Source organism: Nelumbo nucifera, chromosome 1, assembly GCF_055504915.1.
Source record: "Nelumbo nucifera cultivar China Antique chromosome 1, China Antique-T2T, whole genome shotgun sequence".
Taxonomy (NCBI): domain Eukaryota; kingdom Viridiplantae; phylum Streptophyta; class Magnoliopsida; order Proteales; family Nelumbonaceae; genus Nelumbo; species Nelumbo nucifera.
In genome coordinates, this window is record NC_142649.1 from 145,927,153 (window position 1) to 146,064,034 (window position 136,882).

Below are 136,882 nucleotides of genomic sequence, written 5' to 3' on the forward strand. Positions count from 1 at the left end.
TTAGTGGGAATTAATACCTTAAATATAAGGCATAATCAGAAAAATTGAATGAGGAGAAAAGTGATTGTTCAAATTGCACTTATGTCCTTATAATTAGAGAAGAGGCAAAGGGAAATTTCCGAATTAATACTTGTACTTTGGGTCTAGTGCCATGTTGGTTGCCAAACTTTAAAATGCGACAATTTAGTATCCAAATTTTTCAAAACGTGCCAATCTAGTACCTACCATTAACTAGTCGTTAATCAACCATTAAGTGGCATTTGAAAAAACACAAATGCCCTTCAAGTATCACCTAATTTTCTTTATCAATCATCTAAATGTTGACAAAAAATAAACGATATGACTCCAACTTTCCTGAATAAAAGAGAAAATGATTTGGGACACTTCATTTTTTGTCAACATTTGAATGATTAATAAAGAAAATTAGATGATACTCAAAAGTTATTTGTGTCTTTTCAAGTGCCAGCTGATTAACGGATAATTAAGTATTGGATTGACACACTTTAAAAGTTTGAATACTAAATTATTGCATTTTAAAGTTCAAGGACCAATATTAATTGAGAATTTTTCCAACAAAATGGGGTATTTTAATTAGATAGAAGTTGCACACTTTTATTATTAGTATGGCTTCGCTAGTGCCGCCACTTAGGCCTGGTCAATGCAAGGCCCAACTGACACAACTGAAGTATAATTGGGTAGGGTGTCTTGGACCTAAAGCTTAGTCACAAGTTGACTTTGGTATGATTCTAGCTCAGCTAGATGACCCTGGCCTGATCTGACGTCTTAAGAAATTTTACAAAAGATCTTTAGGGTGTTTGATTGCAATGCAAATTTATTTGCACTGATGCAAAACCATAGAAGTGCAAATGACTTTAATGTAAATTATGATTTATTTTATTTAAAATTACCTTATTTTGTTTTAATTGCAGTATAAATGAAATAAACTTAAACTTGAAGAAGAATAAAATAAAACTCAAAACAAAATTAAATCAGAATTTGCATTATTTTCATTTGTACTCCCAAGCATTTGTGCTGGTGTAAATAAAATTGCACTGTAACCAAACACGGCCTTAAGCTCAGTTTGGAAAGAGTACAGATACAAATATGTAGAGTGCAAAACCTTGTATATTGTATTATTTTGTATGTATTTGCATTTTACATATTTGTATTTGTACTCCTTAGAAACTAAATCTAAGGAATGTGATGTCATGTGTGGCTTGAAAAAATATTTTAAAATATTAAATGTTACTAAGGGTGTCAATGGACCGGTTTTGGATTGGACCCCATTCAGTCCAAAATCAATTTGGACGGATTGGATGAACCAACAAGACATTGGATTGGACCAATCCGGTCCAAAATATTTATTAGATTGGATTGGACTTGGCCCATCCGTAACAAATTTATATTGGATTGAGTTGGATTAAGCCAATATCTAGTCCATTGATATAAGATAAGAATATATGTGTCAATGGACCGAATTTGGGTTGAAACCAATCTAAATCAAAATGAATTTGAACAGATTGAACAGTCCAAACATTGAATTGAACCGATCCAAAATGGTCCAAAACACTCATTGGATTGGATTGGACCTGATCCATTTATAATGGACTCACATTGGACTGGATCAGATTGAATCAAATCCAGTCCAATTGACACCCCTAAATGTGACAGCCAAGTACTTTGAAGTTCTAAAAATCAACACTCAAATCCAGTAGTCAGCATTCCATCACCAATATGCAGTATGTGATGTCATGTGTAAGTTGAAAATGTTTTAAAAAATCAAAACTACCTTTGACATATTTTATAAGGCCATTTCACAAGGAGCTGTTTCTAGTTCTACCAAACTGGCCTTGCATCAGAATCCAACCATTCTCACGTCAGTTAGTAGTGTTAATCATAAAGTGTTGATTTTGAAAAGGTTAGGGTAATTGGTTGTCACACTTGAAAATTAAAGCCCTTAACTATCACTATCCCCAAAGTATAATACCTATTTGTAATCTCCCTTAAAAATTTTAATAGTAGTGTTGGGTTGCCATTGATTTTTTGGTTGATCAATAGAAATTTGTGAGAAATGAAATTGGATTGGCTGAACTAGTGGCCGTTCAACAGGCTATGGAACCAATAATTACACCCCATGCCAATGATAAAACACATAGGGCCCACAATGAGAAGTTAAATGGTTATGGGTCTCATGTATGATGTCATTTCAACTAAAAGAATGTATGTGTGTGACAAACATCAAATTTGATGTTTTAAGTAGAAATATCAATTTGTATTGATCAATTAAAAATGTTTTCAAAACATTTCAAGTAAGAAAAATCTCACAAATTTATATTGATCAACCCAAAATGCAACCACAACACATTGCCATTGTACTAAATACCTCCTAAGGGGGTGTTAGACAACATGGTTGGTTTTGTTTTTGAAAACAAAAACTACCACAGTACCACATCAGCCAAAACAAATCAGCCATGTTTCCAAACACTCCTTAAGGCTATTTTTGGTTTAAATGAAAAGGTAGGAAAACCTATACAAAGTTTATAAAGATCCTACCTTTCCTTTTCTTTTCCCTATTTTTTCCTTCAAACCAAACACAACTACGTCTAAATCTTATTATCTAATAAATTTTGAGTAACGCAACTTGGTTATAATAAGTATTGTCTGATTTATACTATCTAATATTTTTTTAACAGGACTTTTTGTATATTATTAGAATTAGAATGTGTTTGCTTAAAAACCATATGAGAACGTATTTCTGTTAACCTGGTTCTAGGATAAATCATGATCAGGTGGCACATCTGTTTGGCAAATCATGCAGTGGGTAGTTATATTGAACCTACCAACACAAGTTTGTAAACCAGGTTAAATCACTATTCCTTCTTTTTGGAGGACAATGTAACCCTTCAGGCATGTAGTTCTTATTTTTCTAAATGAAATTGCGAAATGGATTATTTTGTCATTTCCTTTTTTGGGATATTTTTCTAAATGAATTTGCAAAATGGGCCATTTTGTCATTTCCTTTTTTTTTTGGGGGGGGGGATTGAGATTCTGGATTAACTGTATCATCAATTAATGCAAGTGGTGTTTGGCATGTCTTTTCAAAATGCCAAATGATAATAGCATTTGTAACTATTTTTAACAGCCTAGTAGACCGCAATACTTACCAAAACAGTCTTGATCTTTAAAGACAAGCCCCCAAAAGTTCAATGTATCTTCTCCTCTACTAGGTTTTTGAAATATTTACCTAGAGAGACCTGGCTAGTGGATTGGATTGGTTTTGACATGAATGATTAAAGTTGCAAATGGATTGGATTAAGTTTGGATGGGATGATACTCAGGCATGGATTCAGATTCGATATATGATTCGATTTGACGTCTAATGAATTTGTTCATCTATAAGTACATCAATGCATACATTTATATATATATATATATATATATATATATGCTACTATTAAAATCATGAATGAGGGTGTGCAACTTTTCTTCTTGACTAAAGTACTTTGTTATTGAATTTAATCCCTCTCTAATCATGAGTGCTGATAACGTATTTTGAACTACTATTTTCACCTCATTTAATTCTTTCTCATTAAGCATTATATTTGAGATATTAATTCTTACTATATCTTATAAATCATATATTTAAGATATTTTTTCACTAATAAATTCTACTAATTGGATATATATCCAATACTTTTTAATGATATAAAACTTATATATATATATATATATATATATATATATATATATATATATATATATATATATATTCAATTTGGCTCAATGCGAATGGTCCAAGTGGTGGGTAAGCAATTCAATTGTCTAGGTAAAATGGGTCAACTAATGATGTCATAGTTAAATAATGAAGCTTTTAAAATAGAAATAATTACATAAATAAAAAATGTATACATCTCTATTTTATATTAATCATATTAAAGAAAAAATTTGTTTGATAAAAATTAAAATTTTGGGTCAAATGCATCAACCTTTGATGTCATAATTAAAGAATAAAAGTAAAAAAAACATAAAACACAAAAGAATGAAAAGATACATAAGTTAAAAAAATTGGGCACATTTCTAATATTATATAATCATCGTATTAAACAAAAAATAAGTGTGATAAATAAGAATTATTTTATATGCATAGAAATATAAAAAATTATAAAAAAATTGAATGCATCTACATCTATACAACTATTAAAAGTACAAATGAGCATGTAGAACTTTTTTTTAACTAAAATACCCATATTTTTTAACTTATCTCTCTCTCTCTCATTGTGAGGGGAAAATGTAAATTAAACTTCTACTTTCTCATTCAATTTTCTTTCATTAAGTCTTATATTTGATGTATTAACTCTATTTCTCTTTCATTAAATCCTATATTTAAGGTATTTTTTCTCACCAATAAATTCTATTGACTAGATCTATATCCAATACTTTTAACAATAAAAAATCTATGCTTTCTAAAATTGACCCAAAATTGAGATTGTTCTCATATCCATGTGGTAAATAAGCACATTCAACCATCTATGTCAAATGGGTCAACCTATGATGTCATAAATAAATAAATAAATAATAACAATTAAAAAAGATAAAAATGCAAAAATTATGAAAAATACATAATTCTTGTAGAAAACATTTATGCATGTCTCTAATATTATATATTATATATTCATCATATTATATAAAATAAATATAATAAATTAGAATTACTCTAATGTACATAGAAATATAAAAAAGTGTAGAAAATTTTGGACACATTATTACTATCATCACCATCATTTAAAATTGTCACGTGCAAAGTACATCACATTTGCTAGTATGTAGAAACATGGAATAAGTACAAAATAAAATTTCAAAAGTGTAAGGGCTATAATAAAATGAATATATAATAAGAAAGTAAAATATATATATATATATATAAATTGACTAATGAAAGAAATAAGTTGGATCTCAAAATGTATGAAGAAATTGTAAAACTTTTGTTTGATATGTATGTATGCATGAACAAACTATAATATATGTAAAAGGTATATATATCATGTCTCTTCTTCCTTTAGCATGAACAAATTAACTATAATGTATGTAAAAACTTGGATTCATGCATAAATTGCTTTGTGAATTCAGATATTGCAACCCTAGAAGGCTAAAACACAAAGATTAATTGAATATACAACGCACTTAACAACAACAATCAAGATTCAAGAAAGAAAGTTTTCTCCTTTTCAAAGTCTCACTTTTCATGTTCTCGTTCAAATAAGGGACTAAAGGCAGCTTTTGTTTTCAAAGACAAAACCATACACATTGCGGAGCACTCCCTTAGGGGCTTTTGCTCTCACGGTTGCTTTTTGTTTTGAAAAACAGAACCACATAAATTGGCAAACATCCCTTTTGTTGATTTGTCCATAATAAGAGCTGGCATCACATAATCATGGAATCTGACTCAAAAACGACAATCCCTTTCAGAGGTGTCTTGAATTTAGGGCACACATGCCACATTCCAATCATCCTAAACAGTTCACAACTGACTTCGCTTTTGGCCATGCCCATGTTGGGCCATGGCATTGTGCCTACCAGACGTCCAATCTTAGAGCCTTTGGTTTTAGAACCAATTTAAGTAATTCACAGGAAGGAAAAGTTAGGGCCTTTGGTTTTAGAACCAATTTAAGTAATTCACAGGAAGGAAAAGTTAGTCAATGATAAAGTTGATCAATTTTCTCATTGTACCTATCGAATTTATCTTTGGAAAGTGCATTTTGTATTGGATAAATTTTTTAACCACTTCCTTAGGCAAGTATTACCCTTCTCATAAGTGGATAGATCACTTTCCCATAGAAGGAGAAAATTGGTTAAATTGTTGTAGGGTTAAAATGCCCCTGCCAACCAACTAAAGTAAGGACTCTTTTGATAAATTGTCTCACTTACCCGGTTAGCATTTTCTGACAAAAAACATGGACAAATGTATTTACTTGGAAAAGTGTTACTCTTAGTATGATGCAACTTAGGTACCCAAATAGAAGAGTTTGTCAAAAGCTTAACCAAACCTGCTTAAATTGCATCAAATTTAATAAATTTAAATAACATTGAACTTGATACATCTAAAATTTAGAAAATACTCAACCCAAGCTAGCCCACTCAAGTTGCACACCTCTATTAATTAAGAGCACAAGGTGGATTCCAATTTCAATAATCTATATAACATTGAGTTGAGACATACCTAAATTTCAAATAAAAAAGGGTAAAAGACTTAGATACCCCGAGTTTCTCAAAAAGAGTTAAAGATACCTTGTGATTCTTATATGGGTTCTGCAGACTGCAGGACGGACATTTTATTTTCACTTCTCAAGAATCAGTTGAGGAGGTTTTGGGTTGGACCCTGTCCAAATCAAAATTAATTTGGATGGACTAATAAAACATATTGAATTAGATCAGTCCAGATTTAATGGTCCAAAGTATTTATTGGATTTGATTGGACCTGATTCATCTGTAATAGATTTATATTGGATTGGATTGAATCAATATCCATCTATTGATAGAAGATAAGAATATAGGTGTCAATAAACCAAGTTTAGTTTGAAATCAATCTAAATTAAAACCAATTTGAAAAGATTGGATGGTCCAAACATTGAACTGGACCAGTCCAAATTGATTCAAAATATTCATCGAATTGAATTGAACCTGGTCCATGTGTAATGAACTCATATTAAACTGGATCCAGTGGGACCGGAGACCAATTGAACTTGGTCCATCTGTAATGGACTCGCATTGACACCCCTAGTTAGAGGCAATAATTTACGAAGGACGTAATGACGTATGAAGGTTAAGAATGAGGGATTACAAAAAAAAAAAAAAAAAAAATGACAATATTTTTGAGATCAAGACTCTATTGGCTCAACTGGGCTCATAGAAAATACAATGTTATTGCTCATAGGCTGGCACAGTATGCCAATTTTATAGAATCTTCCAATGTATGGTTTGATCACATGCCTCCATGGCTCCCTCTCTAAATAGCTTTTTCTCTCATAACCTTTAACGATCAACACAACCCATTAATTGATGATCCAAGATCTATTGGGCCTAATGGAGATTTGGAGTGATCAATTCTTAGAAATCGAATAGTTAAGAAGATATGATATCGGAAAAACATCTGACCAATCAACTAGAATCATAAACTTGGTAGAGTGAATTTTGATTGATCAAAACTCTTTCTAGACCATATCTTTTTGATATCATAGATTTTCCCAAAATATATATAGTTCTAGAGAGAGAGAGAGGGAGGGAGGGAAACACATGGTCCCGTTTGGCCCTCTTAACAATATTGGCACGTGAAAGATTCTTAGTATGTATCTGCAGCAGACCCGTCACCAGCTAAATAATGCAACACTAATTCATCAATAATGCACAGATAAACTCATAAACATGAACTGTCATCATATGGTCATCCCAAAACTTGTTAGCGGCTTAACGTCATTGCCTCCTCATAACATGTGATTATAAATTTGGGGGATTAAAATTAAACTCATGTTCTGTGTTTTTTTTTTATAGAAAATGTAAAACTGAGTTTTATATATTTCAAAAGGGCAATATGTTTTTGATTATAGATTGATGTGTTAGAATTAAGCATGTTAGGACTTAGGAGGGGTTATGTTGTTTAAACATAAAGTGTGTTCGAATTATAGATTGATGCGCTTTTGTGGTCCCATTTCTTATATATGGAAGAAAACAACTACTATTGATCTCCTTTTCTTTTGTCTTGGATTATCTATTTGCTTTAATAATTTAAGATTTGTGGTTGTTTTTTCCAACCTGTGGACATGTGATTAGTAGGGGCATCCTACACAATTAAGTGAAATTTTTGTTTTTGTCTTATATTTTTGTGCTAGAAAAAAATCATGATTGCATGCATTTTTTATTTGGGTAAAATTTTATCAATTTTAATTTCCTTATTTCATGAAAGCTGCACGCATTCACTACATTGACTTCCAAATATTGATTGCATGTTAAATTTAAATCTCAACCAATAGAGTTTACTTTTTTATTGGCTCACGTCCTTCCATGTTAATTTAATATAAGGTAACACGGGACAAAAACTTCCCCTTAATTAACACTCCATCTCATTCCATTTTCACATCGCATCATTTAAGGGTCAATTTTTTAAAACCCAATCTTACCCTTTCCATTTACAACTTAGAACTAATATATGCCTAACATTACTTTCTTAGATGCCCATAAGTTCCATAACATCCATTTTGTGAGATTCTACTGAGCCACTTCTGAGACAAGCTTCATTTCATCCTGAAGAGACATGGGCCCTTAGTTCGGTGGAGCCTATGAATTCTTTTAACTGAGAACGTGGCCCTTGTCTCTTTACAAATGTCTTTAATTTACATCTGATCCCCATAAGGCCATAACCAGCAATCAATTCCTATGGCATTGCCTTCCACTATATTTGCCCTTTGATATCATCTCTAACATATGCACCGCTTTGCCGGTCCCTCACATTGATATGATCTAAGCTAGCTTTGAAGATCACGTGAATGCTTGCTTTATCTCTATCTTTGTTGCACTCAAACCATATTTCCTCCCAATAGCGTTTGTTTCTCAACGGGCTTTACCAACTAGAGAAGAGTACCCTACATCTAATAACCATAAGCCCTCCTATTTGGTCCTCTATTTGTATGAATCTTTATGGAAGAGCATACTACTGATTTTGATAGTTTAACATTTTTTACGACTGTGTTTTGGTTTGAAGGAAAAAGTAGACTTTGTATGGATTTTCATACCTTTTTCTTCCTTTTTCTACCTTTTCCTTCAAACCAAACATAGGGAAAGAAAAGGAAAGAAAAAGGAAAAGGTAGGGAAAGGAAAGGAAAAGTAAGAAAATCTTTGTGAATCTTGTATAGGTTTTTTTGCCTTTCCCTTCCTTTCTCTACTTTTTCCTTCAAACCAAACACAGCTTAAAGGTTTATTCCTCGCAGCAGTATTTTTGCAGAGCATTTCGTCTAATAAGTTTACATATCTTTTATTTGGGAAAGAAAGCAGTGATTAGTGCTAAAACCTCAACATTGACCAAGATTTTAAGTCAGAAAATTTAAAACCGAAGATAGAAGACAGAGTTTTGAAGCTCGGATTATTTCACTTATTTGAACTTCAAATATAGAGATTTGATGAAAAAAGGAGGTGAATTATTTGTTTGTGGTTATAAGTACCTCATTCATAATTGATAGAATCATCAGCCATCCCGTTAGTTTCCTGGAGAAGCTAGAGGGGTATATATATAGTATTTATCTTGAAACTTAGGGGAGGTTTTAAGTCTTTTACCCTATATTACTTCACATCACAATCTCACACCTTTTACAAATATTTTAAAAACTGACCCGGAACTGGAATCGTTCTAGCCACCAGTTTCTAGGTTGATGGTTCGATCATTCAATTCGAACAAATGGCCAGTTCTAATGAAAATTAAAAATAATAATAATTAAAACAAAAAATGGCCAAAAACCACTGAATGGATTGATGGCTTGACCCCCGGGTCAATGGGTCATTGACCAATTCAACGGTTTTGGGCCAGAGACTGGGTTTGGGGTAAAATGGAACCGGTTGCTTGAGCGATTCCTGGGCTGAACAGTCTAATGGTCCGGGTCAAGGCGATTCGAAAACATTGCCTTTTACTGCACAATACAATAAATACACCATAGATTTTGCCAAAATTTAAACATCAAGTTTGAAAAAAAAAATCAAGCCTTAAAATGGTTACTTGCAAATTGAGATTTGCTCCTCACAGAGCAGACTCACATTAACATCACAACCACATCTCACCTGCATTGAAAATGAGTCCGAAATTCCAAACCTGTTGAACATGCTTGTATGACCACATAGCTGACCACTGCATGAGAAGATAGCACCTGTCCATACACACACAAAACACTTTGGAATGTGTGGGTAACTAATGGAGGGGTGTTAAGCCCCATCATTACCTCCCAAAAGAATTCCAAACTCAATTTCAGAAAAAGTTTTCTCTCTTCTTCGTCCCCGAACCCCGTCTTTGTCTCCAAATATTGTTCATCTCTGAAACCTTAATCACCATCTCCTCATTTCTCTCTCATTCTCTCTCTGCATCTCTGAACTTCTCTCTCTTTATCTCTAAACATTATTCACCGTTTAAAAATTTAAAACCCTAATCACTTCTCTGAACCTTATCTTCCCAACTTGTAATCCAATCATTCCCAGCATTCACAACTACCATCGCATTGCTCCATTAAAGCTACTACAGGTGAGTCTTTTAATGAAAAAGATTTTTTGCTCTCTAAAAAAATGTTTTGTTTCCAAAGTTTGAACGAGAGCCCAGACTTTTCAAGCTTTTTTTATCACTCTTTAGTCACGACTTAAATAAATGGGACACAAACTATATAACCATATTGCCATACCAACAGATACCCATGTGCCACTACAGTTTAGAAGAACAAGATAAAAAATGAGTGACAAATTTACAGGGGTATATTTTCAATTATGTCAATATCCTTGTTTGATATATTTTATTTATGTCTTCTTCATAGTTTTTATTGGCTTCTTCTCACATTTCTTTCTTATTTTTTTCAGGCAAACTTGGACTATGGGGGTTTTTGTTCTCAAACAAAGCCATAGTAATTGAATCACTTTAAGCATCCGATGCATTTTGGCTTATAAACTCAAGAGATGGCAATATTTTGACTAAAGTGAATGATTAAAGAGAAAATGTTAGTTTTTACAATTTAACTGCCATTTTAACATCTGGGGCTTCTTGAAAGATGAAACATCAAGTCTATTTTCTCCCTTACACTTATTAAAATCGCTATTGAGTATCATTTTGCTTATAATGATTTGATATTAAAGATGCCAAGATTGTATTGGAACCTTCTACCATATTATTTTGTACCTTGAATCCCAAAATATAATCCTTTAATTTTTATTATCAAAACAAAAGGTTATTTCTCAAATTAGTTGATCCACTTTTGTATTTAAATTGTGGGAATGTAGTAATTCTAATTTATGAAATAATGCTAAAGGGTGTTCTAACTCCTACTTTGATTTATTATTTTTATTAGTATTATAGTCATTTATTTGGAATTTTGAACAAGTAGGAACTTGATTAATTCTATGAGAAATTATATAATTTTGGAAGGAACGGTATAGTATGTTACTTTGCACAATTAGGCACATAGTGGGTTAACCTAGGGCAATGAATGAATCAACTTTCTAGGTGCTCTTACAATGGTTAATTTAAAATTTTGAAACCATTATTGTATCTAAGGAATGAGGACCGCAATTTAGATCTGGAAATTGGAATAAAATTTATTCTCGTTGAGAATATATATTAGGATGAATTTGGAGTGGTGGCTTGGTAAAAGTGTTAGTGTTGAAAAAGAACAACCACTCAAAGCATTCATTCCATTGGAGCAATAAAACCATGCCAGTAGTTTGTTTTTTAGCACAACTTTGGAGTTTTTTTCATAATTAAAGCAACTTGTAATAAGTGAGTATACTATTTCAATAAAAACTAATATCCATCAAAGCTCACAAAATGGATAGTCAATATGATTTAATTCCAACTTAGTGATCTAAAGTCACCTTAACTACATTGGTAACATAAATTAATTGTCGTACTTTATGAGCATACATTTGAAAATCTACTACTTTAAAACCACTACTAATAAAATGACAAAAACTATATGCTTCCCAAACCGCTTTTATAAAGTTGTCCTCTAATACTGATATTTCCTTCTCAAATTGTTCTAGAACCTCTTTCTCTTCAATCCACTTCTTCTATTAGTTCATTTATCCATTTATTTGATGCATGTGCCAATTCAAACAGCTCATCAAAATTATAAGAGATACCCCATCCAAAATAGTTACATTTTCTGCTTGCATAGATGAAGTACATCTTGTCTTTTATTATCTTGGCTAGGTATCTTTGGTGTAGTGTTTGGCTTGTATGGACATTTGCAGTGATGGTTCACATATTTCAGCACAAATGCTCCAGAACTTGAAGGAATCTGACTTGTAGGCACTACTTAGCAAATATTCTTACCTGTTATGCAAAAAATAAATAAATAATGTTTCTCAAAGCACTATGATTAAAAGTCCCTACCTCCTATTCTAGAACAATGTTTCTCAGAGCACTTGTGTAAATAAAGTCATTATACGACAACTCTCAATCGTTTGGAATTATACACCTAACTAGTGGATCTGTTGTTCTCAGGGTTGAGATTATTGTAAATAATCTTGGACACATATGTTTCAACGCAGATTTTGGCATTGGTAGGTTTGTTAGCCATCCAATTAACCAATCTAGCATTTAAATTAAAAAAGAATAAATAAACAAAATGGACGTTATCCATTAAAGAAATGACAACAAGAGATGCCTAAAATTCAATAAAAGAAATTTAGGGAAGTTGGATTACTAGTACATATTCCTTCAACCAAAAGCAAAGAGGGGAAATAAGGTAAAAGTATAAATTAAACAAGGAACTTAGAAAAGTTTTGAAAGACTCGCCTGTAGTAGCACCAATGAGAGTAGAATGACGGTAGTTGCAAACGCTAGGGATAATCAAATTCCAATAAGTTGAGATAATTGGATTACAAGTTGGGAAGATAAGGTTCAAAGAAGTGATTAGGGTTTCAAATTTTTAAATGGTGAATAGTGTTCAGAGATAAAGAGAGAGAAATTCAAAGATGCAAAGAAAGAATGAGGGAGAAATGAGGAGATGGTGATTAAGATTTTAGAGATGAACAGTATTTGGAGACAAAGACGGGGTTCAGGGACGAAGAAGAGAGAAAACTTTTTTGGAAATTGAGTTTGAAATTTTTTTGGGAGCTAACACCGCTCCATTAGTTCCCCACACATGTCAAAGTGTTTTGCGTGTGTATGGACAGGTGTTATCTTCTCATGCGATGGTCAGCTATATGGCCATACAAGCGTGATTAGCAGATCCCGATGTGTGATCAAGACAAAAGGTCAGTGTGAGTAGGGGTGTTCACGGTTCAGTTGGCATTTTTCAGAACCAAACTAGTACTATCGGTTTTTGGAAAACCGGTAACCGAAACCAGTCGATTCAGTTTGTCGATTTTTTAGTTTTTTAATTTTTCCAATATATTATAAAAAATATATAATAAAAAATTATGAATATATATTATAATTATAAATATAAATAAATAATATATATTATAAATATATATTTATATATAATGCATATTTGTTAATTTATAATATATAATATACATAAATATATATATATATACATATAATATAGAAATATATGTATACTGGTCGGTTTAGTTAACTGATTTTTTAGTTTGATTTCCATCAATTTTTTCGATCAGTTGAATTTTTCAGTTTTTTTTGCTCACCCTTAACTGTGAGGCATGCTGTATTATATATATATATATATATATATATATATATATATATATATATATATATATATATATATATATTGATAAAAAATTGTATTCCATGACACAGGCCAACAGGAAACAACAAGAAAACAGCAAAAACAAAGAAAGAGAAAAAAACAACCAACCAACTATGCTTTAAATTAGAGAAGTAAGGTCGGTGTGAGACGCGCTGTTTGTGGAGAAGATCCGGACTCATTGCTTGCACATCTATAGCATCAATGGCGTAATGGGTAAGGTGGTTGTGTGATTGCGTCCGAAGTTCTTGAAATAGAACATTGACTACACACACTCCATAACTTTCGGAAACAGACAGCTTTATACTTTCTTATATAATCATATCTGGTTTAACTGAATTTTTTAAAAAGAAAATATCTACATTAAACATATGGCATCATGGCAAAAGGTTTGAATTTTGAACTATAGCAGGTAAAACTCTAAGTCTACGACATAATTCCACGTGGCAAGAGGTTTTGAAATGAAGCACGTGAAGCCCTACTAACTGGCCCCAACTTATCCTATACAATCAGATTATGGCATCATGGGATGGAAGGATAAAATGGCCTGTTTACAAAAGTAAGGAGTAAGGAGACCATGTTTTGTATTTTATCTGTTTTAAAAGTCAAAACATTTATTTTAAGACCAGTACCCTCAACCCTGTACTTAAAAGGTCGTGATACTTAGCCCGCTAACACCCTGAACATAGTTGTTTTGCGGTGAAGACCCCTCAACTTTTGGATTTCAGAATAACTTTGTCCCTTATTCTATTATCAGGATTGACGGTGAAGTTAAAATTAATTAAGGGTCCGTTTGCTTTGTAGTTAGAATTAGAATTGGAATCGGAATTGAAATGATCTATTTTGATAATATGTTTGATTCAGACAGGAAATAAAATCAGTTAGAATGGAATTTCATTCGAAATAAAAAAATTGGCCATTTCATTAAAAAAGGGAATGAGATTCTGATTCCACCTAACCAATAATTGGATTTCAAAATCAAACCCTTATTCCCACAAACCAAATGGGATTCCAAAAAAATAAGCATGCAAAAACACAATCTCTTTTGAATTCAATTACTGTACTTCCAAAACCTTGCCCAAAAAGAAAGAAAGTTCATCGTCAGAGGGTTTGAAAGCACAATAACCCAGCCCATAAAAGATACTGTGTTTTAAGATGCTCAATCGCTTTGATAGCTTTTTTTGGTCCATCAAATATTCAATTTTTGTAATTCTACCTTCATTCTTAGCCTATTATTATCGTTGTTGGTGGTGCTTAGTAATAGACTACACGACACGGTATTTCTCCCCCCAAACGGCTAAACCTTCCATCCCAGGTGAATGTAGGACTCAATCCCAAGTCTATACTACAATTAGTTAGAGACTTTACCAGCAGGCGAGTTAACTCCTTTCCATCAACTCCACTAATGGGATAGGGAAAATGTTGAAATCCAAAAAATTCAAGGAATTTTTATTTTAAACAAAGTTCAGGGGTTAAGTATCACCACCCCTTAAATACAAGATGGCAATTTGCAATTTACCCTAATTTTTAATATATTCATGACCTTAATTATTGATCAAAGGTGAATGACGTCGCAACATCTTCACCTCATCACAATTCTCACCTAAATAAAACACATAATGCAGAAATAATGAAATAATGCTCATAGCCTTGGTCAGGTGATTTGAAATAATGAAAACCATGGTAATGGTTGGTTATATGCACTCTCTTCTCTAGGGGTGTTCACGGGTCGGGTTGGGTTGGTTTATTGGGGTTTTCTCAACCGATCCGACTTGGTCGGGTTACTTGAGGTGGAAACCGAAACCGACTTGGTCGGTTTGAGTCGGGTTGGGTTAGTTTCGGTTTTGCTCCTGTACAAAAGGACACTTAATTGAATTCTAATTGTAATTGCCTAATGGGTTGCCTATTTGGTGTAAAAGATTATAGAAAGTTAGAAACTATGATAGATTGCCTATTCTAATTGTGATTGCCTAATGGGCCTTCTAGTTCTAGTAGAAGACTAATTATAGTTAAGTAGGAAACTACTCAAACTAGGAACTACCGAACTAGTAAAAGTACTAGTTCGGTTCAGATCGGGTTGGTTTTGGTTTTCACACAAGAAAATCGAAACCGACCCGATATATCGGTTTATATGTTTTCCCAACCCGAAACTGACTGGTACTGATGAAAACCCGACCGACTCGGGTTGGCTCGGTCCGGGTTGGTCGGTTTGATCGGGTTGGGCATTCTTATGAACAGCCCTACTAGTAGAAGACTAGTTCGGTTCGGGTCGGGTTGGCTTCGATTTTCACACAAAAAAATCAAAACCGACCCGATATATCGATTTATATATTTTTCCAACCCGAAACCGATCAATACTGATGAAAACCCGGCTGACTCAAGTTGGGTCGGTCCAAGTTGGTCGGTTTGGTCGGGTTGGGCATTCTCTCTATAACTCATTAAGTTAGCTTTTAGGTGAGAACATTTAAATCGCTTTTCTAGTTAAAAGGAAAAATCTTCGTTTTCTTTTAATTTTTTAAATCACCGTTATTTAAACAAATGCATCATGCATGTACTTGCCACTTGAAATTTCAAACCGATACAAGTCTCCAACTACCACATTTGTTTGGTCAATTCACATTATATATCAATCTATCCTTCATTGACCTGAACTAGTGAACCTGACCGATAGGATCAGTGGCCTCTCGTGACCCGATCACAATTCTCATTTGCATCTCAACCTTTAACCCATTATGTTATAAAAAAAAAAAAACCCATTGACCCGGTTGAGACTTGGTCTAACATGCACAGCTGAACTGTTAACCCGTCTGATCTGTTCGACGAGTTTATCGGGTTTTGCGTTATTTTATTTATTTTAAACATTTTTATATTGATGATGACATAACATGATAACAGGTTGATCCCTTAATCCAAAGGAAAAAACAGTTCATCCTCAAGTTGGGTTTCAAAGCACTAATATAATGACCATACTCAACTTCAATATGATCCCTTGGAAGAAACGCCAAGATCTAAGGCAGGGAAAATTTGGCTGTCCAGGCAAATGACAGCCCAGGTTGTCAGATGTGGAGCCAAAGTTTTTCTCGATGTAAGCTGCTTAGAGTTTTCCTTGATTTCTTGATTGAATGTGCATTTGGGATGGATTGGGCGTGTGTTTTGTGATGAGGGGTGATTTGGGATGATCTAATAAGTGAAGGATACTTGGATGTGGCCTATTAGTGGGATGAAAACTCAGCACGAAGTGCCATGTCGCGAACTCCGAATTACCCGGGATCATGCCGCATAATCGTAGGCCTTATCTTCTTCCTGTCCGAATCGGAGGGAAATGATAAACATCATCAATTGATGCGTTATTCTCCTACCAAAGCGGAACAGATCCATATGTCACGGGCCGAGAATTCCAAGAGCGTTTTGTGAAACCTACGGCAACCCAAGTATATAAGGGCATCAACCCCCAAGACTCAGGTACACACGATTATTTGCTCACTAGCTTACTAGCATACAAATTTCTAGTTCGCACAACCCAGTATTGACTTAAGCATCGGAGCGACCTCATCAGGTTAATCACCCGGGGTTCTCTAATCCTCTATCTTGCAGCCTACTCCTGCTTGCTACACGACTAAGGTTCAGGTCATATTCCATCTAGGAGCTTATAGATTGTGCACAATCATTTCGTTCCGTAGATGTTTCATGATAAGCATTTATCAAAACGTTGTTATGTCATCGCCAAATTAACATTTTTCTCATCATGTTCATCCGTACACATTGATATTCACAAAAGTAGGTTTTGATTTATGTGTGCACCAACTATTGGGGGAAGTTTCATTTTAATGCTTCTCCCAACAGTTGAAAGTTTATTCATTGTTCTACTGATCTGGCGCCTAATGGCATCTAATTGTCAATAAACAATTTATCAAGTACTTTTCTTGATTTTGAATACATATCAAGTACAAACATTTATTTAATAAACAAAAGCTATACCAAACACATACTGAATCAAACATTTGGCTAAGTTGGTTAAGCCGCTTTGAGGCACTTCACATAAAGCTATATAAAGATGCTCAAAGAAGGCTAACTGATAGTAAGGATCTATTTGATTCACCGTCCAAATTGGAATTGGAATTGGATTGAATTGAAATGGTTTATTTCCATAGTTTATTTGGTTTAAACAAGAATAAGAATGAAAATTAGAATAAGTTGAAATGGGATTTCATTCCGAAGGGAGGGGGAGGGAATGACTATTCCCTTAAATGGGGGAATACCATTCCATCAGGAATGAGAATGAGATTCCAATTCCGCCCAACCAAGTTGGAATGGGAATAGAATTTGGATTAGCTAAAAACTTTAGCTGTATAGCAGGTTGTGGGACCAATAATAATGCTCCACACCAATGATAAAATACATAGGATCCATACTAAGAGGTTGAATGGTTATGGGCCCATGTGTTTTATGACTGGTGTGGAGTGTTATTATTAGTTCTACAGTCTACTGAACAGCTAAAGCGTTTAACTAATCCTATCTCATCAAAAAGACTTCTTTTGATTCGAGTTCCAAACCTCTATTTCCATGAACAAAACGGGCCCTAAATTTGGACTCCTAGGATTTTTCACAAATATATCTTAAGGCTATCCATACAAGGCGTACCTCAGAAAACTAGAAGTTGTTGTACTTCAGGCCTTCCAAAAGGGCACTGATATTGCTAGTGGTTGGGATATTCATCATTCACAAATACTAAAAAAAAAACATCATTCATGGTTAAAAGTGAATGTACATACAATTATGGGTGGATTCAAACTGAGTTGGGCCTAATATCTAGCTATTCGAGCTCAAGCTTGATCTTGATTCGAACTAGAGACTTGAGCTTGAGTTCGGCTCAAATCAAAATCTCGTAAGCTCGAGCTCAATTGTAAGCCCAATGTTTTATAAAAATAAAAATTATACATATAAAAATCATTTTTTATTTGACATATAAAAATTAAGAATTATAAAATATAATTATTATTATTATATAAAAAATAAAAATATTATATAAATAACATTTTTATTTATATATATATATATATATACTTGTAAAAGCTTAATTAGATCCACGAGCCTTAAAAACCAAGCTTACCGAACTAAATTGAATTTTTCACAAACCGAGTTCGAACAACTCATAAAAAACTCAAATCGTAATTTAGGGAGACTATCTTCTAAAAACAAAATCGTATATACACCCATGAAAAGTGAAAACACGCATCCAGCTGCGTAAAAGAGAATCGGGGCTCCTCTTTTATGGTAGGCGAGGCATAGAATTGTGATTGGATTGGATTCCCGTCCTCATGTTCACATGGCCATATGTTGATGTTCTACCACTGCTCAGCACAAAGTTTTTCTGTGTGTCGAACACGCCATCCTCCCCTCTTTCTTTTGAAACTGACGGAGTCCTGGCGCTTGGCAGCTAACGGCAGTCTGGACTCAAAAAAAATTTAAAATTTGTAAACCCGCCTAACCAACCCTCTTGTCTACCTCTTTCGTTCTCCCTCTTCCATCCGCTCTAGTTCTGTTTCTTCTTCCCTCTCTCCTTGTCTTCAACTCGCGGCCCCTCCATTTCTTCCCTCTCATTGGCAAAGGACATATTTTCCAGCAACCCACCGTTGGATTAGAAGCCCAGTACTCATGCAATGTACAACTGTACAAGGTGGGGTACTCTATTAATTCTGAAAGGTGACAGTTCCCACTAACAAATGTGAACACCAGACAAAGGACTTGCAATTAGATTTTGATTGCTTGATGAGTGAATGTATAAGAAGGTAGATTTGGATCCTGCATTTTGTTATCTCAATGGTGGTTTCTCAGTCATAGAGAGAGGTCATACATAGAAACACAGAATTGCCGTTTTTACTTCTATTATACCAAAGTTGCAAACCCTGTATATATAAATGAAAAACCTAGGTTTCTCTGATAAGTGAAAGCTAACTACATGTAAATATGGAGGAAAGAAAAAGAATGCTGAAAGTGAAAACCCAAAAGAAAACTTTTTAAGATATTTTAAGCTTTTGTTGTTTAAAGCAAAACCATCGCAAACAAACTCCCCAACACGGCAAAACCACCGACAACTGCCACCGCTGGATCCTCAACTGCCACCGGGGTCGAATCCGGAGAAGACACAATAGCCCCATTTCTTGGTAACAACACCATTACGATTGGGGAGAACAACCGGAGACTTAATTGTAGTTATTCCATTCAACAACTTTCGTTGATGTATGCCTGTATTCGACTTCCGTCTTGCTTGCTCACCCCCTATTCTCTTTTTTCTTTATTCACCACATCCGACTTCGCAAAGTCCAGCACAAGCGGCGGTTCCAGAACTTGTGAAAGACGCAATTCCAACTACAATCTGTGTTTTGACACCATTCTAGTCGGTGCCATTCCACTGAACTTCTTAAGATTCATTCTTTCATCAAACCCTCCCGAGAGTTGCCAGTAAATACAGACTGTAATTGGCTTTCTTCCTCCTAAAAACAGTATACAAGGGCTCGCCATTTTTCATCCTCGAGTACTGCTCCCTACTCGAATGTCATAATATGAATGGATCTCCATGCAGAGAATAACCCTGTGTAAAAGAGCTAATGAACAACCCTCTTGGTGACAATGTCCTCATACTACAAAGTGAAATCGACCTTCTCCTAGGCATTGTAGAGGAACCCATCGACGTATTGGTAGCCGATGTAGTTTGCAACGTCTAGCCATTTGGGTATAGAGATCCCCACCTCGAAGTGCTGAGTCCTACACACCTTGGAAGAGTCCAAGGTGTAGTAGAAGGAAGTGCCGTTGTTCCATTCAAGGTGGTAAACAAGTCGATCCAGCCGGTCCCGGATTATGTTGTAGTTGCGGCCAGTGGGACAGTCGTACTAGAGATCGATAATCTGCAGGGACCGTTGTAGTTGACGAAGAAGATGAATAAAATTGGGGAGGCCATAGGGTTGGTGTTGAAACTGCGTCTTTTGAATTTGAGCTTGAGGATACGAGAGAGAAAAGCAAAGAGAGCAGATGAAGAATAATATTAGGTTTGTTAAGATAATGGGTTCAACTGCCAATAACGTTATGTGAGGAAAATATCAGAGAGAGAGAGAGAATCGGTGATGGTCAATGGTCTCTCTGACTCTCAGCTTAGGGGCGGTGGGGAGGGATAAGAAAAGAGAGAGGGAACAAACAAGAAAGGAAAAGGATTAATTGAATTTCATGGTTTTTTGGAGTCCAGACTGCCGTCAGGTCTGGAATCAGTTTGATACGTAAAAGGAGGAGAGCAACGTGTTCGATTCTCTTTGGTTGGAATAGAAAATTTTCTGTCCCCAGGGGACAGACGTTGCGAGATCACATACATTGCACGCTAAATAGTAAAAGGGTCTCCAATCAATAATGGCAATGGGCCCCTCACGCGAGGGACTGAAAACCAGCCCATTAGCGTAATAGCGTCAGTGGGGCTGAGCGTAATGCTAATGCAACGGTGTTACGTGTATCCGAACATGGCGTCGGAAAATTGACTCCGTGTGGTGGGCCTTCAATCTGCGACTCGATCCACAAGCCACCTCCCATACCAAACCAGTAGTTATTAACTTGTTATTATTAAACACTCTTCTTTACTTTCATTTAAAATTCCAAGGACATTCTCATTTCTATATTTTATATATTTTTTCCATTTGAATCCGACTATATAATATATGATATCGGAAGATGATATGGAAAAAAATTGTAACAAATTAACTGGTAATAAAAGTAATAACCAATCAACTATTAAAATGGCATCACATTAGCATCACATTTGAAATCTGTTTTTCAAAAAAACCTGATATTTGGTTAACTGTTTTTTCAAAACACATTCTCATACCACACTTTGGAAATTTGGAGATATGTGGTATGAGAAAACACCTTTTTTTACCATTTTTAGTTTTTTCTACTGTTTCTAACAACAGTATATTGCCTACATTAAGAAAACACTTATGTGACAACAATAACAATAATTACAAATAAAAAAATCTGAAAAAATGTTTGAGAAAATAATGTGCAGCACCATTTTATGAAAAAGCGTCTCTAGAAAAACAGAATTGGTTCTAAACACGGCCTAGATTCGCGGAGTTAACATCAAACCTTTTCCTATTTTGACTTGCTGAGACGTTCCTAATTGTAGGAAAAAAATGAAGCTCAGACAAGCATCGGCAAGATAACGGAAAAAGATGTCCGCAATTTGGTGGGGAAAGACGCCTTGGATCGAGTGTCGGCAAGCAAAATTCCCTTGAACTTTTTGAACATTTTGATGTAAATGGACGATCGCAGTCCGATGTCCGGAGTTCAGAGTTCCACACTAATGGAGAACTGCAGTTTATTACATAGTGTACCAAACCTATAATCATGATACAGGGAACTGCAGTTTATTAACAATAGAGTGCAAAAGGGTATAAATGAAAGGGAAATGTCAGCTAAAGGATTAAATATAATTTCTGGTTTACTAGCTTTATATTTGACTTTTTAAAATGGTAAGTAAAATAAACTAACCTCCGCTTCAAATGAAAGAAAATAGAGATATATAGTAGAGGATATTATTAGGGATAGCAACAGGGAGAGATCGGGGAGGGTTTTGTAAATTCTAGATCTTATTTACCCCTAAATTTCTCAATCAGTACCCACCCCAAAACCCGTAGTAGGATGGATTTTAAGAATCCAAATCTATTCTCCCCACACATGAAAGTGCAAAACCCTCTCCGACTTTACCTAGGGGTGAACAAAAAAAATAAAAAAACTGAACCGACTAAAAAAATCGATCGAAACCAAACCGAAAACTCGGTTAATCAAACCGGTCGATTCGGTTCCGATTAACCTTTAAAAAAAACGGTGATTAACCGAACCGACCGAAATATGTATACTAATAGTCTAATATATAATATATTATATTTTATTTTTTATATATTTTTTTTAAATCGAATAGGCTTCTCACTTTCTCTTTATTTTTTTTCTCTTTTAAATATGGTTCGTCAGTCCTTTTTGTCATTTTTGGTGACTCAGCTTTTCAATTTTCATGTTTTCTTGTTGTAGACTTGCATATCTAAAGCGACACGCATCCCTGTGCAATCCGACAGTTCGACAGCTTTTCATGATTTCCTCTCTTCGAATCAAATTAACCTAATGCATTTCCCTTTCTCTCTCACTCTTAGTTCTCAGTCTATCATCTCTCTAGTCTTCTTCTTCCCCAAACCGACAGATAGCCTCTGAGTCTCTGACCGACGACCTTCAAGTTCTCAATCTCTCATCTCTCTAGTCTTCTTCTTCTCTAGACCAATCGATAGCCTCTCAGTCTCCGACCGACGACCTCTAGGCTCCAACCGACGGCCTCCGAGTTCTCAATTTCTCATCTCTCTTCTTTTTCCCCAATGGGAAAAAATCCCAGACCGATCGACAACCTTTCTCTCTCTCTCTTTTTTATTTTGAGTGCATAAGTAATCGAAAAACCAAACCGCAGTTGACCAATCGACCGATTAACTAGTTGCATTGGTTTGGTTTCGGTTTAAATACTTAAAAAACTAATTAGGTCAATTCGGTTCAAAGAATAACCAATCGAACTGTGGGCACCCCTAACCCTACCCTCCCCACATTCAAGGGTAGGAACAGGTTAGGTTTAAAACCTTCATCTAATTTCCTGTTATTTCTCATCATATATAAGCAATGAATAAGTAAACAACACAAATAAACATCAAGATTTATAATTATTTGATTAAGACATGTAAAAAACACATACACTATCAATTGTCATTCACATAAAATTCAAAATATTATTAAATTCAATACTTAGTACATAAAATTTATATGATTTTCAACAATATGCGGGTTGGGGAGGATCGGGTTTAGCCTAATACTATACCCTACCTATACCATGTGGGTTATAGAATCACAAAACTCATAACTGCCCCAAAACCCATCATTTAAGCAAAAAAAACCTGCCCTGTTGGAGAGAGTAGGGGTGATACTCATCAGGTATGGTAGAAATTGCCATCCCTAAGATATTTGTCTAGGAATGAGGTAGGATGTAATCTGATGCGATCCCCACTTACGTGAGAAAGAATTTATGTAAAATAATTGAGGCAGGAATAAAATGGAGGAAATGTCAAAAACCACTGTTGATGCGCTTGAAGGTTCAAATAATATTCGAGGAATGCGACAGAAGATTTAGGAATTGCAACCTTTCTATTTCATATCAGCATATTCACAACGAAGAGAATCATGCAACAGATTGGATTGCGAATGGGCACATTACAAATATATCGCCTGTGGATTCACTTTTGTTGGGATCTTGATTATAATGTTTTGTCTGATGCAGTTGGTAGTGCTTTTGTTTGGTTTTGTTAATTTTTTTTATTGTATTAAAAAAGGTGGAAATTTTGTATCAGCTTTGTAGGATATGAAATTTGCACCGATAGTGAATACAAAAAAGATGAAAAAGTACAATTTTTTGTATATGAGAAGGACCGGGGCTGTGTTTGGTTGCAGTGCAGTGCAATTTTATTTGTACTGGTATAAATGTATGGGAGTGCAAATAAAAAATATAAATTCTTGTTTAATTTTGTTTTGGAGTTTACTTTATTTTGTTTTGTTTGGTTTATGGTTGAGCTGGTCAAGGATGCCACATGGCGGCCCCGCGGCCATCTCTTTCTAGCCACGTTTGCACCACACAAGATAGATAAACACAACCAAGAAGGAGTGCCCTGCACGAACGAGGAAGTTAACTCCACTGGAGAAGAGGAGACATCCCGAAAACCTTGGCGAACAACCTCATCTTGACAACCCTGGAAGCCTCATTCGTTTAGAACATGGACGTTCAACTATAAATAGGTAATCTCCGCCCAAGGTAATACCTCTACACCATCTTTTCTGCTTGGACCAGCATCGTTCTCACTTGCTCGGCCCAACCACTTACCTTTATTTGACTGACTTGAGCACCGGAGTACCTATCCGGGGAATAATTCCTCGGGCCTCTTTCCCTCTTGGTTGCAGATTCCAAAGTACGACTTCGTCCTTCCACCTCAGCTTCGTCCAATTGACAAGACTATCTCACTGCGTCCTCGGATCGGACAACATCATGTTTCATGTCTTAATATACTTTATTTGTAATACAATTAATCAAAATAAGCTAAAATTTAAAATAACAATAAGTCAGAATTTACATTAATGACCCCACATTTTTGCATCAGAACAAATTTATTTGCATTGTAACCAAACACAGCCTAAGCCTAAGGAATAATGTCAACTTCTTTCACCACTTTTCGAAAATTCAAATGAATTGGTAGATGAATCACCGCATGAAAATAATGAAGATGAAGTTAAAGAGTTTGTGATGGTTAAAAATTGTATTCTCCTTTATTCTATTGGATATTTGGATGCTACAATCAACATGACAATTGAACCTCACCTGACCAATTGTTAATGCATTTGAATTTTAATGGAAGATCAACGGGAATTCAACCATGGTTAAACCGAACAATTGAACTTGATCTTGGTTGAAACCAGTATGAACCGGATTGAACCACCAAGCTATCTGAATGGGTTTGCGCTAATTGGGCTCGATGTGGTTGAAATGCATTGGTCTGAATTGGATCAGAACATCCGACCATCTAACTAACTTTGGGTTAATTCAAGCTGAGTATGGCTGAACCATGCTAATTTGAAGGGTTGCCCCAAACTTGATCAGAACATCTAACCATGCATCTGGATAGGGTCGGGGCCATATGAACTGTACTAGCCCTAATTAGATCGGATTATTGAATCATTCAATTTTTTAAAAAAACCAATGTGGAGGCGGAATTGTTAATGCCTGAACACCGAGGAGCACTTTCAGCGTTAAATCGTTAATGCCTGAACACCGGGGAGCACTTATTTCAGCCTTAAATTGTCACAAAAGGGACAAAAAGGATGCCTGCGAACACAAATAGATTGTTATCAGTCAACAGTACAAATAGAGATCGTTGATAGTAAGTTTAACAAGGGGTTCATTTGGTTAACAGAGATCATTTATGTTGAGAAACGGTGGATCTGTGAGAGAGGAGTCAGAGATCCCGGTGTGGCTTACCCGGCAAGGACACTCCGATGACTAAGTTAGCACTCAGTAGTAGTAGTAGAAAGCTTGAAGATGATATCAGTGAGTTAGAGAGCAAAGATTACACATACACACATACCTTCACCCCTGGGGGGGTGAAGTCTTTATATACTAGAGTCATCGTGGGTTGGTGGAGCGATTCCTGGATCCTCGCTGTCATGGGATCCGTTTGCGTGTTAGGTGGGTAAAATGCCACCAACCGGTAAGATTGCCTGCTCCCATCTGAACTGAGGAGTGGGTGAGTTAATATAGCCATTACGATTCATAATCGCATAAAATGCGGAATACAGTGGTGAGCTCCTCGGGGTTGTAACGTGAAAGTCGGCCTGACCAGGTAGCAAGCTACTTGTAAGGTTCCGGATTGCCTGGTGACGAGCCGACTAGTGGTGAGCTTCCTAAGCTCATGCTCTTTAGATCCGACCTGATATGAATGCCGAAGTGCCTTGGGACCGAGGTGGTCCTAGTGTGACCTTGCGCCGAGGTATACTCGTCCCGAGGTAGTCTTGACCAAGGTGATCTGTCTTTTCGGGTTCGATCTGTAGTGAACTTGGTACCGTTATCCTGGTCGCGATCTGGTACTGAGACGATCTTAGTTCGGGATATCCTTAGTTCGGGGTATCAGGGTACCCAAGGACGCTTTGTAGCGAACTGATCATGTTGAGCTGTCACTTGTGTCAAGTCACATCCACGTGCCGACATGATCATGTTGAGTTGTCACTTATGTTGAGTCTCGTTCACGTGTCTCCCTGTTACGAGGTCAGGCCAAATTTCCCTTCATCAATTGCCCCCCAATCCTCGAGCTAGGGGTCTTGACCTGTTTCGGGGAGTTCACGATGTGACAAGTGGATTTGGCTCAAAGTCCAAGCCGCTCTATCAGATAGGTCGCGTGCGGTTTATGCACGGACATCATGCGATCTATAAATTTTGAGGACGCCAAAAAATGCGCTAAACTATTTTCGACCTCGAGGGTCGTGCAGCCGGTTTTCTTAGGAGCCATTAGATTGCTTCGATCTCGACCGTTGCTTCTCTGGTATAGTGGCTATAAATAGGGGGTTCACGACTCATTTTTCTCGCCATACCTTCTCAAGCTTGCTTTGAGGTCGTGTCGGAACCCCTCAGCTCGCCACCCCTTCTTAGCTTTCTGAGGTCTCTTCCTTCTTTTCAATGAGTCCGCAATTTTCTTAAGTTTGTATTTTCTTGGTTTAAGCATGTCTAATTCTAGTTTAGACAGCCTTTTAGGTAGTGAGGTTGAGGGTGCCACCGTGCAGACCGCAGCCCCTACGGGGGAGGCTAGCTCGTCACTGGGTGACTCCCCTCTTCGATATCTGGAGGGGGTTTTGGTGCTCGTGGATGAGCCATCTCGGCTCGGGGAGACCGGGGTCCAGGAAGAGGGACCGTCCTCTAGAACAGAGGCCCCATCTTCTTCCCAAGGTCGAGACCCAGATGACTTCGGTCCCTCAACTATGACTTCAGACAGATTGATGTCCTTGGCAGCTCGCTATCGCCCCCGATAGCTTAGTTTTTAGCCTTCCTTTAGGTCAATTCCCTTGGGTTCATGATCATCATGAGCTCAATGTTTTTGAGGAGCAGCTCGCTACTGGGCTGCGCTTTCCTCTCCACCCCTTCATCGTAGAAGCAATTAAGTTTTTCAATATCACTATCGACCAACTTCATCCGAACTCAATTTAGAATATAGTTGATACGATCTCCCTTTTTCACTAGACATTTTTAGCTCGATCTGTGCCATTAAGAGGAACTCGGCTTGTTTGCGCGGGGGCGCCAGACAAAGCTACTACATCTCACCTCAGACCGGTTTCAAAATCCTGTTCGGCTGTCCGAACAAGGTTCCCTCCTGGAAAAGGAGGTATTTCCTCGTTCGAAATCCTGAGGAATGGCCTTTTCCAACTCATTGGAGGGTGGCAATCAAGGATCCCAGAGTGAGAATGGATGCAACAACTAGGGCAGTCAGCAACTCGTGGAGGGACCTCGACCTCGAGATGAAGGATTTCTTGGCCGAGGAGAAGCTTGTGCGAGCTGGTCTGAGCCCTCCTAGTAGGTTTTCACCTTGGTTCTTTTATTTTAGAGTTCTTTTTAATTCGTGGCTAACCTTTTGTTCTTGCAGTTGCCATGCCGAAGGTCGATGCCAAGAATCTTTTCAATAGTATGCAGAAGGCGAAGAAGAGGAGGGCGAAGAAGCCTCATCGGGAGGCCAGCCCTTCAACCCCTGCCCCGCTCGAGGTCCACACCGCGGAGCCGATCTCCGCCGAGCTCCCCCAGGAGGAGGTCCGCCCTCACCCTCCCGTGGTGGATCTGGATGAAGAAGAGGGAAGTGCTCGGCAGCAGGAACTAGAGAGCACCCCAGCGCCTGATCTGGCAAGCACTTCCAGACCCCGACACGAGCCTTCGGAAAGGAGTATCATGACTCACTAGTTCGGGATTCGCAAGAGCGAGGAGGCCATCTTCTCCGAGGAGGTCGCAGATTGAGCCAAGATGCCTACGGCTCGGCTTGGGGGTCGAGTTGCCAACCTCTGCATGGTGGTAGGTGCTTTTACCTTAGACTTTTGTTTCTTTGTGAACTTTTCAGAATGTTCTTACCTCGGTTTTTCCTTGTCAAGTGAATTCCTCCATTCACACGCTGGTGTGTCAGTCGCAAATTTGTTTGAGGCTGTTTCAGGGAGCCAAGGAGGAGGCACAGAAACTGCATCGCGAACTTGATAAAGCTCGGGGCGAGGTGCTTCGGGCCAATAAGGTAGCTCAAAGTCAGAAGGAGCTAATTCTGCCTCTAATTGAGGAAAAGGAGTGACAGTAGGAGCATATCTCTATGTTGACCGACGAGAAGGGGAAACAACAGGAGCTGATCTCCGCGTTGACCGAGGAGAACTCGATGCTGATCGAGGAGAGAACGAGGCTTCGACGAGAAGTTAAAGATCTCAAAGCGATGGTTCAAGAGCGAATTCGGATCTTCGAGACCGCTGTTGAAGAGGCACGAAGCCAGGCTGTTGAACACTTCAAGCAATCTTCGGAGTTCCACGATCTCCAAGTTGAGTATGGTTCGAGCTCCTACCGCTCCGGCTTCAAATTATGCAAGTACGTGATGAGAAAGAACTTCCCCGACCTCGATCTCAAAGCCATCTCCGCATCTAAACTTACTCCCAAGGATGTCGAGGCAGCAAATGTAGAGCCCAGCTCATCAGACGAAGGGAGTGACAACGAGGTCCAAGAGGAGTGCCCCTCGAGCCAGGAGAACGTAGAAGATCATATGGACACCGACCCAGCTGATGAATCTTAACCATAATCTTTGAGCTTTCTTCTCTTTTCTTGTATTGAATGTACACCCCGAAGCCGCCGAGCTCGGGTTAGAACAAAATCTATGTACCTGCATCTTTTTGTAAATGAAATACCAATCTTTTGAGAAATCCTTCGTGCAAAAGATATTCTAAGTATAGATAACTTCCGATCTAGGTAACAAATGTGTAGATTACCCGAATTGTCAAGCTACCGAGTTGGGCAATAAGTAAGGATAATCTTAATAGAAAATTTTCTAAGTGTTTGTTACCCCGAACTGTTTGCGAAGGCTTAGTAGGGGTAACTCCACGTAACGTACGCCGAGGTGAGCGACATCGCGGGACATATACCCGTCCTGTCCGCGCATAGGCTACTTATTTGGATGCCAGTTGTCCCTTATGGGTCCAACCTGCTCTTATGTGCCGTGGTGGGCTAGACATCGTAGGGCTTATGCCCGAGCTGTCTATGTCTCAAGTATTTGAAGCAACTTGCCTATGTTAGCGAGGCCACCAGGTCTCATGTGGTGCCGAGGTCCTTGCTAGTTCGGTACTTTAGCCCTTAGGCTCTGGGAGCAACTTGTAGTCCACACTCCTTGACTTTGCCCATACCGAAGGGACGACTGGGTCTTATACAGTATTGTGGCCCTTAGGCTTTGGGAGCGACTCGTAGTCCACTCCAGGATTTTGCCCATTTCGAAGAGGCAACTGGGTCTTATTCAGTATTGTGGCCCTTAGGCTTTGGGAGCGACTTGCTGTCCACTCCTGGACTTCTGGGAGTGACTCTCAGTTCGCTCCCCTAGTTCGACGATCACATGTAGTATCACCTTAAATTGCTAATGTTTCAGGCTCGAGGTACCTGTTTTCCTTCTAACGTTTCGAGCTCGTACGTACCTTCCCCAAGTACCCACTTTACTCGATAGGGACCTTCCCAGTTCGGTCTGAGTTTACCTACACCGGGCTCAGGTACCATAACTTTTTGAAGGACCAAGTCCTTGACACGGAAGTGCCGCTTCCTGACCCGGGCATTATAATACCGAGCTACTCTTTGCTGGTAGGCTGCGGTCCGGATATAAGTGAGGTTTCGTACTTCTTCCACCAGGTCAAGGTTGGTGTGGAGCTCATCACCATTTTCTTCTTCGTCGTATGCTTCCAGGCGTAATGTAGGTACCTCGATCTCGGCTGGGATTACTGCTTCCGTGCCATAGGTGAGGTTGAAGGGGGTTTCAACTGTGGCGGTCTTGACGGTGGTTCAGTAAGCCCATAGTGCACTGGATAGCTCGTCTACCCATAGCCCCTTAGCTCGGGCTAAGCGAGCCTTCAGTCCGCGGAGTATGGCTCTGTTCGTGACTTCCGTCTGCCCGTTCGCCAGAGGGTGTGCTACCGAAGTGAAGTTTTGATGTATCCCCATCTCGGCACACCAGTTATGGAACTTAATATCTTTGAACTGCTTACCGTTGTCAGAGATGAACACTCGAGGCAGTCCGAAGCGGCATACTATGCTCTTCCAAAAGAAGTTCTATACAGTTCGAGCTGTGATTATTGCTAGGGGTTCCGCCTCTACCCACTTTGTAAAGTAATCCACTGCTACCGCCAGGAATTTCCTCTGTCCTGTCGCTAGCGGGAATGGTCCAAGAATGTCAATTCCCCACTATGCGAAGGGCCATGGGCTGGTGAGGTACTTTAGGTCGACAGCAGGTTGGTGGTGGATGTTGTCGTGCCTTTGGCATTTATTGCATTTTTTGACAAGCTCAAATGTGTTTGCCTTAATTGTGGGCTGGTAATATCCTTGTCATAGCACTTTTTGGACGAGAGCCCTGCCCCCCAAGTGTCCACCACACAGGCCTTCATGAGTGTTGTGGAGAACGAGTTCAGCCTCTAAAGGTCGCAAGCAGCACAAGTAGGGGAGCGTGTAGGATTTTCGGTACAGCCGTCTGTCTATCATGACGTACTTGGCTGCCTGTCGCTCTACCCTTCTGGTCACGTTGTGATCTGCAGGTCGGGTTTCGTGAAGCAGGTAGCTCGCGAGTGGGTCAATCTAGCTCGGCTCTGCTTGTGCAATAGGAGCAACCTCTTCTGCCCCCTCGAGAATGCTGGGCCGAGGTAGGTTCTCTATGTACATGGTCCGCATGGTGTTGTTGCTCATGCTGGCTAACCGGGACAGGGCATCAGCCTCAGCGTTCTCGGACATTGGAATCTGCCTGATGAAGTATGATTGGAAGCTGCGTAGAACTTCCCTGACCTTGGCTAAATAAGCAGCCATGGTGGGGTCGCGAGCTTTGTAATCGTCGGTGACCTGGTTGACAACGAGCTTGGAATCGCTACAGATGATGATGTGTTTCGCTTGTACCTCGTTCGCTAGTGTGAGCCCGACTAGTAGTGCTTCATACTCCGCTTCGTTATTAGATGTCCCAAACTCGAACCAAAGTGCGTACTCCAGTTTCACCCCGCTTGGCCCGTGTAGAATAGCGCTGGCTCCGCTTCCTTGTTGATTGGATGATCCGTCTACATGGAGGATCCAGGGCTCCTTGTCCCAAGTTGGTCTTGCTCTAACCGCGGCTGATGCCGCACTGATCGAAACCTCCTCTTTGTGGTCGAGCTCAATCAGTTCGGGGCTACTGTGTTGAAGGTGCATTCTGCCACGAAGTCAGCCAAGGCTTGGGCCTTAATCGCCGTCTGAAGCTCGTACCGGAGGTTGTACTCACGGAGTTCAATGGCCCACTTCGTCAGTCTGCCAGATACCTCAGGCTTGAGTAAGACTTACCTCAGAGGTTTGTTTGTGAGGACTACAATAGTGTGAGCTGGGAAATACGGGCGGAGCTTCCGAGCTACTGTGACTAGTGCGTACGCCAACTTCTCGATCTCTGGGTACCTGGTTTTGGCGTCCTACAAAACTTTACTCACATAGTAGATAGGTCGTTGAACCCGATCTACTTCCTTTATTAGTACCGAGCTGACTACCCCATCGCTCGCGGAGAGGTGCAGCTTTAAAACATCGCCCTCCTTGGGTTGGGTCAGAACCGGGATATTGACTAGGTATTTCTTCAGCTCGTCGAAGGCGAGCTGGCATTCTTCAGTCCATTCAAAGTCTTTACTTTTCTTAATTGCCTTGAAAAAAGGCAGGCAGCGATCTGCTGACTTGGACATGAAGCGGCTTAGAGCAGCCATACAGCCATTCAGCCTTTATCTTCTCAGGGTTTGCTTCGATATCACGTCGGTTAACTATGTAACCCAGGAATTTACCCGAGGTGACACCAAAGACACACTTGTTAGGGTTCAATTTCATACTATACTTGCGCAGAATTTCAAAAACACATTGCAAGTCACTTATTAAACAGTTCAAAAATTGGGTTTTGACGACCATGTCGTCTACATAGCATTCAACCTTATTATCGATCAACGACTCAAATAGTTTGTGATGCTAGGCCAGGTGCTGATCTCCACAGGTACTGAGATTCACCCTAGGGGCCTGACTTCTTCTCCGCTAAAGCCTACTAGAGGAGTGCTTGTTGGCTTGAGGTCGCCTTCCTGGAGCTGGAGCTTGTCGAACGTGTCTTTGCACATGATGTCTGCTGAATTACCGGAGTCGACCAGGATACGCTTCATCTCGAAGTCGTTGACCCTCATCTTTATAACCAGTGCATCATCATGGGGGTACTGGACCCCGCGTGCATCGTCTTCTCTGAAGAATATCGGATCTTCGGGCCTAGGTCACTTCGGCGGATTCTGCTCTTCGTGTTCCAATTCGCGAACTAAGGACTTCCTTGTGGCCGAGGTGCAGCCCGCGACTATGGATCCGTTGGTGATCGTGTTGATCATCCCGCGGATTGGTCTCTCTTCGGGCAACGGTTTTTGCGGTTGCTCATTGCGTTGACTACTGGTTTCGGGAGCATCTCTCCTTTGCTCCCCCTGCCGATCTACTTGTTTTTTATTACTTTTTTGTACAAAATTTTTTAGGTACTTGCAACGGATGAGCTCTTCAATCTCGTCGCGGAGGTTTTTACAATCTTTGGTACTATGACCATGATCTCTATGAAAATGATAAAATGCATTTTTATTTCTAGTGGCGGGATCTCCCCTCAACCGGGGCGGCCACTTTACGAAAGAGGCATCCTTGATCGCCATGAGGATTTCCCCTTGCTTCGCATTGAGGGGTGTGAAGTTCGTTCTTTCAACCGGGGGAGCTCGGGGATGAAAATCCAACCTGTTCCCTCCCCTGGTTGGGGACTTTCTTTTCTTCCTTTTGCCGCCATCGTTATTCGAGTTGTGGTCTTCTCTCTTTCTTTTCTCTATCGGGGCTTCAATCCTTTGGTTCATCTCTTCTTCAATCCCGATGAACTGATCAGCGAGCTTAAGGAATTCAGTGATGTCTTTGGGTTTGTTTGCCACCACATGCCACTTGAATTCCCTGTGGGTGATTCCCTTTTTTGCTGCCATGAGTCTTACAGCGGGGTCCAAGTCCGGGATCAACAAGCAAGCATCGTTGAAGCGTTTGATGTAGCTTCGAATCGACTCTCCTTCCCTCTGGACTATACTGAGGAGGCTTTCTTGTGACCTCAGACACTTCTTGCTGGTGATGAAGTGCGAGGTGAACAATTGTACGAGTTGCGCCCAACTTTTAATTGTCCTAGGCGCAAGGTTTCTGTACCATGTGCGAGCTACCCCTTTGAAGGTTGTGGAGAAGGCAATGCACATGTAGGTTTCGTCAGCCCTAGCAAGGTGCATCTGGGACTGGAAAGAGTCTACATGGTCATTGGGGTCGAAAGACCCATCATACTTATCCAAGGGGGGACCCTAAAGTTCATCGGCATCGGGGAGGCTAGGAGCTCGGAGGACAGTGTAGAGGGTACAGAGAGAGGGGAGCGGTTTTTGTGATTCCCGATCTTACCTCCACCCTACCTTTAGGCTGCTCAGGTCGGCTAGGTCCCGCGAGCTAGCTTGGGTCTACTGCTCGAGGTGCCTTAGCACGTCTCCTTCGCTGCTGCTTGACTGGCTCTGCAGCAGTGCTGCTGACCTATGCGCTGTAAGACGGTGTCTTGGCCGGGAGTGATTCGGACTGTCAGCTACTGCGGATAGAAAGGCCTTGCCTGGAGTCCGCGGCTAGGACCTCGAACCGGTTTCCTTTAAGAGTGCCTTCAGGTTGCGAGGATCGGGGTGGACTGGTTTTGGTGGGTCGAGTATCTCTCGACCTGCTTACTTGCTAGGAGACGGGAGGAACAACTTGTCTTTCCCTCCTGCCGCAAGACGAGACCTGGGAGGTCTCTCCCCGGCAAGGATGGCTGTTCTGGCGATGAGGCTTGCTTGGTGTGATCGGGCATTGAGGCGAGGTCGGCTGTTGGTTCTGCTATAGCGGTGGGAACTGCTGCTGATACATGTGGTGCATAACCTGCTGTTGGTAATGCTGGAACTGCTGGACTTGCTGCATTTGGGCTTGAATAGCCCGCACACAGTGTACTAGGTCACTTAGTTGGTTCGGTCCGGCTCCAGGGGGAACCACAGAGGGTTCAATGGAAGTCGCACCCACTACAGGGGGAAGTGGGGCGTTCACAGGCACAGTTGGTTGAGGCACAGTCAGTGCTGGAATCCGACCCGCGGGGAGCGGTATGGTGAACTAACCTATGCAAACGGACGGGAACTGAGGTTGCCCCCCGGAGACGTTTGCTTCATTGTGTTGTCCGGCGTTGCTGGAGGAAGCCATGGGTTTGATCTTGAGCTTGAGGTTTTTGAAATGGAGATAAAAGGCTTTTAGTAACGAGTTCCCACAAACGACGCCAAATGATGTGGCGTAATCCGGCTGCTCCCTGCTGGAGACGATCTGGCTGGCAGTAACAGCGGGGACTGGTAACCTGCGAGAGAGGAGTCAGAGATCCTGAGGTGGCTTACTCGGCGGGGACACTCCGATGACTAAGTTAGCACTCAGTAGTAGTAGTAGAGAGCTTGAGATGATATCTGTGAGTTAGAGAGCAAAGATTACGCATACACACATACCTTCGCCCCCAGGGGTGAAGTCTTTATATACTGGAGTCCTCGTGGGTTGGTGGAACAGTTCCTGGATCCTCGCTGTGATGGGATCCGTTTGCGTGTTAGGTGGGTAAAATGCCACCAATCGGTAAGATTGCCTGGTCCCATCTGAACCGGGGAGTGGGTGAGCTAATATAGCCGTTACGAGTCATAATCCCGTAAAATGCGGAATACAGTGGTGAACTCCTCGGGGTGGTAACACGGAAGTCGGCTTGACCAGGTAGCGAGCTACCTGTAAGGTTTCGGATTGCCTAGTGACGAGCTTCATGAGCTTGTGCTCTTTAGATCCGACCTGATATGAATGCTGAAGTGCCTTGGGACCGAGGTGGTCCTAGTGTGACCTTGCACCGAGGTATACTCGTCCCGAGGTAGTCTTGACCGAGGTGGTCTATCTGTCCGGGTTCGATCTGTAGTGAACTTGGTACCATTATCTTGGTCGCGATCTGGTACTGAGACGATCTTAGTTCGGGGTATTAGGGTACCCGAGGTCGCTTTGTAGCGAACTGATCATGCTGAGCTGTCACTTGTGTCAAGTCACATCTACGTGCCGATCTAATCATGTTGAGTTATCACTTATGCTGAATCTCGTCCACGTGTCTCCCGAGGTCGGGCCAAATTTCCCTTCATCAATAAAGTTAATACAAAGCTAGAAAACAGTTTAACAGGTAGTTCATAAGTTAACAGAGATCGTTTATGGTTGAGAAAGGAGTAGCGTTTTTTACATTGGCAAGAACTTTGCTCGATGAAGGCAAGAGCAAGAAGAAATCCCTCAATGGTGTTCGAAGAGTTGATTCACCAGAACCAATGTCGATGAATATGAGCCCTCAACGGCCGCAAGAGATGTGGAAGAGGAAGCTGTGTCTTTCATTATCATAGACGTCCGAAGCACCAGATCAAATTTTACCCGAAGTGTGAACTTGCCAAGTCGGGTAGCTGGAGCCACATTGGATTACCTTTCTCAAAAGGTGTTTCAGCTAAAAGGTGAAATTGAGAATTTTGAAAGCAAAACCGATTTATGACTGTTTCTAATCCAAGCACTCTTTTTGTATCGATTCATTTATTTGCTGATGTATCTTATCATTCATGTCATATCAGCAAAAACGAATCGATTGTGAAATGCACCAGCGCCAAACACTTTATAAGTGATTCAATCCATTTCCAACCTTAAGTAAATGGGCAGGTTGGGTGGGTTCAATTACTCGGGTATATGCAATTGCCACCCCTACCTAAGAGTTAAATTGTAGTAGCACTAGGGGGTATTCGGTGATTGGTACAGTGGTATTGTGTTGCCACTTGCCACTAGAGATTCGATTCGATGTATATTATGTTTATATATATATATATGTATTTATTTATTTATAAATATTTTTATAAATTTGTTATACTATTTATTTTTTTATAAAAAACATGTATATATATGACAAAAATAATTAAAAAGTATTTATACTTTTTGTTTTTACTTTATTTAAATTAATATATTTTAATTTTTTTAATAATTCATTAATTTTTAAAGATAATAGGTTGGATCGGATCAGACCTGAAGATTTGACTTACCAATAAGATTCGAATTCAAATAGAATCATATCAGATTCAATTGGATCTTTGAATCGGATCAGATCCGACATGAAATAGTGTCAGATCGAATTTAAATATACCTTGTTTCGAATCCAATCCAATCCATTTGCATCCGTACAAATATATCTCTTTGTTTTATCACAAAAGTCATTTTTTACAAGATTGATTAATTTGGGATGCAAGTTAAACAGAATATATCCTGCTTTGAATCCGATCCAATCCATTTGCATCTATACATATATATCTCTTTATTTTATCACAAGTCATTAATTTTTTGCAAGATTGGTTAATTTGGGATGAAAGTGGAGCCAAGTTAGGCTGGGTTAAGGTCAATTCCGATTCATTACGAACTATTGAATTCCCAATAAGGGTGTCAATGGATCGGTTTTGGATTGAATCCATTGTAGTCCAAAATTAATTTGGGCGAATTGGATGGACCAACAGGACATATTGGATTGGACCAATCCGGTCCAAAATATTTATTAGATTGGATTGGACCTGATTCATCTGTAATAAATTTATATTGGATTGGATTGGATTAAGCCAATATCTGATCCATTGATATAAGATAAAAATATGTGTGTCAATGGACCGAGTTTAGGTTGAAACCAATCTAAATCAAAATGAACTTGAACAGATTGAATGGCCCAAACATTGAATTGGACCAATCAAAATTGGTCCAAAACATTCATTGGATTGGATTGGACCTGATCCATGGACTCACATTGGACTGGATCGGATTGGACCAAATCCAGTTCAATTGACACCCCTTATTTCCCAACCATAATCCTAATCCTTTGCTTAAAACCTAATTTTGTATGTAAATTTAAAATTGTTGAAGCACGTAAGATGTATATACGGCATTATCTTTGATGGTGAAATATAACAGCTACAGAGAGTTGATTGCGGGAGTACGTAGCTACAATGTCTATTATTAAGAGATAGGATTTCCCAGAAGCAAAAATCGTATACACACACCTGAGAGCTCATGGCATCATCAATCCTTTTCTTTTGGCTGTCATCATCAACCCTGGTGCTATGCCTATATATTTCACGCACACACGCCTGGTTCGAATACGTGACGCGGTGATTCCGATGATTACGCAGACGGCGCAATAGGTTTCCATAAACAATGGTTCATGCTGTGTTAATATCAGAAAACAAAACAAAAAATCTGTTAACCGCGTCGGTGCTATATTTTATTGTAAAAAAGCTATAGATAAACCCGCCCCAATACCATCGTCTAGAGAAAGATAATAGCATTTATTTGGGAAGGAAATAAAGAAAAGATAGATGGAGTAGTACTTGTTGTTAAGAGCTAGCAAGGGACCAGGTCAGGTCAGGCCAGGCGGCCCAGTCCCAGTCCCACAGGACGAGCAGCTTCTTAGCGGCCAGTGACGTTTAATTGTTATATTCCACCACGCACATGGTCTGTTGCATTACTTGTTTCGAAAGTTTGTTTGTTACTCGCTATTAAAGCGAGTATGCTTCTTCTCTCTTTCTTACTTTGTTTTTATATTATTTGGTATCAAGATTCATTCAGCAACAATGATTATGATCAACTTATATAGGGAAACTATTGTTGAAACAAGCAAACAAATAGATGAAGGAAGAAAGTATAATGATAAATGTATTTTTATTCTGCATTGATCATTGCCTTCTCTAATACGAGACGCATCGTACTACTGATCTCTGTTTTTGGCATGAGTGACCAACCCACTCTTTACAGAACAGTCGGAACTAATTACTTGTACAAGCTTCTTAGACCCGAAATTTCTAATAATTATTGGACGTATCGCATGTACAATGCATCAAGACACCACCTCGTGAGACTGATACTCTCTTTTAATTTGGGCCACCTGGTTTCATACTACCAAAAATTTAGGGGTGCTGGCACATATTTTTAACCGAACCGGAACCGGTCCCTTGGTTTTTTGAAAAGTGCCAAACTGAATTAGACGGTTAATCGGTCAACTGGTTAATTAATTGATCGATTCATTTAGCTGTCGACTTTACTTCTAGGTTAATCGAAATTGAACCAAAATTTTGGAAAATAAAATAAAAATCAAATCTATCGGTTTGTTATCCACAACTTTTGGTTCAATTTCTCGATTCGGGTCGATTTCTCAGTTTTTTGGTTTTCCATGAACGCCTAGAGAAAATTGCCATATTGTCTGTAGTGCGGAGCAGTGCGAGAGTTGCAAAATTCCTTGGTCTGTTAACAAGTAAGAAAGAGAGGGATAACTTGGTAAATATAAGATTACTTGTGTAGTAATTGGTAAAACTGCTAGTAAGTACACCAGACACTTAAGGGGGACTGCCGGATTGGCTTCAGCCTTCCGCTTGACTTGAGTTCCCTCCTTTTAGATCACTGACAGCTCATAGCCCAGCCCCACTTCTCCCGCGTACAAAAGCCACTACTGATGAAGAGATTGATTATTTGAGGCTTCTCACTCGCCTCTCAGTCCATGCATATTTCTCGGTCTCGGTCTCGGTCTCGGTCTCAGCAATCAGAGAGACACTGAGAGAGCATTTCGATATTTATTTCGTCTTTCTTTCTGCTGCATTGTTTTCCCCTCTCCCGCCTTTCTCTTCAATTCCTCTGAGCGCTGTAGGGGCTTTCTGCTTCATAGATCTATCTCTCCATATATTTGAACCCCCATTTTACCATCTTTTCCAGAATCAAAGGTCGAAAGCCCGTTTCCCTGAAATCTGATAGAGACAACTGGAGGACGTAAATGGGAGACAACAGGGTTCTCTGTTCTCTCCTGTTCTTCTTCTTCTTCTTCCTCGTTTCTTGCATTAATGCCGAAGACCCTTACAGATTCTTTACATGGAATGTCACCTATGGCGACATTTATCCTCTTGGAGTAAAACAACAGGTGCATCCTTCGTTTTCTTTAATTTTCTCTTGTTATTCTATTGACTATAGATTTGAATCTCTTCTTCTTCTTTATTTTTTTCAAGAATATCCTGGCTAATGTGGGTTAACGTTGCAGGGGATTTTGATCAACGGCCAGTTCCCAGGTCCTCTGATCGATAGCGTTTCGAATGATAACTTGATAATCAGTGTCTACAACAGCTTGGACGAGCCATTCCTCATCTCATGGTAACTAAACCGAATCTTTTTCTTGTTTTCCTCTTTCTTTCGTCTTCCTGTTTTGTAAATCTTTGCTTTCTTCTTCTTTTCTTGCTTGAGAGTTTCAATTTGCCATTGGAGAACAGTTTTCTAAAGATTCCATTTTGAATGGTCGAATTTCTAACGCGGGTTTTCTTTCGGGAAAAAAAAAATTGACAACGTGTATGACACCGGAAGAGAAGAAGAGGTGAAAGAATTTCTTGTGCAGTAGGGTTGTTTCGGTAATTGACACTCTGCACTGGGGATATTATTACAATTTGACGAAAAGGGAGGGATATGAGAGGATTACGATATTTTCTATTTATAAGGGTGGTACTATTTAGAGTTGGGTTGTTAAGCGAAAAGCAGCCAAACCCAAAACACGTTTTCGCTTTCTTTCACTGAGGATTTGGTATCTCGCGGTTTACTGTTTTAAAATGTTTAGTTTTCTCGCGGCATAACTTACGGCAATGTTAGGCTGCCAATTGCCCAATTCATCGTTTGTGGATCTGGGATCTGGAACCAGCTGGACTAATTTACTTTGTTAGCTAGATGGGCCCACCATCTTCTTAATGGAGATGGACGGGTCAACGCGTCTCGTTACCGATCATGTCATGTGCGAGTATAGATGAAAGACAGATGCATTTAAAATTATTGAAGTAGTAAAAGGAAAAGGATTCAGGTTTAATACAAGGCCACTGGGTTGAATCATTCAGCAGCTCTTGAATCTTGTTCAGAACCCACAATTAATTGCTGAAGTTGGCTGGTTAAACCTGTCACCCACCTTTAATGGTTGAATCATAAAAGCCTCTGCATTTGTTTGGCCTCACCATATGTATACAGCATGTGCAACTCCACCCACTTGCTAAACTGCTACGTCTTACAACGAGTTTATGCAGCTTTAGGTACTTCGCCCTACCGACATAATGTGATCGATGAAAAGACGCATGCCAGACAGAGCTGAAGTCTCTGAGCTGGAGATCTCTTCGTGCGTCACACTTGGGATTGGTCTGTAGGGGGGAGCAATCCAAGAGTTGCACAAACTCTGCTGTTTTTTCTTGATGAAGTTACCCATTGTTTTACTTTTCCTTTTGCGTGAACGGAATTCAAGAGTTATACTCTGATTGGATTGAACAGGAATGGCGTTCAGCAGAGGAGGAACTCGTGGCAGGATGGTGTGTATGGCACCAACTGTCCTATTCCCCCTGGCCAAAACTTCACTTATGTGCTTCAAGTCAAGGATCAAATCGGCAGCTTCTTCTACTTCCCGTCGCTTGCATTCCACAAGGCTGCGGGAGGATTTGGTGGCATCCGGATCAACAGCCGCCCGATGATACCCGTCCCTTTCCCTCCTCCTGCTGGGGACTACACGATACTGGCTGGCGATTGGTTCAAGCAAAATCATACAGTGAGTATAGATTGGGTGGTTGAATATAATATGCTGAGGTTGCCATTCATACTGTAGATGATCTCTGAATTCCAATATTAATCCGATGCTATTAGGAAGCTATTCTTTGTTTTGATAAAATTTTGAATTTGGGATAAGTATATCATCAAATAGCTTAGGGCCATCTATGAATGAACCAAGAGTAGTACGTGACTTCCACTGGCAGATGAATGAAAAAAAATGGTTAAGTAAATAGTAAATACATGTCAGGTTAGATTAAGTGCTGATACCCAGCACTTGAAATCCTAGACACTTCGGGTGTGCATTCACCCAGTGAGAACCAGATATAGAATTGCTTGGTTCTGTGTACGGCAGACCTGAATTCATTCATTCTCATGGCACAACCAAAAGAGGATGAGAACAAGGTATTGAATTAAAGTTGAAATTTTCATCTCGTTGGAGACTGAAGATTTAGCCATTCGGATATAATTGGGACTATCTGCTTATAGTGTTAATTTGTGAATGCTGAAACAAAGTAATGGCAAATAGTTCAAAAACAGGTCTGAAAATTATATGACTTTGATATGCCACCTTTTGATTCACAGGATTTGAAAGCAATCTTAGACAGTGGTCATGACCTTCCATTCCCTGATGGTCTTCTCATCAATGGCCGTGGTTTGAATGGTTACACGTTCACAGTTGATCAAGGTAAAAATACGCTGCTTCCTTTCCAAATCACACTTCTCAGTTTACAGGTTTGTGTGTTCATCTAATTATACCATTCACATAATCTTACTGTCTGTAAAACTTGTTGGGCAGGTAAAACCTACAGGTTCCGGATATCAAATGTGGGGCTCACAACATCCATCAATTTCAGAATTGCAGGACACAAGATGACTTTGGTAGAGGTTGAAGGGTCACACACACTGCAGAACACATATTCTTCTCTTGATATCCATCTTGGACAGTCCTACTCTGTCTTGGTTACTGCCGATCAGCCTCCACAAGATTACTACATTGTTGTTTCCACACGCTTCACAAGCCCTGTGCTCACAACCACAGCCATTCTCCATTACAGCAACTCCGCTGGACAAGTTTCAGGTCCTCCCCCTGGTGGTCCAACCATTGAGATTGACTGGTCTCTCAACCAGGCTAGATCTATACGGTATTTCCCTAATTTCACTAACAAATGAGATCTACCCTTATATTTATGTATTATCGCACTGGCAATTGTCTGTATTGTTTGAATGTTTTCATAACTTATTTTTCGGTGGAATGTCTTGTCACTTTTTAACTACTCCCCATTGTATATGTGGGAGATGTGGTCATGCAAATCAAAAACACAATGCGTGAGCCATTGAAAGACAAAGAGGACAACTGACTTGGTCTTATTTGCCTGGATTTGTTGTTATGATGAACTGTTTGGTTGAACTTTCCTATAATACCATAAGTTCTTATTTAGGGTTTTGTGCTTTCCCGAACCAGATGGAATCTGACAGCAAGTGGTCCAAGACCCAATCCTCAAGGCTCTTACCACTATGGGTTGATCAACACTACCCGTACAATCAGGCTTGCTAACAATGCTCCTGTCATCAATGGTAAGCAGAGATATGCTGTCAACAGTGTGTCCTTTATTCCTGCAGACACACCGTTGAAAATTGCTGATTATTACAAGATCCCTGGTGTCTTCACCCTTGGGAGCATTCCGGACAATCCAACTGGCGGTGGTGGTTACCTCCAGACCTCTGTCATGGCTGCTGATTTCCGGACTTTTGTTGAGATTGTGTTTGAGAATTGGGAAGACACTATACAATCATGGCACATTGATGGTTATTCCTTCTTTGTTGTGGGGTAAGACTGTCTACTGAAATCATTTCCAGTGTCAAGCTCCCTATTCTGCTTCTTCTTGATTTCTGACACAAGAATTTGTCGCATGAGCAGGATGGATGGAGGGCAATGGTCACCTGCAAGCAGAGACACTTACAACTTGAGAGATACAGTTGCTCGTTGCACTACACAGGTAGGAAACGGATATCTGGACTCCTTTGATGCATAGGAATGTGCATACATAAATACCTGCCTCTGTAACCACTCAGCATTGATTTTCTGCTAGTTCATCAAACATGCCATTCGTTAGAGTGTGTATATGGTAGAGTTAACAAATACTGGCAATTTGTAAATGCCAGATTTCTTTGGCAAAACATGGTACTCCACTGCTCATTCTATTGGTGATGGGATAGCCTAAACTGGATCACCTGGATGCATCTAACTGGCAGATGATTGAGCCAATTCGGGACTTATGTGCCATTTAGGAGGTGAACCTAGGAGATAGAATAGTATATGGGGAGCATCTGTCTCTCGGTCTAGTGAAATACCAAAAGCTTTGCAGCTTTCTTGGAGATCCTACACTAAGAGTGGCTAGAAAATATCTTACGATGTTAAATTTGATGGAGTGCAGGTCTATCCCAAGTCATGGACTGCAATTTACGTGGCATTGGACAATGTGGGGATGTGGAACATCAGATCTGAGAACTGGGCCAGACAGTACTTGGGTCAGCAGTTCTATCTTCGTGTTTACTCCCCTGCAAATTCATGGAGAGATGAATACCCTATTCCAAAGAACGCTCTTCTATGTGGTCGGGCATCTGGACGCAGGACTCGGCCTCTCTGATTCAGCCGATCCCAAAAACCTGTCACGAGAGGGTGACATGTTCTTGTATGTGCATTATTAGGAAATGAGTTCTATACAGGAAAATATTGACAGATCTCAGCTTGAGCATGAATATTTTATTTTATTTTATTTTCTTTCTTTTCGTTCATTATTCTTCTGGTATTTCTGGTTTTCGGTGTCTAGATAGTAAACATTAATATTTTAATGGTGTGATAAATGCAATGCAATTCAAGAAAGAATTTCAAGTTTCCGCTGCCTCAAGCAATATGGACTGTTTTTTGCCAGTGGTGGTTTCTTCGAGGTATATTCCTCGAGACAACATGAAAATAGTGAAAACTGTTCTTTGTTGTCTGTTTTCATTTTTCAGAAGCAGGTTCCACACGTAATATATCAACGATTGGCTATGGCCAATTCTAATGGAAAGTTTTAGTTAATTCAAAACAAAAAAAGCAAACTAGTAAAAAACATCCCCCAACCCAATGTGATAAACATCAACTAAGTCTGTGTTTGGTATGCTTATTGAATAAACGTTTGTATTTTATTTGCTGGTAAAACCGAGAAATGCAATAATTACAAGTGTTTATGACAATTAACTGCCATTAGGCGCCACCCGTAACAATGAAAAAACGCCTGACCGTTTGTGAAAGTTTTAAAAAATAATTTCCACAAATGGCTGGCATGCACATAAACTAAAGTTGACCTTTTCATTAAAAACGCCTGGCCGTTTATGAAAGTTTTAAAAAATAACTTCCACAAATGACTGGCATGCACGTAAACTAAAGTTGACCTTTTTATTTTCAATGCATGCAAAAGAGCAAGAGAGAAAGTGTTGAAGTGGTGCCTATTTGGCACCCTCAATAAACTAGTTATAGACAATGATTAATACCAAAAAATAAATAAATAAACTAGTTATTGCTTATTCTAGATTTTGGAAACATATTCTGAAATCAGTCTATTATCAGCAAAGCAAATAAAAAAAATTCTAAACTTGGAATAAAAGATGAATCAAGATCCCAACTAGTCACATTAAAGATGTATCTTACAAAGTGTGCTTACCAGTTAAGATGTATATCTTACAAAGTGTGCTTACCATCAAGACCTTAACAACAATGCTAAAGATGTCAAATGTGATGTGCCTTTTTATGACTGGTGGACATTTTTTTGCTTCATGGTGCGGCTCATGCGCTATAAATTTTGCAATGATATAATGACTATAAATGATTAATGGTTTTCTGCACCTTTGGTGGAAATTCAATGTGGACAACAAACCTCAGACAAAACAATTACAGTCACAAAGGAAAACATATTGCTCATTTCAGTCTGCTCTTTCTATTGTTATCGCATGAATGATGAAGATACAGACTTACTGGATTGGATTTGCATGTGGTAATTATTAATTATATCAGAAATTCAATCCTAAACTCAATAGTGATACTCATCTCAAAACTTTGACAATAAATCAATCAACCCTTCTGGAAACACAGCTTTAATTCTCTCAGCAGGGATCAACAGTAAATCACACGGCCTCTAATTAGGTGGAAGTCTGATAATGTCCCAATTATTTAATGATGTTCTGTTTGAAAAATTGAAGCTTTTCTTTTAGAGCAATGGAGACTGATTTCCTTCCTCCTCCCTGAAATACTTTTTTCTTAGGCCCCAAACTTATTCCACTCTCAACTGCTACTTGTTCTGATATTAATAATTTCTTAATGCAGACAGCGGTAGCAGCAAAGTGGAACAATATGATCCATGGCAGCCCAATCTCAAATTGTTTCTTATGTTGCCCTCAAGGCTATCCCCGACATGATGGTGCTTAGGGGTGTCAATAGACTGGTTTTGGGTTAGACCCGTCCAAATAATAATCAATTTAGACGGATTGGACAGACTAAAGTAGATTTATTTCCTCTTCATTTATAGGCAGTTACAGAAATGTGCCCCATAAAACCCACCTCCCCAAATAGATTTGTTTATATAGCTTCATTGCAAAGATGAGCAACATTCTACTTTTTTTTTTTCTTTCTTTTGGTTACTTAACATTCTACCATACCTTGTAGTCGTAGAAAATTTTCTACCAGTTAATTAGAATGTACAAAGAATCCGCATTGTGACATGAGGAAAATCCAGAATAGAGGAATGAGGAATCTACTACTGGTAGGTGGAATTAATCGTTATCATTAGCAAAGACTAGGTGCAATTTAAGTTTGGAACCATCAATTATGGAGGTGTTTCCTATCTACCATGTGAGTTGGACCTACTTTTCCAAATACACTATTCTCAATCAACATCTAACTGTTACCATTCTTCCCACTTCACAGGCTGGAAGAAGATCGACCTAAAACTTCACATGGAGAAAGAGAAGTTGATATTGCATTTGGCAAAGCTAGCTCGATCCAGCCTAAGGCCTACCCCACTTAGGCTGCATTTTGCCATTCCTTGTTTTAAGAATTTATCTCCCTTTTGCAGATAAGAACTCTGAATTCATATGAGTATTTTAGCAGTAAAAAGGAGATAGTCCTTAAAATAAGGAATGCCAAATGCAGCCTTAATCAAGCCCCAAGAACCAGCTCATTGTAGAGAGGATTAGGACTTGGGAGTGGGCAAAATGTAAATCCGACATTGAAATTGGCCCAGCCCAAGATGTCCACGACTGTGATACCAGAAAAACTTGGAACCAATCAACGTTTAATTGGTCCAACCCCTTTTCATATCATGTCTGTCCGACAGCATAGATTCTTCCTATAAAAAATTATGAATACAAACATAAATTATAGGGTAAAATACAAAAACCTCCCCTGAAGTGGTTGATAATCATAAAGATCTCCCTTATAGTTTCACTTTAGCAAAAACCTCTCCTCTATTTTTGAAAATTTCAGCAAATACCTCCCTTCTATCAATGATCAAGATGCACATTAATTGTGGAGTGCACTGCCCTTCCGCTGCTCTGCGTCGTGAGGAAGAAGATGAACATTGTTTGAGCGGATTATGAAGTTGCTGAGATAGGGCTATTTTAGTAAAAACAAATGCACATTAATTCGTAAAAGGGTAAAATAGGTATTTTGAAAAAATAATCATCTCTTTAATGTTTTTCCATCTTGGTCATTGACAGAAAGGAGGTATTTGTTGAATTTTTTAAAAATAGAGGGGAGGTTTTTGCTAAAGTGAAATTATAGGGGAGGTTTTTTATGATCATTAGAAACTTCAGGGAGGTTTTTATATTTTACCCTAAATTATAATACACATTATTTTTATACATAATTCACCTCATCTCTTGTGTTTTTTTTTTTTTTTTTTTTTGTGTTGTATTTGCATCTCTCGCGTGATTTAGTTTTCAACAAGACTACAAAAGAGTTTGAGAGGAAAAAAAGGTCCAAATTTTGACCCAAATTAGCGTTGTGAATAACACATAGAACCAATGTTTTTGAACCGTCGTTGATCCAGACAGTTGGACCATTCAGTCCGGGAATTGTCTAGATAACTGGTTTTGTTTTACTCTCAAGGCCCCAAAACCTCTCCCTAGCCAAAAAAAGTTGAATTGGTCAATAACTCATTGATTTGAATGATCGAACCATTGACCCATTTGACCCATTCAACAGTTTTAGCCATTTTTTTATTTTAAATATTTTTTATTTTTTTTCAGAACAGATCCTCCATTCAAACCGGATGATTGAACCATCAACCCAGAAACTGATGCCGAAAACGATTCCGGTTCTGAGTCTGTTTTTAAAACACTGCATATTTTGCATAGAACTCTCTGCATTCACACTTGCCATTTTGTGGTTCGGAGTTCGAAACAATCTACCAAGGGAACGACACAAACATCCATTTATCCAAAATCCAATCAATCGAATAAAGGGTCATCCGAATTTGATCCATTATAACATAAAAGTGGTGAAACCCTATCCAATCCGATTTATATTTAAATATATTTGCTTTTATTTATATAAAAATTATACTACTATTATTTTTGGTAATAAAAGAAAAATGCAGAAGGCATTTTCAGTTATTTTTAATTTATTTTTTGATAGTAGATAATGTTTTGATCTTTTTAACTTTGTTATTTAATATCCGATATCTATCCATATTCAATTCGATTTTTTTTTGAAACAAATTCAATTCGATTTAGATCCGATCGATGAGTTAACAATTTTATTTATACTTAGATATATCCGATTCGGTCCGATCCATTTGGAGCCCTGCCCAACCCCCTAGATTCGGGGTCTGGTGCATGGTTTCCGGCGGAAATAGACCGGCCGGTGGGTGGCGATAATACCGGGAAGTCCATTGAACAAATTAGATTTTTGTCATTTTGTGGGCATCACGCTAAAAATCGTCGATGAAAAGTTGAAAACCATAACATATTAACATCAGTTCCGGTTAGACAAAATATTTCTTAATTTAATAAGAAATTAAAAACTCCGGATCTCTCTCTCTCTCTCTTCCTGCGTCCTTCCTATGTACCGCGCCTCATTTTCGTCGCTCATTTAGGTTCTCTCAATCTCAATCTCATTCCACGCAGCCACAGGCTACTGCTTATTTACCAAATGGAGTCATCCTCCTCCTCCCTCGTCTCCAAAGCTAAAACGGCCTTCCATTCTGCGGCAGCAAAAGCGGAGAAAGTACTGACTGACATCAAAGCGGATATAAAGAACGATCGAGGTTTATCTCTCTTACTTTCTCCATTATTTACGGTTGAAATCTCTGTTTCTATGCGATCTATTCAATTATTTATTTTTTTCTTCTATTTACTATTCTATACAACTAATTCGGTCGAAGAAGAAGCCGAAGGACAATTCCAGAAGACTTCAAAGAAACTCCCTGAACACAACCCAGTATCTGGAAAAAGCGAAGGAGAGGTAAGATTGAATCCTTTTCCTTTATTTCTTTTAAATTGCATTTAACGTCGTGTTAATTTCGTTTTTGAGTTCGATTTTACTGCCATTCATTTTCTTTTGTTCTTCTCTAATGGAAATGTAGGTCCAAGTTTTTTTATTCTAATCAATTTTTGAAGATACTTATTTTTCCGTGAATTTGGATGTGTATCATGTAAACCTTTTGTTTAGGAAATGTTAATAACAGTTGGGAATATGATTCACATTACTTATTCGCTCACGAAATGACGAAACGTTTATAAATTTTAATTAGCTTATTGCTATTGCCAATTCGCCATGAAGTAGGAATATAGGATTATTTTAAAGTCTATTCAGATTAATGTTTATGTGCAAATATACAGAAGCACAATGGATTCAAGCATTCAAAATGGAAGCCTGCACCTCAAAGGAAAAAGCAAGAATGGCATGATTGGCAAGAGCGGTTGAAGAAAATAAGAAAAGGAAAAACAGGAGAAGGAGATGAGCAGAAATTTGAAACCTTGAGTTTGGCCTTTCCTGCCGTTGATGAATATTTGGATCAGATGGGCGCCAAAGATGTTTCTGAATTAAAGGTGATGGATTCTCCGCATTTATCTAGAAATTTATTTCAAGTATATGTTTGACTCTTCTTTTTGATGTGTATGCATCTACTTTTATAGTTTCACTCAATATGAGACATATGACAATTATCATTTAAAATATTATGCACCTAGAACTCTTGACACTTTTTAACGTGGTTTTTTGGAGATAGTAAACTCTACCAAGTAATACACTCATTTCTACTGACAGCTATCTAGCTCGTAACTGTCCCAGATGATCCCTTTTGGATTGTTATTGTAACTACCTTCTCCTAGATTTAGTTAACTAGCACTGTATATTCTTTGCCTCATGCTATTGTTGCACTTTGAACTACTACACAAGATTCAGCAAATAATTCCTAATCCTGAATGGGTAGACAAAAGAATGTGGACATTGGACAGGTATGGGCTATTCTCAGTTAAATCAATTTTCAACAGTTTGAACTCTTAAAGATCAGACATGTTTCCTAGCTCAAGAATTTGGGTCCCCTCAGTCCCATCAAAGGTGGCATTCCTGCCATGTTCTACTGTATTGGGTAAATGTGTTATGGCCCATAACATTTCTAGAAGGGGTGTGTTGTTTGAAAGCAGTATTTTGTGTGCTATGCACATAGAGTACAGAAACATCTAACCACCTTGTTATGCACTGCAAATTCTCATATAAGCTGTGGACATCGGCCCTATCATGCTTTGGAATGCATGGCTGTTTACCAGAACCAGTGGAATCTCTATTCCATAGATGGTACTTGAGTGGTTTGAGCAAAAGGTGTGAACTAGAATGTGGTATGAGTCCAGTTGCAATCTTGTGGACTTTATGACCTGGTGGAAGGAATGCATGTATATTTTGAAAACAAAGCTAGTCAGTGGGAGGTAGTGCTGAGGAGACTGGATGGTACCATATTGTTCTTCTTTTAAATACTGATACTCTTTTTTGTAAACAGCAATGGTGTTTAAGATATACATTTGTATGTTCCCAGTTTACAGTTCTTTGTGTACATGACTAATGTATTTAGATAGATTTATTCAATACGTCTCTTAAAAAAAAAGAAAAAGAAACATTACTTTTTCAAAAAACAAAAAATTGTGCTCCTTGCTCAAGTACATAAGATGATTTTGCCAACATTTATGGAGATTACAGAATTCCTTTTTCTACAAATTTCCTTCATCTTTGAGTATCAACATAGTATTAGTACTCTTACAGGTTTTAGAAGGTAGTGGCATTGTGGAGGAAAATTCAAATGCTTCTGGCAGACCTAACATTCCTCCATCATCTATCCTCAAGCAATTGGCAACAGTTGTTGAGTAAGTTCATCTTCTTAACCTGACAAGCAATGTCTTGGATACTTAAAACCTATCATAGAAAAAAATGATAGTCTTATATCTTGAAATGCTTTCAAATTCTTTTAATTTCTGGTTTTTCTCCTGAGCTTAAATTGTTGGTTATGACAGGCTGGTATCTGATGTTGAAATTTCCAATGCCTTTTCACGCACATGAAACCCATTGTTTTGAATTGTTGCAAAGTCTTAAATTGGTCTCTGAATTCACTGGACTGATATAACAAGATTTGTGTAGCTGAACACACAAAAAAAGGAAACAATAGTAATGTGGATGATGCACAACATTCTTTTCATTGGCTTTTTTAGGTTTACTTCATATCATAACTTGTTAACTGTGTTCAGCATCAGGGGCAGAAATTACATTGGTTTAGCAATGTAAATGTGTATTGGCCTGTGAATTGTAGCTCTCATCTATAGGAGCAGAATTGATGGTGGTGTAGCAGCATAAATTGCACTGTTCACCTTTTTTTATCATCTTACTTAATGTATTACATGCTCCTGGTTCTGGTCTTGTTTAAATTATGCTACAACTTTATCATCTAAATTATGCAAATTATCCTCCTCTTTCCACTTCTTGTGGAAATTTAGACATCAAAGAACTGCCATTAATTTATTTGTAGAACTTCCAAATTATATCTGTTTCACAGCAGGTTACTTCACATGGTACTTCAGTTCTTCTCAGTTAATAGTTTATATCCTTCAGATCCATTTTTTAAAAGCCTCATGCACAATAATTTTCTGCTTCGTCTCAGTAGTCAGTAATCATTATGGAGTCTTCTGTCTTTAGTGGTAAGCTTCAACTGAATTAACTCTTCCAGTGTTAATTTAGAAGGGACTAATTACAGGTTTAAGCACATCACTAATATCATCATCTAGAATCTGTAATCATTTGCAATAGAAAGTATGAGTATATATAAACCACTCTTGACATTATTAAGTAAAGTGCATAGAAAAATAGCATATCTGTTGGCTCTCTTAATTTCTCAAGCTTCAGAATTTGGGAGTTAGTTTTGAATTGCATATATTGGGGGTACTTAACCTTGTAAGTAGATAATGTAGCCAAGTGGTTAGATTTGTCTTTCTATATTGGATAGCTAGCTACACCCCAACTCATGTAATAGATTTTAGATTTTGTTTCTAAATTTAGTAAGTTTATTCTGATACCAGTTGTAAGTCTAGTATCTATAACAAGGACTTACGCCTATGGTACCTGTTAGTAAGGTGGTTAGGCTACGTACGGGGGTCTTCTTGAAGGACAAAGGAAAGTCAAGAGCAGGAAGTAGGCTAAAGGCTAGGGCGAATGAAGTGGTAGAATGATCCCCTCATTATGATTCAGGCCCCCATTTATAGGGAGAGATCCTGAGGTCCCAAAAGGAAGGAGCCAAAAGTATTTGATGCCCATTAGGAAAGGGAATCTTGGATTTGGTGTCAGTTGTTAGGGAACACTACTAGGGTTTCGCCATGTGTCTTACGAGATATCTTAAGGACGAACTTTCCTTTCATCTAAGGATTCTCATAATACACGTGTGCTACTTTCTTTCGTGACCCTTTTAACGTCGCACGTGTTTCTATTATTTGTTTTTGATTTGCGGTGAGTCTGCTCTCATCGCGGTTTTGCAATGGCTTTAAACTCACCGCAAGTCTGCACGGGTCCAAAGCTCATCGCGGTTCTGTGATAGCTTTAAACTCATCGCAAGTCCGCACGGGTCCAAAGCTCGTCACAACCTGTTTCGGGTGTGAGTTCATCGCAAATGTGTGATGAGTTATGAACTTATCACAGGTGTGCGATGAGTTATGGACTCATCGCAAGCATTCGCATAGTATTAGTTTGACACCTCCTATGTTCCGATGGTCTAAGTGACCACCATGTACCTACAGTACCATTACAAAACATAATTCTAATCTCCTTTATTAAGGGGAGGAAGAAAACAAATGAATATTCCCTTTAAGTCATAAGTTTTTTTTTTTCTTTTTTCCCCCTTTCCTCCTGCAGCTTCATGGGTTCTTGTCAAGTTGAACTTTTTTACAAGTCTGTGGGTTACAAATTTTCTTTTGCTTTTCTTCTTTCTTTACAGGGTTGGGAAAAACTATAAGTCAATGAAAGATCTTCTCGTATCATCCAGAGATTCTTCACCTGTAAGAGAGAGGACAGGCTTAAGTTTCTCTGCAGTGAAGTCATTAGTGCTTCGTGAAAAGGAGGAGAAATCAAACTCTGAATTTGGAAAGGATGATGATATCCCCTCGTTAGTCCATTCATTATTTGATGCAGGTATGCTTTTTAATGATTTGATGAAAACTATCCTTTTCTAGGTTGAATTTCTCATCTTTAGCTTCTGCATTATCCCTTGATGATTTTTTGCTTCCATTGTAATATTTGCAAGATATTCGCAGAGGAACATTCCCACAGAAGGAAGAATGCAGCTCTGGTTCAGCAACATTTACAATGGCATCTTTGCCAAGAGATGTTCATGCTGCTCCTCCTGAAAGTTTTGTTGTTAGGCTTTCTGAAGTCATGGGGAGCTTCAAGACCCTGCGGAAGATGGCATTTTTTTGGTGCAAGGTGGTGGATGAAGTAAGTTCATGTTTTTGAATTTATCTGAACTACAAGAAAGGCAATATTCTCATTGCATTTTCTAAATCATATGACAATTATTCTTTACCTCTTATTGAACGCTTCTATTCTTACCCTGAAAATTGACATGGGTACTTGTTCTATATGTCTTTGCATATCAACAAACTTGATGCCATGGCTTTTTCCCTTCTCTTCTTTTCTTTTATTATTATTATTTTTTTTACGAGTACCATTGCTTTTTCAATGAACATGTTTGCATATGCTGCTGTAAGAGCGCACAAATTGATATAGTTTTTCTTCTCATGGGAGACGATTTTTGCATGACTTTTTCAAATTTCTTTTTATGCCTGTCATTTGAGCATTTTATTATTGCCCATTTTTGCACAAATTGAACCAAAACACATAGAGAACAAATATCTTTCCTGGAAATAAGGAATGTCTTTGCTAGATATAATCATACAGGATGATGAAAACTTCTTTCCTTGAATAAAAAAATCTCAACCTGTCAGACAGTCAGAGAAATCTTTTAAGGTATGGTAGAGACATGGGCATCTCTTTTGATCTTTACTTCTGGTACTAAATAGTTCATGATGTTGATATGCATTTGGGTCTCTTTTAGGCTTCTCCTACTCACAATGCAATCAAGAGAAGTCTCATGCTGATTAGGTTATGTATGTATGTGTTAGAGAATATCAACCTATTCAAGGACCTCACCTAACAGCTTAAGCTTTTAGGTTGAATGGTTCTTTGAGATGGTATCAGAGCCATTTTGACCAAGTGGTCTAGTGTTTGATCCTCGTTACCCCCATTATAATTAAATAAATTTCAGCACAAGGTATGGGTGGGCCTGTGCTTGTTCACGCTTCAAGCCCAATGGGCTTTTGTGTGAGGGGGCATGTTAGAGAATGTCAACCTATTCAAGGACCTCAGCTAACAGCTTAAGCTTTTAGGTTGAATGGTTCCTTGAGAGTATGTATGTATGCATGTTGATTAGAAATGGTAAGTTTCATTATCTAAAGGATTTCAAAGTACAACTGTCAAAACCACCCTAGGCTGATTGGGTTGAATATCTAACATGGAGTCCATTGAGTCTATGTTCACAACAAAGTTCAATGTTTCCTTGAGGCCTCTCAAACTTGGGCTATAAACTAGGATCAATTTCCGGCCATTATCATTAAAAGCCGAAGGCTTCTTTTTCTGGTTAAAATAATTTTCTCACAGTTTGAAAATTTCAGATCAATATACATGTTGAGATATAACAATTGTTTTTTATAAGCAATTATTTCAATCTTGGTAGGAGTTCATAGTCACTTAATGTTCTTTTCCCTGACTAGTAACAAGATCAGAAAAGCTTTATTAATAAAAGCTGATAAAAAATAAAATCAATCAAACCAAACTTTTCAGCAAAAGGATAACTACAGTATTGCAAAATGTAATATTAAAAATAGAGCAGCAGAAACCTTTTTCAGGCTTAGATGCACCTCTATAGAATGGGGCTCACCCTACACTTCTTGCTAGATATCTGTTAGAGAGTTTGCTGATCTCTGTAGCCTTTTTTTTATTCATAACAATCAAAACTTGTATTAATTATTTCAGAATACAAGCATATTGCAATGATAAGAAGGGCAGATAGCCTCAGACAACCACCTTTGGAACCCTTTAATTAAAAATTCCTGTCAGACATAGCCCCAAAACATTTGTTCTCTTGTTGCTCCTTGTTTTGCTAGACCCTCTGCTATACAGTTAGCAGGCCTGTACACGCAAGATGCCTTGGCTTCAAGCTCCTGCATTAGAGATTTAGTTTCATGTAATAGATGTCTATACTTCCACTGTCCCTCATTCTGTTTGCATACAGTCTACTACAACCCTCAAATCCCCTTCTATAATTAAGTTCTTGTAGTTCAGTTGTTTTGCTTTTTTGGAGTCCATACAGCACTGCTTGCTATTCAGCCCTTGTTGAGTCCCCATGTAGTTGGGCCTGAGAACATGTCTAGAAAGTCTAGGGTTGTCTATGCTGCACCCATCAAAATTTAATTTGAGGTGTGAGGGAAATGGTGCTTTTTACTTGGCTCTTACTTTTGGACTGCTTGATGAGGATTCTGACACTAATTTCCAATTTCTTGTAATATCATACATTGTGAATAGAGCAAAAATGTCCAAGCTCCAAGGTCATCACCCAATGTGCCACCTTCACTGTTGTATTATCTACCACTTCTACCCTTCTTATCGTATCTTTGAAAAGTCTAGCATTCCTTTCTTCCCAAACACATCATAAAACTGCAGCTCTGACACATCTCCATAGAAATTTTCCTCTTCTTTTTGTAGGGAAAAAGAAGGAAGTCTCTAACAGGTTTTACAAGTCATTTGGTTACCTCCACCTGCACCTGAATAAAGAAAATAAGTGCTTCCAAATCATAGTCACAATATTACAAGAGATTAGCAGGTAGGAAGAATCTTCACCATTTGCTTTGCACAAGAGGCAGATATGAGGAGAGAGAGTCCAGTTAGGTCTTCTCCATTGGATAGTCTCACAGGTGTTGACTTTGTTGCAGTAGTTCTCCCAACAGAAAGCTCTAATTTTCATTCTTCAGTGACACTGGACCCTTCCAAATGGCTTTAATGGTTTAGGAAGGGGAGAATTAGGGTTCAAAAAGAGAGACTCTCAAAAAAAGAAGAGCAAGAAAGGAACCAGAGGATGTGAGAGTCCAAATTCTTGAATCCTGTTTGCAAGAGTCTAGGAAAACCCCTTTGAGATTTTTTTTTTTTGTTTTTTGTTTTGATCAGCAAAATGAGAATTTCATTCACTTGATAGGATTAAAACAGAATTACAGCAGAAAGAAACAGACAATGCATCAGAAAAAGTTATAATAAAGCCCAAAAATGCTGTTGCCTTTGAACTCCCTGTTTAGCTAGAGAGTCAGCCATTCCATTTGCAGTTCTCCTGATCCACGTGAACGAGGCATTAAGTTCCCTTGCTATGATTACTATCTCCCTTATCTGTAGATCCAAGGGACACTGCTGCTAGAATTGGTCCAAGATATCACTGTTTTTGAGTTCCCTTCTATTTCCAAAATCTTAAAATCTGCTTGCTTGGCAATCTTCAACCCTTGTAGCAGAGCTAATAGTTCAGATTTTAAGGAATCACCTTCCCCTAAGGGTCCTAAGTACATAGCCAACACTTTGCTTGAGGAATCTATGATTATTCCACCAATACTTGCCATACTCGGGTTTCCTATAGAGCTCCCATCGAAGTTTAACTTAATCTTGTTGGGACTTGGCGACTTCCACTCCATACCTTTCTTTCTTTCTTCTTAGCAGTGTGTGCCACTTCATTCCAAGCTCTTACTATATCAGTAGTTGAGAGATTTTGAAAGAGCTGGAGTGATTTTACCCAATGTGCAACTTTTATCTTCATGGCCTCCAGAATATCTTCTTTTGACCTATGCTTCTTGTTGAAAATTCTTGCATTCATTTCCTCCCATATTGTCCACTCCATCGCTGCCCTTACTGATTTCCACATAACCCTTCCTCTTTTTGTTGGCTGCCTTAGAAAATTTGGATCGAAGAGGCTTACTACATCCTGTGGAGCATTCCACCTGCAATCAAAAAGAGAATCAAAAGATTCCCAAACAAAAAGTACAAAAGGGCAAAGAATCAATAAATGGGTAGGGATTCACCATCTGTAGAGCAAAGGATGCACATATCAGGGGAGAGGCATTTATTTGGCTTCCTTTTTTGAAGCATGTCACAAGTGTTCACCTTCCCAAGAAACACCTTCCAACACAACTTGAATTTTTGGTGGGATGGGCTTGCTCCAAATCTTTTTCACAGGGAAATTCTTTATTTATTTTTTTGATTAGTAAAAATCTTTCATTAATAACAGAGAGATTAAGATACTTTTTTTTTTGTTTGATCAGAAACGATAACTTTCATTAGAGATAAATTAACCTGAAATACAGAATTCAACCCTTATTAGAAAAGGTTGATCCAATAAACATCAAACATTACAGCACTGCCCAAAAAAGACTCTCCCTTGCAGTCCCTTGTTTTGCTAGGGCGTTAGCAAAACCATTTGCTGATCTCCTTACCCACTTGAACCAAACACCCACCTCCCTTGTTATGCTAAGAATTTCCCTTATCAACTGTCTATATTGCCAAATTCCCAGCTGCCCTGATTGCATCCACCCAATTACCAACTTGGAGTCTCCCTCTATCTCAATCTGCTGTAGCCCCAACTGTTTGGCCAGTTTTACACCTTGATGTAGTGCCAAGATTTCCGCTCTTAAGGAATCTTCAACTCCTATTGGACCTGAAAACAAAGCCATTATCTTGCCTTCATTATCTCTGAAAACACCTCCTATACCAGATGGGCCTGGATTACCTATAAAGCTTCCATCAAAGTTCAGTTTCACCCTTTCTTGTGCCTGTGGGGACAAAACTTCCTGTATCATAGCTTTGGAAGTAGTAGTAGATGCCACAATACCCCAACTTCTATAAATGTCTTCAATTGAGAAATCCTTAAAAAGATCACAAGATTTCAACCAATGGATAACCTTAGTAGTATTCCTTCCACAACCTCTTCCTTGGATCTACATCTGCCTTTAAAGATCCTATTGTTTCTTTCCTCCCACACTGACCACAATACAGTAGCTCTAGTGGCTCTCCACATAATTCTTCCACGAACCGTTGGTTGCCTGTAAAAAGTTGGATCAAAGAGGTTCACCACGCTTGAGGAGGGAGTCCACCCGTAGCCAAAGAGAGAAGAGAAGCAAGACCAAATAAAGAATACAAAGGGACATGAGATTAGTAAATGTGAAATTGTCTCACTAGAACCCAAACAGAGGCAACAAACATGGGGGGAGAGGCACATATTTGGCCTCTTTTTCTGCAATAAATCCAAGGTGTTGAGTTTTTGGAGTACCACTTCCCAACAAAAGGCCTGAGTTTTAGGGGTACAGGGCTACCCCACACCTCTTTTGAAGGAAAGTTCCCTAAAAGGTTAGAGGTCTGAAGCAAAATGTTATAGAAAGAAGAGCAATTAAAAAAAACAGAAGGGGAAGGTTTCCAAATTCTGCTATCTCTACAGGACTGATCAAGAAAGACTTCCCTTAATTGAGTGATCAAATCATCAACCATCCCCATTTCAGAATCCCTTAGACCTCTTCTCAAGCCCAAATCCCAGGAGTTATCAACAAACACTGAAGAGATCACTTTTCTTTTGTTTTCAAACAAGGAGTAAATAGAAGGAAATCTATCTCTAAGGGAGTTTTCACCAACCCAAACATCTTCCCAAAACAAGACTTTATTTCCAGCGCAGACATCATATTTGAAATAAGGAAGCATAAGAGGCAAAACACCTTGTTTAGCTTTCCAAGGAGAACACTAAGAAGCCCCAGGGTCGAGTCCTGCATCCTAGCTGTTATCCGCCAATCCATGAATACTAGCAATCACTCTAGACCAAAGTTTGTCCTGTTCCATCGGTAGTCTCCAAATCCATTTCCCCAGCAAAGCCATGTTTCTTAATCTTATATTTCCTAACCCAAGGTCTCCATCATCCCTACTCCTAGAAACCACCTCCCACTTCACTAAGTGATCCTTCTTAGTATCGTATCCCCTAGTTCCCACAAGAAATCCCTCATTATCTTCTCTAACTGGTCAACTACTTTCATTGGTACTAAATTGGCAGGTTGGCTAAGGTTGACTTGATTAAGGTTATCCTACCCCCTAAAGAGATGTAACTCCTCTTCCAATTTGCTAACCTCTTGGAGAATCTTTCAATTACAGGGTACCAAAAACTCTCAACTAGTTCCCTCCCAGTGGTAGCCCCAAATATTGTAAAGGCCAGCCCCCCCACTTCACACCCCAAAATCCTAGCTAGGGAATCCACCTCCTCTCCGCCTAGATTGAGCCTTGCCACTCAACTTTTTCCCCAATTCACTTTAAGATTGGACTTCCTTTGAAATTGAAGCACTAGACTCTTTAAGTTCCGTAATTCCCCTTCCTCCCCGTCACAAAACAAGATGATGTCATCTGCAAATTGTAAGTGTGTGGCCACCACCTCCTCCCTACCAATCCTCCAACCTCTTATCAAATTGTTAGCATCGGCCCTCGAAATCATGGCACTCAACACATCAGCTACTAGGGTAAAGAGGAATGGGGACAATGGATCTCCTTGCCTAATACCCCTCTTTGCAAGAAAGAAACCCCTAGCTACACCATTCACCAATATTGAGAAATGACATGAAGAAATGCATCCCTTTACCCAACTGCACCATCTCTCCCCAAACCCTCTCCGCTTGAGAACCTCTAGTAAAAAATTTCAGTCCACCATGTCATATGCCTTTTCAAGATCCAATTTGCAAACCAACCCCTTTTCCTTTCTCCTTCTCTTCACCTCAACACATTCATTGGCAATAAGTATTTGATCTACAATTTGTCTTCCTTCTACAAAGGCCCCTTGATACAGTGAGATTAGAGACGGGAGGATCTTTTTTAATCTTAGCGCTAGGACCTTAGAGATGATCTTATACATGCTTCCCACCAGGCTTATAGGTCTGAAATCCTTTGGTTGGAGAGCGTCATTCTTCTTAGGAACCAAGGCAATAAAAGTTGCATTTGCTCCCGAGTTAAATTTGCCTCTCTCATAGAACTCTTCAAAAACCTCCAACAAATCCTCTCTAATTATCTCCCAACAATCTTGATAGAAGGCCATCGAAAAACCATCAGGCCCAGGAGCTTTAGCTCGACCCATGGAGAAGATTGCATTTCTCACTTCTTGGGCCTCAAATCTTCTTTCCAAAGATTCCAATGAGACACTATCTTCCACCCTCTACTCCAAGTCCTCTAAGCTCTCACTAGGTCTCCCTGGTTTGTCATACACTAATTTGAAGTGATTAACCAAAGCTTGAGCTATATCATCTTCCCTTGTCAGTGTAATTGCCCATCCCACTCCAATTTTGAAAAAAAATTCTTCCTTCTCCTCCCATTTGCCAACGAATGAAAAAACCTTGTATTGATGTCCCCTTCCTTTAGCCATTTGCACCTGGATTTTTGCCTCCAACTTATCTCCTTCCTAAGAAGATCTTCCAGTTCCTGTTTCAAATTCCATCTTTCCACCCTACCCTCTTCCCCCACCCTTCTTTTAGCTTCTAGTCCTTCTAGCTCCTTCACTCTCTGACTGATTTCTACTTTCCTTTGCTCTAATCTACCAAAAACCTCTTTATTCCAAATCTTGAGTCTAGCTTTCAGGAGTTGTAGTTTCTTGTAAAACCTATACCCTTTCTATCGGAATTCCACTTGGTCCACTTCCCACCATTCTTTTACCTTAGCTAGAAACTCTGGATGAAGTAACCACATCATGGTTTCAAATGTCGCCAAATGTCGCTAATGTCGCCTGGCATAATGTAATATAAAAATTACATTATTTCGATCGACATTTCCTATATTTCGGAAATGTCGACCAAATCGGTCCAAATAACAAAAAAAATGCAGTTTTTCCTATTATGTCGACAGGATGTCGACTAATGTCGACAAGATGTCAACTAATTTCGACAAGATGTCGACTAATGCACATTAATAAAATTTCCATTAATAATTTTTATTTAATATTTCAAACAAAATATTTATAAAAAAGAATTAACAAATTATAAAAACAAAAGAATAAATTAATTACTTTATAACATAAAACATAAAATATTAACTAGTTAGTATTTTTTAAAATATTTATTAAAATCAGAAAATGTTTATTAAATTTTATAATAAATCATATTCTACATTTAATATAAAAATCAGAATAAATTTAATAAATTTTATACTAAATCATAATTTATTATAAATTTAATACTAAAAATCATAATAAATTCATTAAGTTTTATAAGAAATCAGAATTTATCATAATCTTAATACTACAAAAAAGGAGAATCAGTTTATTAAATTTATAATAAAACATAATGTATTATAACTTTAATATTTAAAAAATCAGAATAAATGTATTTCTATTTACTAGTGTGAAATACATATATTAGAATTTATAATAAATCAGAATTAAAAATAAGAAAAGAAAATATCAGATAACCTTGTAAAAACATCAAAATGCATAACAAATTAGTAAACTAATTTGTTATTGATCTTAGTTTCTTAGCTTTATATAATGGTTGGGAATAAGATAATAGTTTAGAAATATGTATTCATGCTTCTTTTATCATTTTACAAAATATCTTTGTATATTTCCACAATGTCTCTAATTTTTACAATATTTCCCCTCGACATTTCCGACATATGTCCTATATTTTGGTAAGTGACATTTCCGACATATGTCCTATATTTTGGTAAGCGACATTTCCACCGACATCGACATTTTAAACCTTGAACCACATGTTTTTAAACCTAAAAGGGCACGGGCCTCCATCTAGTCTTTCTTGAGACAACATGATTGGGCAATGATCTGAAATAGGTCTCGGCAATGCTGTAACACCTAAAATCTCCCATTCAGCTTCCCAATCCACTATAAAGAGGAACCTATCCAATCGACAACAGGTAGGGTTTTCTTGGAAGTTTGACCAGGTAAAATTTGCTTGCTGAAGAGGGAGGTCCCACAATGCAAAATTCTCCACAAAGAGATTAAACTTCCTCATGCTAGATGTAATCCTATGACTGGGGTTATTGGACTCGTTTAAGAATCTTATTACATTGAAATCCCCACCCAAACACCAAGGGCCATCCCACAAACCCCTAACAGCTGCTAGTTCTTCCTAGAAACCTTCCCTTTCAGTGTAAGAGGTGGGACCATAGACATTAGTTAGCACCCAAGCCCACCCATCTTCCTTTCTCTTCAATATTATTGACGCCGAGAAGTTCCCAATTAATTCTTCTTCACACTCCCGTCTTCATTTCTCCATAAAGTAATAATTCCCCCTGAAGCTCCCCACGATTGTGCAAAGGCCCAAGTCAAATTTCTTGTTGACCAAATGCTCCTCACCCATTTCTCGTCCACCTCAGACAATTTTGATTCTTGTATTAAGACCACATCTGGCTTTTCTCTTCTCAAGAAGTCTTTGATCACTCGCCTTTTCGTTGAACTCTCCAAACGTCTTACATTCCAGCTTATTAACTTCATGGACAAACAATTCAGGTAGCCCCAACCAAACCACCCTCTTTACTCCTCCTTTTTTCTATCCTTCCTACCCCCACTCGCTTTATCATAAACCACCCCACTCTTCAACCTCTCCACCTCACTTAGCTTTTTCTTCCTCTTCTTAGAAAGCTCTCCTACCTTCTTACTAGACTCTTCCACCTTCTCAGCTCCTTCTAGTTTCTTACCTGACCCCTTCTTCTTCTTTTTCCGTTGTCCTTTTGATTTTCCACTGTATCCACTTTTCTCCACTGTATTGGGAAATTGAATAATCTCCTCCTCAACCCTACCTTCTTTCACATTCAGCTCCTCTTCCATTCTGATTATAAATAATTCCAGGATCAACTCCCAAATTTTGTCCCCTGGTTCTCTCTCTTCTGCTTCTGAATTTATCTCCCCCACTACCTCTGTCACTTGTCCCGAATCAAATGAATTGGCAGACTTTAAAGCTGGGCTGGAATCACCTGTAGGCCAGACACACACAGGACTTGAGGAAACAGAGTTAGTAACCAAAAACTGAACCTGAAAACAATCCAAACCTTGGGAGGAAGAAGACACAATATGAGTTGCTGGAATAGCCTGAACCCCTTTTGTTTGACTTTCGCTGGGAATAGGACCCGCGAAATCAAGATCTGGATTGATTGCAGTGGGAAGCGGGCAGTTTATAGCTTTGCTTGGAGGAACCAAATTGCCAACGCACACCGTACAAGCACCCATTCCCTGGTCTTTACAAAGGGTTGAATCCCCTTTTCTCCCTGTTTCGGTTTTCTCCTCACCCGAGCTTGTTTTCTTTCTTTCCAATTCCTTTCTAGGCCCAACCAACTCTCCTTGAAGTGTACAAGCCTCTTCTTCGAACAGTAACTTTAATCCTGGTTCATCTTCCTCCCCAAACCTTGAACGACATTTACTCTGTATACTATCATAGCTGGACTCTTCAACATACAACTCCTCTTTCAGAGACTCATCATCTACACTTACCCAGTCTGAAGCAGAATCCTCCTCTTCTAACCTTGTGCGATTATATCTCGGATTAGGTTTATCTGGGCTAGTGGAGTAAGAGACCAGTCTTAGCTACCACGCTAAAGTCGGACCAGACAAACGTTTTTCTTTCGAGCCAGTTGCAGACCAATCTGAAGAGGATGAAGATATACCACAGCGAATGTCCATAGTCTTTTGAACCTTGTTCCACCTCACGTGCCTATTTAAGTGGTCACCTGATTTATCTATGGGCTTACTTGCTGTTGGAGTCTTTTTTCCTGGCCCATCCACTTGAAGTTTAAGACTGGGCCCACCAGTACCCCTCACTTTTACCGTTGGCCTATCCTTATAATTTTGAACCTGACCCAGTCTTTTTAAAAGTTTAGTATTGATTCCCTGACTGCAGGCCTGGGCCATATCAAATGACAATTCACCTGTTGCTGTTCCAATCTACCTCCACCTGTCCCCACCTTTGGACACTTGTTCAAATTCAAAAAGTCTTCTGACAGACTTTCTCCACCTTTCGACGTTACTACCTGAGCAAAAGTCCTAGTCCGATCCTCTGATTTGCCAATTAAAGTGGAAGACTGGGTACTGCTTTCCTATCCCTTGCTTTTACAATTTCCTTCCCAGTGTTAACTCGAACCTTGGAGTCCACGTCTTCTTCGTCTTCCCCACCCCTCCCCAATCTCCACCATCTAGCTTCTGTAGAAGTTGCAATCCAAACCCTGAGTTCTACATTACCTGAAGTTAAATCCAAAGACCTTGGGATAAGCTCTGGCTTTGCTCCAGCTACATTAATCTGCATGGCACTCAGGTTGGAAGCATCAAAGGAAACCATCTCGCCTCCACATAGCTTCGCAACTTTCCTGAATACCTCCATCTTCCATAGATGGAAAGGCAACCCAATAATTTTCAGATTGATAAGTTCTGTGGGCTCTACCAACTGTACATTGCATAAAGGCTTCCATTTCTCCAACACCACCACACCTTGCTCTGTTACAGCCGAAACAGTAGCAAAACCCAGAGGAATCCCCTGAAAATACACTACAGCCTTGTGGTCGTCATAGGGAGAAATCTGCAACACCTCTGTAGTCTTCAATATCTGTTGGACTTCTTCACCTAGCCTCTCCCAATCTTTTACTTTCTTGTTTACCAAGAGGACAAGTTTAAGCTGCCAATCCTCTTTAGGTTTGTTCACCCACAATTTCACCAAACCTAGTCCAGCATCAATCTGCAATTTACTTTCCGTCCTATCTCCTCCTCTCCTGGGATCTCCCTGAAAACTTTCCCTGACTGCCCTTCAGATTGTTCCTTAATTTTTTGACCATCTTTTAGGGCACTTTCTCTGTCATTAGTTACCACCATAAACTCCTGAATTGCTTTTGCTAACTGGTCCCATCCCGAGGCCTCCCTTCCTTCAGGGAAACAGGTAAACTGCTTCAGCCCCTCACCAAAGTGTTCCTGCACTCCCAAAAGCCTCCCGTACTTGTTTTCTTTTCTTTCAGCCACGTAATTCCTGTTCTGTTCCAATAGACAGCACCTCCACTCCCTTGATTTTTCTGTTATTTTAGCTCCACCGAGAACTCCTTGGAACCATGGTATCGCCCTTCCTTCGAGAAGCAAAGAAGCTTTCCTCGATTCTACAATCTTTAGAGAGAGTCCATTTCTAGTCCAGATTTCTTCCAAGATGAAAGTCTTCGCTTCCACCTTCAACATTTTCTTCCATCTTTTTGCTTGCAGGAACTGACCTTCCCTCCCTCTTTCCAAGCTTCCCCCGCTGACCTTCATGTTTTTCATAACTCCATGCAGTTTGCTGATCCTAAGACTGCATGAGTTTCATGAAAATCAGTAGTTCTTGTAAAAGCATAGACGTGTAAAGCACCAGACACCAGAGACAGATGGGCCCAATGACCAGCTTCTCGAAGAAAGACATGTAAAGCACCAGATACTTTCACAGGGAAATTCTCACCCCCAACAGGAGTTTGTACAAGGTATTGAAGAACGAAGCACAAGTAAAAATGCCATAAGAAGAAACAAACCATACTCTAGTGTCCTCCAAAGATTGATCCAAGAAGGCTGACTTAAGAATATCAATCAAACAAATAAGGGACTCACACTCATTATCCCTCAAACCTCTTTTGAAGCCAAAATCCCAACTCAAACTAGAGTGAGAAAAGGTGACAAAATTTGAAACGGGTTGTAATTTGTAACTAGAGATTGAACAAAGATTGGTGAAAAGGGAGCAAAAAGGAGTATCACCCAACCAAAGATCTTCCTAAAAAAGCACCTTAGAACCACAACCCACATCAAATCTGATGAGATTAAGAAAGATAAGATATACCTCTTGTATTGCTTTTCATGGAGAACTCGGGGAAGATGTGGGGGTTACCTTTGCATTCCAGCCATTGTTCATCAGCCCGTGAATGCTTTCTATCACCTTATGCCACAACTTGTCTCTTTCCAAAGGAAACCTCCATTACCACTTTCCTAGCAAAGAAGTATTCTTGTGAACTAGATTCCCCAAACCTAAACCTCCCTTTTCCTTTGTTTTGCTAACTTGTTACCACTTTACTAGATGATCCCTCTTTTCTACCCCAGGTTCCTAGAGAAAATCCCTCATAAGTTTTTCTATAAGTCCTACCACTCTAACTGGAATTCTAAAGGTTGAAAGGAAATAGACCGGTAGTTGGCAACCTCTCCACCACTAGCTTGCAAAAGTTTTCTGATCTTGGATTCCCTTCCAAAGGTAACCCTAAGTACTCCAATGGTCATTGTTTAACCTCACACCCTAGAATCTCAGCTAGCTCTCTCAAACTTTCATCTTCCAAGTTAATCCCTGCTAAACAACTTTTTCTCCAATTTACCTTCAACTTGGAAATCAATTCAAAGGAAGTAATGAGCTCATGCAAATTTCTTATACTCTTCTGATTACCTCCTTCACAGAATAAAATGATGTTGTCTGCAAACTACAAATGAGTGATTGCCACCTCAAGTCTTCGTACCTTCCATCCTCTAAATAGGTTTCTCTGATCAGCCTCCATGATCATCCTACTTAGGACATCGGCAATTAAAGTGAATAGGAAGGGGGAAAGGGGATTCCCTCGTCTTAACCCTCTTTTTGCTGGAAAGTAATCTTTTTCCACACCATTAATCATGATTGAGTAATGCACTAAGCTAAGGCATCCCTTCATCCACATTCTCCACCGCTCTCCTAGCCCTATTCTCCCCATAATTTCTAGGATAAAAGACCAGTCCTCAAAGTCATAAGCTTTCTCCAAGTCCAATTTGCCTACCAATCCCCTCCCTCTCCTCCTCTTTTCTGATACACATTCATTTGCTACCAATACCCGATCAATAATCTGTCTTCCTTCAACAAAGGCACCTTGATGCTGTGAGATGACCAAAGGTAATACCTTTTTTAGTCTCTCGGCAAGAACCTTTGCTATTATCTTGTAGAGGCTTCCCACTAAGCTTATTGGTCTGAAGCCCTTTGGACTTTTTGCTTCTTTTTGGGAATTAGGACTATGAAAGTTGAGTTTATACCTTGAGAAATTTCCCCTTCAGCGTAAAACCCCTTTGAGATTTCATCTAAAAAAAGGATTCTATCTCTCTTTATTAATAAAATTTGATTGTTACTGTTAAAAAATAGTCTAGGAAAATTCCATTGAGATTTATAGCCATTTGAATATCAGATTTGTAGCCATATGATACCCTGATCCCCGTATATGCTTAATGCACTGGTGTCAGAAATGGTATATACCTGATACGGCACAAGAGACTGGATGGTTTGGCTGTTGGCAGAATGCTGTACATGGGGTGTAGAATCCCCAAATTTACAATGGTATAGTTACAAAAAGATGGATTCTGGATGGTTTGACTGGATGGTTGTGCATGATTTCTTCTATGTGAGAGGATCTGGCTTCAAAAAATTTTGCTGTTCCTCTCCATCCAAATGGACAACAGAACTGCTGCAGGTATCATATTCCAGATGACTCTGCCATTACTAGAGAGACCTTCAATTCTCCAGCTGTTTAGAAATTTCTAGACAGAGCTAGGAAAGACCCAGCATAAGTGCAGGTTGACCAGCATATGGTTCCAAATAAGCCTGCTGACTGGGCAGTGCAGAAAAAGGTGGTTCATCTTCTTGTGTAGCATTGCATAAAGGACAGTTGGGGGATGTGATAGGGATACCTCTCTTGCTAAGGTTGTCTTTGGTGAGGCATTTAACATGGGCAGAAGTCCAAACCAGGAATGCAACTTTAGAAGGTACTTTCCGTGCCCAAATAACCTTGTGAGGAAAAGTGGGCTCGTCCAAGTTAAAGTGCTGAACCATGTTTTTGACCATAAAAATTCCCTTCTTGTCCCATTTCCATATTATACTGTCCTCTTCTGAGAAAACAGGCTGGAATGTTGCAGGTGAAGCAAATCTTCTAAACTTTCAATTTCTCACTCAAATAGGTTTCTTCTGAAAGTAGGGGATCAATGGCCATTAGCTCCTTCATTAGTAACATCTCAGCTAGAGTTGCCTCTTTGTTGCTGGCTGCATTGAAGAGGCTGGAATAAGATTCTGCCAATGGTCTGTCTCCACACCAAAAAGCCAACCAGAATTTCAGCCAGGAGTCATTACCAGCTTGTTATCCATGCCTTCTAGTTAACAAGCTGGTACTCTGACTTGAAGGCATATTTGAGATTATAATGGGCCTATATGTAATTTCTGGTACTCTAAGTTAAATGCATATTTAAGCCATTGATTGTATTGGCTAGGGTTTGAGAAAGTCTGAGGAAGGTCACTTCTAATTGAAGGTTATTTCTTCTCCCTTTTGATAATGGATTGATCTCTCCTGTGGATGCATGCTTTCTAGTCGAACGACTCGAACCACATGAAACTTGTATATATCTATCTATATATATATATTCTTACTACTTATTTTTTGGTTTGTTGTTTCAAGTTTCTTTGTGTTTGTGATTCTGCCTACGCATTCTGGGTAACCTGACTGTGCTGTCCAGCTCAGGTTAAGAGCCTATATCAATATTTTTATTCAGGATCTTAGGAAATGGAGTTCTTTCCCATTTCTCATTTAGACTGTGGGTAGACATTTTTTTAATCAATATGTGGGTGGACATATCTGGGCATCATAATTGTAGAATCTCTAAGATACTGACTAAAGCTAGTAAGGGAGCCAAACACCAGGTGCTTTGGACTAGAAGATCATCAAATAGCATGGTTGATACTTCAGTTAGACAGGACACCACTAAGAAGCAGTTGTTTTAGGAGAGTGTTGAGAATGAATGGGAGGATGGTGTATAAAAATTAAAAGTGGATTGATAACAAGAGTTCAAAAACTTTGTAGGGGTGTTGGTCTTGCTTGTACAGTCTTATCTGTATATTCTTTTATTCTTTCCACGTTTAATAAAATTGATTTTAATTGCCAATTGAAAAAAAGAAAAAAGAAACATAAATGATGGAGATGAAATCTCCATGGATCTTCACATTCATCTCTAAACTAGCCATTTACTGTTTATGAACCCCCTTCAGAATGTACCTGCTGAGGCCTGCCAACTATCATCAATCTTGTTTGAACAGCATACCCAGAACCATTTGAAGTACAAAAGAATTGTACTCTAGCCAAAAAAAAAATGCTTCATTGTCCTTTTCTTTTTTTCTAGATGATAAAGGTGCAATGGTTTTCTGGCCTACATGGATCCGATGAACTAATTGCATTGCATAGCTGACAATTCTCTTTGACATCATTAATGAATTTTCACTCTTATGCAGCTGAGAAGACGGTGGCCTGAAGGACAGCCTGTACCTGGTGTGCCACTTGATGAAAGTCCAGACCTGAATTCATGTCTTCTGCATCAGCAATTGCAAGTTATTAATTGTTGTATATCCAGGAAGGAACGCCGTATTATTGCCACTGAGTCACTGGATTGTGTTACAAGAATGGCCAAACCAAATTCTGAAGAATCAGATGTTTCTTGTGACGTGGTTTCTTCAAGTCCTATTCTGTATGCTAGGATTAGCACTGGTGAACCTGTTCTCCGATTAGGAGCGGATCATCCATCTGAAAAGAATTTAACCATGCTAGAAACAGGAGAACCTGTATACTCTCCTGTTACTCAGGTTTATGATATTCCTAACTGGATGAGCTTTTGCTTTTCTTCCCTTGTGATTCTATGCCGAGACTATTATTGAAGCATATCTGCACACATGTAGGAGGGTCCTGTTCTAACTGAAGAACTTATTAGAGAAACAGAGGAGTTTGTGCTGCGAACTGGGAGGTTAGTCTATTTAGTAAATACATTTAATTCCATTTTTTATTCCAAAGAGATTCTATTTTCATTTTGTCTTCATATAACCTGTGTTCTTTCTTTCTTTTTTTTGGTTTCAAATTTGAAGGACAATACCACTAATCACATGTAGTTGATCAAATATTCAAGGGAATAAAAACTGCAAACACATTGTTAATTTTACCCGAAACCAAGAGGAACTGATTGATCTCCACTGGAGAGTTGGGATTGAATATGCACCAAGCATTGCAAGGAAATAAGAAATGGAAGAAAGATGAGAAATTTTCAATCATACAAATATGGATAATTTTCTTTCTTTGACCAACTCAATGAAAGTGTAAGGCAAAAATGCATTTCAACAGTAGTAAACAGATATCTTAATTTTGGATTCTGGATTCTTACCTGACAACATGTCCTTAGGGAGGTGCCTAGCTTGAAAACCATGGTGCCTGCCTAGGTGACAAAAATTACAAGGCAGATTATTATGTTATTAGTTATTGCCATTGAAACTCTTATTAGTATTTCTGTTGGTACATCCTACAATACACTATATATTTCTTATGTTTTTTTATTTATAGGCTCTTAAATACAGGATATTTTAAGTCACTTTTTATTACAGGTCTTCATAATGTTTGGAATTAATGCTAGTCAATCTCTTTTAGTGTTAATTTTAATTTAATTCCATGATAAGCAGAAGGCACCTATTAACAAATCATTATGTTTTTCCTGTTATGCTCAGTGTTGGTCCTGGGTGTTCTCAACTCCTCTCTGACATGCAATCCTTCAAGGTGAAATTCAGTAATGAAGCTTTTACATTTTTATACGTTTTCTAGATGATTATGTGCATTCTAGGTTTGTGATGTTATTAATATATGTACTACTTGCTTGTTCTTTTAAGTCAAATTGATCAAGCATCATGTAATAGGCTGCAAATCCTGGATGCATATTAGAAGACTTTGTAAGGTGGCATTCTCCTCCAGATTGGATGGAAACTGAACCATGTAATGAAACTAAAGACTCCTCTAGTGGTGGAGATGCATCATCTAGGAGAGGTCAATTGAGTAGTCGAATGCAAAAAGAAGGTCAAATCTCCTCATTTGTCATTTAAGAGTATTTTGTTATTGTCCCTAGCCTAAAATCGTAATTAGTTCAAAACTGCACAGAAAACATAAGTTCCTAAAGCTTATCCTTTTTTATGTGCCTAATAATCATATAATTTATGCTCACCCATGTGTAGGTAATTTATGGCGCGAACTGTGGGAGAATGCTAAACCATTACCTGCTGCAAAACAAGCACCACTCTTTGATGAGGATTTGGCAGTGTAAGTAGGAAAGTTTCTTCTACAGGTTGTTCCTGCAACATCCTTATATTTATATGACTTGCAATTGCCCCATGTCAGTTCTTAGCAATAAAATGGCTGAAGTTCCTTTTCACTCCAGCTGTAATTTTTATCTCTATGATGTTTCTAAAAATTGGTTTTTGACAAGAATAATTTATTATTTTAATTATGTAGGGAAGGCATATTAAATTCTTCTGAGGACATCCTTCTTTTGACAATAGCTTGATTGTTTTAATTTTCTAGGGAAGGCATATTGCAAGCTTTAGAGGATATCCAGCCTTCTGAGCTTCTTAAACAGCTCTTTATTTCATTGGTGAGTTCTATTATGTGCCTTATGAACAATGTCTTCCTGTCTTCAATACCATTTCTTGTGTACTTTGCAAATAGAAACTACTTATGCTTTCCTGTCGGAAATCTGGTATTGGTTTCTCTAGTTGACTGTAACCTTTATATCTAGGAAACTGCACTTAGTTACCAAATGCATTTTTCCTGTCCTTGAAATATGTGTACACATGGTAATTTTCAGAAAAAAATTGTAAATGTGGAAATTATTATAAACTTTACTGCTATTATTTATTCAGCTTTAATAGTTCTCCCTGATAGATGACTGTTGAAATCATGTAGCAATATGTGAACTTAATAGAAAATCTATTCATTTGCATTTTTCATTTTTTAATGGTCCTGTAAAGGCTGTGCTCTTTACAGGCATATACCCCTTTGTTCATCTTTTGGGCTTGTGTGGAGGAAACCTTATCCATTTATTTCACATTACCTTAAAGTTTTAGTTTATGAAACAGTCTGTACGTTGGGGAGTAACAGTTCTTAACAGTCATGTAAAGGCTGTGCACTTTAGAGGCATAGACCCCTTGTGCCTTGTTCTTCTTTTGAACCTCCTGCTTATTCTTCAAGAGCTTCTTAACCTATTTCTTCTTGTCTTGATTCCATCATAAAACCAATCTTCCAACTTCTAAGTAATTGACTGAAACAGAGTAGGATCTGAGCCATGTTTGATCCTTATATTCAGTACTTTTTTTGTGTAGTACTAATGCATCATATTTTTCCTAAATGTGCAGCTGGTTTCAGGATTTGTTATTTCTGAAGCTACACTTTCTACAAACAATCATTTTTCCAAGCTGTTCTACGAGTGCAAGGACTACATGGTTGCCATGTGCCAGGGTGAAATTTGGAGTGAAAATCTTGATGATTTATGCCAGGTAGTCCCTAGATTTATTGTCTATTTAATGTTCATTTCCAACAAGGCAAGGCCTATTTATTTGGACCACTGAACCAAGTCAAAGAGTGGGTTCCAGGCAGGGATATATATGATCTGGATTCAGATTAGATACTCCCTGATCTGGGTTATATTCAATTATATGTTTTGTATATTTGGATTGGTTCAAATCCTACTAACTGATTCAGATATTATAGTTTATATTTATTATACATTTATACACACACATAAATGATCTGGATTCAGTGCCTACTAGTCATCAAATAAACTAGAGGCCAAAACAACCAGTCATCGGCCCACAGCATTGATAACACTAATCAAGACTTTGATCATTGTCAACAAACATGTGTAATTTAACCTTCTTGGATTTTAGGTCTAGTTTGATCCCAAGCTAAGCTTTATTGTGCCCCTTGCACATAGGTTTTGACTTTGATCTAGAAATTCACCTGCTTTTATGTTATCATAAATTGGACTATATTTGTACTAATATAATATCTTACATGTCACTCATGCTGGTTGGGGTGATCCTCCATTTAATTGATACTGTCTGGTCTTTTAAAATTAAAAGTGAATCCAGTCAAATGGTCATTACCATCTATTTACTTTGTTTTGATAATAAAAAGTAGGCAGATAACAATTCAGAAATAAATATCTAATAAGACTATCAATTTAGAAAAAAGTAGATGATCAGGGAACTTTTGAGAAGCTTTTGACCTAAAAGTCTTCGTTGTGAGGTGGCAACCATGGTGGATCCCTTTATATCTCCACCACCTGCAACAGATAGTGCTTCTTGCTAACTTCCCACCCTAATAGAAATGCTCACTCTTAATATATTAAGCTTACCTTACCTGTTAAAAAAATAGAAATACTCTTAACATATTAAGCTCAGCTGCTTGAGTTTGGAGTTAATTACTAATGTAGTGTGATGAAATGGAGTTACCTGTATTGTCCGTGGTAAACCAGATGCTTACAGAGGGAAAATGGTGTATAGGTGTATGAAACAGTGGAGACGATCTTAATTCATCCTGAGGATAGCCTAATAATCATGAACCAGTCTGAAGAAACCACAGGTGAGCCAAAAAGTCGGTTCATGAAACTCAGCCTCAACTTTGGTGGTAGGGATAGGAGAAAACCTGTCTCAAAAGACCAGAAAAACATGGATGACACTTCCACACGTCAGGTATTCTCTAATCTGTTCGATGGGAAGCCATCTCTATTTTCAAAGAAGCCTCCCAAACCCAGCACATCTCAAGCTGATGCATCCCCTTGTGTAGATGAAAATGATTGGACTGTTGTTTAAGTATACTTTGTTGAGTGATTTTATTGCCGATTGAAGAGCATGTAAATAACTTTTTGGTGAAGTGCCACACATGTATCTAAATTGTTTTTACAATGTTTTGAAATTATGATTGTAAAGTTTTTGACTTTATACCATACGTATTTGAAAGGGTGTAACTAAAGAATCTATGTATAACTTTGTGTGATTTATCAAAAAAAAAAAGCCCAACTTTGTGCAATTTTAACTAGATTAGCCTTTCTTTCCACCATATTTCTCTTTCCGTCTTTTATTTGAAAGGGTGCAACTAAAAGAAATGGAAGCCAAGTTTGTGAAACTTAGTTTTAATCAATCGGCTATTATGCTCGACTTCAAGATCTCAGCACAAATATCTCTGGTTGACATGAGCGAGAATACAAGTTCGAGTCTGAGAGAAACTATTTTTGTGCAAAAAGAAATGTTATTTATATATGGATAATCTATGCTGCCGGAAGGACATTGACCAATCAAAACCCCCATGGATTTTGATAAATACCACCTGATTGGTTTAATCACTTTTATGACACAGGTTACAAGTTTTTCTTCTATCATGACCCGTACCTATGAATTAGCTTTTATAGCAACTAACATAAATTTGGAACGTCTATATGGCTAAGAATTATTTTTTCTTCTGGTTAGTGAAAAATGTAGTCTCTTTCCCTTTTTCAGTGTAGTTACTTGCTACATGCGTCCCCCCGTTTGCTTAGTTTCTTCCCTTTTGTAACCCACCCACCCCCCGCCCCCCCCCCCCCCAAAAAAAAAGGAAAAATAGTAACAGCTACTTAAAATGAATGCAGTGTTAATTGTTTTTCTTTTTTTTTTTTTTTTTTTTTGAGAAGTTTTCAAAACGCTATGTTGATTTTGACGGAAAACTAGCTAATGACCACTCGGATACTATTCTCACAAATTGTTTGCCAAATGCTAGGAACAGTTAGTGGTATTTAGGTTTGTTGGTACTTTCTTTTTCCTGCTTGTATGGGCTGGGTTGAGAGTGAGAGAGTTTTGTAATCTTCGGTCTTTGGGTAAGGCAGGCGACGTTTTCCTCTGTATTTTTTTATTATCTTTTATAATGGTTCATAAAATTTAAAGTGGCTGCCTCTCTTCCTGGAGTAATAAAAAAAAAAAAAAAGATTTTATCTATAAGAATGAAACCCACACCAGATATTTAGATATTTAAAGCCTTTATATTGATTTTTTGGTTCAATTGAAGGCTTTTGTAGCAGATCTTTTATTTGAGTTAAGAAAATAGCAATATTCTGATTGGTTACCTTTTATATTACACTGGTGTTAATTGGTTATGAATTTGTTTTTTGGTATCATGCCATTCTGGTATCATAGTGTGTAAAAAATGATTCAATTAAGTGAAATTTCAATTAGTTGGGTCTCACAGCATGTTGGAGTAAAAATTAATTAGAAAATCTGGTCGTTATTCCACACCATTTGAAGTGAGTACTTTCGAGAGTGATTTGGAGATAAAAAAACAAATCAATATTCAACTAGCCGTAACTTTTTTGAGAGTGGAGGGAACTACATGTTTAATAAAATTGCTTTCAAGATTAGTTACTTTTTAACTTACACATATATAATACATTTATATAAATAAAATATTGGATTTATTATATATATATATATATATATATATATATATATATATATATTTGGAATCCATTGACAGTCCAATACCCATCAGCCTCCTGTTATATCTCCATGCTCATAGGATTCGCTCATTTTCCGCTAAAAATGGGGGATAAGTGGGTGGGTTTCAAAAAATTGCAATAATTCTGCATTTGGCCTCCACTATAATGGGCCCATGAGGTTTTTATTTTTCCCGGAGAGTAATCCTGGTAACCCTGCATTGCAATAATCCTGGTAACCGATATCCGAATAACCAAAAACTCAAATCACATGGATTCTCATGCCTTGGGTAACGTTTTGTACAGCCAAATTCTGTATTTGTGAGTATCCAAGCAATGTTTCCCCAAGAATCACTCCTTCCAAACTGAGTATTATGTTTCTCCATCTAATGGCTTTTAGTATTAATATTATGCTAAACCTATTAAAGCATAATAATAATGTTGTTCAAAAACTCTACACACACCATGAAAGCATAGGAATCCAACTGTATATTGGAAAGATTTCTACACAAATTTAGCATACATGTACAGAAGATATTCCTGATGTGTGACTGGATGCTGCGTGACTGAAGTTTTTCTGGTTGTAGGAGTTCTGAGCTCCCATAGAATTGTACTTTCACTTTTTCATGATTCATAACACCTCTTCTGATTGTTAGATTATGATCATGACTTAGTCTTCAGTGGTATTCTTTATTTTAAGAACTTATCTCATTTTTGCAATTAAAAACTCAGTATTGATTGGGGTGTATTAACTGACAAAAAAAGATAAATCGAATGCCAAATGCAGCCTTAGTGGTAAAGAAGAAGAAGAGGTAGCTTAATGAGTGAAGTGGGGAAGGCGTTGAAAAATGAAGTCGCAACTCGCAAGCAAGAAAAGATCATTCATGAAAAAGTCTTATCTCTTAGGTCAACAAAGTGATCAACTTGGGTGAAGCTCTCTGGTGGGTCTCTTTTGAAAGGTGGCAGTTGGGGTATATTAACCATCCAGCCGGACCAGCCCTAACACGGAATTTTTCTGAGATGCGTGTAATTATAACCTTCTCAACCGTCCCCTTCCGCAAATTAAAGTGTCGATCAAACGTCTATATAATCCCTCCGTCGAAACTCCACTTCTCATCTAAAAGAATCACTACTACTATTACTTAGTGCCAAAGAAGATGACTACCAAACTTCTTCTCCTTGTTTTCCTTGGTGCTCTTGTTTGCAACACTAGCGCCAGGAAGCTCGTGGGTAAAGAGAGTACGTTCAAGGATGAGAAGATATTCTTTCATAAGAGATTCGGTGGTGGTCTTGGTGGTGGGGGTGGTTTTGGTGGGGGTGGGGGTGCTGGTCTGGGTGGTGGATCTGGGTTTGGTGGGGGTGCTGGCTTAGGTGGTGGTGGTGGAGGCTTTGGAGGTGGTGGTGGATTTGGTGGTGGTGCTGGAGGAGGCTTTGGGGGTGGAGCTGGTGGTGGAGCAGGAGGTGGCTTTGGTGGAGGAGCTGGTGGTGGATTACCTTGAGAGAGGAGATAAAAATAAAATAAAGGCTTGCTTATAAGTTATAACCATGCATTTCTTCTACTGTTTGGAGTAACTATGTATTAAGGTGTGTTATTTGTTTATAAAAAAAAGTCTTTTATTTGCTGATCAAAAGAAAGGTGTACGTCTGTTATTTATTTTGTGATTAAATTTTACATAAACCCTTGTTAATGTATTCCCATAATTTTACATGTATGGTGTCGAGCTCATACTGTCATATTCGCTATATCATCATCTTCTAAAAAAAACAAAAACAAATTCTGAACGACTTTTTATTCTTTAAAATGTGCAAATACGTATGCATTATATGTGGATAAATAAGTAAAATAAGCACCAAGATTCAAAATATCGTTACGCTCAGGTGTATTGATAGTTTTTTTTTTTTTTTTTTTTCAAATCAATTCGGTTCAGAGGAACTGATTTAAGGTCCGTCCATCCCTTAAATCGATTAAAACCCCAATACATACTAAGAGTATACTCCCAATAGGATATGTATCAACCAATACGTATCGATACTTTAAGCACTTTAATCTCAAAGGCAACCTCACATTCCTAAATGAAGACCATTGACTGAACTATATTCACGAACCAAGATGTGCCAAGCCTCTCGGGCTTGGGTCAGGCTCAGTTTTGACTACGCGCTTCTTATTTTACATAATATATAATAATCTGATACTAATTAGATTTAGGACAACCATAGCCCAAAATTTAGATACATGATAAATATAAATATATATATATATATATATATATATATACTCCGAATTATTCTAAATTTTTAATCTAAGTAGACTCTGTTTAAATCGGGTCGATTCAACCCAATTCTCTCTCTCTCTCCATGTACGTTGCATGTTCTACCTTACATTAATAAGTTACAACAGCAAAATACTAGTGAATTGGTGCTAAAGCGGATGACAGTATGAAGATGCACTCACACATTTAACCAGCTGCCCAGCATGCATGCTAGATGTGTGGTAGAAAATATGAGATATCAGTGGAGATATTGAGAAGTCTTGGGGGTAGCTAGCTTTTTTTTGATGGAGGGATGGAGACCATCATTCCACTTAGTTGCCAAGCCGGCACTGGCGGTGGTGTCTATGGTGGCAGTGGTAGCCATGCATGTAGGAGATTTTGGTGCTGGCGGAGATATATATATGTTGCAACTGTGGGTGTGGAGGAAGATGTTGGAGGTGGGGAAAGCTTCGAGGGTGGTGGTAATGATAGCATGGAAGGTGGGTTGGTAGAGGATGAAGAACTAGAAGCGGTATAAATGGTTTTCTCGGAGGAGGCATTGGAGGAGATGGTGCTTTTGGTGATGACGCCGCCGGCGGTGGCGCTGGAGGTGGTAGGCAGCGTCTTGGTGGGGGGGATATGGAGCTGGTGGCGGTATTGGAGATCTGAAAATTTCACATTCAATAAGAGGCCGCTCGTATGGAGACCAAAATTTCACCAAAGAATATTAGGAGAGATGATATATAGTAATACAGGGTAAGGGGGTATTGAAGTCCAGTATATAGTATATTCCCATTTGCATCTTTTACGATAATAGACGATGAGATTATTTTTATTTTCTGGTACACAAGAGAAAATTCATTTCGTTGCAAATCAGAAGATAGGAGCATCAGGAATCAGGGCCCCCCGTTTCTATTCCTGGTAGAATAGCACTTTCCCATGATTTTTATTCCAATTTTGATTCCCGTCTAAACCAAATTGATTATGGGAATTGATCATTTTGATTTTAATTTTGAAGAATTTTGATTCCAATTCCAGAAATAAACCAAATAAACTCTAACAAATCTACTTTTAAATCATAAAGAAAAATACAAGTTGTTTTCAAACATATGGAGATCAAGTCGTTTCTAGCTTAATAATTATATCATATTTTAAATGGTGGAGATATAAAGAAATTAATAGGCAGAATCCATTCCCTGTGGCCTTCTTTCCTACTTAATAAACTTATTGCGTGACGAAGAGAGACACTCCATCCACTGTATTCAAAGTGGCCCATTATGACAAAGAAAGGCTTCTTGATATGGAGCAAGCTGGTTTTAGTGGTTTATTCTCCTAATATACATGTTGAAAGGATTAAAAGGCTAGAGGTAGATTAAAGAGAACATGAATAGAAATAATAAGAAATGATTTAAGTATTAATAGCTTATATAACAATTAATGGATATGGCTTTAAATAAAAAAGAATGACTAAACAATATCCATATAGTTATTGACGAATCCGGATTTGCTCCTGACAAAGCAGTCCTCATACTGAGTATGGGAGATGTTCCTGATAGAGGTGGCAATTCGGCGGGTTAGGATTGAGCTTTAATCAAACTCATATGACTTGCCAACCCATTAATGACCCATTTAGAGAAAATTAAATGTGTTGGGTTCAATTTACACCCACCTTGACCCAATTCAATTAATCCATTTGGATAAAATAAAAAAAAATTACACAAAAAATAAAAACAGAAATTATGAGAAAATAAAAAAAAATTGCAGAAAAGTATAGAAATTATAGGAAAATGTAAAAATTCAGAAAATTAACAAAATTTTCAAGAAAATATAACAGAAATTATACAAAAAACACAGAAAATTAATATATATTACATAAAAATAGAAAAACAGAAATTGCATAAAACAACAAAAATATAAAAATACAGAAATGAAGAAAAATTAACCAAATTTACAAAAAAAAAAAGAAAAACAAAAAATTTCAAAAAAAAAAGAATAGAAATTGTAGAAAATATAAAATTGCAAAAATAAATAATAAAAATTATAATAACAAAATAATGGAAAATTGAAAAATAAAACAGAAAACAACAAAAATTATAGGCCGCAAACAATTCAACGGTTCAAGAAAACTAACTGAAGAGGCCATGATGAAGATGGGGTCGAGGGGGATTAAGAATAGTCATCAATTCAAGACTTTGTAAAACTTGCAGCCACATAAATGGAAGAACAGAAAAGAACAAATTAGACTTTATAGAATTAAACAGAAAACTTGCTTTAATCAAGGTCACTGATACAAGTTTGCTTTGGTCAATTGTCTTAAACTATTGTAAAGAGAAGCTGATTAATATCCTCTACATCTGCTTCTCTGTTTCTCATTTCCTTAACTTGATCCGAGTTGAGTTGTCCACTCGTCAATGATCTAGTTGAAGTTGGTGTATGCTGATCACCAAAATCCTTGGTGATGTCTACATCCGTTGCAGAAATCTCCTATTCCCAACTAGAGTTGTCCTTGCCTAACCTATCAAATCCAGCTATGTTGCGAAAAGCTCACGACAGTGGTCATTTAAGACAACAGTTCCTCGTGTATTTTCTTTACTCGAGAAATTAGGGGCCCGTTGGATAATTCTTTTTTGAGAACATCATAGTCAAAAGACGTATTGAACTTTCAACATAACATCTGAGCAGTCTGAAGAACGTTTGGCATATACTTGTCTTTCCGTGTATCGTTTCGGGTCTTTCCATGTAAGATTAAAATGTGAAAGATACGAGAAATTTTATTTGGAGCTTCCCAAAATCAGCCCAAAATGGGTTTTTTGTGTTTTTTTGGCACCCCGTCTTTTGGTGGCTAGATCTTCCGCATGCCAAATGAGAATAGATAGATTTTCTATCTTTCCGACTTATAAACAGCCGAAAGACCACATGGAAAGATACGCCAAACGGGCCCTAGATTTATTGGATTTGCATTTTTTTTATAAATATTTTGGAATTTCTCCTCCAAATTGTGATGGACAACAAATAGATTGATCAATGTTGCTTTCAAATTAAGGTAGCAAAAAAATTAAGATTTAATTGGAGAGAGAGAAAGAGAGAGAGCATGAAAAAAAGAGTGAATACATGGAAGACAAGGATTCTAGGCTAGAAAACCTTTTTTCCTCCACCATCTTAAAACCTCCATTGTTGTGGTCTAATGTAAACGATAGTTTCCATGGCTACGCAAGCAAGGATTAAGCCCAAGTTCAAGATGGAGTCTGAGTCTAATAGGAGCCTATCACCATTTGGATGACTAAATACAAGACTCTTGCGTCTTATCTTCTAAACTCTTACATCTTATTCTCATTAGGGATGGCAATTTCCCCTGTAAAATCAGAGCCCTACCCCGAACAGGGTAGGTTTTCCCTGACCCTAAACGGGGATGGGGCAGGGACGGGGAAAATACTTTTCCTTGAATCGGGGATAGGGCAGTGATGAGTTTTGTATATAATTCTCCGAACCCGCCCCGAACTCGAAGGTAAAATTAGTAAAATATCTCTAGGTTTAATATTGATATTTAAAATATCTATAAGTTTTTCCTAAATTTTTAAAATCTTAGAATTCCATAATTCCATGTTTTAAGTACCCTCAAACTATTATATTCAATTCTTAAAATATCCCAAAATTCTTATATTATATGTGTAAATTGTCTACAAAATAAATACTTTTTAAGAAGTTGCCTTGGAGCGGGGAAAATTCGGTGATTACCCATCCCCGACGGGGAATGGATGCCCAACCCCGCCACCAAGGACGAGGCAAAGTATCTTGACTTCGGGGCGGGGACAAGGTGCCCCACCCCGTTACCATTCCTAATTCTCATAAAATTGATTGGTGAGAATTATATGATGTGGCATTCCCAGTTCATGTCTATTTGCAAAATATATGGTCTGATGAGTATTGTTGAAGGCAAATCAAAGCCCCCTCCAATGGAAATTGCAAATGCCAATGACAAGAAACTTTGAAACCCAAATTATGAATATTGGCTTCACACAGGTTGTTCACTTTAGCACGACCATTTGATGGAAAGTGTCTTGTTGCAGGTTGTTGGATTATCTGCTTCACTAAAAGTTTGGTTCACTTAAGCATGATCATTTGGTTCGACATCAAGAGCACAAGTACTCCAATTGCATCTTTAACTTCAAACTCTAAAGAAAGGCACCTCTTCACTTTTTGAGTATTTTCAAAAGGCTCATGCTCTTTGATATGCTAGCAGCCATTCAAGCACCGATTACGGAAGAAGATATGGTCTTATACATTCTATCTAGCCTTGAGGATGAATTTGAGTCTTTCATCACAATGAACTCAAACTAGAGGACATTCATGGACTTCTAGTCAGCCATGAGATATGGCTTGGACATCAACACCTACCACTAGTTTCTAATCAGTCTCAATGGTTAGCACTTCTATCCAATACTTTGAACCAGAATTCTACCCATTTATGAGAACTTGAATAGTAAAATAAGAGAAGACTCAAGAAAAACTCACGAGCCAATTTGTATTGATTGATATTTATAGATGATATACAATGATAAGTTACATGAAGATTTAGATATACAAAACACTGAGAAGATAAGGTATAGAGAACATAAAAAACAAAACTCTGATAACAAAATTCTTATCTTGTAGGTAACAAAGTCGTTATGATGCATGCTGACTTTTCATGCTTATCATGTAGTGTCCGGGGTATATCTCCAACATCCCCCCTCAAGCTCAACAGGGAAGGTGCCACGGTGAATTTGCAGCAAAGTTCATGAAACCAACTTGTGGACAGAGGTTTAGTAATTATGTTGGTGATTTGCTTCTCACCAGAGATGTGCTTGGTAGTGAGAACACTAGCAACAACCTTCTTCAAGTTCTATGTGCTTCTTTCATGCATGTTGAATGGGATTCAAAGATAAGTAAGTAGCAGAGAGATTATCACACCAAATAGTAAGCATCATAGGCGGTGAAAGCCTAATTCTCGAAGAATCATACAAATCCACAAGAGCTTAGATGTTGTAAAAGCCAAACATCTGTATTCAAACTCTATACTAGACCTCACAACAGTGGTTTGTTTGCAAGAACTCCAAGATATGATATTAGGTCCCAAAAAAATACAAAAGCCACCTTGTGAACGATGGTCAACGGGGCAACTAGTCCAATCAGCACCTGAATATGCCTTAACGGAGAGAGAAGAAGAATGCCATGTGTTATAATTCCTTTGAGATAGCGCAAAATGCGCTTAACAGAAGCCCAATGGAGAGACGTGGGGTTCTACATAAATTGGCAAACTTTGTGTACAACAAAGGAGATGTTGGGACGTATTAGTGTGACATATTAAAGAGCACCAACAATACTTCTATAATAAGATGGATTATCAACTGAATCACCAAAATGAGCGTCAAGCCAAGTAGAGGCAGCCATGGGTGTTTTATTGGGTTTTGCCTCCTACATCTGAGTGTGTACAAGGAGATATTGAATATACTTGGGCTAAGAAAGATGTATCCCACAGGAATCACGATGAAGTTCAACCCCCCAAGAAATAGTGAGCAGGCCCAAGGTCATGTAAGGCAAATTGAGAGGATAATTGGGCAAGGAGTGACGAAATAGCATGGGGATCTGAGCTAGTAACCAAGATGTCATCGGCATAGACTAATAGTAGGATAATTGAATGACTATCTTTCTTGATGAATATTGAAGAATTGACATAGGAATCACAAAAACCAATTGAGAGAACAAAATTTATGACATACAAAATCAGGGTGCCTGGGGTCAACAAAGCTAGCTAGTTGGTGCATATAGACTTCTTTTTTGAGAATACCATGCAGAAATACTCCCGCATATCGTATCGGTATTGGCCTTATCCAGTACACGATACACTACGACTGGAGGTGTCTCCTTTCAGTCGTGTGTATCGGAGCATATCGGGTCGATATGGGCACATATCGCCATGTATCAGTAGGTATCGGTCTGATACCATGCGATACAAACATATACGCACGTTACGCTTATTTATTAAAAACTAAAGACAATCGTATCGCTATTGGCCTTATCCAGTACACGATACACTACGACTGGAGGTGTCTCCTTTCAGTCGTGTGTATCGGAGCGTATCGGGTTGATATGGGCGCATATCGCCATGTATCAGTACGTATCGGTCTGATACCATGCGATACAAACATATACGCACGTTACGCTTATTTATTAAAAACTAAAGACAATCGCGTGACTCGAACCTGAGTCCCCCAAGTCCCTAGATGGCAAAAGCATTTAAAGCAACTCGTAAACCATTTAGGCAACTTCGCACTTGTGTAATTGTCTAAACCTAAATAACTTTTATTACATATAGCATCTAAATAGTACATGTAATTCAAATAAATAATATATTTATGTTCAATAGTTTTAGATAAAAATTGTAAAGAATAATATTCAAAATTGATATTTTATAAACCTATGGAATAAATAATCTATCAAATCTAAATTAAAACCAAAAGATGATCTTAATCTCTAAAAATTTACACAAATAAAAATATTAATAATAAAATAATTATTTTAATACATAAAATTAATATATATATATGTTAAATTATTAATTAATTAATTTTTAATTTACATTATATTAAATAACAACATATTAAATATTTACAAAAATAACAAATGTTTAGAAAATATTTGAGAGTTTATTATTAAATAGAATCCATCAACTCTACTAATCAACATTTATACCAAAAATGATTTTAATTTTAAATAAAACTATAGAAACAAAATTATCAATAATATAATAATTATATTAGTAATTAAAAATTTGCATATTATATCTTAGAAATTTTAACAGATTTGATATATTTTAAATTGAAATTATATTTTTTTATAAATTATTAATTGATATTCTAGTTTACATTTGAGAATTTAATATTTAGTTGAATTTTTTGTTAACATAAAAATTAAAAATAGAAAAATAGAAAATAATTGATTGATGCATTATCAATAAAATTTTGTGATATTAATGCATCATGCTAAATTAATTGTACTATATTTTATCATATATACCATTAAAATGTACATTTCCTTTGTATTTATACATTATTTGTGACTTTGATTTTAAATTTAGTGTTATTAATATATTTATGAAATTTGTATGTGTTCTCCAGTGAATCTAAGCATTTCCATTTTTTTCGTCCATATCCATGCATTTCCAAAGCGTATCCGTATTTGTATTTGTATTCATATCCAAGTTGTTCGGTACGATACTCGATACTGATACTTTGATCTCTGTTGATAACATCTAATTGTCGTACAAACCCATTAAAGAAAGCTGCAAGAGCAAGGACAGTACGGATTGTATGGCTTGACTATCAGACTAAAAGTCTCATCATCATCAATACGAACCTCTTGATTGTAGCCACAATCTACAAGATGAGCCTTAAATTTGTCAATAGAACCATCAAGGCGGCACTTGATATTATAAACCCAACAGTTGTTGATAGTGGTTTTCCCTTTGGGTGGGGGAACCAAAGTCCACGTTTCATTATGTAGTTAGGCCTTGTACTCATTTGCCATTGCAACAACCCACCGTGGATCCTTACAGGGCTAAGCATAGGAGGGGGGTTCAGTTTTAACAAGATGACTAGCCTGCATGGCATATCTGGGGTTGGGTTTGAATATATCGTGTGAGAGCAAGTAGCAATTCGAGAGGGAAGCCCAATAGTCGTAGTAGGTAGCTGGATAGGTATGGTAGAAGGCCCAAGTGACTGAATATGTGGAGCTGAAGTTGATGGCACAAGTGAATTGGTAGGCCCATTGGAAGAATCAACAGGTATGAGTGGTGAGGGAACTAATGGTAATGAAGGCCCAGAAGCACCATTGTCAGAACAGGGATAGGTAACCGGTGGCACACCAGCTGGCAATCTAATAGTGGACAAAGATGGTTAAGAGACCGAAAGGGTTGCAAAAGGAAATTCTCCCTCATCAAAAATAACATTTCGTGAGACAAATCCATCCGATACGAATATAAATACATCTATAGCCTTTATGGTGAGGGCTATAGCTCAAATGAACACATTTGAGAGATCTAGAATCCAATTTGGTTGGTGTTATGAGATGCAAATTCAGGTAGCATGCACACCCAAAAATCCGAAGCAATGAAGAATCTGGTGCAGATCCATAAAGAACCTCCCATGGAGATTTCATGTGAAGTAGTGGCATCATACCATCAACCTTTGGGCATAAAGGCAGTGTTCAACAAGGTGAGACCCATTTCAACGAGTTGTCAATGTCTCCTTTCAGCAACACCATTTTGGGCATGGATATGTGGACACAAACGTCTATGAGTAATACCATATTAAAGAAACAAAGAGATGAGAGGCTTATATTCGGATCCCTCATCAGTTTGTCAAATTTTAATCCTTCGCTCAAACATATTTCCACATTATTTTTGAAAATAGGAAAGATATATGCAATTTCTAATTTATTTATCATAGGATATGCCCAAATAAATTTATTGTAAGCATCAAGAAACAAGAGATAATATCTATAACCCTCAACAGAAGAGACAGGGGTTGGTCCCCAAACATTAGAATAAATGAGTTCAAGAAGTGCATGAACAGTAGATACACTATGAGAAAAATGAAGACTGTGGCTTTTTCCCATCACACAAGAACTATAGAAGTGAAAGTCATCTTTGGATATAGGCAAGTTGAAATGAGAGAAAACATGTGTGGTGATTATGGAATTTGGATGTCAAAGACACCTATGCCAAATCAACTTAGATGTTCATTCTCCAACCATGGCTGATGGGGTAATAGCCTTATTTATTGGTGTAGTAGTTTGCAACTAATAAAATCCATTCTTAATTGGACCATCCATAATTATTTTCCTCATAGTGTTGTCCTTAACATGAAAATCAGTAGCATTAAATAGAAAAGTAGCAATGTGATTTTTACAAAATTGACTCACAAAAAGCAAATTCTTGGTGATCTTAGATAATCGTAATATATTCTTTAAAAGAACAGGTCTATGAGATGTATTTAACTTAGAAGAACTAATGTGTGAGATAGGAAGAGTGGTACCATTCCCAACAGTGATGTGATCAGATCTAGAATATTCATCACGAAGAGAGAGGCTATTCAGGTATGATGTCAAGTGATTTGTTGCCCCGAAATTTGGATACCAATTTGTATGATTAGAGGTTGCAATAAAGGCTTTTCCCTTGCCACTTATCAATTCAAGATACCTGCGACAAGTAGGATCAACATGTCCAGTATGACCACAAAGTTGGCAAATAACAGGGTTAGAACGATCACCTGATTTGGGGTTGTTGCCTCTTGGATGTGTTGTTGCCATTGTTATTATTATAGCTCTATTTAAGACAATTGGTCAGTGGAGTCTGTTGTGATTTTTGTTTGTGAGAAGGGTATTGATTGTGAAAGCCTGTGTTTGTATCATTCTTTCGAATTACAATATTGACTGAGTGTATATCGACTCCAATAGACATGTGGTGCCGCTCAAATCTCTTCTCATAAGTGATGAGCAAACTCTGCACATCTAGTAAAGCTAACTCATCGAGACAAGTGGTTAGTGAGATGACAAAAGTGTCATACTAAGAGGGAAGTCCACCCAAAAGATAGTGAATCAAGTTATCATCTGAAACAAAATAGTTGCAAGCTGCAAGTGCATCAGAAAGACTCTTTTCTTGTTGAATGTAATCAATTACGGATAGGTTTCCTTTCTTGAGATGTGCAAGTTCAACCTTTAGATCATGAACTCTTGACTTGCTAGATGAGGAAAGTAATCTGCTAAGCCTATCCCACAGTTCTTTGGAGGTGGAGCAACCAATAACCTGTGCAAGAACAGGTTCAATTAAGGAGGATAATAACCATCCAAGAATAACCTGATCCTACTCAACCCAGGCTGTGTGTGTAGGATTTGGTTGTCGGTTGGTGTTTCCATCAATAAAGTTTGATGGGCATGGAAAATTTCCATTAACATAACCCAACAATTTGTATCCCCTGAGAATGGGAACCACTTGAGTCTTTCATAGTAGATAGTTGTTGCGATCCAAACAGACTGAAATAAGATTGGTAAAATTGGTGATGGTGATCATTGATGTCATATTCACACCATTGGAGGTTTCTCCCTATTGGCCAAAGCTGGTAGCATTGCTTTTTGTTGCCATGGTTGGGGAATTTAAAAGGACTATTGACGTTTGTCAAGTTCAAGGCTCTGATACCATATGAGAGTTTGAACAGTAAAATAAGATGAGGCTCAAGAAAAACTCATGAGCCGATTTGTATTAATTGATATTTATAGATGATATACAATGATAAGTTACACAAGGATTTAGATATACAAAAACACTGAGAAGATAAGTTATAGAGAACAGAAAAAAATAAAACTCTGATAACATATGCTTATCCTGTAGGTAACAGTCGTTATGATGCATGTTGACTTCTCCTGCTTATCATGTAGTGCCCGGGGTATATCTCCAACAGTCTTTGCTCCTAATCGATCAAATAATAACCAAGGAAGAGGCGGCTATAGCAATAGAGAACGAGGCAGGAGTCATGGTTGGAACAATTATAACAACAACCAGAATTTTCAAAACCATAATAACCAGGTGAGATTCCAACTTTACAACAGGTTTGATCATACTGTTCTTACATGTAACAAAAAGTTCGACATCTACTATCATGGTGAGCAACCCAATCTTTATAGCCAGAAGAATCCTGGCTGTTCCAACTTGAACAAGATTTCCATGAGATTCGTCAGCATGATCTATCAGTGCATGATTTTTACCAAAAGCTGCGTGTCATCAACAATTTGGCCCAAACTGGTATCTTAATTCAAGAGCTATAACTCATATGATACCAAACCTGAATAATTTGCAAACTCAATTTGACTATCAAGGTGGTGATCAAGTACAAATCAGTAATGGGAATAGGTTTGAATATCCATCACACTGGTTTCTCTCATCTTTATACTAAAAGCAACCAGTTTCTTCTAGATAATGTTTATCATGTTCTAGAGCTCTCTAAGAATCTCTTATCTATCTCTCAGTTTGCCAAGGACAATAACGTTTATTTTGAGTTTGATTGGCTCCATTGGTTTTCTTATGAAGGATTGTTCAATGGGGAAAGTGCTCCTTCAAGGGCCACTTAAAGATGGCCTCCATCAACTTCAAGTTTGGGAGTCTTCTACACAAGGTCCAATTTAAGCTTAAATAGGTGAGAAGGAAGGCATCTATGGAGTAGTGGCATGCAAGACTAGGCCGTCCTTCTCTTTGTTTAGTCTTCAAAATTGTTTCTAGTTTTTAGTTGCCAATTTACAAGTCAATGTCATCACATATCTGTAGTGTGTCAAGTAGCTAAAATCCATAAGTTACCTATTACATATTCATTGTTGGTGTTTACTACACCTCTTCAGTTAGTGTATTTTGATACATTTGCGGTCTTGACCCCATTGTGTCTAGTGGTAATTTTTTCTATTATATACATTTTATTGATGATTATTCCAAATTTACCTGGATTTATCCTTTTGGAAAAAAGTCTGATGCTATTGATGCTTTCTTGAAATTTAAGGCTCATGTTCAAAACATTTTTAACACCACTATCAAGTATTTTCAATCTGATCGAGGAGGAGAATATAGACATTCCTCTACCTACCTTGACCATTTTGGCATTGGCCATTGCTTGTCTTGTCCCCATGTTCATCCTAAAATGGTACAACTAAAAGAAAATGCCAACACATCATGGAAACTAACTGACATAGCTTTTCTATCTAATGCATCCATACCTAAACACTTTTGGGACGAGGCTATATCAATTGTGTTTTATTTGATTTATCGTTTGCCCACTCCCCTTCTTAATTATTAGACTCCCCTTGATGTACTTTTTGACACTTCTTCATATTACTCTATGCTTAAAATTTTTAGGTGTGCTTGCTATCCTTATTTGTGCCCATATGCCAAATACAAGCTTGATGACAGGTTTATATAATGCATGTTCTTGGGATATAGTAATTTTCACAAAATGATACGGATGCCTTTAGCCTCACACCGGTAGTATATACATTAATTGAGATATCATCTTTGGTAAACAATGTTTTCCTTTTTTCCAATTTATGCAGCCTACTTCTTTTGCCTCAGTATCGTCCACACTTCCATTTCCAATCACATAACAACAAGCAAATTGCCTATTATAGCCACACCTCCCACACTCCACCTACTTTAGATCATGATAATAAGGGGGTGTCTCCTCCACCTCGCATGTGCAACCTTAAGAAATCTATCAACATGGCCCTCGGCTAGGTTTCCATGACACACACACATCCTATGGTTACTTGATCCATGAGCAATGTTGTATCCTTTCATGCTCACCTTATCCCATTCTGATTGCAATGTTAAATGATGTAGACCTAATTGAGCCCATTTCCTTTACTCGAGCATCCAAATCTCCGTAATGGTTATCTACTGTGTCCACTAAATTTGAAGCTCTTAGGAGGAATGGAACTTGGTCATTGGTTCCCTATGGTCCCTCCATGCATGTTATAGACTACAAGTAGATTTACAAACTTAAGCAACACGTTAATAGTAGGGTAGAATGGCACAAGGCCAAGTTAGTAACAAAAGGTTTTTCTCAAATTTCAGGTGTTACCTATGAGGATTCATTCTCCCCAGTCGTGAAATATCCCACCATTTGTTGTGTACTTTCACTTGCATTATTTTCTAATTGGACTATATGTCAATTAGACATCCAAAATGCATTCTTATATGGCTTTATTGACAAAAACTTCATCATGTCTACAAATTACATAAGGCATTCTTACCCAAAATGCATTCTTACCCAAGTTCTAAATGGAGTCTAAGCCTTAGTCTAATAGGAATCCATCATTGCTTGGATGACTAAATACATGACACTTGCGTCTTATCTTGTAAAATTCAGAATTGTATTTGAACTCTACTTAGTGTGTGTGTGTGTGTATGTGTGTGTGTACGTAGTAAGACGGTCCACGTCACCTTGCTTCTCCTTACTCCATTACCCCAATCCTGCATTCTCCTCCTTCCCACCACTCCTAGTTTTCCATCTCAACGCCCTCTTTCTTTATTCCTTTCCCTTCCCATTGGGTTCTCTCTCTCCCCCCACAACTCATGTCTCTCACTTTCTATAACAACCTAACTTCTCTCTTTAATTAGCTCAATATATGTTTTATCCTCTCCTTCACTTCTATCTCTAATTCCCCTCTTTTCTCTCCACTTTGCCAAAAAAATAGGGCCATAATTTATTAACATTTGGTTTTCCAAATCAAACAAAGAGGGGAATATGGGGAATTTGATGTTTCCTATATATGTGTGGCACCTTCCATTATTGTTAAATAATATATTCTTAAATAATAATCTACTGTTAAATAATCCATTAGTTATGAAAACTATTAAAAAAATCTAGAAAATATTCTATCAAAAGTTATGAAATAATTATTGCAGAAATAATTCATTATTTAACAAATATTAAATAATTTAATAGTATACCAAAAATTAATAAACAATCCATTATTTAATAATTTTTGGATTATTAATAAATGTTCAAAATTTCAACATTTAGCGCAATTTAATAATTCATTAAATTTTTACAATAATAATTTATTGATAAAAGATATTACTAATTAGAGTAATTTACTAATTTCTATAAAATCAACAATTATAGTTAACAATTATAAAAAAATTTAGGGAAACTCTTTAACTAATAATCCATATTTATTTTTTTAAATAAGTAATTAAAAAATTAAGAAATTAATCTATGAAAAAATATTCTCCAAAGTGAGAGAGTACTAGACAGGAAAACAAATGAATGAAAAGCAAACATAAAGTGATGGTTATACATATAACCACAGGACACCTCTCCAATTCATTAAAATTCAATTTATTGGGTTATCCCACCCATTAATGACCCATGATTAAAACGTACAACCAACTCATTAATAAATGGGTGGGTTGAGTTAGTTAAATCCAACCTTAGTTTCCACGTGATTGGGCCGTGATGTGAGGTTGGTGTGTGGAGTAGATCTAGACTCTTTATCGACCCTAAATAGATGAATAAAGCTTGAATAATGAGGATAATGATGATTCATTCTCCTAAAAAATGAAGGCCATTTTCACATTTCGGTAAGTTATTTATCCAGGTAAATGCACTTACTAAAGTAATAGTTTCCCAAGAAAGATTTACACGGATATGTAAGTGCATTTACCCATGTTCTTTTATTTCCCATAAAAATAAGGCAATGACCATTTTATCTATAAAAATCCATTATTACAAGGAGTATTTTTGTCCCTTCCAAGTGTTGGCAAAGTTATTTACCCACATAAGAGATGGGTACAAGGAAAATAAACTTTCACTGGTCCCCACATAAATCTTAAAAAAGAACATGGGATTTTTGGTCAATGGGAATCAAAATTCCATTGACCAACATTCCACCTCTCAAAATCTAGAAAAAGAACATCCCCTAAAGATTTCCTACATAGGGTCTGTGTTCCGATTTCCTCCTCACACCCCCTCAAAGCATTTGCAATTGCACAGAAACACCTCTTGTATTTGTATGTTTTCATTCATGGGGAGATATTCCTATTGTATGGCTACAAGTGGTGTGAGGTGGGTGTGAAGAGGATTATGTGATGAAGAAATCGTGGGTCTTTGATTCCCTTCGGTATTCCAAAGTGTAAAATTGAATGAAATGTATAATTATATTGTACATATAATATTATTTTATATCTAATTTAATTTTATTTCTGTTTTTTATTTTTTATTTATAAAAAATGCTAAAATTGAGATTTGAGGCCAAATAAAGTAACTTGTGATTCATGACCAGGTGCTATATATATAGATAATATATAATATAATATATATTCGATTAATAGGATTTTTCAGTTCGACCAGGTTTTTCGATTTTTAATGAACTAGAATAGGGACAGGTTAAAGTAAAGCTGTAGTTGGCAAGGCCCAGCCAGGCCCAGCCCATTGCCTACGATTAGAATTACCAGGAGCACTGAACGCTGAACCACAATGCGAAAGATGCCAAGATAAGATCGGAACGTCGGCAAGGTTGACCGCTTTATTCACTTGCAAGCATTGACTTCGGTTCTCATTTATTGTTCCCGCCATTTCTCCAAAGGTTTAAACGCGTCATGAATTAACACTAATAAATGCTTGAACGAGTGAAGTAGACGGAGAAAGAGGTGGTGCATGCTGGGTGAAGCTTATAAAAGGAGGGGACTGAGGGGCGGGGGTATGGACTTGCATACCGAGCAACAGCAAGTATTCTGGAGATCTGAGTTTTGCTTTGCATATGGGAATCATGAGTGTCTGTGTCTCTACGAAGAAGCTCTATGGGCTTCTTCTTCTTTTGAGCATTGTCTTTCATTTGAGTTCTAGCACTCTTGGCGATAATGGTTGTCGTTTTGGAGGTCGGCGTTGTGGCTTTGGTCATCGTAGTGGTGGAGGATTCGGAGCTGGGGGTGGCGTTGGTGGAGGTGGTGGTTTTGGCGCTGGGGGCGGAGGTGGTGTTGGTGGTGGGTCAGGTCATGGAGGAGGTTTTGGAGCTGGTGGTGGTGTAGGAGGTGGTGCTGGAGGAGGCGTTGGTGGAGGCGGTGGTTTTGGTGGTGGTGGCGGAGGTGGTGTTGGCGGTGGGTCTGGTCATGGAGGAGGATTTGGAGTCGGTGGTGGTGTAGGAGGTGGAGCTGGAGGAGGTGCCGGTGGAGGTGGTGGTGCAGGTGGCGGTGGAGGAGGTGGTGCAGGTGGAGGATCCGACCATGGTGGAGGATTTGGAGCAGGTGGTGGGATAGGTGGTGGTGCTGGAGGTGGTATTGGTGGAGGTGGTGGTTTTGGTGGTGGTGGTTTTGGTGGTGGTTCCGGTCATGGTGGTGGCTTTGGAGCTGGTGGTGGAGTTGGTGGTGGTGTTGGTGGAGGTGGAGGCTTTGGTGGCGGCGGAGGTGCTGGTGCTGGTGCTGGTGGGGGATCAGGCCACGGTGGTGGATTTGGTGCAGGTGGAGGAGTGGGAGGTGGAGCTGGTGGTGGCAGTGGCATTGGTGAAGGTGGTGGTGCGGGTGGAGGTTTAGGACGAGGTGGTGGGAATGGAGGAGGGTTTGGGATAGGAGTCGGCGTCGGTGTTGGAGTTGGAGTCGGCAGTGGTGGTGGAGCAGGTGGTGGAAGTGGAGGTGGCGGTGGTGGACGTTAAGAACCATTGAGCCAGGGATACACGTACAAGTTTCATACAGTATCAGTTATTTAAAGATAGAAAGCATTCCGAAGTGTTGGATATATTTATGCTATGCTCTTTTTATTTACACTTTTATGAGTTAGGTTTAGGCACTCTGTATTCCTGTAAGCAGCATTGCTGAAGTTATTAGCATGTGCTTTCTGCTATTTCCCATGGGATCCGTTGCAACTTGCAAGGATAACAATTGCAAACTGCCAAATTTTTTGTTTCATCGATCTTCAAGCTTCATTGATTTTATGGTACCCCTGATTCTTCTTTTTAAAACAGAACAGAAGCAAAACCCAGGTGTAAACCGAGAGTAAAATATGTAGTTTCAGGAGAAAGCAAAGAAGCAGTTTGTTCATCATCTCACTATTGTTGTATCAAGAACTTTGCATTTTTAATTTCATGAAATAAAACATTTGAAAATTAGTACTTCTTTTAATACCGATCAATAATATCAAAATACCTTAACCAAAAGGTGGAATGAGGCATTGGTTCAATCAAGTGCAGTTTGATTCACAAAAAGAATAAAGAATGAATGAAGGAATTAAAAAAGCTGTTAAGACCTCAGGTTAATGTGTTCTCACAGAGGCATTTGTTAATTGCTGAGAGAAGATTGGGTCAGTGTTCAATTCTTGATTTCGTGATAACATTTATACTCTGAGAGAAGATTTTACCAACTAAGCTAGCTAGCTACTTCTCAACTAAATGGCACATTAAGTTCTATAACCATATCGTTAATATGCTATTATAATTATTATTTTTTAAGTTCCATACTGCAATGGATAATTAATTATGTTTTAGAAGATGAATTTTCAAAACAAAAAATATATTTCAAGGATTTGGTTGAGTAATCTGGATTTGGGAATCACCATTTAGGAGTCGCTAATTGATTGAATAGTAGCAATGAATAAACATACTAAAATTGGATTTAAGAATTTTGCCTTCTTCAATTCCTTTCTTAACTTTTAGGTCACTAGTAAAAGTGCAGGTGCGTTGCACGTGATAATATCAAATGATAATGATGATAATAGTCAACATACAAATAACCTTACTGATTGAACCATTAACATATTTAACCAGGAAAATGGACTATGATTAAGACATTAATTCATTTTTTTCTTTGTATTTTAGCCATTTGTATCTTTACAAACAATAATTCTTATTTTTCAAACATATTTTTGTTTAATATGAAGAATATATAATATTAATGCATGCTCAAATTTTTCTATCAAATTTATAAAAAATTCTATAGCTTTATTTTTTATTATTTAATTTATGAGATAATAAAAATTACTTATTTAACAAGAGGAAATGCAATCCCAATATATTGTTTCAATATTGGTTTTTAATATTGTGGTCAAATTAATTATTTATATATATCATTTATATGTAATATATATATATTATTTATTATTTATTTATAAATATGTTATTTATATTGCATTTTTGTAAACTTCTTATAAGATGAAAATAGTTGAAAAAATACTTATATTTTTTTGTTTTTCTCTATTTCAACTATTATATTTTCTTTTCCTTTTAATAGTTTATTATATTTTTAAATTAAATCAAATCATATCAAATTCAGATATCCAACATCTTGATTAGATTCAAATTTGAAGCAATATTTATGAGATCTGATCAAATCTTTGGATTGAATTGAATTCGAATATTACCCTGATTCAAATCCAATCCTATCTGTTTGCATCCCTACTAAACCACTTGCCTACAATGACCTATCTAATTAAACCATTGAACCATTTGACATGGTTAATAGGGTCATGTGTTATACATTAATTCTCTTTATTTTTTATCCTAATTTTTATTTCATTTCAATCATTAATGAAAATAATTCTCATTAATCACACTTTTTTTATATGATAAATATATAATATTATAGAATGTACCCAAAATTATCTACAAATTTCAATATTTTCTAGAATTTTATGTATTTTATTATTTAACAATAACACCAACTGTTGATCTATTTGACATGGATAGTTGAACCACTAACCTACCACTTGCACGAAAAAACTATTTTTTCTTTTTCGGTTGATTTTAAATCATGTATTCCATTTTCATCATCAATAAAAGTAATTCTTATTTTTGCATGTGGTAGTATCAAATGATGATAATGATAATAATCAGCAACCAAAGGACCTTACTGATTGAACTGTTAACCTATTTAACCAGGAAAATGGACTATGATTAAGACATTAATTCATTTTTTTCATTGTATTTTAGCCTTTTTTATCTTTACTAACAATAATTCTCATTTTTCAAACATATTTTTGTTTAATATGAAGAATATATAATATTAATGTATGCTCACTTTTTTATAAAATTTATAAAAAATTTATACTTTTATTTTTTATTATTTAATTTATGAGATAATAAAAATTACTATTTACCAAGAGGAAATGCAATTCTATTATATTATTTGAACACTGGTTTTTAATTTTGTGGTCAAATCAATTATTTATATATAGTATTTACATATAATATATGTATTATTTTATTATTTATTTATAAATATGTTATTTATATTGCATTTTTGCAAACTTTTTATATGATGGAAATATTTGAAAAAGTATTTATATTTTTTATTTGTTTATTTCAACTATTATATATTCTTTTTCTTTTAATAATTTATTATTTTTTAAAAATTTAAATAAGATCGTATCATATTTGAATATTTGACATCTTGATCGGATTCTGATTCAAATCAATATTTATGAGATCCGGTCGAATCTTTGGATCAGATCAAATTTGAATATACCCTTATTTAGATCTGATCTAATATGTTTGCATCCCTACCAAACCACTTACCTACAATGACCTAGCTAATTAAATTATTAAACCATTTGGCATGGTTAGTCGGGTCATGTGTTAGACATTAATGCTTTTTATTTGGTATCCTAATTTTTATCCCATTTCTATCGTTAATAATGAAAATAATTCTCATTAGTCACACTTTTTTTATATGATGAATGTATAATATTATAGAATGTACTCAAAATTATCGACAAATTTCTAAATTTTCTAGAATTTTATGTATTTTATTATTTAGTAATAACATCATGTATTGATGTATTTAACATGAATAGTTTAACCACTAACCCACCACTTTGATGGAAAAACCATTTTGCTTTTTTGGTTGATTTTAAATCATGCATTCTATTTTCATCACCGATAAAAGTAATTCTTATTTTCACATTTATTCTTGTTTAATATGGTGAATATATAACAATAGAACAGTATCAAAATGTTTTATACAAAGCTTATATTTTTCTTTGAGTTTATGTATGTATGTATATAATATACCTTAGTTATGACATCATAGATCGACCCATTTGACCTGAAATGTTAGATCATTGACCTACCTACCATCGAGATATGGAAATGGTTTCATTTTCAAACTGGTTTTAAATTTTGCATTTCATTTATATCATTGATAAAATAATTATTGTTTATCATCCTTATTTTTATTTATATTATTAGTATATAATATTATAGATGTGTCCAAAATTGTTTCATATTTTTTTGTACTACTCTATTTTAAAAAAATTTAATTTTGATTATACATCATGGGCTAACTTATTTGACTTGAAAGGTTGAACCACTAACCCACCCTAGATAAGAAGATGGTTTAATTTCCTATCTGTTTTAAGTTGTATGTTTGATGTCCATCATCAATAAAATTATGTCTATTTTATATATTTATTTTTTAATATGACAAATATATAATAATAGAAACGTGTCCAATTTTTTTCAAAATTTCTTTTTTTTTCTATATTTTTGTATTTCTTATATGTATAAATTTGTATTATTTATTTATGACATCATGAAATTATCCATTTGACCCAAATGGTTGAAGTACTTACCCACCACCTAGATGGAAAATATGATTTTATTTCTACCTGTATTTTAAAAATATAAAATTTCATTTTATTAATAATTATTGTGTATGAATTTATTAGTGGAATTTAATGAAGATAAAAGAAAAGTATTTTTTATATTAACATCATGAAATTATCCATTTGACCCAAATGGTTAAACTACTTATCCACCACCAAGATGAAAAATATGATTTCATTTCTATGTTTATTTTAAAAATATAAAATATTAATACTTATTTGTATGGATTTATTAGTGGAATCTAATGATGATAAACAAAAGTATAAATGTTAGATTCAATGAGAGAGAATGTGATTTATTTTAATGACTTAAATGTGAGACTTAATGAGAGTTAATTGAATGTACTTAATAGTATTCTTTTAATTACATTTTCTGCCCTTTCAATGGAGATGAACTAAATTCAAGAAGAGGTATTTTTGTAAAGAAAAATTCCATAAGCCAATACCTCCTCATTCACACTTTTATATGTAGTATAGATAAGGCCAATTTTCAATATCAGATGTCAAAGTTTCACACTTTCGGCTTATCATATATTTAAGCTTTGAGGTCAAAAACCCACGTTAGAATAGAATCTGCCAAGCAACTACTGACGTGAAGGCATGTCATTATGTTTAATCTGGAGCCTATCAAGTTGGCTGGCCCAGATTAACATTTGTGCATCATATCATAGTCTGAAAATGCTTGGCTCCTAACCAAGGATTAAAATATGGATGCGAGTGTCTCACAATAAAGAAATGGTGAAGCATGACTTGAACCCTGGCTAATGAATGCCCATTACCCAAGTACGCATGTACATTAACCACAAAGCCATTTGTTATTTCATATTAATACATGTAATAAAATATTTTTTATTAAACTTATGCTATGTTTTGTTTGAAGGAAAAAGTAGGGAAAGGAAAGGAAAGTTAGGGAAACCTTCACAAATCTTGTATACGTTTCCTTAACTTTCCTTTCTTTTCCCTACCTTTTCCTTTAAACCAAACATAGCCTTAAAGTTTACATGCAAATAAAAAACTACATTTATTTTCAAAAAACTTCAATTATAAATTAAAAAGAACAATATTCAAAATTAGTATTTTATAAATCAATGGAATAAATCATTTATAAAATCCACAGATATACATATATCAAAAATGAATTTTAATTTCAAAAATTTATACAAATAAAATATTCATAATAGAATAATTATTTTAATACTTAAATTTTATAAATTTGCATATGGTATATATATCTTAAATTTTTATAAATTATTAATTAATATTTTAATTTGCATTAAATAACAATGTGTTTATTATTTACGAAAATAAAAGTATTGTTTACAAAGTATTTAAAAATATAATATAAAATGAATCTAAAAAATAATTTTTAACTTTGAAATTTTATAAAAATAAAATATTAACAATGGAATAATTATTTTAGTAATTAAAATTTATGAGTTTTCATATGATATGCATTTTCAAAATTTTAATAGATTCGGTATATTTTAAGTTAAGATTATATATTTTCATAAAGTATTAATTGATATTTTAATTTACATTTTATAATAGCATATTTATTGTTTACAAAAATATAAATATTATTTCTCAAACATTTAAGAATTAATTTGTTAGTTGATTTTTTTTTTAATGTTAAAAAATAAAAATAGAAAAAATGACATAATAATTCAAATATAATAGTTACATATGCTTTATGCCTTACACTTTAATAGATAATAAAATAATATTGGCTTTTGCATGTATTAATTTGTAAAAATCTATATAATATTTGATTTAGACTCTTGATTGAAGCATTACTAATAAAATTGTATAATATCTACATGTCTTATTTTATTAATTATAATATATTTCTTTATATATATATAATTTAAATATACAATTCCTATATATTTATATATTATTTATAGTTGTTTTGACATTAAATTTAATGCTATTAATATATTAATGGAATTTATGTATATTTTCTTAATGTATCCAAGCGTTTTCATGTTTTTTCATTCGTATCCATGCATTTTACAAGTGTATACATATCCGTATCAGGATCCAAGTTGTCCAATAAATACCCGATACTTTAATCCTTAATCCTAAGTCATCGTCATTTGAAAACATGTGTCTTATCATATGCCATTTTACACATTAAATTAATTTTTTCCTTCACAATAGTTGGGCATGACTCTGGGCGCCTATTGGGTTGTACACTTGTACTGGAGGCAAAAGTCCAACAGGTTGATACAATAATTAACGAATAGGAAGGAATTAGAGGAAAATGTAGACGGAATTGGAAGGGAATTTCTTGATGATATAAAATAACACCTAACCCAGACAAATCTCTTCTATCTTGACGAAGAAAATTGTAGAAAGAGGCAGAAAGCAATAAATTAACCAAATATGATCGAGTACAATTAGAGGAAAAAAAAACAAAAAAAAAACTTTCGAGGATGTTTTGAACTGTTGATTAGCTAGTATTTATTTTTTTTTTCAATTCAATTTCCACCGTTACCAATTCCACCACCACCTCCTCCTCCTCTGGTTTCTCCACCTCCAGCCGAGCCCATTCCGCTTCCCCCGCCGCTTCCACCGGTCCCACAGCTATTACCATATCCTTCACCATGCCCTATGGCCCCTCCAGCACTTCCAGTTCCACCACCACCACCTGATCCCTCTCCTCCACTGCCACCTTTGCCACCGCCACCACCACCACCAACACTTACACCCCCACGGCCAATACTAATCCCAATGCCAGCACCACCCCCTCTGCCTACACTAACGCTGCCATTGCCAGCAGTGACACTACCCCCACCTCCTACCCCTATGCCAATGTTTACACCTCCCTTCCCGACTGCAATTCCAACGCCTATACCGACACCTCCACCAGCTGCAGCGCCACGACTAGTAGCGATACCTCCACCCACCCCACCGCCGATACCGATGTCGACCTTTGACCCATTACGTCTCACTCCAATGCCAAACCCGTTGCCACCACCACGACCGCTCCAAGATATGAGACTTCTCTCATTTGGACTAGTTTCTTTCTCTGGGAGATGTCTTGCTTTGACACTGCAAGGAAACCACACAAAACAAAATAGAACGCATATTATGACCAGCAAAGAAGCAATCGATCTCTTCATGTTATGAGACATGTGTCATGTCGTCGATGCAACTTCTGGATTCCTTCACATAACTTTATATAAGACGATGAAATCGATTGTTTTTACTTTTTAGTCAATTTTTCCACTTCTCTCTTAGAGTCAAAAAAGTTGGATCAGGAACATGTTAGCCGCGTTCCTCCCACTGGATCCGGAGTTCCGGACCAACCTTTTTTTTTTCCTTTTTTGACAAGAACAAGCTGCCCAGGTAGACCTTATTCCATCCACACTAATTTAATTATAAATTTACTCTACCACTCTGTGGTCTCAAATGGCGCATTGGGAGATTTGCAAATTTTCCCACCGTGGAATATAATTGTTATTCAGCAATCAGAATTAATTTCTGTGTGAGGCAGTCTTGGGGCTCATTTTGTTCCAGTCAAGTTACAGATATCGAACTGAGTGCGGGCAATGTTTAGGAAATAAAAGAAGAAAGTGCAAATTTTTTAAACTATCCCTACTGTTTAACTAAGTGACAAATTATATTTAATTATTGTAATGCATTATCCTTAGGTGGTGTTCTTTTTTTGGATTTTGAGATGGAGGAAGTTGGTTAATGGGATTTTGGTTCTTATTGACGAAGAATCACAAGTTTATTTTTCAAATTTATGTAGGGATCAGGGAAAGTTTATTTTCCTGGGTACCACTTACCCGAGTAAGTAATGTTACCCATCTCCTAGATGGATAACTAACTTTCCCACTTAGGGAGAAAATTAATAACACTTGAATGAGACAAAAATGCCCTATAATTAAAATGGTCATTACCTTATTTACCTAAAAAATAAAAAAACATAAGTAAATATACTTACCCGAATAAGTGTTTCTCAATAAAATCTTACCCTTTGTATATTTCCCGTAAGCCGAATAATCATCTAATTGCCATTGCTCACATGGCTATCAGATGTGCTATTCGCTGACAGATCCGAACCTCAATATTACCGTCCATCTGCTCTTCATTGAGAGATCCAAACCCCCAAAGTGATCTTTGCGATCTAGATGCCAACAACACTAGCTATATGGAGAAAGTAATCATATTCCTAAGCCCAATAATTTAATGGTGATGGCAGACTAGCAAACGACAAAACGTCGATGGCCAAAACCATATACAGCTTCTAATTCTTCGGTGTCGCCTTTTCAATCGCCAACGGCAGTCAAACTTGAAAGCTGGTCCATCTGTGGAGAACAACAGCCCTCTCGACCATCACTACATGAGTCCCCACGCAGTTGCCGAAGTACGCTGTTGGTACTAGAGGCTCTAGGTGAGCTCTACAATAAATCATTCCTCTCGGTTGAAACGTCGACGATGCCCCATCTCTCTCTCTCTTCGTGTCGTAACCCCATCGGCAACCACCTGCCAGCGATGCTCCATCTCTCTTCTCCATTTTCATTTTTTCCATTCTGTGATACTCTATCTCATATTTACACTCTTCTGAAGCTGAGTATTCAATGAGATGAATTTATGCTATCAAATTCCAATTGAACTATGGAGCCAAATAAGAATATCACCACCAGATCTGATTCAAATACACGCAAGAGAAGAGTCCTGCATTTATCGCTAAGGTTTAGTTTGAAAGGAATACAATACAAATATATACCGTATAAATACATATAAAATAATACAAAATACTCTTTGCCTTTTGAAGACCCAGCTGGTGCTCTCTCTCTCTCCGTGCCATAACACCATGGTCGACCACTTGTTGGCGATGCCCCGTCTCTCTCTCTTTCCATATCGTAACCCCATCATGACTTCTCTGCCATTGTCACAGAGGACTGCATCCACAGACGTAGAGGCTTCCTTATCCCTACTCTGATCAACTCCCACATGGACCACCCCACTTCGTTTTCAAGCATTTGATTGATCACCGCTCAGAGATCAAAGTTAAAGGGAGATGAAACAGATCGGAAAGGGAGAGAGAATGAAGGGGAAGAAGAAGGAGAGAGAGAGAAGTGCAGAGGTGGAGGGGTCCGTTGCTAGCGACGGTGATGAAACAAGGGAGAGAGAAGAAAGGGGAAGAAAAAAGAGAAGGAGAGAGAGGCCGGACCGGCGTCTCCTTTTCGATCACTACTGCCAGTCGAACATGAAAGACAGTCTATCTATGGAGAACGATGTACAGGAACCTCATGATCTCCCTTGCCGATATGTTTCTAATGAGCTGAACCCGACCCAACACTTCTCCCTGTTAATCGAAAAGCTCTTTGGGTCTCCGCCTCCTTCGTAGATTTGTGTTTCTCACTATATGGGTTTATAGACCCTTGCTCCGACCGGCCCCTCCACCACTTTTAGACAGCAACTCAGTGACCGTAGAGAGAGGGCAGACGGATTCAATCAAGCCGGCGGTGACTCCAAATGTAGCCGGACTAGCTAGTATGCAGTTTTGCTAAAGCATCGCTTTCGGGCTGGCGGGATTGCTCCTCATGACGAAGTTAGGAAATTGAAGTTGTGGGAAATGGGCAAATGGCCAAGATTGGTCAGTTACCATTAACTAGGCATTGGTCTTAGTCTTTTAGCAAAGGAAGATGAAGATGAAAAAGCTTCCTTAATTGCAAAAGCAGAGTTAGGATTTTTTTTTAGGGGGCCAAAATGTAATAAACATGAATTGATGGCCAAAATATAGTTAAAATTAAAATAGGCATTAGGGTTGTTCATAAGAAGGCCCAACCCGATCAAATTGACCAACTCGGACCGACCCAACCCGAGTCGGCCGGGTTTTCATCAGCACGGGTCGGTTTCGGGTTGTGCAAATTCCTAAACCAATGATTCAGGTCGGTTTTGGTTTTTACACAAGAAAACCGAAACGGGCTCGAACCAAACTGACTTAGTTCCTAGTTCAAACATGAAGTTCCAAAGCCCATCAGGCCACCTAGTTTTTGAATGGTTGCAAGAAACTTTGGATTAGTGAATAGTGATTAATGAACAACTTTTGTGATTAACTTTTTATTTAAATTTTATCATAGGAGATGGCTGAAATGATGTTCAATTTATGACTGTTTTTAAAATTAACAAGATTTTATCACAGGGATGAACTTAAAACCAAAACCGACCCAAACCGACCCAACCCGACTCAAACCGACCAGATCGGTTTTGCTTAACACTGGATCGGTTTCGGTTTCTATGTCAAGTAACCCGACCAGGTTGGATCGATTGGAAAAATCACAATAAACCGACCCAACCCGACTCGTAAACAGCCCTAATAGGCATTGTAGGGATTTTCAAGGCATAGGGAGGCCACTGCCACCCCCTATCTCCGCCCCTGTTTCCTTGCGAAGCTCTTCGCGAGCATTTCATCTTTGAAGGAAAACTTCAATTAGCACAAGGAATCCTCTTTCAACGTTTTGGTGTTGCCAGTGTCTTTGCTTGATTGTTTGCTATTGTAATCGTTAGTTGGAAGTTGCAACAGTAAGAGTTAGTTTTGAGACAAGATTTAACGAAGGGTAAAATTGACATTTTACCATTTCCGTCCAAACTTAACAATGATGGTAATAGCAAAAACAGTAAGGATGGTTTAAGATAATAGTTAAAGTAAGAATAGAATTAATTAATTAACTAAACATAGGAATACTTTAAAAATTTTGCCCAATAAAAAAAGGGTACGACTATGTTGGGAATGAGAACTGAGAACTGGAATTAACGTGAAAAAAGGGCTAATAAACAGCGAAAAGTTTTACGTGTGCGAGAGTCAACCGGAATGACTTCAGCCATAGCCGAAGAATGGATAAAGATATCTACAAATTCACATATCACTGGTATATATAGTGTGCCCTTTGGTTTCTTCTGAATGTTTTGACTAGTTCAGAGTACAGACGTAAGTTGGAGACAATGGTAGATAGAGTTCAAATCAGCCTCTCACAGCACATTCCTGCCAATATTTTTCGATTATGATATTACCATTTCTAGTGTCATCATCGGAAATGTTTTCAATATACGGTGGGGATATATTGTGAAGGGCAATTTTGTGGGGGGGCTGATTTTTTCTCTGATAGATATTAGTCGTTAATTTCTGAATAATCAGGTCTTTTTCCTTTCGAACGACTAGAAATTAACAGGCCGGGCTGCCCGAGAGTAGTGGCATTTGGAGTCTTGGGTCTTCGGTAAAGGTTGAATGACGGGAGTCGATACTGGATTGGTATAAAGAGAACCCAAAACCATAAAAGCTCAGAAATAGTACAAATGCGTACATATAAATAATATAAAATGTTAAGGTTTTATATTCTACAAATTTTGTATTTGTACTCTTTTAAACAGAACCTTAACCTAAGGCTCAGTTTAAAAAAAATACAAATGCAATATGTACAACTTAAATACATACAAAATAATATAAAATATAAAGTTTTGCACTCTACATATTTACATTTGTACTCCTCCTAAACTAAGCATAAGGAAAGCCGACTGCTGTTTTGGATACTTAACCACTGCTGTTTAGTGGGAGACCCTTGGGTCATGTTGGGTTTAACAAAGCGTTTAACAAAGAAATTGGAACCTAGGGATTTTCTCTACATAAAACCCCTTTTGGATACTTAACCACTGCTGTTTAGTGGAAGACCCTTGGGTCATGTTGGGTTTTCTTCGCAAGATAACTCATGTAATAATAATAATAATAATAATAAATTACAGGGTTCATTATATTCTCAATTAATACATTTACTTACTAGCTAGCTAGCCATATTTATGCGATGAATGTAAATGGACTGAATTTTGGACTAACGAGCTTTATATAACTTCTATTTTTCAGGCTTCAGCTGCAAACTGCGATGCATCCCCAAGTCCATTTGACTTCTGATTCATGATCTGATATTTTCACTGCATGTGTTGCCCTCCAGCCTCCTCATGATTAAATTAAGCCTGGTAGTAATTAGTATCCCTTCCTTCATTTAATCATTCAACGTAACAGCTTAACCTGTTAAATGAGGTCCGTGAATAGGTTTTTATTTTCTAATATATGCCCCTTCATGCAAAAGTTTATTGGAGTTGAAATGTGAATAAGTACAACCTTGAGAGTAAACGAGTATCAAACATTAGACCACTTGGTCAAACAAGTTATAATATACCATCTCAAAAAATCATTCAATTTAAAAGCTCAAATAATAAATGAAGTTTATTAATAGATTTTTATTCTCTAATACTCTTCTATGGTTGAACTATAAAAATTATCCCTAGAACTATTCAATTCAACCTCAAGTTGTTCATCCGATGCCTTTAATTACAAGAATAATTTGGAGGATGAATGCAAATATAGAGCTAAGCTTGTATGCTAATGGTGAAAGTTGCTGAAGCAAATGATTCATAAATTTGAATTTGGAAATATTCAACGCCCTTTCTTTCTTTCTTTCTTAATAAAATTTGATTTTTGTTAATCAAAATTTTAAGATGCCAACATTTCCTGATCAGCCGGAATTCAGGATATTAGTTTGGGGATAAAAAACCAAAATGAAATAAATAAATAAATAAATAGACACCTTCGTTGAGATTTTTGTTCTTAAGTTTTTAATTGCTTCTATTTTTGGTGAAGACATAAGTAAACTGTTAGTACACTGATAGACTGCAAAACCCAGTACACGAAAGCAAGCTTGGATTTACAATCCATTTGGAGAGAATTAAATAGAGATGCTTATAAGTCATGACCACTGAGCTAGCCATTGGCGGAAACAAATTTACATCACGAAGAAACTCTGGACTCGTTGGTTTTTCGAACTCAATTTCCACCACCACCACCTCCACCTCCTCCATTGGCTGCTCCACCTCCTGCCGACCCCGTTCCGCTTCCTCCTCCACTTGCACCAGTAGCACTGCTATTACCAGACCCCTCTCCATGTCCTACCGCTCCTCCAGCACTACCAGTTCCAGCCCCGCCACCCGATCCACTACCACCGCTACCACTGCCACCTCCACCTCCACCTCCACCACCAACTGTTACACCACCACGGTTGATACTGATCCCAAAACCAGCTCCACCCCCCACGCTCACAGTGCCGTTACGAGTGGTAATACTGCCACCACCACCCACTCCTATACCAATATTCACTCCATCCTTTCCAATTTCAACGCCAACGCCTACACCCACACCTCCACCAGCCGTAACACCCCCGCCACGACTAGTGGCGACACCTCCTCCAACTCCACCGCCGGTACCGATGTCGACCTTTGACCCATTACGGCTCACACCAATACCAAACCCACCACCACGACCACCACCTCTGGAAGACGCAAGCAGTCTTCTCCCATTTGGACTGGATTGTTTCTGCAGGAGACTCCTTGCTTTGACGCTGCAAGGAAAGTGTGCAACACAAAATAGAAGACATATGATGATTAACAAGGAGGCAATCGACCTCTCCATCGAGTGAGACATGTTGGCAGTGCGCAACTCGATTATTATGGGTTTCCTTCAATTCACTAGTTTACAGCTTAATATATAAGGTGAAATGGAAGCTCAATATTGTCCACTTCTCTCTTCAAAGTCAATAAAACGGCTCCGTCCTCCCACGGAATTCAGCTCACTGACCATCTGGACCCTTGTATATATTGTCCACATCATCATCATCATCTTCGTACATTTTTTTACTCTACTCTGAAATTAATTGTTCTTGAAAATTAATAAGTGAATGAATTGCACAGTTCTGGTACGTATAACCTTTGAACTCATTTCAGCTTTTTAGTTTCAGAGTCACATGAAAAATTGGTTTAAGGCCCAAGAAAACATATCTATCTATCTATATATATTAGAGATGGTATCAGAATCATAAATCATCTAATATATATAGGGGCTCTAACAATTCTTGACAGAGTTGAATCGGGTTTTCCAATTGAGAAAAATTTCTCCTAAACCGATCTGGATACAAGCTGGTCCAATTATCCACCAATGACAACACCAAGATCAGAAATGGAATTATGCAATGATGAAATATTTCTATCAAATATGCTATTTTTTTAATCGTTATTTCTTTACATTTATAAGTTCATGAAAATTGAGAAATTAAAGTAAAAGAAAGTTGTTATCTAGAAAAGAAAGTAGTTCTCTGATTGGTCTGAGTGAAGGAGAAAATTGAAGAGAAAGAAGTGTATAAATAAGTAGAGGATACAAAAAAAAAAAGAGATCAATATTAATGTATCGTCTGGGGACCAACCAAGAAAAATTGACGTGTAAAACGGATGTAAACACTGGGAAATATTCTCCTTAGAAGTCAACTGAACGACTTTGATGTAGAGCACATACCAACCCCACTAAGCGAGCGAAAGGCAAATGAGATCTAGAAAATTAAAGGGATAAGTATGAGAAGCAATCCTGAATGCCCCTTGGATTTCTTAAGATGTTTTGACCAGACTCTACTCAATTTGGCTTAGGGTTGGGGTCGATCGGCTCCTTTTTGGTTTTTCACTTTGAGTCCCACAGGAAAAAAAAAAACCTAAACAAAGTGAGTCATTTAGAATTTCCTGGTAGGATCCTTCGACCAAATGCCTTTTACGTGTTAATTTTAAGAGTTAGGGTTTAGGACTTGGATATGAAAAATGACGTTTTTTTGTGTAAATTTTGAAATTGATGCATAAAGCTTCAAAACAGTGTTTAGTCAAGGTAGAAAACGACAATCTATACCTACTGTAAGGGCACTATTTATTTAAGAAGAAAAACAGCAATTTGAAGACAAATGAATGAATCAGCACCCATTGACTACAAGACCATTTTAAGATAGTTAATTCTTTTTGACTTTGGCATCTTAATCCAGCACTGCGTTCGGGCCGTTTCCCTTCAAACTTCTATATTTGTGGTTTAGCCTGTGTTTGGAATCGGTGTAAAACTTTACATTAGTTTGATTTTGTTCGTGTTTGGAAGGAGAGTGTACAATCAAAATCCATGTAAAGGTCTACTCCGATTTAGTTTTACATACGTTTGGATTGAGTGAAGTTTTACGCCGATAGTCAATGTAAAACCTATCAAACATAAATCTTTACATCAATTATCGATGTAAATACTACATCGGTTTTTATTGATGTAAAACTTTACACTCTTCACCCATCGTGTTTTTCAAAAAGCAACAGTCACTTTTACACCGATGATGTTTTAAACTGATTCCAAATGCAACCTTATGAATTTGCGATTAAGTAGTCTTAGATCAAATAAAAAAAAGGGAAAATTCTATATCAGTATCCTATACTTTGGCTCGAGTGAGAATTTGGTCCCCGAACTTTCAAAATGTGACAATCCAGTACCTGTCATTAACCAGCCCGTTAATCAGCCATTAAATGACATTTGAAAAGTCAAAAATGCCCTAAGAATGCATCTAATTCTCTTTATCAACCATCCAAACATTGACAATAAAATGAACAGTCCCAAATTCTAGATTCTTCTAAATAGTTACCAATGTTTTTGAATAGAAGAGGCTAGGATTTGGGACTATTCATTTTTTTGTCAACATTTGGATGGTTGATAAAGAGAATTAGATGGCATTTGAAGGGCATTTTTTACTTTTCAAATGTCACTTAACGGATGATTAACGGACTGGTTAACGGTAGGTACTAGATTATCACATTTTGAAAGTTCGGGTACTGGATTGTTGCATTTTAAAGTTCGGGGACCAAATTGTCAATCGAGCCAAAGTATAGGGTACTGATCTAGAATTTTCCCTAAAAAAACTACCTACACAGAAATGTACTTTGACGATCCATATATACATACTCAACCAAGGTTTCCTATTTTCTTCCCACCTTAACCAATGACATCATCAGTCAACAAATCAACATTTGTCGGCTAATTAAGGATTAAGGACTAGGGTGTCAACAGTATTCGAAAATTCGACTTCAAATTCGAAATTTGACATAATCGAATCAAATTCGGATAATTCAAATATCTAATCAGTCAAATTCAGATATCTTATTCATATCGAATAGCTAATTGGATAGAATTCAGATATGACCTGATTCGATTCAATAAATATCTGAATTCAATCAATTATTTAATTCTTATATAATATATGAAATACTTAAATGTTTTATATAATTTATATATATATATGATAATTAAATTATATAAATCATGTATATATTTATATACTTTATTTAAACAAAACATTTGTTTTATATATTTATTAATTACCTAAAATAATTAATTGGTCAAATTCGAAGTAATTCGAATATTTAAATATTTAATTGAATTTGAATTCAAATATTAATTTTCAATATCCATCTGTCGGATATCGAATCGAATACGGATATCAAATTTTCTAATCAAATTCAAATTAAGATATTACATGATTTGATTCTAATTCGATCAATTTATACCCCTATATTATATATCTATATATATATTAAAAGGAAAGGGGTGGTCTCCCCTTTTTCCAAATGGAAACTCTGTAGATTTCCATGTGTTACCTTGTGTATCGTTGACTATTTTGGTGTTTAATCGACCAATTTTTAAGAAATCAAAAAACGATTATTAAAATCAGCCTTAAATATAACCACTTAGGTAAATTATGATTATTTATTGAATGAAATAGCATCTTATATTATATATATCTTATATATTATATTATATTATATTATCTTGAGCATGATTTTCAAAACTGGATCGGACCAGATGATCGGATCGAAAAACCGGGAACCGATCAGGTGAGCGGTTTTGTTCTGCCCCAGAACCGTTATTGTCCCCAAACCATTGATTTGGTCAGCAAACCGTTGACTCGGGCAGTCAAACCCTTTGAACCGTTCAACGGTTTGGATAATTTTATTTTTTTTTGTCAGAATGGGTCATCCGTTCGGTTCGAACTGTCAGACCATTCAAGCAACCTTTTCTTCATGAATGACACGTGGATAAATAAAGTAACTTCCTTGTATCTCTCATCCTTCCCATTTTCGCTCAATCTCGGCTTTCTTTCTTGTATCTATCATCTTTCCCCATTTACACTCAGGCTCAGTTTTACTCTCACTTTTCGAATTAGTGGCTTTTCGATGGCAATAGATTTCCCTCCTCACCGTCTCTCACCTTTCTCAAATAATTTTCCTCCCAAGCTCTCCAAATTGGTAGTCTACATAAAAAGAAAAAATGAGATATTTATTGCATGTGCACATGTAAAGGAAATCAACCCCCTGTTGTCCTAAGTTCAGCTTCAGTCACCATTCGGGCAGCCTTTTTCTTCATGAATGACACGTGGATAAATAAACTAACTTTCTTGTATCTCTCATCCTTCCCGTTTACACTCAAGCTTGGCTTTCTTTCTTGTATCTATCAGCTTTCCCCATTTACACTCAAACTTAGTTTTACTCTCAATTTTTTAACCAGTGGCTTTTCGATGGCAGTAGATTTCCCTCCTCTCCATCTCTCACCTTTCTCAAATAATTTTCCTCTCATGCTCTCCAAATTGGCTGTGTAGACCCACATGCTCGTGCTTTATTTATGCAATGAAAATGTTCATTGCATGTCACAATACATGTCTATACTTCTTGTCTGCTTCCTCACTCCAAGCTCTTCCATCTCTTTCCTTCTAATCATATAAACCTTCACGATTTTGCCTTTCACTCTTGTCTTTCACGCATGTTTCTCTTCCACTCCCAATGTCATCTTCCATCTGCAAAAACAACACCGTTGAGAGCTTCCATAAAATGTTTTCTTATCTTTCTTTCCCTCTATCTCTCTCCATCAAGACAGCATGCCAAGAGCTTTCTTCAGGTTTGATTTGCAAGGGTTCGGAGCACAGGTATGCATCTATTTCTTTCTTATTTCTTTTTCTTCTTCTACCCTATGGCAGAAATGGAGTATCTACCCATCTTCTTCTTCTTTACTAAGCTGAAATCTCCTTCTTTTTAACTGTTAAAAACTCCCCCAACTTGAACAACTTAGTGGATGCTCGCCGTCCAAGTTCCAAAATGAGGAAGATGCAACTAAGTAACTAGGAGACTTGTTCAAGCAGAGAACAAGATGACATATTGTTGGTTCTAGATATTGTTTGGTTTGAATCAATTATTGAGAAACTTAACTTCAAAAAAGAGGAATATAGAATGCCGGTCACATCTAGAACTGAATTTAACTCATTTAGGAGTTAGGACCACATATTTTTTGAAGTGGTCCGGGGTCTTTTTATAGCCGCAGGTTCAGGTGCTATTGGGTAACATCTCTAAGCCTTGTACGGAGTTGTTTCCTAAATTCTGGGGTGTACTAGTCAGTTGATTGCTAGATCCATATGGTGGTTACAGGTCACCTATTGGTCTTGAGGCGGTCAACTCGATGGACTACTCTCTATGTTGTGGTTACAGCGCTTACGCGGGCGTTGCCTTTGGGACTGTTTTGGGCGAGCTAGGGTTGTTGACGGATTGATCTCATCCTAGCTCGGCCGTGTACTAGATATTAACTGCCACGTGTTACTTTAGCGAGCTGCTCTGCTATGCTTGACAATGTGGGATGAGTTTACTCTAGCTTGGCCGTGTACCTGATGTTAGCTGCCACGTGTTAATCTGGCGAGCTATCTTGCTGAGTGAGACGCTATGTTGTTGATAACATCCATGTGTCCACCATCAATTAGGTTGACCAAAATGCCCCTCATCAATTGCCCCCCACTCTCGAGAAACTATTTAGTAGATGAAGAGAGTAGAAATTCCTAGGGCAATTTTGTTTCACTCTTAGGTTTGTTTCACCTTTTGAACCGGTTTGGTTCAGCTCAATGAGTTCAGTTCATTTGTTTTGGCGTGAATAATGAGGATGGCAGGCTTTTTTAAATTTTGAAAATGCACACCATTTTTTCAAACTATCGCAATTGGCGCGCACGTCTGCTGGCAGTTGTCAGTAGCCTATCAGGCGCAGGCACCACTTGATCGTGGGAGATGTGCTCTTGTCATGTAGCTTCAATCTGGGCCATTGACTTTTATTTCCAAAAGCTTTAAATATAGGGCCTTCGAGGTCCCCACCTTGTCATTGTTCTTTGGCTTTTTCTGAGGATAGGTGTGTGGTGAGAATTCGAAGTTTCCTGCTGAGGCGAGCTCTGTTTTTCGTTGGCGAGCTATTTTTTCTTCCTTTGCCAAGTTCGGCGGCTCTCGTTCTGAGTCCTTCCTAGCATTCTCCTGGTGAGTACTTTATCCTCGACATGTCTCACAGTTCCACTGAGAATAGGGTTCGTTGTAGTGGGTCAGAGAAGAGTCTAACTCCTCAGATGAAGAGTCTTTCAAGGTTTTCTATGATGGGGCTATGGTGGGCAGACAGGCGGAGGTTGAGGCTGCGACGACTTCATTTGGGGGAACCAAGTTGTTAGGGGACGAGGTGGTAGAACTGTGCCAAAGGTATGAGGTCGTAGATGAGTACCAGTGGATCATGCCCGGTCCTAGTCGTTATCCTTGGGAGCATGGCCCGGAGGGTTTATGTGTCTACGAAGAGTCTTTGGCGGCTGGCCTTCATTTTTCCCTTCATCCCTTCATCATCGCAGTTCTAATGTGTTACTGGGTATCCTTGGGTCAGCTCACTCCTAACAGGGTTAGGACGCTAATTGGGTTAATCAGTTTGTTCCATCATCGCGGCTTTCCCCTGAGTATTGAGGCCTTCTCGGCTTTGGTGCACATGAAGCAGGTTTCAGGTCCCTTCTGTTTCTATCTCCCCTTTCGCAGTGGGAAGAAAATTTTCAACTTCCCAAATAAGGTTAGGAATTGGAGGCATCGCTTCTTTCTTCTTTAAAAGGCAGGTGGTTGGGGCTGTAGTACTGCCTGGTATAGCAGTCCTCAAAATGTTTCTGAGTGCAAGGATGACAAGCTGTGGGCTGCCGTTCAGCAGCTTGTTCAAAAACGTGTTAAAATCAAGGATTTTCTGTCTGAGTCGATGCTCGTGCAAGTGGTGGGTTGGATGTCTGGCCACTTATTGCACATTCAGTTCAGGTCTCTTGTCTATTCATTTCTTCCTTTTGATTTGGTAACTGATACCCTTTTGCTTTTTCCAGGTATGGAGAGCTTAGCTTCGATGATGTTTGTTGGTGCTAAGTGGAGGTCCTCCCGGAGGAAGCGTCGAGTTGAGCACAGGCTGTCGAGGGATGGAAATTCTTCTTTGGGGACTCCTATTGTCGACCTGGAAGGAGAGGGGGATCCAATGTTTATTGAGCAAGATTCTTCTGATCCTATGCAAGAGGTAGGTCCCCACCTTTCCAACGTCCCTCCTTTTGTTCCCAATATTCCTGATGTAAAGGTAATTGATCGGTTGAGCGATGCCTGGGTAGCGCTTCAGATTGGCAAGGGCAATCTTCTTCCAGCAGATATGTAGCAAATCTTCGAGATGGATCTTGCAGAGGCCGGAGCTCGGATGACCCAATGCATTATCCAGGTGCTTTCCCCCTTCATCCTTCTCTTCTCCCCCCCCCCCCCTTAGTGCCTAACTCCAGTCTTTTCTTTTATAGGAGAACTCTTATGGCCAGGCCTTACTAGATTGTGCCTACTCCAGCCAAAAGGAGCGAGCTAGTTTGCAGATTAGCGTAGGTTTTCTTAATGTTGAAGTGTAGAAGCTCAGGATGGACTTGGAAGGGGAGCGTGTAGAGCGTTAGCGTTTGTAGTGTGAGCTATCAGAGATGAGGATGAGGTGTTCCCAAAAGGAGTGCTCGAGGCCTGAACAAGCTAGGGCGGAGGCGGTTGCTTCTTACCAGAAATCCCCTGCGTACAAGAACCAGCAAGCAGTGGACGGTATTCCTTTAATGAAGAGGGGTTTTAAGTTGTGCCACCATTATCTTAGGTCTCCTTTTTCCGACCTCGACGTCAACTCTGTTACTTCTCAGAAAGTGCCACTCAAGCTCATCACACAGGTGGACCAGGAGCCGCTGACCTCGTCGGATGAAGAGGAAGACGATGAAGAGGGGTTTGATAGGGGAGATGGCGAGGAGGCTCAGGATGATCCTAGTGGTGAAGAGTAGTTTGTCTCTTAGCTCGGTCGAGGAATCTATGGTGGTCTATTGGTGTTTTTTCTCAGCTTTTCTGGGGGCTTTTATGCTCCTGTCAAGATCCCGGGCCCTGTGTGCCCCGTATTGTCCGAACTTATGAGTGGGGGGGGGGGTTCTGGTTCTCCCCCTTTTTCTTTCTTTAGTAAAGGAGTTTGTTTCTTCCATCGTTCTTGTTTTTTCTGTGTGACTTAGTTGTGTTGTATTGTTTCAAGCTCGCCTGTTACCTATTGCTGGTTGAGCTGATTTCTGGTACTAGCAAGCTATTTAAATCCTTATTTCAGGCATAGTATCAGTGTAGATTGTCTATGTTCCATGTCCAAGAAATCTTTTTGCCATCAAGTATCTCAAGTTCATAGGCATTCCCGCCAAAAATTTTAGACTCTATAAGGTCCTTCCCAATTCGGACCAAGTTTCCCTACTCCGGGCTCAGGCACTGTGATTTTCTTGAGTACTAGGTCGTCAGCCCTAAAATTACGTTTCCTAACTTTAGCATTATAGTATTGTGCAACACACTGTTGACATGCTTCAATCCGAATGTGAGCAAGTTCTCTAGTTTCTTCTAGTAGGTCAAGGTTAGCTCGCAGTTCTTCTTCATTTGATTTTTTAGCGTATACTTCAGATCGCAAGGTTGGAATTTCTATTTCTATTGGCATCACAGCTTCGGTTCCATAAGTTAGGTTGAAGGGTGTTTCACCAGTTGTTTTTTTTTTTGGCAGTGGTCATGTAGCCCCATAGTACGTTGGGTAGCTCGTCCACCCACAATCCTTTGGCCCAAGATAACCAAGCCTTGAGTCCTCGTAGTATTGCTCTATTGGTGACCTCGGCTTGCCCATTAGCTTGGGGATGCACTACACTTGGTAGGCCAATCTTGAAACTTAATGTCTTCAAACTATTTTTCGTTGTCAAAGATTAATACTCTTGGTAGGCCAAACCTGCACACTACACTTCGCCAGAAAAAATTTTGGACGCTGCGAGCTGTTATTGTCACTAAGGGTTCTGCCTCCACCCACTTAGTGAAATAATCCACAACTACCACCAAAAACTTTTCCTGTCCCTTGGTCAGTGAGAAGGGCCCTAGTAGATTTATGCCCCATTGCGCAAATGGCCATGGGCTGATCAAGTATCTTAGGTCAGCAGCGGGTTGATGTAGGACATTCGCATGTCGTTGGCACTTATCGCACTACTGGACCAGCTCGGCTGCATCTGCTTTCATGGTGGGCCAGTAGTATCCTTGTCACAAGGCTTTCTAGGTGAGGGCCCTGCTCCCTAGGTGCCTTCCACAGAGGCCTTCATGGATCTCGCGTAGAACTTGGTTTGCCTCAGCTCGTCTTAGGCATTGTAAGGAGGGCATCATGAAGGATCTCCTGTAGAGCAGCTCGCCTACTATCACGTAGTGGGCTGCCTGTCGCTCTATTCGCCAAGCTGCATTTCTTTCTGTTGGTAGCGTGCTGTGTTTCAGGTAATCGTAGAGTGGATCAATCTAATTCGGCTTGGCGGTAGTGATGTGGGCGACCTCCTCTCTTGCCTTTTCTATCTAAGGTCGTGGTAATTCTTCTATATAGATGGTTTGTTTTGTCGAGTCAATCATGCTCGCTAATTTGGAGAGGGCATCAGCCTCAGTGTTTTCCGATCTCGGAACTTGTTGGAGATACCATGATTCAAAAAGTGGTAGGAGTCCTCTAACTTTGGTGAGATATGCCGTCATGGAGGAGTCTCGAGGAGCTGAGAGTCGTTTTATATGACTATGTGTTTAGCTCCTATTTCCTTTGCTAATGCCAATCCTCCTAGCAGGGCCTCATATTCAGCTTTGTTGTTTGATGCTCGGAGTAGAAACCAGAGCGCGTATTCTAGATTTATTCCGCAAGGTCCATATAGTATTAACCCAGCTCCACTTCCGCCCCGATGAGATGAGCCATCTATGTGAAGTATCCAAGGCTCCTCCTCCCAGCTTGCTATCCTGCGAGGTGGGGGCACCGCGCTGGATAAAGCTTCTGTTGCTAGCACCATCTGTTCGAGCGACAGTGAGTTGAAGGTACACTCAGTAATGAAATCTACTAGGACTTGCACTTTAATTTCTATGCACAGATCAAACCAGATATCATATTCATTGAGCTCGATTGCCCATTTGGTGAGTCTTCTTGAGATCTCGGGTTTCAGGAGAACTTGCTTCAACGGCTGATCTGTTAGCATCACTATGGAGTGCTCCTGGAAGTAGGGTCTCAGCTTTCGGGCGGCTAATAACAAGGTGAAGGCAAGCTTCTCAATGTTTGGATACCTTACTTTGGTGGCATAGAGTACTTTGCTAAAATAGTATGCTGGCACTTGTGTTTTGTTTACCTCTCTAACAAGGACTGAGCTTACCACTTCATCACTTGCAGAGATGAAGAGTTTGAGCTCATTTCCCACCTACAGCGTGGTCACTAGAGGGGGCAAGCGAAGGTATTACTTTAGTTCGTTGAAGGCGAGTTGGCATTCCTCGGTCCATTCAAAGGCCTAGTTCTTTTTCACGGCTTTGAAGAAAGGAAGACACCTCCCAGCCAATTTGGACATAAACCGGTTCAAGGCCGCTATTCGTCCTATTAATTTTTTAGTCTCCTTAACCGTCCTGTGTGGTCTCATGTCTAAGATCGCTTGGATTTTTTCCAGGTTAGCCTCTATGCCTCGCTAGCTAACGATGTAGCCCAGGAACTTTCCTGAGGTCACACCGAAAGCACACTTGTTTGGGTTTAACTTTAGGTTGTGTTTTCGCAAAATTTCAAATACAAGATTTAAATCAAAAACTAATTCTTTTGAAAATAGAGCTTTTACAACCATGTCATCAACATAGCACTCAATTTTATTGCCAATTAAATTTAAGAAAACAAAATTCACTAATCGCTGGTAGGTCGCTCTAGCATTTTTTAAACCGAATGGTATAACCTTGTAACAATACAGGCCTATCACAGTGGTAAATGCAGTCTTTTCTCGATATTTAGGGTCCATCAAGATCTGATTGTAGCCTGAATAAGCATCCATAAAGCCGAGCAATTCGAATTCTGAGGTTGCGTCTACCAAGCGATCTATGGTGGGTAAGGGGAAGCTGTCTTTTGGGCAGGCATGGTTTAGGTCCATAAAATCTATACACATCCGCCACTTGTCATTTGCTTTTTTCACTAAGATTAGGTTTGCCACCCAGCTTGGGTACTGGAGTTCCTCTATGAAGTTCGTAGCTAGCAACTTCCCCACTTCTTCATTTACTACGTTCCACCTTTCTGGTGCAAGGTTTCTCTTTCTTTGCTAGACTATTCTGACTGTAGGGTTCACATTAAGATTATAAGTTATTAGATTGGGGTCTATGCCAGGCAATTCAGCAGCTGACTAAGTGAAAACATCTAGATTTTTTAATAAAAAGCTTACCAATTCAGATCGTAGAGGATCTTTCAGGTGGGCTCCTATCCGTAGTACTTTCTCAGGGTCAGTTTTGGAGACTTGCACTGCTACTGTATCCCCGATCGGGCGAGCTTTTTTTTCAGTATTTTCTAGTGGAGGATACAAGTCAAGGTCAACTATCATTTTACTTTGGTTTCAGCGAGGCTACGTAGCATTTCTGAGACTCTAGCTGATCGTAGCACTCCCACCCCTATGTCCAATGGAAATTTCAATGCTAGGTGGAAGGTGGATACCACAGCTCGCAATGCATGTAGAATTGGTCTCCCAAGATCACATTGTAAGGCGATGAAGCTGCTACTACTAGAAAATCATGTTCTAGGCGAGCTCTGTGTGTAGGGGGGGGGGGGGGAGCCTGCTTCAATCGATAGCCTGATCTTGCCAATCGGGCGAACTACTTCCCCGTTGAATCCTACCAGTAGTATATCAGCGGGCTACAGGTTAGTTTTACTCAGCTCCATTCTTTTGAAGGCTTCGGCGAACAAGATGTCAGCTAAACTACCTGAATCTACCAAAATCCTTTTTACCTTGAAATCATTGATGAGCAATTTTACCATCAAAGCGTTGCCGTGAGGGTATTGGATTCCTTGTATGTCACCTTCAGTGAAATAAATGACTTCTTTTGTTCGGGGGCGTTTGTGTGGCTTAGGGCTGTTCATAAGAATGCCCAACCCGACCAAACCGACCCAACCTGAGTCGTCCGGGTTTGCATCCGTACCGGTCGGTTTCGGGTTGGGCACATACATAAACTGAAATCTCGGGTCGGTTTCGGTTTTCTTGCGTGAAAACCGAAACCGACCCGACCCGAACCGAACTAGTATTCTACTAGTTTGGTAGTTCCTACTTCCTAGTTTGAGTAGTTTTCTAATTCCTACTAGTCCTCTACTTTTAGATTTCTACTAGAACTAGAACTCTAGAAGGCCCATTAGGCAATTACAATTAGAATTCAATTAGGTGCCCTTTTTTAGTTTTTTACCTAGATTAGAAATTTAGAATTTAGAAGGTTTCTGATTTTTTATTTTAATGACCACTTTTTCCTTCTCTTAAAATCTTCTACTCTCTAACTTGGTTGGTCCGCCCCCCTCAAGCTCAACTGCTCAAGTCTCATTCTCAAAGACTCAAAGTCTCAATTTCAGTCATTCAAAGGTTAGTATTTATTTATTTTTTTTTAATTTAATGCATGTTACAAGTTGATATATTTTATTTGTGTTTTGTTTAAGTTTAAGCTTTGAAAAAAATCTAGTTAATGACGATATATTTGCTCAAAAAACTTCGGTTTTGTATGAAAAACCTAATCTATTTAAAATTTTAAGTATATATTTCGGTTTTAATTTAAATATATTTTATATAAAAACCGAAATATCTGAAAAATTTTATATCTAAAAAATATATATTCTGAAATATATGAGATATATATTTTCAGAAAATATATTTTCCAAATTTCCAATATATTTTATTTGTATGTATATTTTTGTTTATATATATATATATATATATATATATATATATATATATTTAAAATACATATTTCAGTTTTAAATATATTTCCAGAAAATATCTTAAAAACTAAAAATTTCAGTTTTCAGTTTTTATGGAAAACCTAATCTATTTAAATATATATTTGATATTTCGGTTTTAATTTAAATATATTTTATATTCAAAACTATTAAATAAAGATATTTCAGTTTTACATAAAAACCGATATATCTGAAAAAATTTATATCTAAAAAATATATATTCTGAAATATATGAGATATATATTTTCAGAAAATATATATTCCAAATTTCCAATATATTTAATTTGAATGTATATTTTTGTTTATATATATATATTAAATACATATTTCAGTTTTAAATATATTTCCAGAAAATATCTTAAAAAATAAAAACTTCAGTTTTCAGTTTTTATGAAAAACCTAATCTATTTAAATATATATTTCGCTTTTAATTTAAATATATTTTATATTTAAAATTATTAAATAAAGATATTACAGTTTTACATAAAAACCAAAATATCTGAAAAAAATTATATTTAAAAAATATATATTCTGAAATATATGTGATATATATTTCCAGAAAATATATATTCCAAATTTCCAATATATTTTATTTGTATGTATATTTTTGTTTACATATTTTATTTGTATGTATATATATATTTTAAAATACATATTTCAGTTTTAAATATATTTCCAGAAAATATCTTAAAAAATAAAAACTTCAGTTTTCAGTTTTTATGAAAAAACTAATCTATTTAAATATATATTTTGGTTTTAATTTAAATATATTTTATATTTAAAACTGTTAAATAAAGATATTTCGGTTTTGCATAAAAACCTAATTATCTGAAAAAATCTATATCTAAAAAGAACATATTCTGAAATATATCAGCTATATATTTTCAGAAAATATACTTTTAAATATTATAAATAATATGTGTATTTCCGAAATATATATATATATACTATGTATTTTTATATTATTATATATTTCAGCTTTAATTGTTAAATATATTCCAGAAAATATATTCTGAAACTAAAATATAGAAATATATTAAAAATTTAAAAGTTAAAACTGAAATATAGTAATATAGTACATATATATATATATATATATATATATATATATATATATATATATATATATATTTATATATAGTATTTAAATATAGTATATATTTAATATATCTGATATATTTCAGAATATATATTTTTCATATATATATTTGAAATATAGTAATTTCATAATTTGCACAAAAACTATATATTTTTACTGAAATATATCAGATATATATATTTTCAAAAATATATTATATATATTCTGAAACATGTTTTTATTATTTTATATATTTCAGTTTTATTGATGTTAGATAAAAAAATAACATATATAGTTTTTTATTATAACCAATCAGTTGCTTTTTTCTTAATTTGTTAGTTGTTACATTAGGAATGTCACTTGAGAAACTCAATAATAATTATAAATTTATAATGATATTTTGTTTTCAGATGGATCCTAAAATAAATGAAAATGTGCATGGGATTGATGGAGTTGATTCAGTTGAAGATTCAGTAGCAATGGGCTCAAAGCAACAAGATTCTGAGGCTACAAATTCGGTAAAATATCCTCATGCTCCTCATAAAATTACTAGGACACAGCCCACTAAGCAAAACAAAAGGCAAGGTTCTAGATTAAAATCAGAAATTTGGGACCATTTCACTAAAATGGAGGATAAGGATGAACCTAGGCCTGCATGTAATTATTGTGGTAAAAACTATGCATGTGACACAAAAAATCATGGCACTAGTAACATGTGGAGTCATTTGCAACAGCTATGCATGAAATATCCCTATAGGGTTAATAAAAGGCAAAAGATATTATCTTTTGAGCCTAAAAATGAAGGAGGAGAAATGGTCTCACTACTGGTAAACTAAAAGCAGTGACTTTTAGTGTTGAGGAAGCTAGAAAGGAGATTGCCAAAATGGTTATACTTGATGAATTACCTTTTAGGATTGTAGAGGGGGAAGGATTTAAAAAATATTCTCAAGCTTTGCAACCTAAATTTACAATCTCATCCCGTATCACAGTTTCTAGAGATTGCATGAAATTTTTTCTTGAGGAGAAGATGAAACTGCAAAAAGTGTTAAAAAATCAACGTATATGTCTTACCACTGATACTTGGTCATCAATCCAAATTTTAAATTATATGTGCTTGACAGCACATTGGATTGATAGTGAATGGAATTTGAACAAAAAAATTTTAAACTTTTGTCAAGTTCCTAATCACAAGGGAGAAACAATCGATAAGACTATTGAGGATTGCTTGGTAGAATGGGGCATTGATGGAATTTTTACAATTACTGTTGATAATGCAAGTTCTAATGATGGTGCAATTAGATATTTAAAAAGAAGAACTAGGGATTGGAAAGGCACCATCTTAGAACATGAATTCATGCATTTAAGATGTTCTGCTCATATTGTGAATTTGATAGTGAAAAAAGGATTGTAAGACTTACATAAGTCTATTTTCAAAATCCGAAAGGTTGTAAGATATGTGAGATCATCTCCATCTAGGTTTCAAACTTTTAAAAGGTGTGTTGAGGAGGAAAAAATAGAAAATAAGAATCTTGTATGCCTTGATGTTGAGACTAGGTGGAATTCTACCTATTTGATGTTGGAGGTTGCTGAAAATTTTGAAAGAGCTTTTAACCGCTAGGTGAGGATGACCCAAGATATTTCTTATACTTTGAAGGCAATGATGATGATGAAAATGAGGAGAGTGGAGGTGGGAATAAGAGAGGAAAAGGGAGAGGGAATAAGCATGTCAGGCCTCCTAATTATGATGATTGGGACAATGCCAGATGTTTTGTGAAGTTTCTAAAACTTTTCTATAATGTAATATTGCAGTTTTCAGGATCTCTTTATGTCACATCAAATGCATTTTTTCATGAACTTGTGGCATTACAAAATAGGTTGGTTTGTTTATGTAGAAGTGGAGACAGTCTCTTGAGTTCTATGGCAGAGCGCATGAAACGGAAGTTTGATAAATATTGGGAGAACCTTGAAAATCTGAATTTCTTGTTATATGTTGCCATTGTTTTGGATCCTTGTTACAAATTAAAATATGTGAAATTTTGTTTTGTTCAAATATATGACAGTTTGAGGGCTAGAGAAATGACAAAGAGTAGAGGAAACTCTTAATCGTTTATATTACCATTATCATGATCATTAATGCAATTCAAATTTTAATGTTGGACATGAAGCATCAAATTCAAGTAAAGCTTCTAATGAGATGGATTTCGATAATAATGAAGATGAAACATTGAAATTCTTAACATCTCAATTTGCAAAACACTTAGAAAGTGAAAAAGGTGTAGAAAGTAAATCTGAAGTTGCAAGGTATTTTTGTTAGAGAGTTGTGAAAAGCCAAGTGATTCATTTGACATCTTGATTTGGTGGAAAATGAATTGTCAAAAGTATCATATACTTTCTCAAATAGCAAGAGATGTCTTAGCCATGCCAATTTCTACAGTTGCTTCTGAATCGGCATTCAGCACAAGTGGGCGTTTACTTGATCCATTTAGGAGTTCACTATCTCCAAAAATGGTGGAGGCTCTTATATGTGGCCAAGATTGGTTACGGTCCAAACCAATCCCAATTGATGTTCAAGAAGCTATAGATGAAGTCGAAAAATATGAAGAAATTGCATTAGGTAATATTTGTTATCTTGTGAATAAACTTTATTTCATGATATTGTTTATAACTTATATAATTTTTTGGGTTACATACTAACATTTGTTTCTTTGTTTTAGAACTGTCAGGAACAACGGAACAAGTGTAATTAAGTGGTGATGATTGGTGTTTTCACTGTTTTGGTAAGACTTAATAATCTTTACAAATGTAATTATTTTTTTTACAATTTACAATTTTATTTTCCAAGTAATGTGACAATCTAAAACAAACTTTTCTTGTTTGTTTTTTGATAGTTGAGTCATTAGCATGGCCGCATTTCTTCTTCAAACATGAAGTTCTAACTTGCAAGCAACTTTGGATTAGTGATTAATGAACAACTTTTGTGATTAACTTTTCATTTAAATTTTATCATAGGAGATGGCTGAATTGATGTTCAATTTATGGTTGTTTTTATTTCTTACTTGACACTTGTTTTTACATGAAGAATTTATTGATTTTATTCTTTACCTGAATTAAATTTAGATTTATTTTGGACTCTTGAATATCAAATATTCAAATTATCAACTAAATCAGATTTTATTTGGCTTTATACAAGAGCAAAACCGACCCAAATCGACCAGGTTGGTTTGGCCTATCAGTGGGTCGATTTTGGTTCCCACCTTAGCTAACCCGACCAGGTCGGGTCGGTTGGGAAAATCCCAATAAACCGACCCAACCCGACCCGTGAACACCCCTAGTGTGGCCGGTTATCTTCCTGTTCAAGTTTGCATACTACATTCCTCCCGGCAGATGAGGTGCATCCTGCTATAATCGAGCCCCATGTGATCATGTTAATAGTTCCTCTAACCTATCTCTCTAGTGCTTGTTGGTTTTTGGCAGGTGGTTCCTGCTGCCTACTGCTCTATGGTGCTTCCTTATTAGCTTTCACTTCTTGAGTCTACTCATCCTTAATGAAATGTTTCAAGTAACCTCACATAATGAGGTCCTCAATTTCACTCTTCAAGTTCCAACAGTTCTTATTATCGTGTCCGAAGTCCTTGTGGAAATGGCAGTACTTGTTCGGGTTTCTAGTACTGGGTCCTCCTGCATCTTTGGAGGCCATTTCACAATCATTAGACTGAATATGCATGAGAATCTCCTTTCAATAAACCGACCCAACCCGACCCGTGAACACCCCTAGTGTGGCCGGTTATCTTCCTGTTCAAGTTTGCATACTACATTCCTCCCGGCAGATGAGGTGCATCCTGCTATAATCGAGCCCCATGTGATCATGTTAATAGTTCCTCTAACCTATCTCTCTAGTGCTTGTTGGTTTTTGGCAGGTGGTTCCTGCTGCCTACTGCTCTATGGTGCTTCCTTATTAGCTTTCACTTCTTGAGTCTACTCATCCTTAATGAAATGTTTCAAGTAACCTCACATAATGAGGTCCTCAATTTCACTCTTCAAGTTCCAACAGTTCTTATTATCGTGTCCAAAGTCCTTGTGGAAATGGCAGTACTTGTTCGGGTTTCTAGTACTGGGTCCTCCTGCATCTTTGGAGGCCATTTCACATAATCATTAGACTGAATATGCATGAGAATCTCCTTTCTGTGAGTGTTCAACGGTGTAAACACCTTGCTTTATGCGAGTGGTGTTCCTAGTCGTCGCCTTGCTCTTCTATTTGGCGATCTACTTTTTCGACGTGGCAAGCTGCTACTCCTTCTCCTTGGTGATCTACTTTTACGAGGTGACATGCTCCTTCGCCTGGTTCAACTCGTGCTTGCCTCTTCATCTGCCTACTTCCTTTTTCCTACTGTTTTGGTCTCTACTCCTAGTGCTTCTTCTGCCCTAATGAATTCATGGGCAACCATGAGGAACCTTTCCATGGTAGCGGGAGGGTGGAGTTCTAGTTCCCATTTTAGCTTGCGATGCTTGATGCCCTTTTTCGATGCTATCAACTATACAAAGGGATCTAAATCAGGAATCTACAACTGTTCCATGTTGAAGCATAGGATGTATTCTCTAAGCGGTTCGTTGGGCTTTTGGACTATGTTAAATAGGCACATAGCTGATTTTGAATGTGGCGTGCTTGTGATAAATTGGTTGATGAAGAGTAGGCGAATTGGTCCCAGTTTTTTATGGATCCTGGGGACAGTCCCGAATACCATAGCCAGGCTTCTTCTTTTAAGGTAGTGGGGAACGCTACACACATACTAGCGTCATTTGCTCCGCGAAGGAGCATTAGAGCTTGAAAGCTATTAGCATGTTCTATCGGGTCTGATTTCCCTCGATAGGATTTCAAGGTGGGTGCCTAGAAGTTTTTAGGGCGTGAAGCTCTAAGGATTTCCGGCGCGAGAGGGGTATCCCTAGTCAAGCTGGGTTGTTCTGATAAGGTAATTATTCTTCTTGTTGCCGTACTACCTTCTCCCAGACGAGCCTCACCCCCTGCTCGAGCGAGTTGTATCTTTCTTCCTGCGCGGTGTGTTCTTTTCTTTTCTCTGGTGCCTTCAGCGGAGCTAGTTGCATTAGATTCAGCAGGGGCCTCCGCCTGGCCCTCTTCTAGTCCTTGCTCATCTGGGGCTATAGTATCTTCTCTGTTTGGTGCATGGATTTGGCTACGCACTCGCAATTGGGGTAAACCGTCTTGATTCAAATTGGATTGTAGGGGTTGTTGGTTGTTATGAGGCTAACTGTCCTTTGGTGCTGGTTGTCCGGACATCACCGGATGGTATGGTTGACAACGCTGCTGAGGTTGCTAGTGAAGTTGTTAAGACTATTGATGAAGCGGCTGCTAAGACTGTTGTTGATGTGGCTATTATGGCTGCTGTTGGGACAGTTGCTGTTGCTGTCCAGCGATAAACACAAACCTGTTCTCCCACGATCACATTTGTTTAGCCATGCTATTGACACACCATAGTAGGTCATTAAACTGTCGCACATCCATTGTTGCGGGGGGTGCTACTAGTTCCATGGATGGGGGGGCATATTCACGTTCTCTACTTGTGGCAGAGAAACATCGATTTGGCCAATGGTGATGGTTGGGATCTGACCGTTGATGTTATTGGTAAAAGGATTTCCTGAAGATGCCATTGAAAGGTTTTTTTTTTAGTAAAATGAGAGGGATAAAGAGATGAATGAAAGGAAACACAGCCTTTTTGCTACATATCCTACAAACAATGCCAATTGATGAGGCACAAAATATGCCCACCAATAGATGAAGCACAGAATCTATTCGCTCCCTCGTGTCTGATGAGGTGGCTCGGACTGGGTTCAATCTACGGTGAGCCGAGCTGCAAAGCCAAGCTGAGGGTCCGAGCTGGGATCTACTAAAATGAAATAGAGGTTAGAGTGTCTGGGTAAATTTTACCCAAGAAGACACTCCGATGCTTAAGTCAGTAAGTAGTTCAATCAGAGAAATTGGGAGAGAGTGAGAGATTATGTGCGCATACCTTTTTGAAGTGGTCCTGAGGTCTTTTTATAGCTGCCTCAGGTTCAAGTGATGTTGGGTAACATCTCTGAGCCTTGTACGGAGCTGTTTCCTAAATTCTGGGGTGTAGTGGTCAGTTGATTGCTAGATCCATGCAGCGGTTACAGGTCGCCTGTTGGTCTTGAGGCGGTCAACTCGGTGGACCGTTCCCTATGTTGCGGTTACAACACTTATGCGGGCGTTGCCTTTGGGACTGTTTCGGGTGAGCTGGGGTTGTCGGAGGATTGAGCTCGCCCTAGCTTGACCGTGCACCAGATACTGACTACCACGTGTTACTTTGGCGAGCTGCTCTGCTATGCTAGACGTTGTGGGTTGAGCTTGCTCTAGCTCGGCCATGTACCTGATGTTAGCTGCCACGTGTTAAGCTGGCAAGTTGTCTTGCTGAGTGGAACACTGTGTTGTTGACAGCATCCACGTGTCCACCATCAATTAGGTTGACCAAAATGCCCCTCACCAGACCAGGAAACATTTTCAGCACTAGTACCCATTATCTAGTGCCACATCACTGCCCTGTTGGCAGCAACGAGCTGCAGCTCCAAGAAATTCCAAATTTGACCTTGATCCAAGCCATGGCTTCCCGATTTCCAAGGCATGGCTTGGAGCACCATTTTTTCTGATGTGGCGCCATTTCTCTAGGAAACGGCAACAATGCCAAACAGCCCCCTAATATATGTTTTGACTTCTGACGATGATTTGCAAGTGCCAAACTATTGATAGAGGAAAATTGTTGCGAGGGTGGATTCAATCCTTGCAAAATTGTGTTCATACCGACAAACTGAAAAAGGCTGTGAAAATGGTGTGGACTAGACTTGTTCATGGGCTGGGCCGGGTCGGGCTCGAGCCGAGCTTTCACTCTGTATTAACAAAATTTTCTAAGGCCTGAGCCCGAGCCCGGCCCGACCATCGTGCCTACAACTTGGGCCCAAGCCCGGCCCTCATAAAAAGCCCGAAGCCCGGGACTGGGCCCGAGCACGAAATTTAGCCCATACTGTTAGTGGTTGAATAGAGAGAGAGAGATTATAAAGAAAAGAATAAAAATTGTATATATTAAATTATAAATATATATTTTAATAAATATTATATTATTTATATATTTTATATAATATATAAAATACATATTATATATTTTATAAAATATATAATGCTGAGTCGAGCTGGGCCAGGCTCAAGCCGGGCTTTTTTGACAAATCCCGAGCCCGATCTGAAACACAGTTGGGCTTACTGTATTAAGCCCGTGGGCCTAATTACATGACCAAGCCCGACTGGAATGTGAGCCGGGCCGGGCCATCAGGCTACCCGGCCCATGAACAGGTCTAGTGTGGAAACCAAATCCGATTTGGATTGATGCAACTTTTCTAGACCCATGCGTCTAACATAATAATATGGCATATACACCGCCAGTTGTAAACTGGCATGAGTTAACCAACCTGTCTATTTGTCTAACATCCTCCAATCCAGATTTTCTACTCGCAAAATTGGTCTCCACACCGATTTCACAACAATTCAGCCTATATTAGAAATATCTGAAAATATAAAATATAAAATATAAAGATATTTCCAATATTGCACTACTGTAAGTGTTGAGAGGAGGGTGCGTGAGAGTATCAAATTTGTAAGGAGGAAATCCAATCTCAATATCCTCTTTGACCTCTGACGGGGTAATGGCATGGCAGCACCTACTACTCCTAAGTCACAAGTGACACCCGCATTTGCCAAGCCATACACGTGGACAGAGGTGCAAGTCGGGCAGGGTTACAACCTAACCCAACCCATGAATCTCATTAGTCTGGGTTCGGATTAGCCCGATTTCTTTAATTCCATATTTTTTCTACATACTCTAGAAAAAATTTTGGCTAACCTATAATTTTTTGACAGACTTATAAACAATCATACATATAGATAGATATCCGTTGCATACAATAAAGCTAAGTCAGGTTTGGATTGGATTAAGTGGCTAAAGCCTTAACCCGAATTCAACCTAATGGTACGTTTGATTGCCGAAACTATAAAGGATGGAATGAGAAAGATCGGGATGGGATGAAAATATATTTTTTCTTAGATTTGTATTTCATGTTTGTTTTTCGAGAAATGATATGCTAAATAATTAGTTTCCTGCATTTGTTTACTGAGAAAATTGGACAATTTTCAATTGTTTGACATTGTATTCATGCCAAAATTAGCAAAACAAAAGTTTGGTATTCATCCAAAAATTCGGAGCAAAGCATCCATCCATCACACGATGGTATATTCATCCCAATAATGTGTCGTTATTCAAAAAAAAAGGACAAAACGAACACAAATCGGTGGTCATATGAACACTATTACCTTTGCGCAAGTGAGAAAAAAAAAGATACATACCTCAAACCCAAAAATCACAAAAACGACACACATCTCAACCCAAAACGTACCATATTGAAAAAAATAATAACCACAAACCCAAAAAAATATAGTGCTTATAGTAGATATATAATAGTTGTTCGCCATTTTGGACCTGAAAATAGTTAGGATATCTTACCTAGCAGTTAAGGTGTCGAGCTAAGGTCTCCCTTACTTGCGGATGTGCCGAGTTGAGGTCTCCCTCATTTGTTGAGCTCTCCCTCAGTGGCCAAGGTTCTGAGCCGAGGTCTCCCTCGGTAGTTAAAGTGTCGAGCCGAGGTGACACCCTATATATACATACTCGATTAGGTTCGCGAGCCTCACGAGTCAAGCTTTATTAAGCTCGAGCTCGGCTTGATTAGCAAACGAGCCTATATATTAGGCTCAAGTTCGGCATGAAGCTTGATTTAGACCGAGCCTAGCCGAGCTAGAAAAGCTCGTGAGCAACTCGGCTCGTGGCCACCCCTACTCCGTCCCTACCAATGTCACACTATAGTGGCACACTAAAAACATCTTTTATATTTGTATGTAATCATTGTTGGGAGATATTAGTAGCAAGGTTTTTAAAAACAAAGTAGACAACGAACCGTTCAGGGATCCAGTTCTCAAGTCAAAAGGTCCGATCGTTCGGACCGAACGGATGGCCCATTCTGACAAAAAATAAAAAATAAATAAATAACATTCAAAACTATTAGATGGTTCGAACGATTCTACAACCCGGGTCAACGGTTTACTGACCAAATCAATAGATTTTGACCAAAAGATGGTTTTAGGGTAAAACAGAAATAACCAGCTCCCGGTTTTTCCAGTCCAACTGTGTGATTCGGTCCGGTTTTGAAAACACTGGTTACTCGTGTGCGGCTCTAGTGTTTGTGGGTAACAGTTCTGGATTCGCAGGTCCAAGCTAGCACAGTTGGTAAAGTCAGCGGATGTTGTTCTAATTGAGGATCCAAATTAACCCTTGAGTATTTTGGAGGCAAGAAATTAATTTTCTTTGAGGCTGTCTTTGTTTCTTTATAAGATGAAACTAACTGAAATCTTTTAGACTGTATTGATTTCATATAAATGGCATGGAAAATAAATATTTTCATTGTATAAGAGACAAAAATGTAATTTAAGTATTCCAATCTGAGAGTTCTTTCCACCCACTCTATGTTCGAATAAATAATTAAAGCCCGAGGAATCAGCATGGATGGTCCACATGCATTTGCAATGTCTTCAAATATTTTCTAATCCACATTTAGCGAGCGTGCCAGTAATGAAACTATATAGGCCAAAATGAATAGAATAAATTTGGTGGTAAAGGTTGGCAGCTGGCAAGGTTAAGTTTTGGCTAACAGATCTCACAAGTGCAACCCCTTGCATGGTAAGGTGAGTTTTCCCCAACATTTAGTGCAAAGGATATGGGAGGATGTCTGCCTGTCCAGATGCTACTTTTCCTGTGCTGCAATCTTAGGGCCTGTTTGATTTGCTGGAATAGGGGTTTAGAATCAGAATTGAAATAGATTAATTTTGATTTCAACTGTTTAATTGGGTGGAATCGGAATGAATGGAATGACATTCCCCCATTTGAGGAAATGACCATTCCTGCCTGTCTTTGGGAATGAAATTTCAACCATGCTGATTCCAATTTCCATTTTCATTCCTGTCTTAACCAAACAAACTATGGGAATAGACCATTCCAATTTCAATTCCGACTGTAAACCAAACAGACCCTTAGTTTCATTGACCATGTAAACCTTTTCGTCTATCCACAATGATCTAGACCATTTGGTTGACTTTGACCATACCTGGTTTTATATTAATTAACAACAAATGGTTTACTTTAATTAAAAATAATATAATTTACCATAATTACAATAATTTACTTTAATTAACAGTAAACAATTTAGGCTTAAAAAGTAAATAATTTATTATTATTGTAAATAGTTAATTTACTAACATTACTACTAATCAATAGCAATTTAAATAATTTTTTGAAAATTATCACAAAATATTGTAATTTATTGTTATTTAATTTACTGTTAGTTAATTAGTTATAGAAAATTATTAGAATTGTAGGGGTGGTAATTTTCCCTACAAAACTTATTGAACGGGTCAAGTTTTTTCAAATATTAAACGGGGACTAAGCAAAGACGGGGTGGGGACAAGGAAAATATTTTTGCCCCAAATTAGGATGGGGTTTGCATATAATTCCCTAAACCCAATGGTAAATTAGTAAATTATCTATAGATTTAATATTGATTTTTAAATATCCCTAAGTTTTCCTCATATTCTTATAATCCTAGGATCCCATAAGTTTATTTATAAAATGCTTCCAAATTATCATAATCCAATTCCTAAAATACCCCCAAATTCCCATAATACTATTTGTAAAATATCCATAAATTAGATTTTTTAGGTGTTTGCCTCAGGGTGGGGAAAATTTGGGGATTACCCATCTTCGACAAGCAATGGGTACCTCACCCCGAACCTGCCTTACAACTTTGGTTGGGGCAAGGATGGAGTATAGTGTCTTGACTTACAAGGGGGAGGAACAAGGAGGAGTGCCCCATCCCGTGCATCACACGATCCCACTAGTGTGTGTGTGTATAGATAGATAGATAGATAGGTAGATAGATAAAGAGAGAGAGAGGGAGAGAGAAAGAGAGAGAGAGGACAAGGCGTAGTGCAGAAGAAAAGTCATCTAGACAGGAAAACAAATGAATGAAAAGCAAACATAAAGTGATGGTTATACATATAACCATTGGACACCCTTGGCCCAACCTGTCCTACTCGTTAAAATTCAAGTTATTGGGTCAACCCACCACCCATTAATGACCCATGATTAAAACGTACAACCCAACTCATTAATAAATGAGTGAATTGGGTTGGTTAAATCCAACCCTAGTTTTTCTGCGGCTGGGCCGTGCTGTGAGGTTGGTGTGAGGAGTATATTTGGACTCTTTATCGACCCTAAATAGATGAATAAAGCTTGAATAATGAGGATAATAATAATTCATTCTCCTAATAAATTAAAGATTTACTACACAGAGTCTGTGTTCCGATTTCCTTGTCACACCCCCTCAAAACAGTTGCAATTGCACATAGGGAACATCTCTTGTATTTGTATGCTTTCATTTATGGGGAGATATTCTCATTATATGGCGACAAGTGATATGAGGTGGTTGTGAAGAGGATTATGTGATGAAGAAATTGTGAGTCTACAATACCAAAAGCTACTTTTAGGGGTGTGCGGTTTGATTCCCTTTGGTTCTTTCAAAGTGTAAAATTGAATGAAATGTATAATTATATTGTACATATAATATTATTGGATTCGATTATGATATGAAAAAGATATGATATCAAAAAAATAACTGACCAATAAAATAGAATCATAAACGTGGTAGCAACTCAGTTGTCATTTATCAAAATTCATGGGTGGGTTTTGATTGGTCAAAACTCTGTCCATATCATATCTTCATAGATTTTCCCTATTATTTTATATTTAATTTTTTTTTTTATTTATAGAAAATGCTAAAATTGAGATTTGAGGCAAATAAGGTAACTTGTGATTCATGACCAGGTGTAATATATATAGATAATATATAATATAATATATATTCGATTAATAGGATTTTTCGGTTCGACCTGGTTTTTCGATTTTTAATGAACTAGAATAGGGACAGGTTAAAGTAAAGCTGTAGTTGGCAGGGCCCAACCAGGCCCAGCCCATTGCCTACGATTAGAATTAAAGTCCAACGTTTAAACGCGTCATGAATTAACACTAATAAATGCTTGAATGAGTGAAGTAGACGGAGTATGGAGTTGCATACCAAGCAACAGCAAGTAAGCTGAAGATCTGAGTTTTGCTTTGCATATGGGAATCATGAGTGTCTGTGTCTCTGCGAAGAAGCTCTATGGGCTTCTTCTTCTTTTGAGCATTGTCTTTCATTGAGTGCTAGCACTCTTGGCGACAATGGTTGTCGTTTTGGAGGTCGGCGTTGCGGCTTTGGTCATCGTGGTGGTGGAGGCTTCGGGCGTGGTAGAGGATTCGGAGATGGGGGTGGCGTTGGTGGAGGTGGTGGTTTTAGCGCTGGTGGCGGAGGTGGTGTTGGTGGTGGGTCATGTCATGGAGGAAGTTTTGGAGCTGGTGGTGGTGTAGGAGGTGGTTCCAGAGGAGACGTTGGTGGAGGCGGTGGTTTTGGTGGTGGTGGCGGAGGTGGTGTTGGCGGTGGGTCTGGTCATGGAGGAGGATTTGGAGCTGGTGGTGGTGTAGGAGGTGGAGCTGGAGGAGGTGCCGGTGGAGGTGGTGGTTTCGGTAGCTGTGGGGGAGGTGGTGCAGGTGGAGGAACCGGCCATGGTGGAGGATTTGGAGCAGGTGGTGACGTAGGTGGTGGTGCTGGAGGCGGTGTTGGTGGAAGTGGTGGTTTTGGTGGTGGTGGAGGAGGTGGTTCTGGTCATGGTGGTGGAGTTGTTGGTGGTGCTGGAGGAGGTGTTGGTGGAGGTGGAGGCTTTGGTGGCGGCAGAGGTGGTGGTGCTGGTGGTGGATTTGGTGCGGGTGGAGGAGTGGGAGGTGGAGCTGGTGGTGGCAGTGGCAGTGGCAGTGGTAGAGGTGGTGGTGCAGGTGGAGGTTTAGGACGAGGTGGTGGGATTGGAGGAGGGTTTGGGATAGGAGTCGGCGTCGGTGTTGGAGTTGGAGTCGGCAGTGGTGGTGGAGCAGGTAATGGAAGTGGAGGTGGCGGTGGTGGACGTTAAGAACCATTGAGCCAGGGATACACGTACAAGTTTCAGTATCAGTTATTTTAAGTTAGAAAGCATTCCGAAGTGTTGGATATATTTATGCTATGCTCCTTTTATTTACACTTTTATGAGTTAGGTTTAGGCACTCTGTATTCCTGTTAACAGCATTGCTGAAGTTATTAGCATGTGCTTTCTGCTATTTCCCATGGGATCTGTTGCAAGGATAACAATTGCGAACTGTCAAATTTTTTGTTTCATCGATCTTCAAGCTTCATTGGTTTTATGGTACCCCTAATTCTCCCTTTTAAAACAGAACAGAAGCAAAATCCAGGTGTAAATCGGGAGTCAAATGGGAGCGGATTAGCCGGAGACAAAAACATACACACCCGGCTGGACTACTATAACCGTTGAATACACCAGTGTTCAGTATAATTGAGTCCCAGATGGGATCCACATTGAACACTGATGTATTCAACAGTGATAGTTAGTTCAGCCAAGTGTGTATAATTTGTTAATTGTTACCTTATATTTTTTCTTTTTATCATTGAGATTGGTTTAGTGTTCAATTCTCCATTTCGTGATAACATTTATATATACTCTGAGAGAAGATTTTACCAACTTAGTTAGCTGATACTTCTCAAGTAAAGGGCACGTTAAGGTCCCATCCGCGTAAGTTATTTATCCGGGTAAATGCACTTACCCGGGTAAGTGTTTCTTAGGTAAATAAGAAACACTTATTTACCTAAGAAACCATTTTAATTATAAAAATTCATTATTAAAAATGGCATTTTTGTCCCATTCAAGTATTAGCAACTTTCCCCCTAGGTGGGAAAGTTATTTACCCACCTAGGAGATGGGTATCACTTATCCATGTAAGTGGTACTCAAGAAATTAAACTTTCCCTAATCCCCATATAAATCTGAAAAATGAACATGTGATTCTTGGTCAATGGGAACCAAAATCCCATTGACCAACTTCCCCCTCCCAAAATCCAAAAAAAAAGAACACCCCCTAAGTTCTAAACCCTATCATTAATTTAATGCTATCATATTTATTATTTTTCTAAGTTTCATATTGCAATGGATAATTAATTCTATTTTAGAAGATAAATTAAAAAAAAAAAGGTATTTCAAGGATTTAGTTAATACATGATAAGGAGTAATCGGGATTTGGGAATCACCATTTAGGAATCAATTAATTGATAGAATAGTAGCAATGAACATACTAAAATTGGATTTAAGAATTTTGCCTTCTTCAATTCCTTTCTTGACTTTTAAGGTCATAAGGCCAATTTTCAATATCAGATCCTATCATGACTAAGTTTTCTAAGTCCAAGTTGTCTTTAAGGGGTTTTGAGTCATTACACTTCAGTTTAAATGCAAGTCAGAGTTTCATACTTTTGACTTATCATATATTTAAGCTATGGTTCCCTGATACCTAAATAAATAATTCCGACTTATAGTCTTTGCACATAGATTATTATAATGTGTGTTATTTTCTTTTTCCCATGAAAGAAAATACCAAGTCCTCCAGCACGATGGCACATGGCCGTGCTAGGTTCGGCATGATGGTTTGGGCCATGCTGGGCCTGGGGTTTGAAGTCCATGGGTCGGTATGACACAACATGACTATACATGCCATGCCGCTCATGGCCCAAGGGCTGGCATGGCACGACCCACTAGCCCCCAATGGCTAGTTTTAGCTTTTTAGGGGGATTTTTATAGAAATACCCCCCCCAACAACTATAAAGGGGGTATTTATGTATTTTGGTTATGGGGGAGAAAAATTGACACAAATGCCCCCCAACAACTATATAATAGCTAGTCTAGGGGGGCATTTTGAGTAAAGTAATAAATAACTTAACAATGACCAAAATACCCCTCCCAACAACTAAAAAACGACTAGTTTTAGGGTATTTTGGGCAATTGAATTATTTTCAATTCCTATAAATAGTCCTATCCTCCACCATTCTCATCCCATCAATTCAACAATTTTCTTAATCTCTTCTCTAGTTCTCATACTCTCTCAAGTTTAAATCTCCCAACCTCTCATACATTCTCCAAACTCTGACTAATTCTCCAATTCTCAACTTTATTGAAGTTTTAACAAGAAAATGCTTGCTCAACCAACTCAAGTATCTCAAGTTAGCAATTTGGGAGGCTTGAACTCTTGGAGTTGAAAGGTTTCAACCGTTGAAATCAAGTTGGGATTCTGAACCGGCAATCCGGATAACTCCAACTAAACTAACTTTTATTTTTTTAGAATTTAAAAAAATGGCCGGCTCTTCTCGAAACCAATTCCCCAACATGTTTAGTAGGCAACTTGGCTGATTGTCTGCACTTCTACAAATACACAAGTTCTTGTGGTAAGAGTAAGACATGCCACAAAACTTTCAACAAGACATGGGTGCATGAGTAGGATTGGCCGAGTAGTTCAGCCTAGCATAAATTAACATTTCACCAATGTTTTAAAAAACGACTCTGAATAGGTTCTAGACAAAATTAAAAAATTAAAATAAAAAAATGGACAAAAATGGTTGAATGGGTCAATAGTTTGACCACCCTGAAAAATGGGTCATTGGCCAATTCAACAATACTGAGTTTGGAGTAAAACAGAACCAGTTGCTTGAATGGTTCCTGGGCCGAACAGTCCAACCGCTCAGGTCAACAGTAGTTAGACAACCATGCATTTCACCATAAACAAGGAGTTTAAATAGAAAAGTGGTGATATAATGGGTTCTCTGTTTTCATTGTGGCCAACCTACCCCTCGTTGACTTGAGTTGATCATAGGGCATTCCTTGTAAAGATATGCAAGTTCAAACCTTGCCGTGTATAGACAGGCTATTTGCATCATGGTTTTTAAAGCCGACCCGGTGACTGAACCAGTCAGGGGTCCGGTTACCGGTTCAAATGGTCCGATCGTTTGACCCGAATGGTTGGCCCATTCTGACAAAAAAATAAAAAAATTGAAAAACGGTCAAAACCATTTGAACGGTTCAAATGGTTAACCGGCCGGTTTAACGGTTTGCTGACCAAAATCAACAGTTTAGGGGGAAAAAGCGGTTTTGGGGAAAAATAGCTGACCGGTTCCCGATTTTTCCAGTCCGACCATCCGATCCAGTCCGGTTTTGAAAACCATGATCTGCATTGTGCCTATAGGCCATTTATAAATCTTATCACTAACCCCACCAACCCTTTAGCTAGGTCTAATGTACTTAAAACAAGGCTTTAAAATCTGGGGAAATGACAGTTTAATCCACCCCAGAATTCTTAGTCCTACCGTACAGGTGGTATGAATGTCGACCGTGGATGGATGCCAAATACACAGACAGGATGCGGATGGGAGGCTACAGATTTA

The 136,882-nt window shown here is 37.8% G+C and overlaps 4 protein-coding genes and 1 pseudogene across 11 annotated transcripts; 4 read left to right on the plus strand and 1 right to left on the minus strand.

Annotated features, from left to right (window-relative positions):
• Positions 1–18,588: 18,588 nt before the first annotated feature.
• LOC104588312 (uncharacterized protein At4g14100 pseudogene) lies at positions 18,589–27,479 on the minus strand (annotated as a pseudogene).
• Positions 27,480–38,782: 11,303 nt separating this feature from the next.
• LOC104588311 (protein SKU5 SIMILAR 14-like) lies at positions 38,783–43,870 on the plus strand. Its single transcript, XM_010246189.3, has 8 exons — positions 38,783–39,328; positions 39,446–39,555; positions 40,702–40,972; positions 41,557–41,659; positions 41,771–42,116; positions 42,437–42,802; positions 42,893–42,971; positions 43,410–43,870. The coding sequence occupies exons 1-8, from the start codon at positions 39,185–39,187 to the stop codon at positions 43,620–43,622; spliced, it is 1,632 nt and encodes a 543-aa protein (XP_010244491.1). The 5' UTR covers positions 38,783–39,184; the 3' UTR covers positions 43,623–43,870.
• A 3,930-nt stretch (positions 43,871–47,800) lies between these two features.
• On the plus strand, positions 47,801–73,467 carry LOC104588309 (uncharacterized). 3 transcript variants are annotated; one of them, XM_010246187.3, is made up of 14 exons: positions 47,801–48,278; positions 48,396–48,475; positions 48,853–49,062; positions 50,270–50,370; positions 52,482–52,675; positions 52,788–52,978; positions 68,866–69,213; positions 69,307–69,371; positions 70,120–70,168; positions 70,306–70,462; positions 70,618–70,702; positions 70,964–71,033; positions 71,794–71,934; positions 72,943–73,467. In XM_010246187.3, the coding sequence occupies exons 1-14, from the start codon at positions 48,164–48,166 to the stop codon at positions 73,249–73,251; spliced, it is 2,115 nt and encodes a 704-aa protein (XP_010244489.1). In that variant the 5' UTR covers positions 47,801–48,163; the 3' UTR covers positions 73,252–73,467. The 3 variants fall into 3 exon arrangements, with proteins under 3 accessions (XP_010244489.1, XP_010244490.1, XP_088750726.1); XM_010246188.3 differs by having other exon boundaries at positions 48,399–48,475; XM_088894600.1 differs by lacking the exons at positions 70,964–71,033; positions 71,794–71,934; positions 72,943–73,467 and adding an exon at positions 70,895–70,961.
• A 2,147-nt stretch (positions 73,468–75,614) lies between these two features.
• On the plus strand, positions 75,615–76,557 carry LOC104588334 (uncharacterized). Its single transcript, XM_010246213.2, has one exon. The coding sequence runs from the start codon at positions 76,058–76,060 to the stop codon at positions 76,397–76,399; it is 342 nt and encodes a 113-aa protein (XP_010244515.1). The 5' UTR covers positions 75,615–76,057; the 3' UTR covers positions 76,400–76,557.
• A 34,149-nt stretch (positions 76,558–110,706) lies between these two features.
• LOC148803955 (uncharacterized) lies at positions 110,707–123,464 on the plus strand. Of its 6 annotated transcripts, XR_016080340.1 has the most exons (7): positions 110,707–111,140; positions 113,361–113,737; positions 113,811–118,916; positions 120,776–120,883; positions 122,800–122,979; positions 123,080–123,142; positions 123,254–123,464. XR_016080340.1 is itself a non-coding variant. In XM_088894601.1 (5 exons), exons 1-4 carry the CDS (start codon positions 111,093–111,095, stop codon positions 123,106–123,108), a joined length of 315 nt encoding a protein of 104 aa, XP_088750727.1. In that variant the 5' UTR covers positions 110,707–111,092; the 3' UTR covers positions 123,109–123,142; positions 123,254–123,464. The 6 variants fall into 6 exon arrangements, 1 of the variants encoding a protein (XP_088750727.1); XR_016080339.1 differs by having other exon boundaries at positions 113,361–118,916; XR_016080341.1 differs by lacking the exon at positions 113,361–113,737 and having other exon boundaries at positions 118,859–118,916.
• The last annotated feature ends 13,418 nt before the right edge of the window (positions 123,465–136,882 follow it).

Bases quoted from the DNA above. Each gene is read 5' to 3' on its own strand.
- LOC104588309 (XM_010246187.3), top strand. From the start codon at position 48,164: ATGGAGTCATCCTCCTCCTCCCTCGTCTCCAAAGCTAAAACGGCCTTC. The intron at 69,372-70,119 runs GTTAGTCTATTT...TGTTATGCTCAG, and splicing joins TTTGTGCTGCGAACTGGGAG to TGTTGGTCCTGGGTGTTCTC. The intron at 70,463-70,617 runs GTCAAATCTCCT...ACCCATGTGTAG, and splicing joins TAGTCGAATGCAAAAAGAAG to GTAATTTATGGCGCGAACTG.
- LOC104588311 (XM_010246189.3), top strand. From the start codon at position 39,185: ATGGGAGACAACAGGGTTCTCTGTTCTCTCCTGTTCTTCTTCTTCTTC. The intron at 41,660-41,770 runs GTAAAAATACGC...CTTGTTGGGCAG, and splicing joins CACGTTCACAGTTGATCAAG to GTAAAACCTACAGGTTCCGG. The intron at 42,803-42,892 runs GTAAGACTGTCT...TCGCATGAGCAG, and splicing joins TATTCCTTCTTTGTTGTGGG to GATGGATGGAGGGCAATGGT.
- LOC148803955 (XM_088894601.1), top strand. From the start codon at position 111,093: ATGCCAAGAGCTTTCTTCAGGTTTGATTTGCAAGGGTTCGGAGCACAG. The intron at 118,917-122,799 runs GTTAGTATTTAT...CAATTTCTACAG, and splicing joins TCAATTTCAGTCATTCAAAG to TTGCTTCTGAATCGGCATTC. The intron at 122,980-123,079 runs GTAATATTTGTT...TCTTTGTTTTAG, and splicing joins ATATGAAGAAATTGCATTAG to AACTGTCAGGAACAACGGAA.
- LOC104588334 (XM_010246213.2), top strand. From the start codon at position 76,058: ATGACTACCAAACTTCTTCTCCTTGTTTTCCTTGGTGCTCTTGTTTGC.